At 40.9% G+C, this 133567-nt stretch overlaps 8 protein-coding genes and 1 long non-coding RNA gene across 28 annotated transcripts in view; 6 read left to right on the top strand and 3 right to left on the bottom strand.

Annotated features, from left to right (window-relative positions):
• Positions 1 to 2799: 2799 nt before the first annotated feature.
• Positions 2800 to 11094, top strand: LOC126998542 (amyloid protein-binding protein 2-like). Its single transcript, XM_050860318.1, has 12 exons — positions 2800 to 3154; positions 5261 to 5374; positions 5630 to 5734; positions 6484 to 6641; positions 7077 to 7245; positions 7713 to 7853; positions 8411 to 8533; positions 8811 to 8935; positions 9319 to 9452; positions 9586 to 9728; positions 10003 to 10168; positions 10511 to 11094. The coding sequence occupies exons 1-12, from the start codon at positions 3014 to 3016 to the stop codon at positions 10741 to 10743; spliced, it is 1752 nt and encodes a 583-aa protein (XP_050716275.1). The 5' UTR covers positions 2800 to 3013; the 3' UTR covers positions 10744 to 11094.
• A 10814-nt stretch (positions 11095 to 21908) lies between these two features.
• LOC126998541 (uncharacterized) lies at positions 21909 to 40303 on the top strand. Of its 5 annotated transcripts, XM_050860312.1 has the most exons (5): positions 26956 to 27179; positions 29267 to 29411; positions 37808 to 37885; positions 38285 to 38368; positions 40026 to 40303. In XM_050860312.1, the coding sequence occupies exons 2-5, from the start codon at positions 29277 to 29279 to the stop codon at positions 40137 to 40139; spliced, it is 411 nt and encodes a 136-aa protein (XP_050716269.1). In that variant the 5' UTR covers positions 26956 to 27179; positions 29267 to 29276; the 3' UTR covers positions 40140 to 40303. The 5 variants fall into 5 exon arrangements, with proteins under 5 accessions (XP_050716274.1, XP_050716269.1, XP_050716270.1 ...); XM_050860317.1 differs by lacking the exons at positions 26956 to 27179; positions 29267 to 29411 and adding an exon at positions 21909 to 22220; XM_050860313.1 differs by lacking the exon at positions 29267 to 29411 and having other exon boundaries at positions 26964 to 27179.
• A 27-nt stretch (positions 40304 to 40330) lies between these two features.
• On the top strand, positions 40331 to 43340 carry LOC126998540 (uncharacterized). The gene is made up of 3 exons (XM_050860311.1): positions 40331 to 40775; positions 41474 to 41619; positions 42089 to 43340. Exons 1-3 carry the CDS (start codon positions 40524 to 40526, stop codon positions 42288 to 42290), a joined length of 600 nt encoding a protein of 199 aa, XP_050716268.1. The 5' UTR covers positions 40331 to 40523; the 3' UTR covers positions 42291 to 43340.
• A 1772-nt stretch (positions 43341 to 45112) lies between these two features.
• LOC126998539 (vacuolar protein sorting-associated protein 33B-like) lies at positions 45113 to 54962 on the bottom strand. Of its 3 annotated transcripts, none has more exons than XM_050860308.1 (5): positions 54014 to 54962; positions 49175 to 49369; positions 48661 to 48816; positions 47602 to 47779; positions 45113 to 46754 (listed from the first exon to the last, which is right to left on the bottom strand). In XM_050860308.1, exons 1-5 carry the CDS (start codon positions 54175 to 54177, stop codon positions 45582 to 45584), a joined length of 1866 nt encoding a protein of 621 aa, XP_050716265.1. In that variant the 5' UTR covers positions 54178 to 54962; the 3' UTR covers positions 45113 to 45581. The 3 variants fall into 3 exon arrangements, with proteins under 3 accessions (XP_050716265.1, XP_050716266.1, XP_050716267.1); XM_050860309.1 differs by having other exon boundaries at positions 49175 to 49327; positions 54014 to 54944; XM_050860310.1 differs by lacking the exon at positions 54014 to 54962 and adding an exon at positions 49467 to 49538 and having other exon boundaries at positions 49175 to 49327.
• Positions 54963 to 57725: 2763 nt separating this feature from the next.
• Positions 57726 to 77664, top strand: LOC126998533 (ATP-dependent Clp protease ATP-binding subunit clpX-like, mitochondrial). Of its 3 annotated transcripts, none has more exons than XM_050860300.1 (13): positions 57726 to 57806; positions 61023 to 61151; positions 61350 to 61586; positions 61924 to 62069; positions 62304 to 62478; positions 63860 to 64084; positions 64313 to 64477; positions 65333 to 65433; positions 66367 to 66522; positions 73283 to 73450; positions 74127 to 74255; positions 74480 to 74572; positions 75587 to 77664. In XM_050860300.1, the coding sequence occupies exons 2-13, from the start codon at positions 61073 to 61075 to the stop codon at positions 75755 to 75757; spliced, it is 1845 nt and encodes a 614-aa protein (XP_050716257.1). In that variant the 5' UTR covers positions 57726 to 57806; positions 61023 to 61072; the 3' UTR covers positions 75758 to 77664. The 3 variants fall into 3 exon arrangements, with proteins under 3 accessions (XP_050716257.1, XP_050716259.1, XP_050716258.1); XM_050860302.1 differs by having other exon boundaries at positions 57727 to 57806; positions 62304 to 62472; XM_050860301.1 differs by lacking the exon at positions 57726 to 57806 and adding an exon at positions 57903 to 58029.
• Positions 77665 to 79313: 1649 nt separating this feature from the next.
• Positions 79314 to 84967, bottom strand: LOC126998535 (putative ATP synthase subunit f, mitochondrial). Its single transcript, XM_050860305.1, has 4 exons — positions 84801 to 84967; positions 81825 to 81940; positions 79829 to 79922; positions 79314 to 79529 (listed from the first exon to the last, which is right to left on the bottom strand). The coding sequence occupies exons 1-4, from the start codon at positions 84877 to 84879 to the stop codon at positions 79498 to 79500; spliced, it is 321 nt and encodes a 106-aa protein (XP_050716262.1). The 5' UTR covers positions 84880 to 84967; the 3' UTR covers positions 79314 to 79497.
• Positions 84968 to 85655: 688 nt separating this feature from the next.
• LOC126998531 (zinc finger protein 316-like) lies at positions 85656 to 101526 on the top strand. 11 transcript variants are annotated; one of them, XM_050860293.1, is made up of 4 exons: positions 85656 to 85888; positions 93707 to 94071; positions 94267 to 95163; positions 97269 to 101526. In XM_050860293.1, exons 2-4 carry the CDS (start codon positions 93732 to 93734, stop codon positions 97937 to 97939), a joined length of 1908 nt encoding a protein of 635 aa, XP_050716250.1. In that variant the 5' UTR covers positions 85656 to 85888; positions 93707 to 93731; the 3' UTR covers positions 97940 to 101526. The 11 variants fall into 11 exon arrangements, with proteins under 11 accessions (XP_050716250.1, XP_050716247.1, XP_050716245.1 ...); XM_050860290.1 differs by adding an exon at positions 89064 to 89153 and having other exon boundaries at positions 93707 to 95163; XM_050860297.1 differs by lacking the exon at positions 93707 to 94071 and adding an exon at positions 89064 to 89153 and having other exon boundaries at positions 85666 to 85888.
• Positions 101527 to 121482: 19956 nt separating this feature from the next.
• LOC126998537 (uncharacterized) lies at positions 121483 to 125504 on the top strand. The gene is made up of 2 exons (XR_007752917.1): positions 121483 to 125291; positions 125390 to 125504. It is a non-coding gene; the product is annotated as an uncharacterized LOC126998537 (long non-coding RNA).
• Positions 124280 to 133567, bottom strand: part of LOC126998534 (cytochrome c oxidase subunit 7A1, mitochondrial-like) — a 21613-nt gene continuing 12325 nt past the window's right edge. For both annotated transcript variants that reach the window (XM_050860303.1, XM_050860304.1), the window contains exon 3: positions 124280 to 125814. In XM_050860303.1, coding sequence (XP_050716260.1) covers positions 125665 to 125814 — 150 coding nt within the window. In that variant the 3' untranslated portion in view covers positions 124280 to 125664. The remainder of the gene's footprint in view (positions 125815 to 133567) is intronic.

Genomic DNA, 133567 nt, shown 5'->3' with positions numbered 1-133567 from the left:
TTCAATTGCTCATAATGCATCCAATCCTTAACTGAATTAATAACACTGTTGATCTTAGCAATAGTGTATTTTTAATATCAGTGATGGAAAAGTAGAACTGGGCGTCGTCAGCGAATAACTTGAATCCTACACGATATTGTTGTAGTATCCTGGATAAACTAATCGTGCATATACAGAATAAAATAGGCCCCAGCACACTTCCTTGTGGAACTCCTCTTGTCAGAGCTTCATATGAAGAAAAACAATTTCCAATTTGCACACAATAACTTCTGTTTTGTAAATAACTCTTGAGATACTTTAATGCATTGTCTACCACTCCATTGTTCCTTAAATCTTTTACAAGCAATTCATGGACAACCGTATCAAATGCTGCACTAAGATCAAGAAGGATTAATATAGCACATTTACCCCCATCCATCATTTCTAGTAAATCATTAACAACAGAACAGATAGTAGTTTCAGTAGAAAATATTGACCTATATGCAGACTGACTATCAGGAAAGACATGGACCTTCTCCAAGTGTTCCATCAACTGCTCAATAATTGCATACTTTAATAACTTAGACAAAAAAAGCAAATTAGATACAGGTCTATAAGAGCTTACGTTTTGATAAACAAGTTTTCTTAAGACTGGTTTTATAACAGCTCGCTTTTCAGAATCCGGAAATTTACATGAAGAAATACAAGTATTGACAATTCTTAGCACCATATCCATGAACCTAGGAAAATTATCTGCATCCATGATATCTAATACAGGCAATGGGTCACTGGCACAATATGTTTTCTTAGCTTTCTTAAAAAATCAAACAAGATCATCCTTCCTAATGATCTTAAAACACTGCAATCTACAATCCACATCAACATCGACAACAGGCATAAAAGGTGTATGCACAAATCCCGATACAATATTCATAATCTTACTCTTGAAAAAATTACAAAAGTTATCCGCTAAATCTTTATCACAAACCATCGGGAAGCTTTCTTCTCAAAGTCGTACCCGTGAAACTACTGATAAGTTGAAAAAATTTGTTCATATCTGATCCTGCCTCAAGAGTTTTTGTACGATAATAGTTTCTTTTACTCCTACTTATCAAGTCATTGTGTGTGTGTGTGTGGGAGAGAGAGAGAGAGAGAGAGAGAGAGAGAGAGAGAGAGAGAGAGAGAGAGAGAGAGAGAGAGAGAGAGAGAGAGACGCCAGTCCTCGTCGACAGACCGACTTGGTCGGCTAGATTTCGATCGCCGATAGAGTCGGTCTGTCGGCACTTTGGCAAAGGCCAGCACGAGCCTTTGGCAAAGGCCCGTGCTCCCTCGTGCAGGGAGGGAGCATTAGCGGGCCGTCTTCGGACAAGGGCCCGTTTCCCCTAGTGATACTAGGAGATAAATCTTAAAAAAACATATATATATATATATATATATTTATATATATATATATATATATAGATATATATATATATATATATATATATATATATTACACAGTATCTTCTCACGAGAGCAGGCACACTTTAGGTTTAGCTTTCTTGAAAAATATGTTAGCGTTTCTGTGTTGTGCGTGAGCAGTCTTGGCATGAGAGATACCGATAAAGGTGTCAATGATAAGAATATATCTTGCCCTTCTCTGTGTAGACCAGGCATGGCCACAGCTTTATGATAGTGATATAAGCGCATTTCTTTTCAATTATATATATATATATATATATATATATATATATATATATATATATATATATATATATATATATATATATATATATATATATATATATATATATATATATATATATATATCTTGTTTGAAGGTAAGAAAATCACTAGCATATATGAATAGGAAATATTATTTTGCAAAAATTAATGTTAGTGAAAATAATAATAAAAATTATGATGGCAATAAAAACAAGACATACCTACAGCGGCTTATCATTATTATTATTATTATTATTATTATTATTATAATAATAATGATAATAATAATAATAATAATAATAATAATAATAATAATAATAATAATAATAATAATAATAATAATAATAATAATAATAATAATAATAATAATAATAATAATAATAATAATAATAATAATAATAATAATAATAATAATAATAATAATAATAATAATAATAATAATAATAATAATAATAATAATAATAATAATAATAATAATAATAATAATAATAATAATAATAATAATAATAATAATAATAATAATAATAATAATAATAATAATAATAATAATAATAATAATAATAATAATAATAATAATAATAATAATAATAATAATAATAATAATAATAATAATAATAATAATAATAATAATAATAATAATAATAATAATAATAATAATAATAATAATAATAATAATAATAATAATAATAATAATAATAATAATAATAATAATAATAATAATAATAATAATAATAATAATAATAATAATAATAATAATAATAATAATAATAATAATAACAATAATAATACCTAATAGGCCTTTACAAGTGTCCTGCGTGAATCAGTGTGCCTATACCTTTGTTAGACAAGCACATGGGAAATGCTACCACTATGCTGCCTGTGCCATGCCTCCGTGCTGCACACCTCTGCTAATAAGGCACTGTTAGCGATGAGGAATATTACACCGATCACGATGAAAGCTAAATCGAAACAGACGTCCGATCTACGTATGGTCTGGTTAATAATTTGCGTATCAACACAATAGTATGCATCAGTTCGCCACGGTAAAGGAGATGTGGCTGTTAAATATATCCTTGTTGACATTGATCAGCTGTGAGCACCCTCGGGGAGCGGCTGGCCAGTGTCTGCCCGGGGACGGTCCTCGTTACCACCACTGCTCTTCCCTCCTTCCTTCACTCAGCTTCTTTCTTTAACCCTGAATTGCGTTATTCGGCTATTTTGTTCCAGTGAGTGTTAATGATAGGAAAAGAAACAGGAATAGGGACAAAGAGGCAGCCGTGAGAGCCGTCCCGCCGCTGAGAGCAGCACTGCGACACAGAGAAACTCAACAATGGCCTCAGCCTCTGTGCTAAAATGGTTCCCCGAGGCTCTTTACTACTCAGCCCTCAACGTGGTGGTGCATCACTACGAGAACGTGAGACACGAGCTGCGGATATTCCCTCCCTCGGTGCAGTTCGACGTGTTGTTCAAGGTAAGTGGCCGGGCCTCCTTCGTCCGCTGCCCGCAGCTCCTTCGCCACCATCGCCGCCCTCAACCCATAGTTCTTGCTGCGCATAGGAAGCATTTGTCGTAGCTTCCCCATTCGTATACATGATGGCCGTGTGCAGATTGTTTAGTGGATCCATAAACTCGCCGCCATGCAGATAGTGATGCCATGGTGCCTTCACATTGCTCTCTGGACTCGGGTGTCTTGTGTGGTTATGGCTGACTTGCTTCCTTTTCATCCTGGTCTGCCAATATATCCAGTAGCAGCAGGTTCACCTGAACCCTTTTCCAGCAGCTGTGCCAATAGGGATTTCCAGAAATGCTCATCTCACAAACAACTTACTTGTATATTGATTTAGGGCTCACAAGAATGTTATTTATGCACCCCATCTGTGTTTTATACCACTAGCTTGGTCAAATTTCATTAAAGTGCCAACTGCAATTTTGCAATATATATATATATATATATATATATATATATATATATATATATATATATATATATATATATATATATATATATATATATATATATATATATATATATCAGGGCCATGCACTTTCGACAAGGCAATCCCAATGGTACTGGGCTATAGTTGCTGGAGATAGCAAGATTTTTTTTACCTTGCTCTTTAGAAAAGTTAATATTTGCACTGCAAGGGTATGTACTGATGGCAGATGCAGGTACTGATAAAAAGGCAGAGCCAAGAGACCAGGTTGGAAGGTGCATTCTTGAAAATGCCAGAGGAGGGCCCATCCACCCCCAGCACCTCACCGGTAGAGAGCCCGTGCAGTACCTCTCTTAGCTCACTGAGATCCACACTGCGGATGCCCTCCTATATCACTTCCCACATCTCACTCACCTCATCTGGCACACGATTCAGGATGGCCTTGAAGTGGTCACACCACATGATGGCAGTGTCCTCCCCAGCTTGATATACCTACGTATAGGGGAAGGGTGTGAGAGTCAGGGAGCATGGCTCGCAGACTGCATCAGGAGCCAGGAAGGTTCCCACAAGCCAGCTGAGCCCCAGTGTCTGTATTCATAGCTTCTCTTCATGAACCCTGCACCACCGGAGACAGAGCTTGAATCTGATTTGGATGGTCCTTATCCCTTTCATCAGAGGATCCCAGCATGGACTACTGCTGGCTCTCCACTCCAGGAAGGACTCCCTTGCATCACTTTGTGTCTCCCACACTATCTCTTTCCAGTCCAGAATCTGCCTCCACCTCCTTGTACCAAATGCAGCCTGACTAGCACACATCATGTACTCATCCAACGCCCAGTGTACTTCATTGATCACATCATGATGTCCATTGATCTGAGATGCATTGTGATAGCAACATAACCAGACAGGATCTATGGTAATGCCTCTCTGCAACTTCTTCACCACGTTATCAAACTCCTTTCTTTTCCCTGTATCCTTTCTTTCTCTTCTGGAATATTACCAACATCCTCCCCCTGTAGCCCAACAAGCTTGGGAACCTAAGGAATGTAGAGTTGATAGGTGGAAAGATAAAAAACAGCCATTTTTAGTAAGAAAAAAAATCACATATAATCTATAAGAATTCTTTGTATATGTTCCATAACATTTGATAGCATTTTCAAGTGTGGTTTGAGACACTAGGGACTAATAAAGATTATACCAGATACAAAGAAACCTTACCTCACAACCTCCTGAGTCCTCCCACCCAAAAATTATTATTGATATTTAAGAAAAAATGTTAGTATAAAAATTTTGGCTCAATAGCTAGAAAAGATGTCCCAGTACATAGATACCACACCAGGCATTTGCTTAACCAGTTGTTACTGACTCATTGTGCACCAGCGAGTAGAAAGCACAGGTATATCATTCTACTTCTTACTCGTGTGAGTGGTAAGGCTAAATTATTGAAGGTATTGATTGACTTGCATTACATTAGACATATAGGAATGAGTAAGTATTTTGATAAGAAGGAACTGCAGCAGGCATTGGGTTCACACTTAAAGAATATTCAGTAAAGCAGTTGCCATATAGCTTCACAGCAATACAAGATGGCATAAGAAATTAGTTATCTTAACGGTAAAATTTGATGAGTCTCCCTCCTACAGCTGTTCAGGAATGGGTGTCTGGCAGAGGTGAGGGCTGAGCTGAGTGACCTGGATGTGATAACGCGCATGCTGAAAGTTGGAGACAAGAGACATCTGCTTCATCACTGTTTCCAGGTAAGTTCCTTTAGCAGAAAAGAAATGCTATCCATTATAAGCTGTGCATTGTTAAGACCTAATTGTGTATGTACTTAATTTCTAGTTATGACTATACTGTGACAGTGCATGGGTGGCACACTTCAGCAAGAGGTACATAATTAGGTTTCTGCAGGCCTTTGAAAATTCCATTCTCAAAGACTGGAAGAAATTCAGGATACTTCGTGCCAAACCCAATATGTTTTCAGATGTTTTTAGTTTGTATTGTTCTTTCAGGCCTTAATGGACCAAGCACTTGGGGACCACAGCACCAAAATTTCTTCAGTCATATCACAAGCCTATGTGGACCGGTGTAATCAGGAGGCACTCAGTGATAAGCAGGTGTGATACATAAGAATGTTCATGTGCATTTTCCCTCATATGTTAGACTTTTCCCCCAGATGAATGTTTGTGTTTCCTTTTCCTTTGGATCAAAATTTTCCCTGTCTTGTTTGCTCTAGATTTTGTTTATCAAACTGTATAAGCTTTTTTTTTATCATATTGGGCATGTTGTGGAAATGACAACTGTGATGTAGGGTTGCATTATTTTACTGCTTTTGAGGTTGTTTTTAAGAAATTTTTACCATCTGTTCCATTATTTTTCTAGATGTAAAATATGAATATCCTTGACCCAAATATTCTTCTTGATTTCTGTTTAGTAGTTGTGCTATAAGATTTTTTTTTCATTAAGGCAAAGGTATCAAGGATACATGCCACCTTATGGAGGCACTGAACTGGAAACGGCTCCTACATTACAAAACATGAAGTCGTCACATTTGATGCCTTTTTAACACCACTTTGCTTCTATGGGCAATTTAGTTTGTGACAATGTTGCCATCACCCAGGCCTTATTGGCCATTGAATTTTGTGTTGTGATGTGAATCTGTAATGTTTCAAGGTACAAAATAAGAAGATGAAGCCACTCAGACTAATGCCTTCTATGACTATGGTAGAATTCCAAGGCCTGGTGGAGTGGAAGTTTGTTATCTTTATTAACTCACTCAGTCAGATATAGATTTTATGTATTCATTGCCTGTGTTTGTGTAGAAACCTTTAATTAACAGTTAAGGGTCTTTCCTTTCATGAATCAGCGGGACAGCTTGGTGCTGCACGGGCTGGCTGTATCAGCATTCCTGGCAGAGGCAGGGTGGCTTCCAGATGCCGAGATCATCTTAACCTCCTGCCAGGGCCTCCTTGCAGACTCAACAGACCCTGTGCAGAGGACCCGTGCCTTGGAGTGCTGCCACAGGTGGGGCCCAGGGATGGGGACACCCAAGGGGCACCACAGAGAGGGTTTTCATGTATTTTCTTCACACTAAACATTATTGGCATTAGAATGGATGTGTTAAGACCATCAGTGAGGTAAAGATAGTTTGATAAATTAAAAGCATTATATCCTTAGTCATGAAGTAAAGTGGATGCAACATTAGCATAGTGATAGTTGTACATATTTTCCTCCTGAAAACTTTATAGACAGATTTTTCTTTCTGATATTGACTTACTCAAATAAGTAAATTTTTATTATTTCCCATCGTTCTTTGTATTCATATCCCTCCCAGCTCTGGAATGTGGAGAATTGCCTTATCTCTGATGTTTATGGAGTTTTGTAGAATTTTGTATTTGTTACATTCACCTAGGACACAGAAAACTAGTACCTCAAGCAAACACCTTATGTACCTTTCAGACTGCTGCATGTCCAGAATGGTTACTGTCGGTTTGAGGAGGCAGAACGCACCTACAACCAGGCGATGGTGTTGGTGAAGCAGCTGCAGGGAATGGGTGCCTCCCCCAACTTGGCCTCCCTCTACTCCGAGTTCTCAACACTCTACATGCTACGTTCCAACTATGCAGAGGTGGGACAGAACCTTAATCATAACATACTACCTTCAGAATCAATAATACTCAGTTCATTTAACTATCAAAATCTTACTCTAAGTATTGCTTTTACAAAAGAATAAAGCATTTAGCATGATTTAATTTTACTTATGTAACACTTGATCTGATTCTTTATCTCTCCTTTGATGTTTGAGGTTCATCATTTAAATTGTTCTTCATCAGCTATTGGTTTCGAATATGTTCTGTATTTTGAATTGTATCATAATTTTATGAATGCTTATAAAATGCTTCACTGACACTGCTTCTTGTCTTGAATTCCTCTCTTTTTATGGGGTTCTTAGTCATTTATTTTCCTCAAGTTTTCATTCAGTACATCTTTTTTCATCATCCATCCATGTATAAAGTAAATTAGTAAGATAACATTGTGCTCTCCTTCTATATATTACAAATTTTGATCCTTACTGGATATTTCTCTGCATTACAGGCTTATAGCTGGAGTGTGAAGGCATTACAGTCACTTGTAGCCAACTTCCCCAAACCTCCCCTCATTGATGTACTGAGGCAGTCAGCCAAGGCTTGTGTGCTTAAACGAGAGTTCAAGAAGGCCAGGCTACTCATCAAGCAGGTTTGTCATAACTTGGCATCTAACTTGTGGTTAAGGATATGCACTGGACTGCTAACTGTTGGCTTTGTGTGATGACAGTGTTGTTATTATTATTATTATTATTATTATTATTATTATTATTATTATTATTATTATTATTATTATTATTATTATTGATATTAGCAATATTATCTGATGTACTGAGGATGGGAAAGGGCCTGCATAAAGGGTATAGGGTGGGCGAGGCAATGCTCCCCCAGCAAGTGCCCTAATTGGTTGATTGAATTTCATCCTATGTATATTGTGCTATGTATTTCTAGCTAATTTTGCTCTTAATGTCATGTTTTATGTCTTTTGATCTAAATTGGTCAGTGAAAAATGTGGTAGATTGAATTGATAAGTATGTGCTAAGAAGAAGAGGGATTTCAAAAATTATCCCTTTTTTTAAAATTTTGTTTATGTACTTATTCATTTTTGTGAAGTAGGGAAAAATTCTTTGTAGTATGGTACTGCTTTTTATGCTGTAAGCAATTTCTTTTTTTTTTAACAAGGTGTAGTTAATGCATTACCTTTTGCAGGCCGTGGTAATAGCCAGCGAAGTGTTTGGGGATCAGCATCCCAAGTATGCTGACACCCTCATCGACTATGGTTTCTACCTTCTTAGTGTTGATGCCATCAGTCAAGGTGTCCAGGTGTATCAGGTAACTATCTTTGACTTTGGGGAAAGAGCAACAATCCCTAGTGATTAATGCTATCAACCCTCACCCGACACAACAGTTAGGTTCCTGAGTCCATCGTGCACCATATATTAAAAAAAATTAGGCCCATTTTCTTAGGTATAATTTGAATTAATAAAAAAGGAATTATAAATTCATATTAGAATTCTATTTTTTCTGTGGTTTTTTCAAAGGTCACTAATGCTTTATTAGGTTGGTGTCAGTACAGTGACACAGAAGCTTAGAACTCTTGGTGTTTCAGACTGCCCTGGATGTACGTCAAAGTGTGTTTGGCGGCATCAACCTCCATGTAGCTGTTGCCCACGAGGACCTCGCATATGCCTCCTATGTTCACAACTATGCCCTTGGGAAATTCATCCATGCCAGGTTAGTGAACTCTTAGCTTCTCATTCCATGAATATTTTCTTGTACTGTTAAGTTGCATTGCCACAAAATGCCAGCAAAGTCACTGAGTTCTTAGAACCTGGAAAAATGACACCATTATATTAGTTAAAAAAAAAAGGTGACATAAAAGATTTATTAACATCTCTTTGTGGAAGGAAATCATAACATAAACTAACAGCTTTGCTTGATAACAAAGGGGACATGTTGGTTATCAGTGTAATTTATAAGTGCTTGCAGGTGTGTGAGTGTTCACGTATGTGTTCAATCTTAAAGTTTTTCTTATATCAGCATGTGCATACATGTTTCTATGCATATGTGTATGTATGGAAGTGGGTAGCATTCATGAATGCATATTCCTTCACCAGAACTCATGCAGAGAGAGCCATTGACTTGATGCTACGGCTGCTTCCTGAGGACCACCTCCTCCTTTCCTCCAGCAAAAGAGTCAAGGCTCTCATCCTGGAGGAGATGGCCATCGACAACCCCAACAAAGATGTCGGTGGGTACCAATATTGACCACTTGCATCCATAAGAATATTTCCAGCCATCTTTTATAGCTTTTATTATTGACTGCTTTAGTTGTTTCTCATTTCTTGGTGCCTTTATATAAGCAATGATATATTTATCCACAGAGAAGCAGTATTTGGAAGAGGCTCATTCATTGCACAAGGAAGCACTCGCCATGGCCATGCGAGCATTTGGAGAGATGAATGTGCAAACAGCCAAACATTATGGCAACCTGGGCCGCCTCTACCAGTCAATGAGGCTGTTCGAGGTATGATAATTCCTCAAAAAACTAAAGACATACTCTTATTGATTCGACTGTACTGAAAAAAAAAGGGGAAAGATCAAGAATGGTTCAAAGAATGTGTGTGAGTAAAGTTGATGGGAAAAGTAGACAGGGAGACCATTAATTAAGATGGCAGGCTGTAGTGGTTTGTGAGAATAGAGATTGAAGATATGGAGGCAAGTGTGAAGTGAAGGAAAGTGTGTGTGTGTGATTTCTTGTTCATGTTTTTGTTGTGCAAATACAGAATTCTTCCTTTCAGTTGGCTGAAGAAATGCATTTGAAAGCCATCACTATCAAGGAGCAGCTGCTGGGCCCTGAAGACTATGAAGTGGCCCTCTCAGTGGGCCATCTGGCATCCCTCTACAACTATGACATGATGAAGTTTGACAACGCTGAGCAACTTTACCTGCGCTCTATTTCCATTGGTACGTCAAACACACTACCTATCATTGTTTTTCATTTTCAGAGGTTGTTCAGTGTTGGGGCTTTTTTTTTTTTTTTTTTTTTTTTTTTATGCACAAATTTTCCACAATGAAATATCTCTTACCTCCAGATACATGCCTGTTTTATTCATTCCACGCACACCCCACTCTCCAGTCACAGTTTCATTTTCTCATTTCATACTCTTCTATTCATATCCTACTCTCTTCACCCTGCTTATTTGGTAAATGTGGAGTTAAGGATAGTGGTGTGTATGATGACAAAGCATTCAATGATATATTTCATAGTCATTGCTTTGATGGACTGATGGGCTTGATCTTTCACAGGCAAGAAACTGTTTGGCGATGGCTATTCTGGGTTGGAGTATGACTATCGAGGTTTGCTGCGTGTGTACACCATCCAAGCCAATATGGAGAAGTGTTTCAAGTACCAGAACGTCCTGGCATATTGGAAGCTGCTCCGAGATGAAGCACAAGAAATGCAGACGTCACCCTTCACAGAGTTGACAGAGCCTCTACGAGTCACTGACACTCTACATCAGTTCATGTCGATGTCATGAAGTTGTCACAGTTTTCATTCTTCGTGCCCTTTCCTAATACTCTCTTAAGTGGGGCTCAGAGTGCTCCTACCACTCAGGGGGAGGTGAGTCTAGATCTTACTTTGACTATAGGCTGTATTGCTTCATGTTATTCTTACGTTTGTGAACTGAGAAACAGACCATTCATTGGTGTGCATGAGTCAGCAGTGTGGCAATGAAGCAGCACCATTAGGGTGAAGGATGGCTGGTCAGCAACAGTTGCAGACCACTTTTAAATGAACTGATTACTTCATGCACTATAGAAGGATTGCTGCCTGGAAGTGTTTCAATTATCAAAAGTTGCCAGAAAAAGGCATATATATATATATATATATATATATATATATATATATATATATATATATATATATATATATATATATATATATATATATATATATATATATATATATATATATATATATATATATATATATATATATATATATAATATATATATATATATATATATATATATATATATATATATATATATATATATATATATATATATATATATATATATATATATATATATATATTATATATATATATATAAATATATATATATATATATATATATATATATATATATACATATATATATTAACTATATATATTTACACACACACACACACACACACACACACACACACACACACACACACAGGAACCCCTCATTTCTTTATTTTTTTTATTTCTTGACATTTCATGGTTTTAACATTTGTAAACATTAACCCTTTCTTGTTGTTTTCATGTAACCCCTCAATTTTTACACTCAAACCACACACCAGCCTGCCACCCGACCTCCAGCTGGTGGTATGATCTGACTGGCTGTGTATATTAGAATACAATTTCTTACAAATGTACATGTTACACTATATTCACATTTTGTGAACAAGTGTGGCAGCTCATGGTCGTGTAGCAATATGTATATGGTGGCATTTACATGTATTATCAGGTGAGCTGCATCCTCTTTTCCTCCACTTAAAGCTCCTTATCATTTAAAGTACGGTGCTGCCTACACTGCCACTATCTTTGTCCACTTGTTCAGGCCCCCAGTCACCATTTCCAGTAAAAATCTTACTCTGGTGGTGTGGTAGCTGTGATGATGTGTCAGATGTGATGTGGCAGATCACAGAGGCAGTGTGTGGGTCTCACATACTGAGGCTTCCCAAACTGCAAGAAGCCTCACCCTCTTGCTCCTTCCTCCTGTCATATGACTGCCTTCTCTCTATGTGTACCTTTTTCCACTATCAACTAACAGTTCTGTTCTAACAAATGTCGACTCGGAGTCAGTTTGGGTGGACGTACTCAAAGGGAAAGACAAACTAACTCTAGGGGTTCTGTATAGGCCACCCAATCTTGGCAGGGTGAGCGGGAGCAAAAATGTCTGCTTCATGGGGGATTTTAACTATAGGAATATAGATTGGGAAGGGATGGTGGGAGATCTAGAGTCTGAGGATTTTCTGAAAGTAATACAAGATAATTTTCTCAAGCATACAGTAACTGAGCCCACCAGAGGTAACAACATTTTGGACTTAGTCTTAACTAACAACGAGAATATGGTCAGTGAGCTAGACGTTGGGGGAGAGCTAGGTGGTAGTGATCACAAGGAGATTAGGTTTAACTTAGACTGGGCAGTGATCCATAAACTCAACATTGTGTTGGTGCCAGACTTTAGAAGAGCCAATTACGAGGGGCTTAGAAGACACCTTGAGGAGGTAAATTGGAGAACCTTAGGGCTAGATGAGGGCCGGATCTCAGAGCAGGAACCTGAAGGGCAGGGGAGCCATGTAGAGCTGACCTACAATAGTCTAGTTTGAGTAATAGCAGAGGCTCAGAGACAGCATATCCCTTACCAAGCACATAGAAAGGAAGATAACGACCCTAAATGGATGACCCGTAGACTCAAGCATGAGATTGGCTTAAAAAGAGGAATTTATAGGAAAATAAAAAATGGAGAAACCCACCTCAGGGGTAGGTATGTTGAACTAGCCAGATCAGCAAAGAAAAACACCCACTTACCAAAAAGGAATTACGAGATTAGGGTAGCCAACGAGGCCAAAAGTGATCCCAAGGGTCTTTAAATTGTACAGAATGAGAACAAGGGAGAGAATTGGACCATTGAAAACAAACACAGGTGAGCTTGTTGAGAATGGAGATGATATGAGTCAAATGTTGAATGACTATTTCCTCTCAGTTTTCACACAGGAAAATCTAACAACCATCCCAGAGAGAGTTTAGGTATATGAGGGCGAAGATAATGACAAGTTGAGGGATGTGATCATCACTAGGCAGGTTGTCCGGATGAGATGAGTAGGTTAAAGAAAAACAAATCGCCGGGCCCAGACGAAATATTCCCACATGTCCTGAAAGAATGCAAGGAGGTCCTCAGTGGCCCACTTACCGATATCTTTAAGATGTCGGTATATTCTGGGTACGTGCCCAGCCAATGGAAAGTTGCTAATGTGATGCCCATTTTCAAAAAGGGAGACAAGTCAGCCACCTCAAATTATTGTCCAATTAGCTTAACATCAGTTATAGGCAAGATGATGGAGTCAATAATAGCCAGGATCTTCGGGACCATCTAGAGAAGCATAGTTTAATTCATGATTTGCAGCATGGGTTCACGAAGGGTAGGTCTTGCCTTACTAACCTGTTGTCCTTCTACACTAAAGTAATTGAGGTGGTTGACAGAGATGAAAGCTATGACATACTGTATCTCGATTTCAGTAAAGCGTTCAACACAGTCCCTCATCACCAGCCATTACTAAAAAAAATTATAGGCTCACAGCGTAGATGGGAAAGTCTTGAACTGGATCAGGGCGTGGTTTAGTAGCAGAAGGCAGCGTGCAATCAGTGGTGAAAAATCTGAATGGGGCAGTGTTGCAAGTGGAGTCCCACAGGGGTTGGTGCTGGGTCCACTGTTTTTTATCATTTACATCAATGATTTGGACACAGGAATTTGTAGTGATGTCAGTAAGTTCGCAGATGATACCAAGATCGGTAGAGTAATCCAGTCAGACCAGGACGCTAGAGTTCTCCAGGATGAGTTTGACGGACTATATGATTGGGCGGGGAAGTGGCAGATGGAATTCAGTTCCGGGAAGTGTAGTATTCTGAGTGTAGGTAGGAATAACCCCTCACACAATTACTCCTTAAATGACACTCTGCTGAGCAGGTCTGGGTGTGAGAGGGACTTAAGAGTCTTAGTGAGCACTGACCTCCATCCGAGAGCTCAATGCATCCAGGCTAAAAATCGTGCAAACAGGGTACTGGGTTTCATCTTGAGGAGCGTAAGCAATAGGAGCGCTGAGGTCATCCTCAAACTTTACTTAGCACTAGTTAGACCTCATCTTGATTACACGGTTCAGTTTTGGTCACCCTGCTATAGAATGGATATCAAGATGTTAGAATCTGTACAGAGAAGGATGACAAAAATTATTCAAGGGGTGAGAAACTTGCTGTATGTGGATAGACTGAAGCATTTATATCTGCACTCTCTAGAAAGCCAAAGGTTGCGAGGAGAGCTAATTGAAGTCCATAAATGGATGAAGGGCTTTAATAAAGGGAATGTCAATAGGGTTTTGGTTGTAAAAGAGCCAGGTAGGACACGTAGCAACAGTTTTAAGTTAGACAAAATCAGATTCAATAAAGACATAGGCAAGAATTGGTTCACCAATAGAGTGGTGGAGAAGTGGAACAGGCTTGGCAGTCATGTTGTGTGTGCCAATACCATAGATACATTAAAAAAGGTTGGATAAATTCATGGATAGTGAGGTGAGGCATTGCCGTCTCGATATTGAGACGGCAATGGGTAAGGTGGGGTTAGACTTACAGGAGCTGCCTTGTATAGGCCAACCAGACTCTTGCAGACTCCTTATGTTCTTATGTTTTTATCATTTTCTACACTGAATGAGGTAACATTTTACTGACATTTTCCTCAATAATGACTTTTATGCTTAGCCATGCCATGACTGGAGTGGAATAGGAAATGATTTGTCAGATGATTCACTTTTTGACCATACTACTTGAATCTTACTGAAGTTTTGGGGGCATAGTGCAATTAGATGAAGATATGTTCCCCTACACGCAGAAAAGGTTAGTTTATGCCTACTGTGGCATTAACTTTTGTGAGACATGTCTGAAGTTTGCACAGCCTGATTGAGATGTTGCACACAGACTGATGCTCAACACAGTCAGCAGTCTGAGCTGCATTGCAGTCCACAGGTTAATTATGGTCTGCATCCCATAGAAGGCAACATCATTTAGGGAATCAGGCACAAAACTCACCTTGATAGCAACACAGGAAACATTCACAGGAGCTGCCTTGCATAGGCCTACTGTCCTCTTGCAAACTCCTTATATTCTTATGTTGTTATGATTAAAGGCTAGCATGACCCTCAAAAGGCTGGGCCAGCTGCACGCTTGTTTACAAGGTGAAGCAACCAACCATGCCAGGAGTTTCACAGCAGCATTCAAGAAAATTATTATTTTTTTTTTTGTTGAATTTTTCTTGGGTCAAGGTGGTGATTAGAAACCTAACCCTCTCCCCTTTTTCCTATGGAAAAAATGGGTGTTTTCAAAAATTTTGTTATTGAACCATTTTCTTTGGAATGCAGCTGTTTTCATGTGTGTGTGTGTATGTGTGTGTGTGTGTGTGTGTGTGTGTGTATATGTATATATATATATATATATATATATATATATATATATATATATATATATATATATATATATATATATATATATGTATATATATATATATATATATATATATATATGCTACATGAAAGAAAGATACATCTATGTCATTTAATTAAAAACTAAAACTACTAGTTACACTTGTGATTTGTTTTTGGAGTATGATTACTAAAAAAATCAAGTGATGGCAAGCCAATTCTGTGAATGAATTTAGTCATTTAAGAAAAATTCTTTAAGCAATACCTTTTATGCTGGGCATGTTGTATGCTCAAGTTTTCCATGCTTTTGGAGTCCACTGGGACAAGGCATTTGAATTTTGAAATAAGGTCATCCTAACATGGATCTTCCCTTGACAAGTCAATCATTTAGGTCTCTTGTAGTTACTGTTATGCACCCCAGCTGCCAGTGTGGCTAAGGAGATTCTTATGGTGACGATAGGTAGTATTTATGTGTGGATTAGTGCCCAGTTTTTACACAGGTTTGGGAAGGGTCTGGCTGACTTGGGTATATGAGGAGTTGGAAGTAAGCCTGCTGTCACAGCCTGAACTGAGTGCGTTCTCTGTTGAAGTCAAGTTTTGCTGCATACTTTGGCTCATTGTTGTTAACACTACAATAAGATGTGATTATGCAAATCTGTTTATTGTATTTTCACCAGAGCTGAATATATATTAATCAATTTTAGCTGTAAGCTTGGTAACTGCAATAATGTGGAAGTTTTATAACTTTTTTTCCCTTTTCGGCATCTGATTTATATCATCCAAAGTGTTATGCTTTTCTCTCCTTGACTTGGCTTTTGAGTCAACTAATGTTTTTTAAGAAATCTTATTTTGTATATTTATATTTTATTTCTGACCAATGGAGTGTTAACTAATGTCATTTGAACTCAAGCATTGCAGTACTAATGATTAAAGAGATTTGCAGCATTGAATTGGCGACTGCAGCATTGTTTGGGGATGGCCATCTTGCACTAATCCGGTTTCATTGTTTGAAGTCAGCTACACTGACTTCCTCTCAGTTTGGTCAAGTTATAGCCACAGCTTAGGAGTGACTACCTCTGAAGATGCCAATTGAAAAGGTATCTGTGAATCACCTGTGTCATGTCATCAAAAGAAAAGGAAATAAAGTTGTAATTTTTAATAGACTATAATGTCACAATGGTTTTGAATAGATATGAAAAATATTATTGTTTGCTGTCAACTTCCACACCGATCATATTTCCTGAGTAGAAAACATATGTAGCAAGAACAATTATCACTTAATGTTTTGTTTACAACTAAAGTATTGTGGACAGTAAAACCATTCTGCAGCCATCTGTGATCTTGACATAATGGAGGAGAACTATTTAGAGTATCAGAGCTTCCTACTTTCCCCCATACTGTAAACACCCACCCACACACACACACACACACACACACACACTCTCTCTCTCTCTCTCTCTCTCTCTCTCTCTCTCTCTCTCTCTCTCTCTCTCTCTCTCTCTCTCTCTCTCTCTCTCTCTCTCTCTCTCTCTCTCTCTCTCTCTCTCTCTCTCTCTCTCTCTCTCTCTCTCTCTCTCTCTCTCGTACACTCAAACTGGATATTCTAGATCTTGTCATTAATGTAAGAAAAAATGGCCCTTGATAGACTAAACTGAGAATCTGTGGACTTTGGAAATCAATCAATTTGTATGTGGTTCATGGAGCTGAAGTCCATGCTATTTAAAATGGGATATTACAGACAAAGTGATATATGTACTTCTCATATGTCTTCAGTTACAACCCCATGCAGTGGCTGCCTCAGACACTGCCCGTACTATATGTTCTGGGCGTTTCAATGATTTTTTGGGGGGGAAATGAGAACCGCACACGATGATAAAGGAGAAAAAACTCTGGATATCTTGAAAATCCCGTCGCTCAAGGACACGGTTTGAGGACTGTCGCCCCCCTCCCCCCCTTCCGTCCCCCCCACCCCCGGTCACTCCCTCTTTCAGCTTCCCGTGTGTAGCAAACGAATAATTGTCATACATTTTCTGGCTTCAGTAATTAAGAGATCTTACATTGGTGTTTTATTTGCTTTAAAAGGATACGTACGTGTGTTGCTAGCATGCGACAAGACGAATAAGTAACACAAGTAATGCAATATAGGTTAGTGAAGGAAAGGTTATTGTGTGGACCAAGAAGCTATTTCGCTCCTTGAGAGGGCCGACAACTTTAACAAAGAAGCATGAGAAGCCAATAAGTTAATATTTTTTCGTTAGTTACCCTTGATTCATTAGATTTCATTACTGTGTCCGTGTGCAATGTGGCGTGCCGTGTGCAGTACGAGAACCCGCCGAACAAGTGCTGGGTCGGGCACTACAGATAATGCTGGCGTGCTATCAAGATTACATGTACGACAGGGATAAGGGAGCGTCCCTCTATCAGCCACATGCCCGGCCTATGTTGTGTGCGTTATGGAAGAAATTACTACAGTGGTTGTGGATAAACTCCAAAAGTTTGTCTCGATTTCGCTAATGCTGAGAACAAAGGGGATGGAGATATAGTGAAGTATTTCGCAGAGCTAAAGTAACTCAGGAGACGAAGACTTATTATTTATTTTTAATCATGATTTCCTCTAACGAAGTAAACGCCAAGAGCTAACCAGTGATAACACTTCTTTCCACTGCTGCATTCATTATGCACAGTACATTAGAATTCTAGCAACTCTGCAGCGTTATTAATAGAATTGTGCGCTTTTTTCATCTAAAGTGATAAAGAACCTGACGTAATGGATGCCCTTCAGCCCCGTGAGGTCTGAGGCAGTGGTCACGCAGACACCCATTGACTTCTTCAGGGCCGTATCCAGGGAGGCGACTTGAGTTTCGCCCTCGGCAACTCTCGTCCCTATGATCGTTACTTACCAGTACCACCGTCACCATATTCGATGTCATTTTGAGTCACCCGTCACAAGCGAGGTAATTGCGCCCCCCCACCTCCCCATGATAAGTTAATCTGTTTTCCCACGCTCTGTCGTCCTACATTTTAATTCCGAAAGTCTATCGACACGTTGGCGAAAGAGATATCGAGACTGAAACAAAGTGATTATCCTTGACGATAATGAAGCACGCCTCCCCTCCCTTCCCGCACCCCTGTCCCTGCCCCTTCTAGTAGTGCCTCACCCCTATCCCGCTCCTACCATGGCTCCTACCCACGCACTCACAGCCTGATAATGGAAGACACGAGCTTATTATCACGTACACATTCAGAAAAGATATCTACACCGAAAATAAAAGATTAGGATGCCGGGGCAGTCTTTTATTATAAGAACAGAATCGATTGAGGAAGTATATGTACCGGTATGCTGCAAACCTGAAAATACTGTTAAAATGACCTCCCGTGCTACATCAAATAGAGTATTTTATCCGTAAATAGTAGTTTAATAGTGAACTACTCTGCTTTCTCCTCACAGGTGTCCTCACTCGACGTTGACATGGAGATATGTGTGTGTGTGTGTGTGTGTGTGTGATACCGGAACTTGATCCACTTTATGCTACAGACCATGAAAAAGGACACCATAAAATGTTATAAGAAAATAGTTTACAAAAGACCAGTCGGCCTACACAAAGCAGCTCTTGTAAACCTAACACCACCTGTCCTTAACAGGAATTTATTTAACTTTTTCTTGGGTGTATCCATCGTGCTGGCAGTGACCACGTGACTGCCAAGCCAGTTCCACGCATCCCTTACTATGTACACCATTACTTTCCTTCCTGTCTTTCTTTTAATTTTTTTATAACTTAAAGCCAGTACTCCTCTTTCTATCCTGTTCTTTTCACCAGAGCCTTAATAACACACCTTGTTAAAATATTTCATCCGTTTTTAATCTCTTAAGTCTCCATGCATTCCTCGCTCTTCAAGAGAATGCAAGTGGAAACATTTAAATCTGTCCTTGAATGGCAAATTTTCAACCCATAAAGCATTATTTTTTTAGTCTCCCAGACCTCTACATATTCCTGTATCAGAGTTTGATGTAAATGATAAACAACAATGCAGCCACTGCGGAACCCTGCGGAACGCTTCTTGTCAGGCCCGTACTCTCAAACATTTCGGGGCTCAGATGCTCAGACACCCACACTGATAAGGCTTTCGTATAGATTGTGGGCATTTCCACGGGTAGTTTTATGAGCCTGGTGATAGTCTGGCAAGCCTTCTGCACCATGCATGTGGCAAAAACTCATGAGAACCCGAGACTAATCTCCATTGTGGCCTTTGGAAATATTTGTTGAGTTCCATCGGCAGTTTTATGGCCCCGGTGGTACTTTAGACCATTCTTCTGGACCATGAACCTAAAATAACACTCAATAGAGCCCAGTTGATCTCCTGTCTTTGGAAATAGATGATGTAAGAGTTTGAGGCGTCTGAGAATGCAAACCACAGTTCCGTGAGTATAAAAAAAAAAAATAGGTACCGAGTGTCATGACAACGCCTTAACCATGACAGTATATCTTCGTTCTTCAAAATATAGAAAAAAAAATCCGCCATATAATATACCATAGCCCTCCGTATTGGCACACCAGAAGGCAGCTGCTGAAGGAGGGTCATTGTCATGGCGGGGGAAGGACGAAGATAGACCTTGAAGCTCATCGTCACCAGCCAAAGACGTTCTCAATCACTATAAAAAATAAAAATAAAAGTTTACTCCGTGCGACTCATCTTGTCCGGGGGGGGCTAGATAGCTCTCTCTCTCTCTCTCTCTCTCTCTCTCTCTCTCTCTCTCTCTCTCTCTCTCTCTCTCTCTCTCTCTCTCTCTCTCTCTCTCTCTCTCTCTCTCTCTCCACTATGGGCATTTTAGCACTTCGAATGTTTTAAGGTTGACGCTACAGCCGTGACCTATATCATTCTTGTTTGTCTTTAACTAGATGGTTTTACCTGCGATAGAACGGCATAGATATTATAGCGTACAGGTAAAGCTGGGGGCGATTGACTTAAATGCTGTGTATCCTACTTGAAAAGGATGTGATGAGTAGTAACGGTCAGAATACACCTTGAACTTGGCTACCAGACAAACCAAGGTGTTCTGAGCCTCGTGTTGGTCTGGCTAGTAGTAGTTGCCTTGCGTGGGAACCTTGATCTTGTGTTCCTCCCTTACTAGTGTGATGAACTCCATTTCTTGATTTACTACCCAAACAATTTTTCTCTGTACACGTCACACACACTTAACAAGACTGCTTTGAGTGCTTTCCTTATTTATTCATATATAGTTCCGTTCAGCAAAGACAGACCACAGATTCGCCACGCAGATCTACAGTCAAGGTTGCCATTTTTGGTTACCTATACTAATAAAGGCTATCAGAAAAATATATGGAGAGAGGTAATATTAAGACATTCGACAATATGCATATAAGAGGAAACGTGTTGAAATTAACCTGAAAAATATAATTTGCTAAAAAAAAATAGGAATATTCTCACTCTGGTAGTTTGGTTTCATATGGTACGTTTTCAGGCTACGTTTTTGTACTACTATGAAAAATCAGTGTGGCAACCCTGGATCAAGTCTATATGCTTCCCTTCCTGACGTATCAGCCGAGCATATCTGTCCCCTGGTGTGGGTAATGGCGGTGACAGTCGTTGGCTCTAAGGCTAATCATGCTGGATTATTAAGCTGTCTGCTCACTCATTCGTACTGTCGAAAATCTCTGCTATCTGATAAACGTGAAGGGGAAATCACGGAACCCTCTAACTTCTTTTTCTCATTGTTGACGACTGGTTCCTTCCTGTTATCTCGTAAGGTCAATGTCGGGGAGCCAAGTTGTTGTTGCTGCTGTTTTAAAGGTTGATATTTTCTTCGGAACTTATATGAACACACTTTTCGCTTTATTTATCTTGTCCAGTCAATACGAGTTCACCGACTGGGAATGTAGCAGCCTACTTTCACACGTCAACAATGTTTTCTTTCTTTTACATTCGGCCTATAGCCCCGGTAGGCTTTCATTATGGGGTCTGCTGGTTGACCCGAGCCCGTTAGTGGCGCAGGCAAGTGTTGGCTCATGCTATTCCCCACGTGATCCTCCAGGGTTTCGCTAGAGTCCGGGTTGATATGTGATCATCAGGACAACATGTGGGTAGTCTTAGGCCACACCCGGGTCACACAGCTCCGGTCAAAGATTTTACCAGTGTAACTTCCATTCTTCTTTACCCCTCTTTTTGTTATTTGAGAGAGAGAGAGAGAGAGAGAGAGAGCGATTAGGGCGATTGAAAGCGTCAGAATCGGTGTGGCTCGAATTTGTCAGGAAAACGAAAGCTATGACGACAACGGCGACAGACAGACAGACAGACAGACAAACAAAGATAGTAGCCAAGTGATAGCGTTCAGTGGGGGTGGCGGATAGGTGGCAAAAAAGGAAGCACAGAAAAGTTGATAAAGTGGAAGTGAAAGACGGCAAATATAATTACTGCTAAACAAGGCGCCGGATCAGTCGTATCAGGCGACAATACTGATAATGATGCTAATGACGGTGACGAACGATGATAATAAACAGCAAACACTCGTACCCTATAATAAGAACGACTGTCAGGGGTGATAACTGACAGTGGTGTGGACGAAGAGGAGGGGAAGGACCAGTGTAAATGCTGAGTCCCAAAATACGACTAGAAATTATCCGCTATAAATGAAGAGGCACATAGCGTGGCTCCACAGGATTATAACATTAGGTGGGTCCATCGCCGTGTAACTGGCGCGAGGGGGAGATCGAGTAGTGAGCACACCTGTGAATCAGTCAGTCCCCAGCCAGTGAGGTGAGTGCATGTGTGTGTCTTTCTAGGCGTGAGAGGGCAATACACTTTACGTCTCCTGTTACATCTGCATTATATTTTCCACTCTCTCCTTCCGTCTTGCCCCCGCGGATGCATGCCCGTTTGTTTTGTTTGTTTGATCGTTTTTGATAAAGTCTTACCTGAAGTCATCGCTCTGAATCGTGTGTAGGGACATAGCAACAAGTGTACTGTACTGCACGTGTGTGTGTGTGTGTGTGTGTGTGTGTGTGTGTGTGTGTGTGTGTAAGTGAAAACTGTCACTGGTGTAAAATTTGTTATCTCCATATCGCTGAAACTTCCCTCCTCAAGAATTTACACATATGTTTTAATTTGAGGTTAGAAACACCTGTGGTTGTGCATAGTTGGCATGAAGGGAGGGAGCGACGTGTTGCTGGCATGCCTGCGTTCAATTCCGAAACATCCGAAGACCAATCCGTTCCTCTTCAAAACATTTTCGTTGCGTCACAGTGTGCAGTGTGTGTGTGTGTGTGTGTGTGTGGCATCCGGGAGGGAGGAGGGGGGGACTGTGGGGGCGCCGGAAAGAGGAAAATCTGCGAGAGAGGAAAGGAAACAATAGTCTTGCAGGGAGGAGGGATCGGAGCGGAGTGAGGGTGAGGGAAGGATGATATATGAAGGACTCGGAAGGACTCTCAAGGACACACACACACACACACACACACACACACACACAGTAGTAGTAGTAGTAGTAGTAGTAGTAGTAGTAACAGTAATAGTAGTTGTTTGTTGCTGTTGAGGATAAAAAATAATAAACAGGAATAATGGTGGTAAAGGAGAAAAAGACAGCGAAAAGAAGGGGTAGTTGAAGAGAATGGACATTAGTAAGTTGTCAAGGAAGGAGATCAAGGAAGGAGATAAGGAAGTACAAGGAGTGATGAGAGAAAGGGGTGACATAACGAGGAGAAAAAAACAAACAAACAGCAGGAAGAAAGAAACTAGGAAAAGAAAGGGTAGTAGTAGTAGTAGTAGTAGTAGTAGAAGTAGTAGTAGTAAAAGACTGATAGAAATAGTAGAATCAATGTAACTAATAATAAAAGATACACGAAAAAAACAGCGTTGCCAAACCATGACACGACATTTATTTAACACAAGCAAAAACGTGATCACGCGCGGCCAGACCAGTGAAAGGCAAGGCGGAGACAAAAAGAACTAAGCGAGTGAGCAGGTGTTCCTTGATGCTCAGTCGTGTTCATAACGTTGGCACCACAAACCTTAACAGCCACCTTTCCAAACATGCCTTCCTTTCCGGCCTTGTGCCCGGCTACGCCATGGCACTGTATACCTCCGTGTTCAACCCCGCCTTGTCACCTTACACCTCTCTGCTTATCCATGTTTTGACAGCTAATGTGTCTGTTCAACGATGCCCTGATACTTACCTCTGTGTTCAACCACGCCTTGAGACTCGTATATCTCAATTCAACTACACCTGAAACTGTGTTGTAGGAGAGCATCAGGACACCCAAAACTGACCTCTCTTTTGACCTCTCTTTCTGTATCCTTTTGTTGGAGCAGCGTCTAGCGGGCCTTCTTGTTCCTGTTATTGTTTTTCCCTTGAGCTGCCCCCCTTGCTGTAAAAAAAAGAATAAAAAAAATGTGTTCAGCCATGCCTTGCCACCGTGTATCTCTGTTCCACTCCGCCTTGAGACCTGTTCATCACTCCTCGATACCATATTGCTCAAAGTCAGCCGCGCCTTAAACCTCGTCACACATTAATTCGCGCCGGACAATCTCATGTAGTTTAAACCAATCCTTCGTTTTCCTTAAAGCTTTATATAAGAGCGATTGAGGTTCGTTGAATAGCATGGGATTCGCTCCGCTTTTTTTTCTTATTTTTTTTCTTTTTACAATCTCACGCGGGTAGAGACACGTAGTTACTCTGATAAAGACTCACTCCTATTACTAAGCGGCGCTGGATAAAAAAAAAAAAAATAATGTAGGTTGCATAAGCGTTATCAGAACACGTTGATTCGATCTTTGAAGTGATATATTTCAGTAGCCATGAAAAAATAACAAAGGCTTTTTCCTTGTGGCCATGTCTACCTCAAATAGATAATATAACATAAATAGATATAAATAGAATAGATGTTACTGGTAAAGTGAGGATGTTACTCTCTTTTTTTTTTTTTTTTTTTAGATATTTGGAAGTTCGTCACTGCTAGGCGAACAGCTATATAGGGCGACCATCTCTTGAGCTTCACTAGCGTTCATAATATGTCACCCAAGAAAACTTATAAAGTTTCCCTGCGTCCATGTGCTGTTCTCCCTTAAAACAAGAAAATCGAAACCGTTGTCATGGTTGTCACGTATAACATTAATTAACACCACACACATTTAACATTCAATTCCTTGCAGTATTTTTTTTTTTTTTTCATCAGAGAAATGACAGGCACGATTCTCTTGGCAGACGTGTTTAGGATCACAAGACACGTTCAACATTCTTTCCTTCCAGTCTCTGTGCTTCGCTTGTTCATTGTCACACTCCTTTTGCGCGGTACACACTAGCAACAGGAGGAGTCGCGGCCACCTGTGTACCGAGCGCTGTCATCTACGTACGTACAGTGCCCGCGTCTGTTTCAGCCTCCCGGACACCCGCCTGCTCGCGAGTCGAAGGTCACAGCACTTAATAATATGCTTAGTGCAGGAAGCCAATCACTGAGGAATGTGCACTGCTGCTGTTGCTGTTATTGGCGGTAGTAGTAGTAGTAGTAGTAGTAGTAGTAGTAATATTATCATTTATGTAATAGTAGTAGTAGTAGTAGTAGTAGTAGTAGTAGTAGATGTAGTAGTAGTATTTTCATTATCATCCTTAGCGCTATTAATATCTATTTATCGTATTTATTTCTTTATTCGTGACTTTATTAGCTGTTTTCTCCGCTGGGTCAGGTTAAAATAAATCATTCTTCGTTTTACTTCGTACTATTTCACAGTCGTCAGCCTCTCACCGTTGAAAGCGCTGCGATTTGTTTATATTCATCACCCAACGCACGATGTCGCCTTATAAATGAGAAACTTGGGTCGGTATTCTTAAACGCTTCCGCCTCTCGCATCAACTATTTCCAAAGACCGTAAAGGAGATCAAATGCGTTCTAATTAGTCTTTTTTAGGTTCATGGTATAAAAGAATGATGAAACTACCAGACACCGATGCCAGATTATCGTACTCGGAGAATCATATTTACCGGTTTCTGGCCCGTAACTGTTGCCAAGAAGCACATATAATTAACCATTCTAACGATAACTATGTATGAAGGCAGTTATTGGGGTCGAGGAGGCAGTTTTGGGGTCGGAAATCGGCAAACATAAGAGGCAAAGTACGAGAATATGGTAACGTTGCTACCAGAAGGGTCATAAAACTACCTCTGCAAATGCCCCAAACTCCTACGAAAGCCTTGTCAAATGTGTGCTTGGGAAATGTTGAATAGTATGGCCCTTACGCGTCCCCCGATGCCAGGTGTTCGTGAGAGTGCTACAGGGATCGAGTGCGGGAGAAAGAAAACATGTAGTGGTGCTCAGTGATCCGGGGAGGTAGAGAGGGAGTTAATATATTCTGAGCGTCGTTGTTGTTGTCTTTGGTGGTGGTGGTGGTGGTGTTAGCGGTACTGGTGTTGTTACTAGTTGTGATAGTGGTGGCGGGACAATGTTTTTTTTTTTTTTTTTTACAGCAAAGGAGACAGCACAAGGGCACAAAAAATAGGAAATAATAATAACAAAGCCCGCTACTTGAAAAAAAAAGCCCTTTACTTGGTTGGTTGATTGGTTGTGTTATATATTCCGAGAACTTTAAGATTTTCATGTATTTATATGTTTTTACACCGGCTGAGGGGCTGGACACGTCTCCCTGAACGTTGCTGTTATTACGAAAGAGAAAACAGTCTCTCTCTCTCTCTCTCTCTCTCTCTCTCTCTCTCTCTCTCTCTCTCTCTCTCTCTCTCTCTCTCTCTCTCTCTCTCTCTCTCTCTCTTTTTCTTTCCGTGAATGTTTCCTTGAATGTCGATGACGTAGTCGTTCACAGAATTAGACTTTGAGTGCTTACCAAATGTTTAGCTTTGGGAAACAAACCGAAACTATTGGAGACTTTAAAAAGGGGAATACAGAAGGAATTTGTCACACAGCCACGACAAGATACACTGAATAGATGAATAATGTGTATGCGTATATCAGGATGTCGACGGGCCGTTGGTGTAAATTATGAGCGACTGCACACAAAAAGGACTGCGCCACGGTCCGCCGCCCCACGAAAAAGAGCAAAAAAACGCCCTCGCTGTGATGTATGAAGCTGTAGGCACGGAGGTTAAAAGCACGGAATATTACCATCACTCTGGTTGAGATGCGAATGAATGCACACACAAATGGACACGTTACACTCTCCGTGGTTACACTTCTGAGTCGCCAAAAGACTCGTTGTGAGGAATGGATAGGTGATAAGTTACGTTAAATGAGGCTTCAAGCACAGAGTGGAGCAGCCCTTTCCTGTTAAGCAAAAAAAATAAAAAATCGTGTGGCATATGCGTCCTCATGGATACAAATAAAAATAAACAAATGACCTTGGACGCCTATCAGCTGCACTGCGTCATTTCAAGGAGGGTCATGTTGCCATTCCATGACTGGGGGCAAGCACAAGCAGACAGGCCGCCGTTACTTTTCCCATCATGCACCGTATTCCCTAATCGGCACCTGGGTAATCTCGGCGATTGTAGAGGCCTTGGGTCCGCGAAGGTTGGCCGACCACGACCGGTGTGGCTGTGGCGTGCGTGGGACAGTCGCACATGTGTCCTGGCGAGGGTAAGGACACCTGCCCACCTCCCTGCCTACCTGAGGAATCCACAAGCCTTCGCTACTCGGCTACCGACACAGAAGCAAGAACCTATTGTTTTTTCTTTCGCCGGCACGACGCTCCACCGCAACCATGATCGGCCTGAAGGAGGTGGGTGGCTTTCATGCACTGGCTTGGCAGATGAGCTTTTAGAATAGATGCGCCGCCACGTATTGGATCGACGGACATTATTATAGCGTTTCCAGCAGGCAGAGGGGGTGAGATTGCTGAGATCCGATTTTTATATAATTTGCTTAGTTTATTTTACCATTCATTATTTTGTCTCACTACATAGGGGGTGAAAAGACATGAATCTCGTGCCCAGCAGGAAGGGTGTGTGGGAATGCTGAAGTTAAAAATACGAACGTTCTTTTCCATCTCCCACATTAGCATTGCATCATCAACACAGCATCTCAGAGTATACAGTCAAACCCAAAACTTCCTTCATCAAGTCTTTTTTCATTCACTAAACAAAAAATTTCCATTCATCAAACACAGCCTGCCTCGTGACCTATAGTGTTCTCTGACTGACTTGACCACACCTTTCTCCTCAGTCTCCGCCCATACCTGACCTCTCCCACGGGTCATATTCTTAAACCCTTTGGCGCCCAAGTCCACACATTTAACAAGGCTTTCGTGGGGTTTATGGGCATTTTCATGGGTAGTTTTATGGCCCTGGTGGTAGTCTGACAAAGTATCTGTACCATGGATTTAAAGAAACACTCATGGGGTCGCGTTGAACCTCTTTCTTGGCCTTTGAAAAATATTAATGTACGAGAAGGAAGCGTCCAACTTAAATCTCTATCTGTTTGTCTATTTATCTATCCATCCACATTATTACACTCCATACTCCACTCTCACCCTCCCACACACATTAACTTACCACAAACCAAAAAAAATCCCCAATCCTCCACCACCACCACCGCCATCATCACTTCCACCATACTCATCACTGCTCCCTCCACCTTATACAACAACCACCACCACCACACACAACAGGACTCCTAACAGCCCATACTCAGGGGTCATATTCTTAAACATTTCGGCACAAGGCTTTCGTAGGAGGTGCGGGCATATCCATGGGTAGTTTTATAATCCTGGTGGTAGTTTGGCCATCCCACTGTACCATGAACCTAAAAAACACTCATTAGAACCCGACGTATCTCCTTTTCGGCCTATGGAAATGCTGATGTGAAAGGCGGAAGGGTCTGAGAATACCGACTCAGTTCTGTCACAAGGAGCCCCACGCCTTCTCACGTATACCGACCAAAACACCAACACTCCCAAAATCATCACCACCATCACCATTACCAATCGATAACGCCACACTACCGCCGCCACAACAATAACCCGAACCCACGATATAACGTACAATAAGGACACCATATCGCCGTGCGCCACCTATAAAATAACTGCTTCACCCGGTTGACGCTCTTTGTTTATGTATATGTCCCGGACCTAACCTAACCTTAACAGGGAGGATTGCTTGGCTCCTCCTCCCTTGCTGCTCCTCCTGACTGAATTCCTTTAAGTCGCAGTCAAAATTTGGATTGATGAAGTAGATTGATGCTTCGGTGATCATTCCATTACTCGGGGACGAATCGAAAATCGTATATTGGGTGACACTTCCGCCTTGGGATGTGAAAGAGAACCCGCTTGACTGCGCCTATATCAGTTTTGTTTACTTGTTAATAATGAACTCAAACGGTGCACGTAATCCTAAGTTGTAAGGGGAGTATAAGGCACTATGTTAATTTCGTGGCTCAGACTAGTTTTCATGGCCAATTAAGAAAGGTCCCAACAACATTCTGAAGTGAAAAGGAGGACGCGGTGTGTAGTCATTGGACATAATCAAGCATCACTAATGAGAGGCGTCGGGGAGGCTTGTATCGACCTTTCCACCAATTATATAAGAGCACAGAAGCCGGGAAGGACACGAAGTACAGGGAAACTATGAAGAAACTGAACGAGGGCGTATAATGAAACAGTTCAAAAACAGAGATGATAGCAAAATGAGAGCGGCGTGGAAGGAGAGCAGATGGCGAGAAGAAAGCAGAGTAAATGAAACAGCAGAAGAGAGAAAGACAGAGGTTAAGACAGGGCACACAGAATGCTCCAACACCCACGACGACATGTTTCCGTGCGTGCGTCGCGGCATAGGCACAGCGGGAGTAAAAGTGTTTCCCTTTGTGTTGCAGCTGTTCTTTAATGGAAGGTGTCGGGGTGTCGGCCGTGGGCAGAATCCTCAGGCGGTCAGCCATGAGTAGCGGGGAGCGGGGCCGGTTCGCGGGTGTGGCGTACAGCATGATAGGGGCGGAGGAGGGGCCCGCCGTTGAGCTGCAGGTTGGTGGGCTGGGGCGTCCGTGTGGAGTGAGCTTGTGGCTGGGCGTGGCGTGGTAGAGGGACTTCTGTGTTCACGTAGACAGTAGGGACACCTGTACACACACACACACACACACACACATGTGCACACATACAATCATCAAACTTACGTATACTGTCTTACCTAATTTTTTTCGATAGGTGATTGTATATGTGAAAAAAGTCTCAAAGTAAGTTAAATAGTACCTTTCCCCATAATCACGAGTGTGAGAGAGAGAGAGAGAGAGAGAGAGAGAGAGAGAGAGAGAGAGAGAGAGAGAGAGAGAGAGAGAGAGAGAGAGAGAGAGAGAGAGAGAGAGAGATTTTATTAATAAATTCATAAACACACTTATAAAACGATGTTGGAGAATTCACTTTTATAGCATCTCGGTTTTCTGGTAAAAGGCAAGTGTATGTGTTCCAGCTTTAAGTCCTGAATCTTTTGTTTTACTGTGGTAGTCCTATTTTGATATGTATGCAAAATGTGGGAAATCAATAACTTTTACTATTAAGTGATTACACAACCCTACCTCTTCAGTCTGGTTTTGAAGCTTATGAAGTATATTTCAGTATCGTCGTTGCCAAGGGTTATTTAGAAGTGACTCACCACCCTTAGTGTTTAATCCTTTCGTCAAACAAGACCTGGATCTCGGCCTAGAAATCACAATCATCTATACTAACAGTGAATGCCACAGGAAGGACCGAACCTTGCTAACAGTCAATCATCTATCAATAGACACCGAACCTTGCTAACAGCCAATCATCTATCAATAGACACCGAACCTTGCTAACAGTCAATCATCTATCAATAGACACCGAACCTTGCTAACAGCCAATCATCTATCAATAGACACCGAACCTTGCTAACAGCCAATCATCTAACAATAGTCAATCATCTATCAATAGACACCGAACCTTGCTAACAGTCAATCATCTATCAATAGACACCGAACCTTGCTAACAGTCAATCATCTATCAATAGACACCGAACCTTGCTAACAGCCAATCATCTATCAATAGACACCGAACCTTGCTAACAGTCAATCATCTATCAATAGACACCATCGTTCCCTGTATTTTTGGCATAGTTCGTGCACGTGTCATTCTTGATCACACTCGCAATCCTTACCTTTTCATGATGTCATCCCTATCTAGCAGCAACAGCGAGAAGGACTCGGGAAGCGGTGTCCGGAAGTGTTGGGAAGGTTTAAAAATCTAGGAAAGTACCGTCAAGGAGAGACCAGTACGTGGCTAAGATACTAACACGGAGTCTCGGGACAAAGATACACAAAGAACGCAGCTTCCTAATGACCCAAATGTCCGATTCATCTTAACCTGAGTCTTTCACGTTCATCAGTATACAATATTCTTTTGCGACCTCTCCGCTCGACACTTGTCCAGTTATATGATTATTCCGGTTGCTTGCCGTATGTGCCACCTTATGTACGTGTAAACGAACCAATCTTATTTTTCACTAGACATATTTACACCTCGTTTGTGGTTTAGTATTATGCGGCACACCTGGACGACTGAATTATTTAACCAGGTGCGTTGAAATACTTGCCATACTTTTTGTTTAAACGAAACCTCATTATTATGTTATGCATGTCGGACACGGTCTACGGCAGAAATATTGAAAAAGTTTTATCATACAGTGCAGTCAGGTGCCAATATACGCTTTTAATTTGTAGGCTTCACCCTTTTCAAGTTACCTTTTTATTATTCGCAATGCAATCAAGTGCTTACATGGGCACGCACTATTGCGGGCCAGAATAGTAATAAAATATTTATTAAAAAAGGGGATCATTTAAATGCAGTAATTTATTGTCTAGACACTTAGTTTGCAGTCATTATGATATTTTTCATATTATTTATGTGATTTTTTTTCATTATATATATATATATATATATATATATATATATATATATATATATATATATATATATATATATATATATATATATATATATATATATATATATATATATATATAGATATATAATCCTGCCATGTAACTTCGTTAATGGTTTATAAACTACTGATGATACAGATATAGATAGATAGATAGATAGATAGGTCTAGATATAGATATTGCATTACGGAGTCAAGTACCCGTGTATATACTGCACATACTGTACTTACGGGACATGATCCCCGCTGTACGGGACTGTACCCCGCGCCATTGCACCTTCTAGTGACCCCTATAGGTTGGCGCCGGGGTCAAAAGTTGTCGTAGGTGTCAAAAGTTAAGGCAGGAGTCAAAAATTGACACTGAGATCAAAAGTTAAGGTAAGGGTCAAAAGTTGGCGCCGGGGTCAAACACTGACGCAGTGGTCAAAAGTTGGCACGAGTCAAAACTACCTTCTTCATACAACTGAGTGGCAACACATAACTGTTAGTGTTGCCGCTGCTGGGAGGAGGGTGAAGGAAGGACCGTCCCCAGTTGTTGGTGCTGGTGCTGGTGGTGTAGGAGTGTCTGCCGCCGCAGCCCCGCATCCACTGCTCTCATGTCGGACTTTCACTTACGCAGCCTCGATTATGGTGCGTCACTGTCTCTTTTGTGTGTCCTAGAGAGAGAAAGAGAGGGGGGGGGGGGCTACACACACACACACACACACACACACACACACACACACACACACACATAAAATAATAAACAAAATACCAAAAAACTAACCAAGAACATTAAAAACAACACCAACTCCTACTACAAAAACAACAAAAAGACGATCCAGAAGAAGAAAACTTTGATAGACGGGAATCCACGTGGAGGAGGGCGGAAATCAGCTGACGTAATGTAAACAGTCACTTTCCCTCCCTCCGCCGCCTTCGCCACTCGCCCGCTACTCCTTCTGACACAGTTCGTCGCTCGTCCTCTCGTTCTCAGTTGCCTAGGAAGTTCACAGTGGGAGGAGGTGCGTGTGCTCTGTGCGTGACTTTTTTGAGTGTGTGCGTGTTTGGCTTCGTGGCTGATGGTGAAAACAGAAGCTGAAGGATGAGAGTAAGTAATGGAGTATATCGAGACACCTGTCCACCTGAAACTGACCTCTCTTTTGGCCACTCTTCACTACTCTTTTTTTATATAGGAGCAGTGCTTGGCGGTTTTTCTTTTCATATGTATTTGCCCTTGAGCTGCTTCCTTCATTGTAACATAAAAGTTGTGGTCTGAATCTCTGTGTGTGTGTGTGTGTGTGTGTGTGTGTAGGAAGACAGCGGGTGAAGGATAAATTAATGTCAGTTGTTATTGTATTAGTTTCGTGTGTGTGTGTGTGTGTGTGTGTGTGTGTGCTGTTGACTTCCCTATTTTTTATTGGTTTACGTATTTGAATTCCACTTATATAATAATTTGTTCGTGTGTTGATTTCTTTAGTTTTTAACGCTTTTATTATTATTATTATCATTACTATTTAATTACTTTCTTGTCAGCGTGTGCTTTCATCATAGTTAAGAGCAGATAATTATAATAAGTAATGATTGTTTTTATCGTTAATGTTGCTGTTATCACTTGTTGGCACAGATTTTCATTTGTCGATGTCCGTGAGAGACGAGGGACCATTATGCGAGTCTTCGTGATGTGCGCGTCGTTGTGTGGTGTGAAGGTGGCGCGGGTGAAGGTCTCGGAATAAGAAACAAGAAGAAACGCATTTTATTTATTTTCCTTGCGTCGTATTTCGTCTCCCTTTCTTTTACTTTTGTCCTGGATAATCCGGTCTGCATATGTTTAAAATGATACATGTATTATGATGATTTTTTTTCCACTTTCTCCTCCTCCTTAACGTCTTTTTTTGCTTCTTGTCTTTTCTATTTTTGCTTCTTCATCTTCTTCTTTCTCTTTCTTCTTCTTCCTATTATTATTATTATTATTATTATTATCGTCATCATCATCGTCATCGCCATTTCTATCCACTAGTCGCATCGTGTATAATGAGGTTGATACGTTAATCCAGTAACGAGGTCTTTGTTGTCCCCATTAGAGGTGACAGGCATAAAAATACTGCTTCCCGTCCCTCTAGTGTTACAAGAGAGAGAGAGAGAGAGAGAGAGAGAGAGAGAGAGACCTTCGACCTTCACACTTTTAAGTATGTAGCCTACTATAACCATTTTTTCGATGCGTCAAGATACTATACTTGTAACTAATCACGTTTGAACCAAATTAAAATCGAACATCCTAAATCACTACACTAACATGCTATTCCTGGCTGATCATCGTGACTTTAGGACTTCCTCTACAGTGTCGCAGCTTTGAATACTCGATAACATGTTGATTTGTTTTCTATACGTGACCGCATGCACGTGGCCATGGTAGAAGGCATTTCACACACACACACACACACACACACACACACACCTTATTGACTTGGAGTGAGTTAGTTCCTTTCCTTGCTCGTGCGGTTTGCCTTGTTCGTCAGTCGTTAAATGTATGCACACTTTTTGTTCCTCCTCACTGGGAAGGATGCATTCAAGGCGACTATTAAGTGGTCTCCTTTAATGCAGCCGTCCATGCAGCTTGCTCGTCTTCTACTTCTTCTCCTTCTTCCTCTTCTTCTTCTTTTTTTCATATTTTTCCTCTTCTCTTTTTTATCTTCTTCCACTGATAATTGTTTATGATGCTATTTTACAATTTAACCTCCCCATCCTCCTCCTCCCCCTCTTCCTCCTTCCTCCTCCTCCTTTACCATCACATAACCAGTTCTCGCTTGAGCCTGATCATGTTACAGCTGGCATAACAAATTTAAGCTACACTGTCCCTCCGCCAGTAAAAATATTCAGGACAGCCTTGGCATTGGCGGTGGAAATCCCTAAATGCTCCTTCAAGGCTCGCCACGCCACCTTAAAGTTGGGTTTAAACTGGGACACGTGCTGCTCATGAGAATTCACATCAGTGCGCGGGGAGGGAGAAAGCGTGGACGTTAAGGAGGAAATATCGGCCACAGTATTTCAGAGGATACTCGCCATGTCTCTCAAGTGTCTCTTTGTGGCTGTTTATAAAGTTTCTGAACATGACACGAATTAACGTAGTGCGATTTATAAAATGACCTAAACTCTTTAAATTAAGTGGGAGAATCTAGACACTTACGGAACTAAATTGCTAAGCACTTTTAAAATTTGGCTTTTATTATATTTGCAGAAGTAGCATTTTTATATATTTTCTGCTTTTGGTTTGTCTCTTTTACCTGAAAATAAAAATCTGCCTTTTGGTGTAGTAGGTCCACTCAGGTCACCCAACTCCGGCCAGTCTGTTTGGCGTGATAGATGAGGAAGAGTGATGCTCAACTCTCGACTCCTCATCTCAATAACTAGTGGACTGTGGTCGCTACCTCTAAACATACAGGAACGCTCTTAGGACTCACGAAGCCTCCGGATCTCTCTACCACTTCTTTTCATCTTCCTACTTTTTTTTTCATTTTACGTCTATCATCATTTCACGTTCTTACAGTTTCATTCTGCTTCTCTCTCTCTGCATGTTTGTCTGGAGGCTGAACATGAAGGGAGGCCAGTCAAGGCAGCTCCCCAGAACATTGCGTTAGCCACACAGTCTTCCAGCGCTGGAATGTGTGGCCTCCCACTTACGTGTCTTTATCTGATGTTAGGCGGAGAGATCAGAAGATTCCTTGAAACTCTCTGGTGAAAGCTATTCCTGTCTACTTTTTTCGTATGTAGGTACACGTGACGCGCTGTCTGTTCATGTGTGTGTGTGTGTGTGAGAGAGAGAGAGAGAGAGAGAGAGAGAGAGAGAGACGCTTTGAAACATCATACACTTCTCTCTCTCTCTCTCTCTCTCTCTCTCTCTCTCTCTCTCATCCAAAAAAGTATTCATTGTTATGTTCTGGCTGTTCTGCTTGGAGATGTTGCAGTAGTCAGCCAGGCAGCCAGCCAGCTAGAGAGGTAGAACTGAAACCTGTTCCGTGATGAGGGAAGGCGAGGAAGGGTGGGAGAAGGTCGTGGAGGAGAGCTGGCTTGTGCGTGGTGCGGGGTTGGGGTAGAGGAGGGGAACACATTTCCATTCTCACCAGTCACCTTCCGAGTTGTGTATGCTTGAAACACAACACCTGGAAACCCTCACGTTGTTCATGCACCATAGTTCACGGCGATGTAACATGCAGTAGAAGTTATCCTCCCTATGGTATTGTTTCCGTATCAAGGAGCGGCACGCGAATAGGAGCCAGCTGGAAGTGTGAAACGCATCTCCGCTGAACAGCAAAACCCCTACAGCACAGTTTTTAGTCCTTTCCTTAGTGTGATTTCGTCTGCAAAGGTAACGCGCACCTCCATTGAATGTGTCGGTGCAGTAGAATACTCCACGACATCGGTTACCCTTGTTCTTTCTCCCCTCGAGCTTTTTTTTTTTTTTTTTTTCCTCCAATTACAAGCAAAAAATTATCAAGCTCATGGATATCTAAGTGTGATATGCTCCTTCGCTGTACTTTGGATTTGTGTCTGTAAAAAACAAGCAAGGGACAGTGAGCGGGAAAGGGAACGGTAATCTTTAAAATGGGAAGCTCGTCTTCGATAAATATTCAAGAGAGCCAAACAGTCTACGGTACCGCTTTTCGTTTTCTCCTTACCTGGTTTCTTAACACAGTAACCTTGATAGATGTTTATATAAGGGGGTACAGGTAAACAATGAGAAGAGATGTACATGATTTATTTGATAGTTCAGTGCAACCAAAATAACCCACGACAGCAGCAAGTCAGATAAGCATACTCCACGACGACAATAGTGGTGGGCGATACTGCTAGTTTTTTTTAACCGCGATTACTGATTACAGTGGCGAAAAATAATAGATTAGTAGTCGATTGCCTTTACGATTACTGGTTTGTTTTACACTGTCCCTCCTTACTGTCCCCACCCAGCACCCAGCCACTGCCATCACTGCAGTGCTTGTACAGCCTCGCGCCGCCCCGGGTGCCCCTTTGTTGTTTCTGTTTCTTAATTTTTCAAGTCAGTTCTTTTTTTCCATTAGCTACTTCTTTCTCTGATTAAGAATTCTAATTAAGAAACCTGTTCATTGTTCAGAAGCTTCCTTATATGAACATGCATGTGATGGATACGCCACATTATGCACGCTACTTCTATATTGAACCGTAATCGTTTCAAGGGTTCGATTACTGAAAAAAATCGACTACAATATTTTTTCAGATAGTAATTAAGGTAATCAATTACATATAATCGATTGCGCCCACCACTAGACCACAGCCTCATGACAGACCAGAATACACCCCGACATCCACAAGTCAGACGAATATTAGCACAGGAAGAGCACCTTTATCATGACCAACAAGGGTGTGTGTGAGTCACGGTGGCCAAGGGGTCGGGAGGGTCACGTATGGGGAGGGTGCGGGAAAGTTTGTGTGGGAGACTGTACCAGAGGCTTATCGTAGTTACTCATCGTCCGTATACGAGATACATATTATTAACTTTTGATCTCTTCTCCTTAGCCCATAGTAACGCGTCGCCTACTATAATCCAACCAAATTGTCGAGTCCGTTTGGGCGTTGGCTCCCGCGGGTCCATTTCTCCCCTCTGCTCTGCCACACAGTCCCAACACCTATTTTTTCCTATCATATGTTACCTATACCTTACATATGAGAGGAAGAGATAGGTGTTGGGACTGTGTGGAAGAGCAGAGGGGAGAAATGGACCCGTGGGAGCCTACGCCCAAACGGACTCGATAATTTGGTTTCACTAGTTTTATATAAAGACTTAACGTATGTTGTTTAAATGACATCCTTTGTGTTTTTTATTTTTATTTTCCTTTCCTTCTCCCAGTGTTCGTGAGACAAAAAAATAGTGAACTTCAACAAAAACAATGACGAGAGAGAGAGAGAGAGAGAGAGAGAGAGAGAGAGAGAATTATTAGCCGCTTCCTCGTTGATTCGTTTAATGAGGATGCCGGATATGCCTCCCTACTGGGCTACTCCCTACACCTGATACCCTATGCCCTGCCCTCCCTCCTGATGCCCTGTCCCTCCCTCATGCCCTATGCCCTGCCACTCCCTCATGCCCTATGCCCTGCCCTCCCTCCTGATGCCCTATGCCCCGTCCCTCCCTCATGTCCTATGCCCTGCCCCTCCCTCATGCCCTATGCCCTGCCCTTCCGTCATGATGTCTTGCCTACACCCTCCCCTTCTCTCCACCCCCCTTATGCCTCCCTCTGCCCCGCCATCACCTGACCCAAGGGAGGAAAGGTTCAATCAGGTTCAAGGTTCCGAGAGTCACGATTCGAGAGGTAACTCCTTTACTAACTTCCATTCTCTATGCAGGAACTTTTTTCTTCGATTATTATTATTGTTATATGGTTATGCAGCTCTTGATCTGTCTTCCGTACCATAGAAACATATTCCTTATAGCGTTCCTTTCTTTCCTTCCCGACAGATGGACAACCGAGGCTTTGAGAAGGAGGACCGAAGGGGAAGTGACGGGGAGATCCATCCTGCGGCGCCCGCGGTTGAGGTGGGTGCGTCACGTAGTGGATCACGCGGGGAAGGGTGCAGTTAGGTTCGTCATGTCCATGGAATGACTTAACTTTAGACTATCAGCCATAGCAATTAAGAGAAAAAAATAGCGGTGTTATGTAGCTGTTTTTTTGTTGTCGTTGTTATTCGTAATAGCAGTAGTAGTAGTAGTAATATTATTATTATCATTAGTAGTAGTAGTAGTAGTAATAGTAGTAGTAATATTGGAATTAGTAGTAGTAGTAATAGTAGTTGGAGGAGGAGCAGCAAGAGGAGTAGTAGTTTTATTTTGTTGTGATAGAATTCGTAGTAGTAGTAGTAGGAGGAGGAGGAGGAGTAGCAGTACTAACACCAATAATAATAATAATAATAATGATAATAATAATTCCACCTTCAGAACCAGAATTTGGCCGCTGACTGCCCCTGCGTGGAGAGCCAGACGGACTGTTCCTGCGACAAGACCAAGCACCAGGGCCCCAAGGTGAGCACACACACACACACACACACACACACACACACACACACACACACACACACACATTGAATGGAGTTAGATGGAAGGAAAAGGACGAACGGTGTAGACAGACAGACGAGGGAGGAGGATCTCTATGAATTGCCAGATAGTAAAAGTCAAAGGTAAAGAGTTCAGGTAAATAGTTCAGGTGTGCATGGAGTTCAGTGGGTCACCTGTTCACCTGCTGCCACCTAGAGAGTGCTCCAATCAGTCAGCGGCAGACCTTGCTTTTTTTTTTTTTACTTTATATTTAGAATAAGAGGTAGGCCAAGGACAAGACTAAATAATAATGAATATGTTCGAAAAAAAATAAAAGAAAAAAGTTATAGCTGTAAAAGTAAAGTGACTAAAAAGTTGTGTTTGTGTGTGTTTGGGGGAGGAGATAATTAGCTAGGCTGGTGTGCGTGAAGTCTTGTAATCACTTCTGTAATTAACTGTCTAATGAGTAGAATGCGATAGTTGTTTGGTAATGATAGAAATAAACCATCATCATAATCATCATCATAACGAGTAAGTTTTTAGCATCTGTTGTGAGTCAAGCTAAGGAGAAGGAGGAGTAGGCGCAGGAAGGCGGAAGAGGTGTTCACAGTCTGGGAGCAGAGGCGAGGGCGGAGTGGAGGTGTGGCATCGCTATGTATTGTTGATATACCCGCGGCGTAGCGGTGCACACGTAGTTCGATAACATTTGTGGGAGTGGAAGAGTTGCTGGTCCGCGGGGGCTCCGATTACTGTTTTATAAGTGGTGTTGGTGGCGGCGGTTAAGCAGTAGCATTCAGTTATTTGCTTCCTTGCGGTGTTGACGGAGGTGGTAGAGCAGCAATTACTCTCTACTTGCTGCGGCGTTGATGGCAGTGGTGGCGGTGGCAGGAAATACTAACAGAACTGAGTGTAATGTGATAGAAAGTTTCTCTTGGCACCCATAATGGACACGAAGAGTTAACACCACGCAAACATTCATTTACATGGGCGGAGAAAACATCGATCACGCTGTCAGCAAGCCTCGTTCTCAACATCACGCAATCGAAACCTCGAGTCTGTAATATGGAAACAGTTCATATCACCGTGTAAAGCTGATAAACCTGAGTGACTGTCGCCGTGTATTTCAGGTCCACCAGCACGAGTGAAATAATAAGTCAGATAGTTCTTGATGAGGCAGAGAATTATTATTTTCGTAGGCAATAGCCGTGAGTCGCAGTGAGAGAGAGTAACGAATGGCTTTGATGTGTTAATCCTTATCAGTGAATATTTTATCTTATTTTGGAAGGCTTTATCATCCATACAAGGCGTGTGATGATAGGTGAAGGTGTATTAGTTGCAGTGGGTCGGTGAACCTTTAGGCACCAAACGGGTTCAGGTGGCCGGTCATGCGGGCGAGGGAGGGAGAGGGGGATGGGGGGGGTGAGTCGTTAACGAACCGGAGGTGATCAATCCGGTCTCAGGTGTTTAACGATAAAGACGCACGAACATCTGTAGGTTTATATATACTGTACTGATTTCCATCGGTCTGAACTACACCATAATATCACGCAGACATCTGTTGGTTTACATGACCACATTTCCACTAGACTGAGTTTCATGGCATCACCCAAACATCCGTTGGTTTACATGTACTTATCTCCACCAGACTGAGGTGAAGACGTGGGTCAAGCCGAAGGGCCTGCTGCTGGTGGGGGTGAGTGTGGCGCTCATCGCCTGGTGCACCATCTACTTCACCCTCAACGCCCTGGACCTGCTGTAACGCCTTCACGCAAGAAAGCTTTCCACCGCGGCCTCTGAAGAAGCTCCATGTACTTCTGAATGGAAAAAACAATGAAAAAAATTTCTTCGGATAAAGCTGGAATGCTTGTGCGTGAAACTTAAGACAAGTGGGGAGTCTCTCGTGGTGAATTTTTATATATATATATATATATATATATATATATATATATATATATATATATATATAAATATCTCCCCCTGTGGGTTTGTGATGCATGACAAATAATGACATGCAGTCAGATATGTAAGGGCTGCCTTGGCAGTGCGAAGTGACTGTGCCGTGGTGCAAGCTTGGGAAAAAGTGATATATTGGCATACTTTTTTTTTCGTGTGTGTGTGTTGTTTTCGTCTGCGTATAAAACAAATGGCGGACATGTCACGCCCGGGAGAAAACACTCCACTTTCACTTGACAAAGGAGAGGCACGAGCAGAGGAGAAAGAAAGAGAAACAAACAGTAAACAACCTGGCGGAGATGGAGACCAGCTAACAGGGACGCGCTGCGACGCCCAGATAGCAGCGGCGGCGAGGACACCCGGCGCGCAGGATGAAGAGTGCTGCAGAGCCAGACTGAGTGAAGCGCCCGTCACGAGGAGCAACTACGGCTCAGTTGATGTGGTGAGTAGCCTGCAGCCTGTCTTTGGCGAGCAGCTTATCGTGGATACTCCTCCCCCATGCAATTCTACCTATTTAGTCATTTCTGTAAAGATTTATCATAACTGCATTACTCATCGTGTTTACTTGTTACTAATCTCAGCCCGAACGCGAACATTACATCTATCCATCCATTTAGCTATTTACGTACATGCCTATCAACATATATACACTTATGACCATATTAGTTAATGAATTGATTAATCTACGGATTACCGTTAACTTTAGATATCGTCAGTATATTTCTTGTGAAAGGATAATTAGAGTTTAAGTTCGTGTTCCATCATCTATAATTATGTATGCAAATATCGAAGAGACCCACCACGTTTTATTCCCAGTCAGCATGTGCGGAGAAATACTTTGTAGCAAATACACGAGCCAGTCAGTCAATATGCTTTTCGGGAAACTATAAGGAACTCTTTACACTTTCATCCCTCTCACTTTCACTTCCATATACTAATTTTCCTTCTTCTTACAACTTACACTTCTCAGGAGGAGACTATCAGCACAACTGTGGAACTACATTTGAACATTTGAAGTAGCACCTTTTCTCGGGCATTCTTTTGTTCTCACTGTAGGAACAAAGTGTGACATTTTTTTGTGTTCTTTACAAAAAAAATATATCAATGCTAATGAATACTAATACTCAACACGTGACCAAGGTGAAGGTGTGCCAGTCCTGCCAACACCTGTACGATGGGGCCAGTGAAGTGGTGCTCTCCCCATCCCGCCTGGAGACAGACCCGCCCCTGCACAGCCCGGCCAGCCACAAGACCGTCTCCATGCACAGGCCCTGGACAGCACGCAGGTCAGTGGAGGGCAAGGAGTCTGGAATCCTTGGTGAAGGGAGGGATGTGGAGTGCCGGAGAGGTGGAAGAAGGGAGTAGGAGAGATGCAGGATCCTTATTATTTCCATTGTTTTACTAGAATGCGTATGATGTAAATACAGTAATACTCTTAGAATGGTCACGCTGTTACATTCCGGAGCAAAGTCTAGTAATTCTAAAAATATTATTGTAAATACTATACACACGTTATACCAATTATAATGGAAGTGATATTAAGCACCGCATTCGAAAATCATATAAAAAGCTGCTCGTTTCTCAACATTAACTTTCTAATTTCCTCATAAGCCTCAGTCCTCAGGGCCGAGGAACTCCCACAGCATCTCTTTTGCTCTAGATGAGAGAGAGAGAGAGAGAGAGAGAGAGAGAGAGAGAGAGAGAGAGAGAGAGAGAGAGAGAGAATGGTAATCCTTATCTACAATGTTTTCCAAGGTACGAGAATTTGTGTGACTGCGGGGCCTCTGTTAGCGGCGGCGTGTGCGTGTGTCCGGAGAGGGCCACCGGCGGAAGGTTGCAAGGCCTCCTATCCAGTGGCAACCCATGCCTGAAGAAGGTGAAGATAGCGGCGCTGGTTGTGGCAGCTCTCTTGCCCTGGGTGTTCCTGGTGTCCTACATCGTCCTCACCAACATATAAGCCCCGTCATAGGTCTGGTGTTCGCATCTGGACTCGTGCTATAGCGTGTAGCCTACTTCAGTTTTTTTTCTGTTTCTGACGGATGTCATGTGACGGCTCCTGTATGCATGATTGCCTGACAGTTGCATTATTGTAGCCTCTTGCCTGTGTTATGAAGGATATTAGGTACAGCCATCAACAAAGCGCTGGCGCCTCACGGTCACCAGCTAATTGATGAACATCAAGGTTCATTGACGCACAAACCGAAGCACATGCACGAGAGGAATTATGGGGTCACGAGGTAGCATGAGTTACCTGCTTGAGAGGTGGTCATAACCGTAGTCAGTGTGATGAATGTGTGTTCGGTGATTATATTTTTATAGTGGTAACTAGGATTTTGATTTAATGAGAGAGAGAGAGAGAGAGAGAGAGAGAGAGAGAGTGTTGATGTACATAGTACTGTACAGCACGTGCTGCTACTGTTATGGAAACCCACAGCCCTTAACCCCCGTTGACCCCGGGCCAAGCAACCCCTCCAACTTCCCCATACTAAATGCCCGATATCAGCTGGGATCTGTGGCACTTCGGTTCACGAGTGTGAATCGCTCGGTCCGTGTCTCGGTGGGGGAGGCGCATCGCTCTAGTTGGTGGCCGTACATGAAGAAGTGCTAATTACCAGTTGCAATCTATAAAAAGAGGAAATGCTATCAGAACACTTACCTCGTGAAATTAGTTTACTATTGCATAGTTTATACTATTAAATGTTTTATTAAAAGTCAGTTTCGCTTGTCGAAACAAACCCGAAAATGTCAAGTTTTCTGTAAAGGCTGTGATGTCGGCAGTGTGGGATCCTTCCAGTCAACTGTTGTCGCTTTATATGTAATTACATTCCTTGACTGTAAGGTGTAAAAGCCATTATTGTCATCTATTTCTTGATCCGGAGATTCGTCCGAACCAAGATGAAACATCGTGTGAACCCTCGAGCTAGCTCATTCAGTGCACTATTTTCCATATCATGAATTATTTTATATTGAATAGCGCATCATCAAATAAAATTGACATTTTATCAAGCACGATCCTCTTTCACAATACACCTAAGCTTGTTAATTTTCAGTGTTATAAACTGAAGCTGATGCCAAGGCAGAGTTGGTAACAATGTAGCCATACTCTTCCACACATCACAACAGCCACACTGGTAACTTGTGGTCATTTGTGCTGGCTAGGAAATACAACTCGGGCACAACGCGACTGATTCTACAAGACAAGGTGGTGAGTAAAAGGTAGCATGATAGTGTACCCTTATTGGCTGTTACATCTTGGAGGAATTCATTTAACTGACCGGGTAGTTCGGAGATACGAAGGTTTGGGATCATCGGTGTGCATACGGAGTTAACGCCTCAGATATGTGAGAAAGCTTAAAATTTAGACATCCTTTATATTAATCCTAACCGAACGCTTGTAACGAGTGTTTGTGTGTGGGGGGGGAGGCAGTCTTGAAGTTTGATAGTCACGAATTCCACCTCGTGGTTTCATTTGCTTCTGCTAGTATAGGGAAAGAGATCACGAAGGCCTGCAACTCTTAGGACTCGGGCCGTAATTTCTGAGGGGGCTAGGGGAGCTATAACCCTCTCATTGTTTTCTATATCGGCCTCAAAATGCCAATAAAAGTGCTTTTCAAAAAAATTTCCTCTGCCTGCACAACCTATGATGCCCTCTAGGCCCCCACAAAAATCTGGCTAGGATTATATCATTGTGTGATGCTTCACATTTTTAACAAGAGAGAGATGTCGAAGATCGTATTCCAGACCCTATTAACTTTCTTGCTTTCATGCTTGATGAGTTAGAGCCCTGCTCTTGAATAACTTTGATGTTTCCATCTTACTTTGTGGAAATGTTTATAGCGTGGCGCTTCAACAGGTTTTATTTTTTCTGGCAGATGAATTTTAACTTTCCCTTCCCATCGCCATTCTGAATAATATTACATGGCTGATTACCTTTTCTTTTGGACATGTATTGCTACTGTTATAAAGTGTTGCGGGTGTTGTTTGTTTCATGATATGCCCCAAAAGTTGTTTCCCTGGGAAGCCCAACTCAGCAACGAGACATCTTGCTAAGCTCTATAGGTCTGTGATATCCATTACAAATTAATGCTATAAGTTTATTGATAAATACACACACACACACACACACACACACTGCTATGGTTACCCCTGCTTGTGCTAACTCCACTAGTCGAGCACTTCAGTGAGTCTAGAACCAACACATTCAATCAAATGCAATACACACAGAGTTCAGTAACCTCCAAGCTGCTATAGTGTTTAGAACAAGCTATATCTGTACTTCAATTATTGTATTTTTACAGCTTATCGAGCCGTTTTCATAATTGTGTGCTACTTTGTTTTACTTTACGATGCATAAAAATTAATCTTTTGGAGTGCTGTATTGCAATTTTATTATACAATCTGAGGTATATAATCTTACATTACACAAAAGCAGAATGTGCATAAAAATAATGACAGCAGTGACTGTATTGTATAATTGCCTTCACGAAAAAGGAGACATGTAATTGATTTTGCATTGCCAATTATGGAGTAACTAATAATGAGGTGTGGTGTGGATGTTACAGCAAATGGTGTTATGGAATGAGTGAAGCATAATACTGACAAGCAAGACTTTAGACTCACAGAGATAGATGCAGCTGATAGCCCACCACCAAAATGAACTGATAGTTAAGGAAAAAAGAGATAGGGGTTTCAATTTAAAAAAAAACTTTGAGACAGAAAACTCAAGATCTTTCTTAAGAGCAGTTCCTCAAAGAATATGATGGTATTTTTTGATAGATAATTTGTTTTTCTTTTATTATAACTGTAACACAATAACAAATGTATATATATGATATAAAGATCAAGGGGGCATATACTATAGCTGGGCATGGGCTTGATGCTCATCTCCATCATGCTGGTCCTTGAGCCTATGTTGGGTAAAAATCCATTACCCTAAGGCACAGGAAAGGTGTGACATCCGGGTTACCCCAGTTTACCTTCCCAAGGTTTTCCCAGGTACCCATTTATTGACCAGCCCAAAGGGGAGGATGAACATCTGAGTGAGCTTGCACACTCACCCAGCTTTGTTTTGTTGCGCAAGAATTGTACTTAACAAAAGCACAAATGATAAATGTATTAACAAGTATATCAATCAATTACATTCAAATAGTTTTCTCAATTATGCTGATGAATATTGAGAAATTATTCTTTTGTAATGTGCAGACTTCAAACACTTTCCCTACTCACTTTACAGCCTTCATTATTGGATTCATTTGTGCACCACTGATGAAATTAGTTGGTCCCCATTTGTGGTTGAGGTGGAGGCCAAGATGATGCGCATCCCACTGGTTGTTGCCAGGAGCCTGAGTGCAGCCACCTCAGTGTAAGTCAAACCACCCATCACTACCACTAGAGCTACACGAGGCCCTACAGGGGAGCCTGGTGCTGGAGCTCGGCTGATAGTGGTACCAGGCAGTACTTTAAGGCTGTCCAGAAGGGTCTGAGGGATGGCTCCCTTCACACTTAGTGCCTCACCAACCACCTTGGCCAGAACAGGAGTGTATGCTCCATTGAAAACATAGCTGGGCTCTGTGGGGTTATGCAGGTCCACAGTCTTGTCTGGGTCTGGAATGAGCTTCAACCGTTTGGCTGCTGCATGCCACCCCTGGCCTCTCCTCGGTAAGAGAGAGGTCACCTGAGCCAGTCGACCTTGAATGTTGGAGCTAGAATTTTCTCGTGTGGCCCCAGCACCAGAACCTGGAGACTCACTGGCACAGAGGAGACTAAGTTGCCGCAAATTGTTGAGAGTAATAAGGTGCTTGTGCCCATGAGCAGCAAGAACCTGAGATGCTAGCTTCTTATATTCATTGTGGGACAAACCATCTTGGGTAAGGCTGCACAAACATAGCAATCGTAAATTAGCAGTGATAGGAAGCATACGAGCAAGACAGTCTTTCAGAAAATTCTTGGCCTGTCCAGAATTGCCTGCACCTGTAATCAGTCCATGTTCAGTGGTTAGCTGTGTTTCAAAGTCTTGCCTCATAGACTTAGTGATGGACTCGCATGCTCTCAGGTGAAGGGCAAGTGTGGCATGGAGAGCCTGCAAAGTGCGAAGCTCATTGACCACAAAATCCTTCATCTGGCTGGCAGTCATTGTTTGTGCCTGCTCCTTCTTGGCATTGACCTCTTTTGCCTTGGTGATGAGGTAACTTGACACAGAGGCAAAGTGTTTATTACGGATATTGTCATAAATTGTGTCTTTGCTGTTCAGGGCAACCTTGCGTGGTGCATCCTGCCCCACCACCTCCCCAGGGAACTCCACCACTCCTGCTTGAATGCCAAAGTGGTCATCTAGGGCACCCTCATAGGTCAGCTGGGTCAGGAGAGGCGTTACATAATCAGCATCTCGGTCAAATATGAAGAGATGGCTGATTTCAGGAGTCTGAAAAAAAATAGGAAGCTAGTATCTTATGTTTCAACTAAAGCCAATTATGTAGAATCTGCAATATGTTTGGCTGAAATGATTCTTTTTTACAAGGAATTATAGCTAATTAAGAAATACATATAATGTTTTTAATGATAATAATGATAGATTACTCTCATGTGATGTCTCACTGCCCTCAATGAGAGATAAATTAGTAAAGGTTAATAAAATTACTAAACTTACCCTACTGGTAAAATAGAATCTAACAATATGCTGTCATTTTAAAAAGTTATTGGTTGTAGAAACAAGCAAAGGAAGTTCCCAGAAAAGTGTTACTGCAGACTGCCACCAATGAAAAGAAATATGAAGAAAAAAAGACAGAAAATAGCACTGAAATACTGACACATGTGGCTGACAACCTGCCAAAGACAGACCTATCAGAAACTGGGAACCGCATATCCTTGTGTGCAATGGTTATGCCATAATTGGTAAGTGCAGTTATATTTGCTATTTATGTCATAACATTATAAGACAGTTAATAATTAAGTGAGAAACTTAATGATTTAAACCCTTCCAAGTTTTTGTATGTCAATACTTGCATATTTAGTACTTCTTTCTCTCTGGTACAAAAAAAAAAAAAAAAAAAAAAAAAAAAAGTCACTTCCACCTCTGACTAAGCTAAGGGACCCTTTAAACAAATGTAAACTGCAGCAGCTGCATTTTGAGACATCGGTGATGTATGTGCAAGGCACCTACAAAGAGGTCAATGAATCAAATCTCAAATAATTATATCATATTTCAATTGAGTTTTATGGATGCCAACCTGCCCCATCACCAAGGAAAAAAATATGCAAGTTTAGTCTACCTGGTGTGTCTTCTTGGGTGAGTTTTGGTTGTTGAGGAGGTCAAGAGTATTGACTACTGCCTTGGCTGCCCTCCCGTGAGCCAAAACTTGAGGTATTTGCCCAAAGAGTCCCTGCAGTGTGTTGACTGCACGGGCCACATCAACACACCCACTGAAGTCCCCCTCAAGAAAAGCATCTCTGAAATTAAATGATTCACTCAAGCAAAAAAATAATTCCCTTGGAGATAATTATCTTTTCCTAGATGTAGTATACTAAAAATATGTAACTGGCAGGAAATCTTCATTCCAAGATTCAATACAGTACCTTTGCTAAAACAATGTGTTGAGTAGAGCAGAGTTCTATTCCAAACTAATCAATTTACAAGCAGTCAACTTGATAAAGACTTCAACAAATGAATGTTTGAGAGGCTGACTCGATGCTTTAGATATTACATAAAAAAATGGTGAACAGCCTTATGTAGCAAGGTACTGCATTAAAGAATTTTTAATCTTTCTGATGCTGGTGCTGCATTCTAAAGTTTTCCTTTATTACTGAGTGACATTTTGACAACCTGTCTGATAAAAAATGAAAAACACTTATGAGTGGCTGGTTAGTGGTGTGAATATCCATCAATGTTACCAGATGAGCAGAACACTCTGTCAAAGTTATGATGATGGATGGAGTAGAGAAAGTAATGGTATCTGGTGTGGCTCCTGCCATTAAAGGCTGATGCAAGAATCCCCCCTTAGCATGGCCTCCATGGTTTACAGAAGGCCCAGAAATGTCCTATTTTATGCACATATGAGGAAATGTTGCCCTAAGAAATGAGTGTACAGATTATTTTGTCTGAACAGTGAGGAATGTTCCTAATTATTATTGCACCTTCAAGGTGGTAACCACAAGAGTTTACCTAATGTTCTTTTCTCTTTGCTTCTTTCTTGTATACTGCATTGCTCTTACTCACATGATATCCATTTTACTAATATATTCTGACAATGTCTTCATCACTAGTTTGATGCCATATATATTCAATATACGAGACGAATAAAGAGACATCCAAGTCCCTCTATAGAATATACCTGAAGAAGGAAGTCATTTCCAGTGACAGCAAATCATCATCAAGAGGTATAAAGTCAGGACAGAACTCGTGAAGGGTGAGGGCACCGTACAGTCCCTCCTCCTCCAATAAGCCTGTAACCCAGGACACCAGACGTGGTACCACCACCACATGGACCCTGTCAGAAGAATAGGCATATTTCACTCTTCATTTTCATTAATTCTAATAACTTGTTGATGAAGCATGAGATCAAACTAGGGCAATAATTCATTGTTAAAATATATTACTTGGTAATTACAGAAAATGCCTTAAACAATTAATTGAAGAACACATTAGGGGTGACTGTATACCACTTTAACTGTACATAAACTGCTTATGGCATGAAAGCACAAGGAGGCACACATCGAAGGATGGTAAATGTAATTTAAATGTATGTTATATTTTTGGTACATATTTACCTGACACAAACACATTAGTATAAAGTAAAAAATATTGTGAAACTGCTGAACTATTCCAATTAGAGTAAAGCCACTCACTGCAGGTCAGGGTGTGCAGCACGGTCAGCATGCACATGGTCGGCTAGCATCTTGAGCAGCAGCAGGGAGGGTCGCACCAAGTACACTCGCTGATTACTCTGCACCGGAGGTGGAACCCTCTCCAGCCTGTACATCTTGTCCACCCCATGACTCCTGTAACACAAACTAGTGGTGTTACTGGCCCACCAAGGGTTACTGTAACAAAGGAGGCAACAAGAGAACACACTGAAGTAGTTTACATATGAGGTTAAGTGACGGCGACAAAAATCGCATCAAGTGCCTAATATCTTACATTTATTTATCTCCAATGGCAACAATATAGCGAGCTTATGTAAGAGTCTGCAGGGTGCCCTCCGTAGCTATACTAAGGATTTCAGAGGCTGTGCGGCCTCGTTTTTTGGGAATAATATCGTAACGAACAATCGTATCGGTACGAGATTTTGCGACAGTGTATTTCACACACTGCCTTAATTTTGAAGGGTATCGCCAACCGCCACAAGTAGAGAATAAAGGCACTTGTCCCTATACCAAGAGGGTAAAGTCATCAGTGTCAGGCAAAGATACGAACACAACTACCAGAGGCTCCGCCCACCTTGTTCCTCTTCCCTCTCTCGCCCCCCTCCTCCCTTCTCACTCAATCTCTCTCTCTCTCTCTCTCTCTCTCTCTCTCTCTCTCTCTCTCTCTGGAAGATACATACATACTCGAGAATGATTTTTTTTTTTTCAATAATATTATTAAGGCATGCTTGATGTGATACTGGGACTTTAATTTTGAGCATAGTGATACACATCTGGGCCGTGGACGTAATGACATGTGAGAGTAGGGTGAGGTGGTAAATGATGACTACCATGATTGATGGTAGAACGATTGCTCGCTTGTATTTGTTTCTCTCTCGTTTGTTTTTTGTTGTTTCGCAATTCTTCCCGTTACCATACTTTCAGCTCTTCCCTGACAATAAAATTAATAGCACCACTATAATTTGGCGATAAGAGCACCATTACTTTTATCAGTAGGTACATGCTATACAATAGCCCTACGAAAACGTACACCATAAACCACCAAACCACTACGCTACCAATAGTTACGGAGGTAATTAGGCTATGTAAGTAACACGTTACCCTACTCTCAACTTTATTTAAAGGATGCCTATCAGTATTAGAAAGAGTATATAACGCCACTACAATTAATGCATGCCTTTCATTCATTATAGTTACGAAGCTACATGAGAGAGAGAGAGAGAGAGAGAGAGAGAGAGAGAGAGAGAGAGAGAGATTGAGGGAGGAGGGGAGGGAGATGGAGGAAGAGGAACAAGGTGGGCGGAGCCTGGTAGTTGTGTTCGTATCTTTGCCTGACACTGATGATGACTACCTCTTGGTATAGGGACAAGTGCCTTTATTCTTCTACTTGGTTGGCGCGATACCTCAAAAATAAGGGCAGTGTGGTGTAATATCGAAATAAAATCTCGTACCGATACGATTGTTCGTTACGATGACCAAAGCGACCAAAATACGATAACGGGTTATTTCCATGACGGGAGCAAATCTTCCTTAAACGGGAGTCACGGCTGATAACCCACACACATCGGTGCTGAAGGTGATGCAGCTGCGGCAAATTTAAAAGCTATCGTGCCAGGGTTCAGGGAAAATGAACCCTGCGCTACGTCAGACCGAATCGAGTAGGAGTTTATCGCACCCTCCCAGGCTCCCACGTGTCAGCCTGCCCCTCCTCCTTCACTCTGATAAAGGACGAAAGTGCACTTTCATCACATTCTTTTGTAACTATTGTCAGTGTTTCAATAGACTTTGCTCCCTCACATGAATTTTGTTTGTAGTAAGCATATGTATTTGAATCATGACGAGTCGGTAATAATTTTGAAGCTACTGACCGTCCGCTAAGCTTGGAAGGATGGAGGATAAGGTAACGAAGGCCCGAGAGCTTTGACAGGAAGCATATGCAGTCGTAGCTGAGATAGGGAATCTTGTTGCTTATCAATGAGGCTGATTACCCCTCAATCTGTTTGTGTACCTCAACTTTTTTTTTCCTTAGATGCAAAACAATCGATGCAATTCTCTCTCTCTCTCTCTCTCTCTCTCTCTCTCTCTCTCTCTCTCTCTCTCTCTCTCTCTCTCTCTCTCTCTCTCACACACACACACACACACACACACACACACACACACACACACACACACACACATTCATACACAAAGGAAAACATGTTGGAACATGTGGAGTAAAGGCACTGCAAGAAAAAAGGTGAAGATGAACTTAATTTGAATTAAATGTAATTTTGAATTTAATGCCAAGAAATGGCATGTTACTGTATAGAGATGGGGGAGAGCAGGAGAGACAAATGAAAATATAAGATGGGTTATGAAAAAATCAACAAAACTGAAGAAAAAAAGACTTGCAGGTGATGATACAAGACAAATTATCATTTAAAGGCAAATAAATATGATTACTAATGTACCAAACAGATTGATCATAAACATGAGTGTCATTCTGCTATATGGATGAGAAAACGTTATTTCACGGGAACGATTTTGCTCAGGACCCAGACCTTCGGGCGGTGACTTTCGCGCAGCTGCTGTGCGAACATGACATGCACTAATCACACGAGGATGCTACATTTGATGGGCATTGGGCAATCTTGGTCTTGACCTTGACTTTCAGGGACCGTATACCTACTTTCAAGTAGAAATAAATGTTGATTAATTTCTGTCAGTCATATTATGTTTTAGTATAGTAATTCTTACACCGAAAACAAAAAATGCATTTACATTAAATTCACACCTCACCCTTCCTCCCTCCCTCCCTCACCTCACCTAGATGAATGAGATGAATTTGAGAGTTGCTCAGTTGATACCAATACGGCTGGAGATTTAAATGTAATAGTTAACAGTTTTAAAGACAGAGAAAGCAGAAGGTGAATGAATCACAAGTGCTCACGAGTAGTATTGTGGAGCGACAACATTGGATTGCAAAAGACTTAATCAGAACCTAACTAGGAATAAATACGATATATGCAAGGTCCTTCCCTACCTATAACTACTCGAAGTAGTATAAGGAGAGAGAGAGAGAGAGAGAGAGAGAGAGAGAGGGGATCAGAGGAGAGGAGAGACGAAAGGCGAGGCGAGAGCGATGTCATTGAGGTGGTAGGAGCAGTTGAACCAGCCGGCCAATCAGGGTAGAGTGAGACGCGCGGCGGGCTACCTGTGCAGCAGAGAATAGCTCCAGCCTACCCGTTCTAGTACCCCCCCTGGTTCATGAGCATGAGTCCACTCCGTAAACTTTTGTTCACGGAGTGGGCATGCTGCACCAAAAGCATCCCCGTGAAATACCGGCTTAAGGGATTAACAATGCCTATGAGACAAATTTGAATGTAGCAGTGAGTGATCATCACCTTACTAGACAAAACATATAAGAAAACTACGGCACACACACGGCGTGTCCGATTTCGTGGATACGCATAGTAAATAGTCGTCAGTGTCCATAAAATGCAAGCAGCAATAACAAATACCGTCAATTATGATCGATTATGAGTGAAAAAATATTAGTAATGTTGTAAATAGCTGTTTTGTTAACTTACAAGATCGCTGATTATAATACTTAAACAGCCTTGAAGCTGTCCACCACCGACAAAATTTGCAGGCTTTATATTAATAAGACAGCCATTTGCGACATTACTATAAATTTTTGTCTCAAAGTCAACTATAATTGATGGTATTTGTTATTGCTGCCTGCATATTATTGACACTGACAACTGATACAATAATGTAAAAAAAAAAATTGCTTCCAAAATAAGTCTTGATGCTTGGGATGAACTGAAGGTGGAAGTGGTGTGCGTAAGAAACATCCGTAGATAGAAGTAGATAATTATGGAGACACAAGGTTAGTGAGTGTTCTCCGAAACTAACAGAACTTCACCACACTAACAAAATTTCACCTTAGCCTAACAGATAAGAACCTATTGTTGCTGAAATAGTAACCTATTGCCATTAAGAATGTCAACCTCTTGGAGATAAAATAGTATTCTATTACTGTTAAAACAATAACATCACTGCCTAATTAAGTATTTGTTGGAATTTCAGAAGCAAGTAGTTTCCAATGTAAATGGTTATCAGTGATGAATAGCACATTAAAATCTGTCAGAAAAAAGGCCAACACTGGACTGGATTGGTGGTGGCCCTACCAGGTACGAGAACAGGTAAGAGAGAACTTAAACGTGTGTAATTCTGGAATGGAAACATGGATTTTAACCTTAAATGACAAACACAATACTAACCAAATTTTGACCTAAACAATGTTATCCCAGTAATCCAATCAAGGAGCTTCATGAGGTAACAGCGATGGTACTGTTAGCCTAGTTATTATCATGCTTCAATTCAACAGCTGACATGGCCCCATGTTGTAATTTAGCTCTGCTACTAATATTACCCCGAAATTGATAACCTAACACTGCTTGATCAGTCAAGAACAATCTATAAACTATCAACGCCCCCCCCAATCAGAGCATGTGGTGATCTATTGCCGCTAAAATAGTAACCTATCGCTGTAACACTGTGAGACAAGAGAGATAATAGTGGAGCTGCTTAATTAGTCAAGAATTATTTATAAGCTAACAAATGACACCCCCATTCCCCAAACTGCTGCTAATCTATCGCCACTAAAATGGTAACTTATTGCAATAACACTGAGACAAATGGGACAATAGAGGAGCTAGACTTCACTATAACCCAGATTTTTATATTTGAAGTCACAGACTGACATAAACACAATTTCTGTATTTCTACACTTGAATTCGCTGACTAACATAACCTCAACATCTGTCAAATCCTCACCTTAGTAATGTCGCCCCAGCAATGCGATCAAGGAGCTTCATAAGGTCCCCATCGAGGATTAGGTCCTTGGCTCCTGGAGCATCCTCCAACACCCGCACCAAACGGTCACTGCTCAGGCGGCGCAGGATTTCCACGTCCAGCCCTAGCCCCTGGGGAGGAGACATCTCTACAAGCCTCCTCCTCCTCGTCAGCTGGTGTTTATATTAAGTTTACCAACCCCCTGGACTTGTAGCAGGGAGGGACATCTGCCTGAGTTTATTATCTTGCCTGTCTTTATCAGTGATGGGCGTGATCGGCAGGATAAACTCAAGGACTCTAGCGTATCCTTCGGTCTTTGGGTCCTTTAGTTTATCCTTTAGTCCAGTGATAGGTGTGGCAGGTAGGATAAACTCAAGGACTCTAGCATATCCTTTAGTCTTTGGGTCCTTTAGATTATCCTTTAGTCTAGTGGCAGGTGTGGCCGGTAGGATAAACTCAAGGACTCTGGGGTATCCTTTAGACTCCTTAAGTACGTCCTTTGGTGTCCAGCTGTACTTCACGGCCCAAAAATTAGCCACATTGCAATTTTTTTTACGCCATATTTTTTCTGTTTTCAGTTATCGAATTCCAATATATCTTGCTGTTGAAGGGCTGTAATCAAGGAGACTATGGACAGTTTCCTTGGCTGTGACAGTCTAGTAAAACCAAGAAAAATAATATTAATTGTCTACTTTCCTCTGCTGTCACGTTATCTCTTGTTGTTGTAGGAGTCAGCTCGCAGCCGCAAAATAACTCGCAGAGAGGTTCAACTTCCTTACTTTTTACACATTTCACTCGCCGCTATCTTTTACTTGTTCTATTTCGGCTCCAATACACGGTACAAGCATCAGAGCAACACTTTTATAAATCAAGAGATGGCTTTATAACAAACGAATAGGGGAGATTGTAGAAAGAATTACCCCACGTTAATGTTCACTCCGTTCCTCCGTGTTTGGTTTGTTGTTCTGGTGTGTTGTTGTCTTGTCTGCAATATCAACCATCATAAAGATTATAAATGGACAAACTAAAACGAAACCAGGCAAATTAATGAGTTTTCCTGCTGTGTATTCCCAGTGCGCATGCGTGGTGGACAGCAGAGCGACCTATTTCTGTGAGGAGGTATTTCTCGCAAATCCGTGTTTACATTCTTTCCTCGGTGTTACTATATAAAGATTTGATTGATTGATTGTTTATTATATGCTATATAATAGTCACAATAATAGAGTTTCTGAGTGACATTTCTAATGAGTTTGTTGGGCATAGTGTTGACAGTACATAGTTTACTGTAAGATGTTACAATATTTAATTAACCGTAAAACGAATTTTAAGCCAATTAGCCAATTACTAAAACAGAACATTATAAATTGTTACTGTGTTATATGGAGGCAATCTTTGACACACACACACACACACACACACACACACACACACACACACAGTTATATATACAGGCATAGGAGGGAGGGGGGGGAGGATGTCTGCTGGGCATTACGTGAACGTCAAACTTCCTCATCATATTAATTCCTCATCTAATTTATCCTTTTCTCTATTCCCCATTCAAACTATCTTTCCCCAAGGCTCATTATATATATACGACTCCTGCCAATCAGCCATATATATATATATATATATATATATATATATATATATATATATATATATATATATATATATATATATATATATATATATATATATATATATATATATATATATATATATATATATATATATATATATATATATATATATATATATATATATATATATATATATATATATAAATACCATTACATTGAATGTAGTACATTTCGGGCCATTACTATATACAAGTGTTAATAGCACGAAAACTGTGCTAGATCGGCGTCGCATGACCCTCCAACACACTCCAAACAATTTATATTATGCAACTAGGGGTCCAAAATGAAAAATACTGAAATGTAAAGATGGCGCCACTATAAACACTTGCCTGCGCCACAACGAGCTGCCATCAGACCCTACTATGAAGGCTTACCGGCGCCACAGGCCAAGACGTAAAAAAAATAAATAAATAAATAAATAAATAAAAGCTGACTTCGTTTATAATGCCATGTTGTAGGGTTCATCAGGGCTAACAAATGTTATTATACAAATGTCATGTCTACAATACATGGGTAAGCCAGGAAAACAACTTGAAGAGAACAACAAGCTGGACAATCTGTTGATCGGTGTCTACGACGTCGATAATAACAGAAATTAAGCATCTCTTGATAATGAAGGAAATCTTAACACGAGTCATGATCGAAGAGCTCAAGGTCAAAGTGATGTAATGATATGTGATAAATAATTGATATGATGTCACATTTATGTGCTTTAACATACTTGAGACTCATATATTATCCCCTCACTCAGTGGCTGGACCTTCTGCTGGCAATATCTTTAGATGTCTTATATATGTGAAAAGTTCAGTATATGAATGACCACCATATGCAACAATTATTATATTTATACTCTAGCTGATGTAAAAAGGAATATCGTGCAAGAACTTTTTTTTTCTGTACGTATTTCTTTCGATTTTTCCTGTACGTATGTGCCCAGAGCGACATATGTGACAGTGATAGGCTGCTATTATATCTTTCTCATATCATTCTATTATCATTATTATAAGCTGAAGAAGAGGAATTGTTATCGCGTAAGAACCATTTTTCCTGCATTCCTTTCGATCTTTCGTCTTTATATGTGCCTCAGAGCGACATCTCGTAGCCTGCTATTAGCCCTATATATCTTTATCATCATTCTGTTATCATCATTAAGCTGTTGTTGGTTATTAATAGACAGCAAACTTCAATCAATCAATCATTAGACAACGTTGTTAGGCAAGATATCGGTGTCCTCAGTCATGTAACACCTATTTCATTCACACTGAAAAAGCGGAATATCCAGACAAAGCTGTTTTCCCGTTTTCCTTTCGATCTTTCCTGTTCGCATATGTGCATCAGATCAATTAACATGTGACCACTGTTCATATATGCATCAGAGCGACAGGTGCCGACTATCATATCTTATCTTTATTACACTTTCATTGTCAAGACTGCTGCTGGTTATTAGGCACCGTTGACAGGCATTAATATCGTGGAAGATCTATTTTTCCTATATTCCTTTCGATCTTCCCTGTTCCTATTAATTAAGCATCAGAGCGACAGGGGACGACTAATTATATCTTCGTCTTTATTATACTATCATTGTCAAGGCTGCTGCTGGTAATTAGGCACCGTTGACAGGCATTAATATCGTGGAAGATCTATTTTTCCTATATTCCTTTCGATCTTCCCTGTTCCTATATGCATCAGACAACAGGTGCCGACTATTATATCTTCGTCTTTATTATACTATCATTGTCAAGGCTGCTGCTGGTTATTAGGCACCGTTGACAGGCATTAATATCGTGGAAGATCTATTTTTCCTATATTCCTTTCGATCTTCCCTGTTCCTATATGCATCAGACGACAGGTGCCGACTATTATATCTTCGTCTTTATTATACTATCATTATCAAGGCTGCTGCTGGTAATTAGGCACCGTTGTCAGGCATTATCATTAAAGAACTATTTTTTCCTATATTCCTTTCGATCTTCCCTGTTCCTATATGCATCAGAGCGACAGGTGACGACTATTATATCTTCGTCGTTATTCTATTATCATTATTAGGCAACGTTGTCTGGCAAGAGCAAGGCAAGAAGAGCTCCCCCCCTGTGGCCTCAAGGCTCAGTCAGTTGTTGTGAGGCCACGGATTGGGAGTAAGTGATTGGGATACGCCGTGGCCTAAAAACGGGTTATATTTCTCTTAAAATCTAACATTCCCTCATTTCTCAGGGCGGCACAGCGGATTAGACGACCAGCTTGTGTCTTTGGCGTCGTGGAATAGTTATTAGTGGCGTTACTGTCTGTTATGTAGCCGCTGAAGACGTGATCAGCTGACTGCGGCCTGATGTGTTTTGGGGCACTCGATCCAAACTTAAGGTTCTCCACCTGTTCAGCCTTATGTAGTCACTTCCCAGGTTGTATCCGCCGCGTACAGTGACTTGGAATATTTGTGTGTGTGCGTGAGAAGGAGAAATAGCATTATAGGTTACGTAACGGGGTGGTAGCGGCGGCGGCGGCGGGACTGGGAACTGGGAAGGCAAGTGGGAAGTGGGGCGAGGGGAGGATGAGGGTGTCCTGTTTAGCACGTCCCTGTCTGTGTGTCTATGTGTGTGTGTGTGTGTGTGTTGGGGTGATGCTTGTGTTGTCAGGGTGCTCTTACCTAATGGGGTGGTTCAGGGTGTCGATGGGGGAGGGAGAGGGTGTCCTTTTCAGCCTGTCCCTGTGTGTGTGTGTGTGTGTGTGTGTGTGTGTGTGTGTGTGTGTTTATATACTTCACCCACGGTCGGATCACGAGCTGGGCCCTCAATCATTAGCAAGTACCCTCCTGACCCGAGCAAGCTCCTTTTAGTTGATCTCTGGGTACTGCCGGGACCTCCACACACCACACACCCCATCCCCCTTGCTCAAGGGGGGACAGTAACCGCCCCTCTGTCAGTGGAAAAATCTTCCTGAGCACTCTTACCTAATAACATAAGAACATAGGGAAACTGCAAGAGGCCGAGTGGCCTACACAGGGCAGCTCCAGAATCCCCCCCACTACTCACGAGGGGTGAGGTGTAGTTTGAGGGGTTACAAGTGGAGGCTTGATCCTCGTTTACCTTCGGTACGGGCGTACGCTCCAGTACCCTGAAACATGGAGTGTTTAAGGGAGTCGAGGGGGGATTTACCGTTTCACCGTTTCACCGTTGATAAGGTTTCAGGCCCCGCTCCACTGCAGTTTACTGCTGGATTCACGAATATTCACCTGTCATTTATTGCCCCTCCATAAGTATGCTTTTGCCTGATATCCCTTCAGATCACTTAAGGACAGGTGAATACATAGTATTTGTAACCTTCCTACAGGTCTGCTCATGTTCATAATAATTTAACTGTAATGGTTCTTCCCTAAAGGTATTTTTACAAAAAATGGTCATGCTGGTAACGTCCTGCCTCTTAAATTTATATTGTTATAAATAATACTGACCTGGCTCTAAATTTTAATAATTATCAAGAATTATACCCATTTCACTCCACTGGGTGACAATTATTTTTTCTCATTGATTTTAAGAATTATCCTAATCCTTACTGATAACTGTTTCCACTTCCAATTACTTGTATCTGAGATATGAACAATAATTAAGCAATAATAGGTTACTATTCCAGCAGTGATAAATAATACTGATTTTGCACTCGTTTTGATATTCAAGAATTACACGAAAGTCACCAGTGGTTGACAGTATTTTTTTTGTGTGTGATAGATTTTAATAATTTATCATCACTGATAATAGTTTCCATTGCAAAATACCAGTTTCTATGATATGAGCAACTAATTAGGCAGCAATACATTACAATTTGTTGTGCTATGGTAGGGTTTGGTTATTTTAAGAGAACGTGCTATGGCAGGGTGTTAGTTCAGTGGGCTGCTGGAGAGAGTTATGAAAAGAAGTGGGAACACAAGGGTAAGGAAGAGTGCAAGAAATAGCATTATCCTTCCAACTCTTTGTCATATGCATCAGGGACATGGACGTGGAATGTAGCACAGCAATCATGCATACATGCGATGGAAATTAGATATACATGTATTGTGTCAAGATGAAATGGAGAAAGTAATGAGGATGTGTATGAGAATTTTGCTATGGGTATAACAGTAGAGTTATTATGGAGTGGTGGAATGAGTGAAGCATGATACTTTGATAAGGTTTGAAAATCATGAACGAATGAGGATGACTTTGTAAAGAGAGTGAAGAAAGGATGAGGTCAAATTTGAGAAAAATGGCATCAGAGGGAGACCACCAGTTAAATGGATGAAGAGAGTGAATGAGTATTGAAGAAAGAGTCATCAGTTGAGTGACTGAATGCATGGAGGGGTAGTGCCGGTACAGGGAAAACTGAAATCTACTGTCGTGGCCATCTCTTGTGGGAAGTTCCTGAGAGCAGAAAGGGTTTTGGAGATATAGATAGCTAGATAGAATTAATCCCTACTGTGTTTAATTTAATAGAGCTCTTTCAAATGTCTGGATCCATTCCGTTCAGCCAATCAGGTGGAAGAGAGTGTAGTCTTAAAAAACAATGTTACACACAAATTCAGTGGCCCAAACAAATAGAATATATACTTTAGTTTTTATTGAGCAAAAGATCATCTGAATGTGACCAAATGAAAACCAGACGCCGTCTAGTGATTACAACAATCATAAGGGTGACAGATAAGATGAGTTGATTTATATGTCAGGGTGCCAGGATGATGATATCCTGGTTCTGTATTTTTGTTGATAATATCTCAACAGTTTGCTAAGTAATTGTGTATTGCAATTATTGTTTAGAACATATTAGTTTTGAACACTTTTTTTTTTTTTTTTGTGTGTGTGTGTGTGTGTTGTAAAGCAAATAATAAATAATATTAATTCCTGTAGTAGACTAGGCCTAAAATGCATCTTATTCTGAAAATTGAAAGGACTGAATTGAAAATATAGAAAAGATAAATATTGAATAATTGTCATGTCACTGACATATAGTATGAAAATTATCAAAATGAAAGGGAACAATTAATCACAAGTAATATGGCAAATTTTATGATGTCTAGTGGTAACTTGACTTGAGTTCTAAATAGTTATTTTATAGTAGTCCAGCTCAGTGAGTCTCAAAAATGATTATCATATTCCAACAGCTTCATTCCTTTTTCTCTAAACTGCTTGTCATCACAGCACAGAATGGGCAGGTATAATGTGTTAGTGATAAACATCATACATTATATTTCTTTCCATTGTAGGTGAAAACATAACAGGAGCATGTCATAACAGTCTAAAGGTAATTGATGCTGTGTTAGGAAGATTTTGTCAGTCACTGAAAGACATCACAGTATTACTTTTTCATGGAGTAATTTGTGTTTACAGGTCAGATCCACTGAAGACCCTCTGAAGCCAAGCCATCAGTACCCAGAGACATGTCTAGTGTGAGGTGGGGAGCAAGATCCCTTCGACGGCTTCTGACCATCCAAAACTCTCAGACCATAAGCAAAAATGGTAAGGAAAATTAATATGTTCTCCAGCTTGCATGGGTTATATAATTCTTTGTCAAAACATATATATTCATTCCCATTCACAGCTGTCCTGTTGCCACTATAATGTTGATTCTAAAGGCAGGGATTCTGTAGCACATTATGTATATTTGGTACAATTGCTTTGTAGTTTCTAGTTTTGAGAGATAACCTCAACTTTCAGGTATTTTGTGCTCACGTGTGTGGCAACATGGAGTGAAGGCCCACACCCTGCTGGTTGTGCGTCCACTAAGTACCACCACCAACTGGCTGCAGTCATCCTCCACGGGGCCTCCATCAGATGGCTCAGGTGGAGACAATGGCAATGGGGACAAAGATGCTCAGAAGAACAAGAATGATAAGAACCAGTTGTGCTGCCCCAAGTGTGGTGATCCCTGCATCCATGTGGAAACATTTGTGTGTAAGTACTACCTCCAGTAGTCTTGGCAGTCATGCTTGTCATGTTTTTGTCATCAGGGGAACCATAAGTGAAAGCAGCAATATTTTCTTCTAGTTAAGAGTGATTATTTGTAAGTTAGTTCACAGATGTGTTTCAATTAACTTATTGATGAAAATAACTGATTCTTATGTTGATTGAGGAACATTCAGTTGTCTAGATTTTTAGAATGATTTATACAAAGGTAAAAAAGTTGGTCCTTTGAATTTTTTTTTTTTTTTCAATATATTTTTAACTATACAAGGAATATAAATTTGTTTCTAGCCTGTGCTGTTAAGTAAATATCCTCTATCTTATTCAGCTTCAACCAGGTTTGTAAAGTGTGAAAAGTGCCACCACTTTTTTGTTGTGCTGTCAGAAGTTGATTCAAAGAGAAAGAAAAAAGAGAAAAGAGAGGATGCAAAGACCTCATTCAGCCGCAGAGCTCCTCCTCCACCCCCTAAGAAGGTTTGTTGATTCAAATATCCATTCAACTGTGACTCAAAATTACTCTTCACTTACTTGCCAAACTGATTTTATTATACCTACCTACTGAAATACTGACCAGTGTGTGCTTGTTGATTCTAACATTTTCAACACTAATGATTTTGTCACAAAAGTTATTTAACCAAATTGGACCCTCATCAAGTGTAGTGATGACACTACTCAGAAAAGACACTAAATCTTACATTTCTTTAACAGATTTACGAGTTCCTAGACAAGCACGTGGTGGGTCAGGAGCGTGCTAAAAAGGTCTTGAGTGTAGCAGTGTACAACCATTACAAGCGAATCTACCACAACATCCCTCAATCTAAGACAGACTCCCTTCATCTGGATGCAGCTTCCATATCTCAGGGACTCACCAACAGGGGTAGGGGTCAGTAAATCCATTTCATAGGTTTGTTTCAGTGCCAGCATAGTTTGTCCTGGTGTAGAGTGCTTATTGCATTAACATCCTCCTAATTGATTCTGCAAAGGAGATCTTTAAATTTGTGGTGCCACATGAGTAACATGACAACTATTAAGGTCTGGAGAAAGGTGGGTGCACTTCCTAAGATTTATGTAACCTTTGAATCATCAGGTGAGATAATTATCTTACTCTGTGCCTGGAAAGGTGTATGAAAGAGTTTAGGTGAGATTACACAATAGTAGTTAGTAAAGTATGGAGGTTGTAAAGAGTACAAAGAGCAGAGGAAAGACTTTAACCAAAAGATTTCAGGTTCTTGTCATTAGTGATTGTAATTTAGAATATGGATTAATATATTAAGACTATAAGACAGAAAAGAAATGGGCCTACAGAGATAACAAGAGTGGAATAACCTGTAGATTGGTAATCTAGTTGACAGAAAAGAAACCAAGAAGTTATTTATCTAATGCTGTGGTATGATACTAATTACTAACTGAATTGTCTTTTGCCTCTTGCTGCTAGAAATTGGAACTTTAGGTAGGTGAACTTTGCTAGATGTGAGATTTTGCATAAAACCCTTCTTTTCACAAGGGTGACAGCAGAATCACCTTTATAATGAATTTAAATGAAACAGTTAATGACACGGACACCAAAGATTACCTAATTTCCAAGTATTCATTACCTACTATGGAAGGAAAGGTCTTATAAATGTATGGTGCATTGTTTTTAGAAGACAGACTGTTGTTAGCTGAAGGATGAGTCTGAAATGATTTGGAGAGATCATAATCTGGCTAGTCTGCTAGAATCTCAACTTCATCCTTCAGCCTTTGTGCAGTGTTGGCATGTAGATGTTATTTTAGGGTGTCGTGTATTGCTCTATCTTATACTCTAAAGTAGTATGTGTGTGTGTTTATTGAGGCTATTTGCTTTCACTCATTAGTCTATAGATATAGTGTTAGTGTCTTGTAATCCTAGGTTTTGTATGTCAGGTTGCTGTGTTTAAGTTAAGTCTTCATCAGCAGCAACAACAGCATAACATCCCATTGCTTGTGTAGGAAATGTAAGGCATCTTTGTTGTCATAAACAAAATGTTCAAGTAACTTTTAGTAATTTACATTGGTGACGAGTTGAAGAGGTATCTAGGCAGGTATGACTCATTTCTTTCATATTATTGTTACTGAAGTTTAAAAGTCAAAACTTAATCTTATGGAAGAAAGAAGCTTTTTCTCAATGCAAATGGAGAGAACAGTTTTATTTTATTGGTATTAATATCATTGCCAGGAGAATTACAGTAATCTCAAGAACAAATCTTTCTGTATCAGTCACTTTGCTTTTTCCTTGTCTTCTTTAGACTTGCTCCACATTGCTGGTATTAGTCAGAGTCATGCACTGGGAGTCAACACCAGTGACCAGCAGCAGCAGCAAGACTCGCACCAACAAATGGATGATCAGCAGCAGGGACACGGGAAGCAGGGGCTCGCCGGCAACTCACATGGATCAGACATACTTGATGCCACCACCCATCTCCTAAGGTTGGAGAAGAGCAATATTCTCCTCCTTGGTCCCACTGGTTCAGGTAAATTTATTCAGAGAAATTTCTTGATTTTTTTGGAGCCCACCAGAAGGTCTTTCATATGTGTTAAGAAAATAGGAACAATAGAAATGGCTGCTTGATTTTTTTTCTGACCAAATAAATTTAAGATAATGTGCCATCATATAAGACATCCTTTAGAAAAAATACTCTGCAACCTACTCTTGTCAGCCATGTTGTTTGAAGTGGCTTTTTTTTACTTACCTTTTGCAGGAAAAACTCTGTTGGCTCAGACAATAGCACAGTGTTTGGATGTTCCCTTTGCTATCTGTGACTGCACTACCCTCACCCAGGCAGGCTATGTGGGTGAGGATATTGAATCAGTCATTGCCAAGCTATTACAAGATGCCAACTACAAAGTGGAGAAGGCACAGTGTGGTAAGACTTTGCAACCATTGTCATATGTTGCTTTGAACTGAATACATACTCAAAAATATTTTAAACTAGACTATTTTCTCATCAAAAGTAGTTAAATTAAATAGCTGGACACAATTCATTTAAAAATATAAATAATCAACTTTCAGCTCTGGTAGCTATGTAACCAGCACTTTGGGAATGTCTCTTAAGTAGTACTATAGATGAGCTGCTGCTACATCCCTCTCGTTTCCTTTATTACACTCATTGTACTTGAATACTGTGTTGATCCTAGAGTATATGTTTCTAAAGAACTGCCAGTGCGTTGAAGTCAGCAAATGAATCTTCATAGTCATATATTTTCCTCTATTCTCCCGATGCGATACTTTTGACTTTTGCTTCCTTGGTAGCTAGGTGATATAGTATACATGAGCGGTATGTGTCTATGTAATTGTTCCTCACAATTATTCCATTTGCTAAAAAAATGAGACTTTACTTGCTACAAGTGTATTTTTATAACAAGAGAATGAGATCTTAATTTTCAAAACAATGATGCTGTTGGAAAGATATTAAGTTGAGATAAATAATTTGTATGCCACCATGCACTTGAGCTGCTTCCATTACTGAGAAAAAAAATTATGGTAACTGCACCACCTCCAATAGAGTAAGCACCAGTTTTTTTTTTTATAAAACTAAATTATTTGATAATTCATTACACTTTTAAGTGAATGATTGTCCTGTATGCAATATTAAAAAAATTATATATTAATGTAAGTGCTCAGTACAAATTTTTAGTTTGCCTCACCATCTTATTTTTCAGTAATGTGGATGACACTAAGGACCAACCTGAATTAGTTGATCAAACTTTTATCTTTGCAGGCATTGTCTTCTTGGATGAGGTTGACAAAATTGGGGCAGTGCCAGGAATCCATCAGCTTCGAGATGTTGGGGGAGAAGGAGTGCAGCAGGGCATGCTGAAGGTAGGTCTCCTTTATGTGGAGTATTGATTTTATAGTTCAGTGTATGGTTACTTGTTACAGGAATAGATTATTACTATATTCATGTTGAGCAAATGATGGATAGGATAATCTGTCCCTGTTCCTCTGCCAATTTAAATGTCATCAAGATGACATCATCTTCAATTGACATCTCAGCTAATGCAGTCAGTCATTTTCAAGCCATTGTTGAGTGGAGTTAGTTTTTGATCAAACACTGTTTGGAAAATGAATGTTCACCTTCATAGATTGACTGGCAATGTGAAGAATAGTTGCAGAGCAGTTGAACTATTGGCAAATATCGACTCTACGACTGGATTTTTCCTCAAGTATTTCAGCAGCCACCAATTCTGGGAACGTTACAACTTCATTTTTGCAGTCTGGCTCCAAGTCATTGATGTATTTTCTCAGCAAGTTGGACACATCAACTGTCAGCTGTGAAGCATCATTTGCCTGAAATGACTTGATTAGTTCAATGTCTTTAGATATCTGGTGATAAGCATGCTGATGTTAAGTTGACTGGCACATAAATTGTCAGTAATGAAAAAAGCTGCATGGAAATGTTGTGCACTTTGTAGATCTGCATCTGGTTCAGCAAAAGCATCATCTTGATGTCTTCTATTTTGCACCTTTTTTGATGGATATTTCTGTTGAACATCTTCCATGAAATTCTTTGCTTCATTCCTCTGTTCATCAAATTGATCCCAGAGCCTAGCAATATAACTTTCAAGTGATAAAAACAGTAATAGGGAACATACTAGGTTTCACCTTAATTCATGGTGAAAATGGTATTGCTTATGATACCACATTTTTCTTGTGTTGCTGATGGCAAGAATTGAGATTTCAGAGTAATAAACATGCCTGTGAATATTTACTTTACAGTTATTTGAAACTTATTTATTCTTCCTTTCTTCTTAGATGTTGGAAGGAACTGTGGTTAATGTACCAGAACGCAACTCTCCGCGGAAACTTCGTGGTGAGACTGTACAGGTGGACACCACTAATATCCTCTTTGTGGGTTCCGGTGCTTTCAATGGACTTGACCGAATAATCTCCAGAAGAAACAATGAGAAGGTTGGTGTGTGCTGTAGCTCAGTGAGAGGAAAGGGTTAAGTCTGGTACCCTTTAAATGTGACTTCTTGTCTTGATGAAATTATTACTGCTGTTGGTATTTGTTGATGAAAAAACTGAATGTTTGAGGGACTTGTGACTCAGGCATCCTATTAACCACAATGCACACATGCTTCATTGCAAGGCAGAGTTGATATTGGTATGGTACAATCTATTTTGGCATTTTGCTTAATTTTTTCCAATTATAAAAATGTAAGTCTTGCCTAAAACCATAGCATCAGTGATGATAAAAGACTTTTATTATGAACTATGAGTTGGCCGCTCATTCAAATCACATCTTAAAGTGTGATTTGGAACGCTTTCTGTTTTATTATCATGTGTGATGAGCTACATTAACTTCTTACAGCAGACAAATGAGTATTTTTCCTAATGAAGATCCTCCCCCCCTTTCCCATAAGCATTTCTATTGTAATCATTGGAGGCTTCAGGACTGGGGACGGCTCCAGTGTTTCATTCCTTCAGGATGTCTTTCTTGACCTCTCACCACTGTCAGCCCTGCCATTGTGTGTGGTCTTTTCTTTTTCTATTCCTCTTTTGTCTCCTTTTGTATTCCTAAGATATGTGAATGTCTGTATTAAGTGCAATTTAATCATGCAATTACTATTACTTGGTGTTATGTAGCTAATTATTGGCTTATTGCTGTTTCCAAATTATTCCATTTCATAGTGAAGATTTATTAGATTTTTTTTTTCTCATTGAGAATTTTTAACATATCACATGTAAAGTAGTCCCCCAGTGTATCCCTCCATGGGTGAGGACTCTCAGCCTGAAGGTGAAGTTGCCCTTGACTTGTCTAAAGTACACAACTAAAGTGTTTGTGGATGTACCAAAAAGAGTAGAGAATTTATGTTATTTAATTTGATTTCCATGTTTAATTAATTTGTTTTTTCTTTGCAGTTTTTGTTTGGTTTACAGAGTTATAGCATAGATGTATTACTGATTTATTATGTTTTATTATTGACAATGCTGTTATGTAATTACTGGCCCTTGTGCTTTTATTTTCATGCTGCAGTATCAAGTAAGTAGTTTTATTGTATTACTTTCATGGGTAATGAGCATGTTCTGCTACTTTAGTATTTACATAGGATGCAATGCTGCATACAGTCCATGTGATGGCCATTTCTATATTTGTATGATAAAGTTTGGGCATATGCAAAACTGCACTGTGGCCTCAAAGCCTACTTCCGTCTCATTGGCCCTCAAGATTGTGGTGGATAAGAACCCACTACCCTGGGACAGAGGGCAAGTGTGACATCTGGGTTACTACAGTTTACCTTCACTGGGTTTCCCCAAGTACCCATTTATTGGATTAGCTGAGTGCTGACTGCCCCTGGCTGGGATTGATCCCAGGCTTGTGGATTCACAGTTTGGTATGTTAAAAACTACACTGAGCAGGTACCATATTTTGAATAAAAATTGCAATTTTGAACTTAGAATGGGCTGGTTAACAAAAGATTTTATTTTGGTGCTCAAAAAGGCAGAATACCAAGCACAGGCATAATATTAATAATTAAAAAGCCTAAACAAGATAAAAAGATATATGAGAAGAATAGTAAGGGTGGAAGACCCTCTCCTGTTAACCAGCATACCAGAATTTCTATTGCAATCAGGTATGCTATAGTGAAAAAATACTACCATGAGTTATGCTATTATGAACATTTTTTTTATAGATAATATGAAGATGCTAAACATATAGAGGTGATACAACTTGCATGGAGGAATCCAGCAACAGGACACCTTGAGCCCTTGGCTCATTGATGTCGTGTCCAAAACTTTGAGGTTCAGAAGTGCAGTTATTTGCATATTTTCACTTCTATTAGGTGTTTTTTTTTTCTCTTTTTGAAAATGTGCAATATAGCTAGCAAGGAGCCAGAAAAATAGCGAGAAAGTTATTTTTCTTAGAAATCAATAATAAATAATTTCAAAGCTAGAAAGTGGAAAAATGAAGATCTAATTTTTTAGTATGGTGTGGCTTAATCAACAAACTGTATGGTATTTAAAAACTGGATTTTTTTTCTTCTTTTTTTTGAAGCAGTGATGGGGATCTATTGGTTTAAAAGCTCAACCTACTCCCTCCTTATTTGCTCCACTCCAGGTCCCTCAGATGCCCCTTGTAGGCCTTCAAGCCCTCCTCACCCTAAATGGGTTCCAACTAACCTCTCCCTGCACCCTATAGTGGTTTTATATCTTTTTCATGCTTAAATGGCTACTTTGGCAGTTGAGATTGTTTTAACTTGTCAATATCTCAGTTCCTACCTTACAAAATCATCTCCTGTTGTTATGTGTCTTTGTTGTGTTTTACTGGTGACTTTGGGGCTGAATGATAATTGTGTATGGTTCATTCCACTTTGGTATAGCCTACTGACGTCTGTATATACTTTCTTGTTGCATTGGTTGGACATCTTGGTGAGGTTACTGCATGGGTTATCTTGCTTTTTCGTCACTTTGTGCCCTTATTCTCGTAGTTATTGTCCCAGAGTCATCATCTAATTTACTGTGGGGTCTAAGCTTTGTCTTGCTCATAATGTGTTATTTTTTATGCCCTAGAGCAGTAATTCTGTTATATGGGATGTTCTGGGCATAAAATACCATTGTGAGAGTGGGTTTAGTACCTGTTCAGGTACTCAATTTGAAGGATTTATAGAAATATGCATCTTTGTTGTTATTAGGAGGGCCATAAAGCAATTGTTGTGTACATAGCAACTTGTGCCTTGTTGAGAAAACAGCTAAAGAGGGTAGCAATGCACTAGCAGCAGCCCAGTCTGCTGTCAGCACTCGGGGTGGAAGGAAACCATCATCACAGGGATACTATAGACAGTCTAGATATTAACAGTACCTGACCTAAACTACCAAACAATAGTGACAATTCTGGTGTCATGGTGCCCCATGGGTCCTACCCTCTGTGCCTGGTTACTCTGCCCTGCTGTGCCCTGCTGCAGCCTGGATTAACCTCTAGTGGTTGAGGCGGGAGGGAGACAAGAGACAAAAGGACAGGAGACAGAAAACCACACACATAATTGTGTAAAAAATATACATGTGTCCTGGGAGTGTAGCAGGATTGCTATTGTGCTCTGCCTTTGTCGGTGCCGGCCCTCTGGACCCCCATCCCACAGCTAGGTGCCTTCCAGTCAGTGGTGTAACGGTGTGTCAGTGTCTGGATTGAGGCCCAGGGCCCCTGCCGTGGGCTAGCGGTTATGTCTGTGATTTAGTCTTTGTGAGCTAATATGCAGGTTTTTTCATTTTTTATAAATTTGGGTCCTGGCCTACTTGAATTGTATCATTCGTCCTACCTTTTGCGAGCTGATTGAAGGTATGCCGTATGCTGGGTTCCTAACAGTGAGTTAGGTGGACCACGGATCCACTACATCTTCTAACATCCAAAGACCTTGGAAAACCATAGCAAACAGCTTAGGGGTCAAAACATGGATGAAAATAGCATAGCTGGGCATGATAACAGAAAGCCTTATTCCCGATAACCGATAACTGATAATGAAAACCTTATCGGTGATAACCGATATTCGTTAACTGGAGACACAAATATAGGCGATAACCGATACCTGATGTAAATCCACAATTCCGATACTAGCTAGCGATAAGTCCGATAGGCGAAAATGATACTATATTGATATTTCAAATAAAAAAACAGATGAATTCAAATTTTCATTATCTGTATTTTAGAAAACTTACAAAACTTGAAAACCACACGTTGACATGTACCTATGGACGGTAATACTAGAAACGCCTGAACCGGTGTTGTGTTATTTGGCATCCCCACCATCAAAACCTGGCGCTTTTGTTTACAAACACACTCGACCAGCAAGCGTTGACCTGTACAGTCTCACAAAGCTTTTTAACTGTATTTAAGAGTTGCTGGAAGGCTGAATCAAACATACAGTACCACTACCACAATCCCCGCTGTTTCTAGAACGACACTCTGTACGAGTTGTATTTATATGTACAGAGTGTCGTTCTAGAAACAGCGAGGATGGTGGTAGTGTATGTCTGATTCAGCCTTCCAGCAACTCTTAATGTGTTAAAAAGCTTTGTGAGACTGTACAGGGCTACGCTTACTGGTCTGAACATGCGCAGTTCACAAGAGACCAGTGTTTGTAAACAAAAGCAGCAGCTTTTGACGATGGGACACCAAATAACACAACACCGGGTGCCTTCAATACCACGGCATGCTCACAAACGAATATGGAATATCAAATTTGAGGCAGTGAATAATCATTTATGGGGCAAAGTTAAATGATTTTTCTCTTTGATATATTGATTTTTGAGTAACAAAAAATAACCTAGTATTTTAATGTTGATGATCTAAGTATGAAATCTCTTCACCGAAGATATTTCATACCCCGAAGTTTTTTCATACAACACCGGGCGCCTGGGCCACGCATGCGCAGTAGGGAGGAGACAACGTTTTTTTTTTCAGAGGCGGAAAAAAGTAGCGATTATCGCTAGTTTGGTTACAAAAGTAACGAAGATACCGATATATATTTAAATACATAGCGGATGGCTGATAACCCGATTTTCTTATCAGCGATAAAGTATTGCGATAACGCCCAGCTATGGAAAATAATGATGAAATATATGTGCCAATCCATGTAGCTGTTGGTGGCAGAGTAGCCCAAAGCAATGAAATGTGCAAATGCAAGGGGGTTGTAGAGGGCACTGACTCCCCATAGGAGGTTAGTTATATACTCATATGTCTTTTAGTGCCTCTAATGGAGATTGAGGGAATTATAACCCCATATGAAAGATTGCTGAACAATGAACACTCCTTTTGGATATTAACTTAGGTGAGCCATGGGACAATGTGGGCTGTAGTGGGACTGGGCTATTCCATGGTCTGCAGCCATGCGGGTCTCATTTCACTGCTATCTTCACATGCGTTTCAACCTCAATGCTATTTCATGAGGTCTTCCAAGAGATTCAAAGGTTAGAAGACAAGAGAAAATAGAAAAAGAGATATTGGCATGTTAATAAAAAAACAATCTTTACCATATTGGGTGGCAACTTTGGTCCTGGCTATGGGCCAGAAATTGATTACCCATAGCATCATGTATTTCAGTATGTGCTTAAATGAATGAATGCTATTACGAATTACATTGTAGACCCATTTATGTATGTTCATTCTAGCACGCTCCACTGTACTTAATTATTTACAATTCCCATGGTGTATTTTATAGGGAAAACAGAACACTTCCTAATTACCACCTTTTAGTTCTCTTCAGTGCTGTTTTTTATGTGGGAGTGAATTGTTGCTTATCTCATTGGAATAAATAATTTTGGTTTTAAGTAGGATATTTATGGAGGAAGTAATTGAGGTTGAGTACTTATGAAAATTTCTATGGAAGCATGGAGGGAGAGGTGAGCTGTCACTACAGCTCACCTCTCCCCATCTGAAATGGAAAGTTCCCCAAAAATCAATTTAGCTGTGGGGTACCTCTTTAGCCAACTGGGTAGAGAGCTGGCCTCCCATCTAGCTGGTAGCAAACCTAATCCCCAACACTGGAAAGTTTTTTTTACCTTTCTGGGCTAGGTCAATTCCTCATGTATTTTGAGACACCGAGATAATGTTTAATTGAATAGATTTGATTTTCCCCATTACAGAGGAAGAAAGGATTGAAGGGGAGATTGGTAATAGGTGCTTTGGAGGGTTATGAGAGGAAGAAGTGTGAGCATGGGGGTAAAGAAGATTTAAGATTGTATTATCCTCCCAACTCTGTCTCATGCATTAGGGACGTGGACGTAAAATGTAGCACAACAATTACAAAAACGTGCAGTAAAAATGAGCTATACTAAAGGTGCATGTAGTGTGTCAGGATAGGATGCTAGAAATGAATGAAAGCATGTATGAGACATTTTGATATGATTGTAAGAGCAAGAGGCATGGGTGATAGTTGTTGAATAATGGAAGCATAGTGCTCTGAGAGGGTTTAGACGTGCGATGACAATGAATGAGAATGACTTTGTGAAAAAACTTTGTGAGAGCAGGATTGAGAGAGGTGGTGTTTAGGGGAGGCCACCTTTAAAATAGATCACTAGAGTGGACAAGTATTGGAAAGAGAGCTGGTAGCCAGGGGATTGAATGTGTTTAGAGGGAGTGCCAGAACAGGGAAAAGTGGAGAATCTAACTCTGCAAAATCTTGGTAGGAACAGTATATATGATCATTAATACCATTATGCTGTAGCTGATACTAAGCAGCTAACAATGCATTGAAGAATGATTACATTCATTCATGAGTATACATCAGGCTGTCAATTAGCATTTGGTAGTTGGTGTTCAAAACAACCAACATGAAGGAAATGAGGCTGAGAGCATCCCCCTGTGAAGTTTTGATTCCCCACAAAAGAAAGAAAAAATAAGCTCATCTAATTTCTCTCTTTTTTTTTTCAATTATATTTAATTAATATATCCAGAAGAAAAGGTAACCTATATGAGAGTACTATTAGTTGTTGTGTGTGTTTGCATTTGTGTAAGTATGCATGCATGAACCTTATAATAATTATGCATGTCTTCCCACTGTCTAGTATTTATTGGCTATTGCTGTCACCCATGGAGGGCCACCCTGAAAGAAGTTGAATGTACCACCAGCTACAAGTTATGTAGCTTGATATGCTCTTTTCAGCATTGATTACTTGATATTTCATATTTTTGTATGTGTACTTGGTAGCCACTGATTTTATCAACACCCTTCAGTACCTGGGCTTCGGCATTGGAGGCCAGTCAGCTGGGCGGCGAGCAGCATCACAAGCAGATGTAGCCCACCAGACAGCAAGCACAGATGCAGAGGAAGACAACCAGGAGAAGGATGCACTGTTGGCCAAAGTAGAAGCCCGGGACCTGATAGAATTTGGCATGATTCCAGTAGGTTTTTTGTGATGGCATAAATGCCTTGTCAGGGGATGAAGTCAGGTAGGTAGGCAGTATATAAGTATATTCATATGATAATATGGCTATATTCATAATATATACAAATTTATCTTTTTTTTTTTAATATTCGCTACTTACAAAAACAGTATTCAATGAAATTAATTAAGATTTCCCTCAAACTTGAGTGAAGGCACAATCAGCATCACAAAGTTTCAAATACAAATATACAAATGTATGCTGAGTTGACAATACCAGTTGTACAGGAGTCATTGAAACTGTCACCAAACTTCACATGTTTTTCTTTGGAAGTTTTCTTCTAGCTGTTTGCTTGTAGCTTGCTGAAGATAAATGTGATGATTGCCTTCTAAGAAACTATGGTTTTATACATATATATATATATATATATATATATATATCTCTATATATATCTATATATATATATATATATATATATATATATATATATATTATATATTATATATATCCAAGAGATTTACTCAGGTGATACGAAGGTAAATTTAGTTATCACATAAATGCTGCTTTTTTTATTTACTGTTGATATTTTGGAGTTGGCAGTTGTTAAATATTAGTTTGTGATCAGTAGTCTGGGGAATATTTCCAAACTTAAGTAGGGAACCATTTTTTGTTTGCCAAGAAAATTTGTTTTCAGGAATTTGTTGGTCGATTTCCTGTGCTGGTGCCTTTCCACTCCCTGACTGGAGCCATGCTGGTGAGAATTCTCACAGAACCCAAGAATGCCCTCATCCCACAGTTCCAGATGCTTTTTGGTATGGACAAAGTAAGTAGAAAGCAAAACCATTCGGGAGCAAGCAAGGCTACTAATTAGTTGGCTGTTTCACACACTTGTTCAATGCTATACTTTTAGCACTTCCAGCTTCTGTGTTTCTGATCTTCTGAATTTAAAATAATGCTAAATATGAAAGTTATATTTATTATATGGTGTAGATGTTAGTTAGTTCAGTGTTAGTGCTGTTTTCTTTACGTAATGATTACTGTCTCCAGGTGGAGTTATCCTTCACTCCTGAGGCAATGGATGCCATCTCCCACCACGCTATGGAGAGGAAGACCGGAGCAAGAGGTTTACGCTCCATCATGGTGAGTTCCACAGTATGAATTAATAATGTATCCAAATTTGGATCCATTTGGTAATACAGAGGAAAGGAAATTTGTCATCAGGAGATTGAGAAAAGATGAGACAACAAAGAGGGTGTACAAGGGAAAGGTGTCTGGCCAGTGAGATAGTTGTAGAATAATATAGAAGGTTAAGTAAGAAAGGGAGAGGAATGGAATATGCAAGAAGTAAAATAAATGGTCTTACATTATTGATTACTCCGTGAAGGAGAAATTAGGATGAACAGATAGGAAGTTAATGAATGTATATCACTATTAAAATGAATGAAATGAAGGATGGATGTAGATAAAGAGATAACAAACATAACACAGTGCCAGTTTGTTTTGTAGAATATATTGTATAAGGTAGACATACATTTAGCACATCATTCAATATCACAGATATTTGAAATATCTTCCATAAAAAAAGGATGGCTTACATTTACCATACCTGTCATTTTGGAAGAATATGTAATTATGTAGTCAGCTGCAGAAGAATGTGGCGACATAAATGACTGCATGATAAGAAAGGTGGATAGAGCATCCCTTGCTGTGTGACTGGGTCATGTTCCTCATAATTCATTCACATAATGATGGCATTATAACATGGGTTTAAGGAGCTTGCCCGATGTACTTTAAATATTAAGGAGATTTTCATGATCTTGAGATATGGTATGTACACTTGATCCCTGCTATTTACAGCTATGCCATTCACTAGTTCACTGATTTTTGGTGGAAATTCATTTTAAAAATCAGCATAGGATATCTCTCGCATTTATTGCAGCAAAGGCCATTCTTAGTGGTTCATAGTGCTTCTATTGGATGTTTCTATTGAAAACAGTTCTAAATGATTATGATGTGCAGTTACCAGAGGTATAGACTGTGCTAAAATGGGTACTTACCACCACTAAGAATAGTAACCTATCTTTAAAAAAAGTCTGCCTAAAAATGAATATTTGTTTTGCTTATTTTTATTTCCTTTTTGTTCTTTTCTAACAGGAGAATTTGCTCTTGGATGCAATGTTTGAGATCCCTGGCTCAGACATTGTCAGTGTTCACATCACAGCCGAGGCGGTGAGAGGAGAGGCTCCCCCTATTTTCGTCCATGGCCAGCCAGTTCCACCCGAGGAGGATCAGGAGGAGGAGCAAGTTCTGGCACAGGCTAAATGAATCTAGCTTGACATAGGTCTTTAATGGTAGGTGCTGGTTATAAGGTTATTCCTTAGTGACTTGGTGTGTCTGAGACTATAGTGTGGTGGTCTGACTGGGTTGATAGTGGTCTTGGAGATAAGAGGCAAAGCTAGTCAATTGATCAAGACTACTTTCTTTTATATGCTTGAGTTAATTCAGGTGGGTCTGGTGCAATATTTTTATTTTCCCCTAAATATAATCTTTTGACTGCTATAAAGTGAAATTAGTCACAAAAGAAAACATTAAAAACATTTTCTTAGTTGTTTGTAACTTTCTTGAACAATCAAGAAATTAAGTAGAGGGGTCAATTTTTTGTGCTGTTCCTTCGTGCCTGCCTGTGTAACGATTTCCACGAGGGTGTTGCTCTATGTGCCCGTAATTTTTACTTTGTTTCTGAATTTTAAAGTGGCTAAAAACAATTGGTATTCAGGTCAGTGCTCAGAATTTGCATATTGCCATGCATGTTACATTTTTTTTTGTACCTGTTGTAATTCATCTCTGACATAGTACAAACTTTTCCGTGCACATTGCACACTCAGTTACCCCTTACAAAGGTGATTAAAATAATATCACCTCTTTAGTAAGTAGGCAGTGTCAGAGGTGTCAGGGATATATTTTACTTGTCTTGGGATATCACAATACTCTCCTGGTCACCAGTAATATTCAGTTTTGCTCTGAATCTTCTCATGCTTCATTCACTTCTAATATCCATTTGCCTTTATTATCATACTTATCCTCCAATTCTCTATCTTCCACAAAATATTACTCTGCCCCTTCTGAGTTGTATTGTCCTCATCCAGTGGAGTATTTTTGATTGCCAGTACAGGTCAGTTTGGATTAGGTTAGGAAACCAGATAACTGCAAACATGTGGGTATTACACCACACAAGGGAATGGCTCTATTTGAGCATAATTACTCATTATAGTAGTGTAGGGATGCACATTAGCACCTGCATTTTTCAGCCTAATCTCTTACAAGTCTTGGCTGGCACAGAGAATATGATAGGCAATACTGAGAGTACTCCATTGTCTTTCAAAACTGGGTAGCTTGTGTGCACAGATGAGCAAAGGTCTTGATGCAGACCATGTAGTAAGTTTACAAAGTGATGTCATGAAAACATCACAAGGTCATGTAAGCAGAAATACTCTTTGTCTCTTGCTCATCATCATTCCTAACTATCGCCAGCCTTCTCTACCCACTTTTTTCTTGCTTATTTTCATATTATTTTCAGAAGTGATTGCCAACAGTTTTTTCTGCAATTTTTAACCCCTCAGTCTGCAAACAAAAACCTGGCAAGTCTGCCGCAAAACAACCATTTTAACTTATTAATCAATAGGAACATATTTGTTGACATTTAGCTCCTTGCATGGCATTGAAAGCAGTTTTTTTTTCTTCTCTTTACAAAGAAAAATTCCATATATATTTTTTAAGGTTAATGGTATGTTTGCTTTTCTCCACATCAGACCATAGAGACAGTGTTGTGAACAGACCACCCTACAAGTTTGATACAGGCACAAAAAAGTTTGTAACCAGTTATGTATAGAAGGCTGAACCTCATCTTATTACTAGACCTTTGAAAATAACTACCACTTAAGATGTACATGGTGAGAGGCACATTATATTTGTTGCTTCAACACTTCTAGAAATGTATTTCATTAAATGGAGTACTCATGTTTCTGGTCTATTTTAAATGGCTGTTCTAGAGCCAAGGATGTTACATGTACATAGACTGCACATACTCCAAATCATGAACACTCCTTTTAGCTGGTGTCATTTTGGACTTAAAACATAAAGAAAACTGAGTATGGTGCCATTTTTATTATAGGTCTTGAAAAAAAGAATCATTGTTAATTTGAATTTTGTATTCAATAAAGTTGCTTAATTTCTTATATAATTTCATGTAAATCCCTGTTTTGAATCAGTTGCAAAGATACAGAATCTTAATGGACAGCTCTACAAATCATGTGCACCATATAGCATGTACCTGGATACACAAGCCAAATTTATGGACAAAAGGAATTAGAATAAAAGTGTTTTATTACTGATTTTAATAGTGATTTTCTATTTAACATCGGAGCCAGCTCAAGGGTGAAATAGATGAAAATACCTCCTATTGTGCTGGAAATACAGACGAAAGAAGGCTGTTCTAGCATTTAACAGCAGAAGGAATGAAAAACTATGCTGGTTGACTCGCCAACAAGGATTTGGACAGCATAGGGGTGAGCAACAGCACACCAATTTTTTTGTAGACATCCTTTGTTTACCTCTGACCTTGATGGCTTGGGAAATCCCATTTGGTGTTAGTGACCTTTGTAATTAGTCACGTGTTAATGCCTGAAGAATTGGAAATCTCCTTTTTTGACTTTGCATTTTCCATATTTCTGCTTTGTGGTGCAAAATATTTCTCATTCACTTTTCAAAGGACAAACCTTTGTTAGATACTGTGTAGTCGTACCTCATTATACGATTAGGTTACGCACTAGTAGACTTTTTTAGGTGGGGATTGATTGTCTAACCCAGCCTGTAATGGTGCAAGCAACTGTTCATAGTGGCACCATCTTGCTTGGCTCATGCTGCCCCCCAGAGCTCATCTTTGATCTTCTCTAGAAAGAATCTAGAGTCCGGTAGTCTTAAGCCGCTTGGCAATGACTGAGAAATCCCAGCATGTTGCGATGGGCAGGACGCAAACCCATGTCCTCTTGTATGTGGCGCCAGCACGCTAACCATTCTGCCACCGTTTTCTCATCATAGTATGAATTTAATGGATATGTTTCCATCATCATCATCGTTTAACGTCCATTTATTCCCTATGGTGGGGTTGGACGGGATATGAGCCTTCTCCCCTGTTGTCGGTCCATAGCCATTTCTTCTGTGATGTTCAGCATCCTCATATCTTCCTTGGCCTTCCTGGTGGTCTTCTGGCCTCTACCTCAAAGTTTAGTGCTCGTCTCAGGATGTGTTCTTCTCTTCTCCTCACATGTCCATATGTTTCCAATCAATAATAAATAATGACAAATTGATTAAGAATGCTCCCAATGAACCACAGAGCATTTCTTTGCAATAGTTTTGCCTTGTTGCTCACTCCTTGTCTTTCACAATGACACTTTAGATTTAGAATGTCAAACTTCACTTCCAACATAAGGCTTTTCTTTTGCCTTCTGCCTTCGGCAACTCACTTCCACTATGCTTAGATGCCATTATTACTGTACAATAATAACAAGACACAAAACACAAATGCCTTGCAGCTAGCAAAGGCGTTTGGCAGCAGACAAGAGACTGAGCATGGGTAGGGAAATGATCACATGATTACATCATTTATCACAGATGGATCAATAACCGATCATAGTATAGAGATTGGAAGGGAATGTTCAAGATTATATAGCAATGGCTAGATGCACTGAGTGAAAACAAAAACAAAGTGTTTGACACTGGTGTGGTATATCACACTTGTTAGGAGACAGTTTAGATAAGTCAAATTTAATGTCAATCAGTTTAAATAAACATGAAATTTTTTGAAGGTAAAGAAAAATATATCCTTTTGAATATATTTTATTTAAAGTTACCATAACTTCATATACAATTTTATACAGACATGCCAAAACTTCCTCTGCATCACTCCCTTAATTCCCATTATCTTGATCTACACTTTAAACATCAAGTCAGCTCTTGCAAGTCTCTGCTGTTCTCAATGCTTCCAGTCTCAGAGGTAGTTTCAGTCTTTACCAGTGGTACTTGTGATTCCTGTGATGAACTGTCAAAGAAGAGAAAGACATGCAGTACTCAAGAAAGAAAGAGCCGAGTTTACATAAACTTAATGAATAAAAAATGTTTAAAATAACTAACCATCCCAAACCTGACTTCTTTGCTAGAGCAAGTAGCATATATCAGATAAAAACATTATCAAATCCATGAAGCAGCAGTGTTTTTCTTTCACTTGCAGAAGACCGTAAAAAAAAAAAAAAAAAAAAAAACAAAAATCTAACTGAAGACAAATTAAAGGTAATAAAATGTATTCAGTCACTATCTGATCAAAACTAGAAAACTTCTTACCCATCTTGCCGTAGTTTATAGCATAGAAGAAGACCATGGAGCCCACACAAAGCTGTGCAAATGGTGCAAAACCAGTCTTCTTGGGCAGCATGTACTGCAATTAGAATACAAATCCAAATTACTAATAAATTCCCTAAAATGCTGTCACATACAGAATTTACCTATATGAAATGAATGTATCATGGTGCATCTATACCAATTAATTTTACTACTCATATTCATCATGTTTTGAACTTTTGTAAACCCAATAAAGTACTAGCGAAAAGTTCAGGAGCTGATCATCTCATCGTTGTCCAGTTTTATGGGCATTCTCTTGACCAACATCTTTCACCAATAGGCCCTCATTCTAATGATATTCACTTCCATCTTTACTTCAGATACAATGACCTACTCAATCTATACTTTACCAGAAAAAGGAGGTTAGGTTTGAAAACACTTTATTGAAGCAAATTTGCACAGAAAATTCTTGGTGAAAATACTTCTCATGCTATTATTGCTCTGTGCAGTAAAGTTTTTTTCTTTTTATTATATATATATATATATATATATATATATATATATATATATATATATATATATATATATATATATATATATATATATATATATATTTATATATTCGTACCTCAAATAGTACGGGGGGTTAGGGACCCAGGACCCCCGTACTATTCAAAAATCCGTATGAAATTAGTGCTCCCCATAAAAAACACTCACTGGGCTGCGTTTGAGAGAGGGAATCGGGAATCTCGGAACGTCCCGAGTGCTATCAAACGCGTGATGCAGCAGCACGAGTTGCCAACTCAGCATGTCCACTAGCTCCCAGCTTTGAGAGGTGATGCGCCTTCGTGCTGTGATGACGTCATCAGCAAACATGGTGGTCCAGATAAACACATATAAGTGTTTCTATTGCATTTCACCTCTCTGTACCACCATAACCGCTGGAGCTTCCTTTTTATCTTCTGTTGTAAGGAGTTCGATCATCAGCCAGGACAGCTAGTAATGCACGTTAACCATCGCCAGGGGTGGTCTGGGTGCCCGAGACGTCCCGACTCGCTCTCTCAAATGCACTGGCAGGAAGATCAGCGTACCCCATTTTGCTGTGAGTGAGACGCCATTACCATAGCAATGATGAGGCTTAGTAAAAGGACAGCCTTTATCTCCACTCTTGCAGCACTGGCAGTTACTGCGGCAAGAATTTCTTTTACACTATGATAGATACAGCGAACACTGGTCTCATTCACGTGGTATGCTCTCCCTACCGCAACATAACTCATCCCACAGCGTAACTTCTCCCAAATCTGAATTCTTCTGCAACATGAACACCTTTCTCAAACTCTTTGGGGTGGTTTCAGCAGGTGTTTTGGTAGAACAGTGTTCCACTCATGCCATGGCTACTTGGTGCAACGAGCGGGAAATTTAAAAATCCTAAAAAAAATTCTTCCATGACAATCCGTATAAATCCGAAACCGTACTATTTTGAAGACAGTACCGGTAAGAAGCTAATCTTACTTTCACCCCTGGTTATACATCATTAGAATAAGGAATGAAAATGCGATTTTTTCAACCAAGATAAAATTGAAGGATATTTTTTTCATATATCAAAATTATTTTCTAGACAGGGCAAAATAAAATAAAAATTCTCCCACCAAAGTTAAAAAGAAACTTCAAATTCTGTCTTGGCCATTTTTTGAACTATAACAGGGCTCAGCCTTCCTGTGAGTTAAGGGTTTGGAGTCACTGGCCGTGGAATCAGACGAGGCCTGCCATTGTTACAGTCACAGGAGTACTGAACGTGGCATGTTTATGAGTTGTGTGGCAGCCGAGGAGTCATGCTGATCCAAAAATCCCCGTGCAAACTTCAAAATTACAGTAGAAAAAGGCAGACCAGGAAATCCCATCACCCGCCTTCTACATGGCAACCAGTAATACCTGTCACCCGGCCTATAGGGGTTAAGACCTATGACCACAAAAACCAGAGCACTCATGATGAGCCTACCTTGTGTTGCCACCTCCAAAAGGCTCGAGAGATAGCCCCTGGGATGCCTGTCACGCTGCGACGGCCCATCCAGGCACCAAGTTCTCCAAGCTTCACCTCTCCCAATGGAATATCGGCTGTAATCAGAGAGATCAGTGAGCACAATGATTATAAAGTTTGGTGCTTTGAGGAGATTGTTCAGGGAGTCATTTTTATGAATATATATCTGGGAAAAAAAACAGAAGAGAATCCTTAAGTTTATACACCACCCACCAGTTAATGCCTCTATTTAATAGCAATATTTGCTAAAATAACAACCTCTGACTTCATTTTTTCCCCCACAGTCCCCCAGGATAAGAATTGCTTTGTGCATACATGCAGTACAGACAAAGTTTATATGGTGGGAGCATTCTGAGATTCAATCTAATGGTATTCCCTTGTATCTAGAAGGTCACTGGCAACTACATACAGTATTTGAGTCTAGAAAAGATAAGCACACATCATCATTGGGAATATGATTTGTTACTGATTAATTTTTCTAAAGGAAAATTAATCAAATATTTAAAATATAATCCAGACTAAAAATAAATACCCACCACACACTCTTAACCCTTTCATTGCTAAGCGCTCGCAACGAGACTATCCCTCAGGCGCGCTCGGGCACCCCAGCAGGGGAAGGGGATCTCTTAACCGTTATATCTCAAAAACTATTCATCACAGTTACAAAACAAAAACACCATTGGAAAGAGGAGGCCAAGATCTACAAGATTCGGTTATGTAAGCCTCTCCTGCAAATGTACAGGCACGTTCAGGGGGTGTTTTTTGCTGTGAGTGCGACTGGCGCTTGCAGCGAGCTTTTAGCACCACCAGCAAGTGACGCTAGTGCTCGCTCTTTTAACCGCTGTATCTCAAAAACTATTCATCACAGCTAAAAACAAAAACACCATTGGAAAGAGGAGGCCAAGATCTATATGATTCAGTAATGTAAGCCTCTCCTGCAAAAGTACAGGCACGTTCAGGGGGTTTGCCTGTGAAGACGTGTATTTAAAAAGTGTAAGCCGTAAGGCAACTACTGTAGATCTCTTGATGATGGGGTGCTGGCAGGGCAGTATTGCCAACTGCAAAATTTACAACTATTTGGTCAAAATATCAGTCATGTGATAGGTGAAGCTATGCAAAAATGTCGCTATATTGGTCAACGATTAACATCCACCAGTTGCTCGTCCGTAGATTTTCCGCGCTGGGCTGACATGATTTTCCACTAAATTTAGTGAAGAACCCACTCAACTGGCAATCCTGTGTTGAGATAATTAGTGTTGGAACACTCTCATACGCGGGAGATTTGAGTGTGGCTGGAGGTCGCAGCAAGCGTTTAGCGCCACCAGCAAATATGCCTAACGCCCGCTGCAAGCGTTTAGCAATGAAAGGGTTAAGACACCAAATAATGATGAATTTCTTAATAGGATCAGCAATGGTCATTGGATGCGTCCAGAGTATTTTTTCCCCCCCGAAAGTTGGTACCTTTATATGTTTTGGGGTTGAAATTATCTGAGACTTGGTGGTAAACATATTAGTGCAGACATACATACATTATAAAACCATGATGATATATAATGTACTACAGACAATCTTATGATGTGTTCTACCAGTTATTGCTCTAAAATTTAACCTGTTCTTTCTCAATTTATGCAGTTAGGCCATTGTAATCAAACTGCAATATAATGCAACTTGATATGGTAATTTTTCAAACAAAATTCTCCCATTCCTATGAAATCATACTCTCATTATGAATGGTTAATTAACATCTAAATAATTTAATTTACATAAAATATTTATATACTGGGTGCATGTAGACACATATCCTATTTTACTTTACAAAACAGTTGTCTGTTAACTATGCCTTCTGACTATTACATTTAATTGTTTTAAAACTAATATATTATAATAGACATGAGTATATGTAGAGTTCAACTTCTCTTGGCTGTATACCAATTAGGGGGAATATTCACGAAAGTGCAGCCTACTAATTTTGAGATGCTGACTGCTTATTTCTGGACAAAATATGTTTATTATGGAGATAGTATTTTTCTCTGGAAGTCACTAAATGCTTGACTTTTCAATGCCTTGTGTAGACCCGCCGCCATAGGCGCAAAATAGCTTGCAAAGAGGTTCAACTTGGACACCCTTGGGAAATCGAATGTTTTGGGTGGGGGAGCATATTTAAACTACTCCAACCGAACTTTACATAACCTCCTAACCAGGGGGAGGGGGTGCAGCATCCCCCTGGAAACCCCCCCCTTGTATATGAAACATATTTTTGAGAGGAAGTATTTCTCGCAACACTGGCTGGACCGCTGCCTCGGCCTTCGCAAGAGGATGCTACACTTTCATGAATATTACCCCCAATTAGTATAGTGCATGAAGTGGGGAGTGCCCTACATTATTATATGAAACCTAATGTAATACTGAACAGGATGAAAAAGTTCCTAGTAGGTAGAAAACTCACAACCCTAATGAACATCAAAATTTGCAATTTTCTTAAAATTTCTCATTCTGTGAGGGAAGGAAAAGATAAACAATTAGGATGTAAAGAAGTGCCACAGAACTTAACACATGAAACAAATTCATTGTTAACAAGTTAAATAAATTCTTCAGGGTGAAAATTTACTTAAGATTTAGTAATTCCCGTGCATTACAGTATCAACTCTGCAATAATAACCTGGGTGGAAAGAAGATATAATTATTCAAATAAAAATGTCTTTACCTATATCCTAAACAACAAGATAATTCGTGACAAACGTGATACCTCCAACGGAGTCATTCTCGGTGAGTTAACGCAAACTCAAGGCGTATTCATTCAATAAAAAATAACTTAGTTTCTGCCGGGATCGCATCAGCTGATCGGGGCAGCAGACGAAACCTATCTCAATACACGTTAGTTTCCGTTCATCCTTAACACGCGTCCCTGCAACACCTCTGCCAGCCCCCCGTGCTTACCCTTGCCATAGTATCTGGCGGGATCGTAGGGGCCGTGCACCTTGGGGTTGTAAGCAGCAGGATATTCACCGTAACCCATCTCGCCGGCGGCTCCTCAGGCTGTACGCGGGGACAGGAACGGACCGCCAGCCCTCCGCGGCCGCCCAACACCTTGCGCCGACCTCCACTCATTATTTTTTTAATCTCACTGTAATGAGACTGTTGTGTGAATGAGGTATCCGAATATTGATTTAAACGCGTGACATGCAGATTTAAGAGTGTGGTTCGGCATTGGCAGCCTACATTATTAGGAACTACTTTGCACCTTCGAGCCGTAAGTATGAAAGTGATGAGCAGCAAAATATTTGTTTATATCTTTGTCTGCGGGGTTTAGTACATCATTATGTATAGTATTATCTTAATATTTAATCATTACTTCAAGTTTTGGTCACAAAATATAGAAAAAATGTACAAAACAGAAATAAAACTTAGAAATTGCAAAAAACAGGGGTGTGAAAAAATACATATAGGTCCAGGTTGAGTGGGACTTCGCTATATGTCCTTGTAAATGTGGCAGGATATAACGTTTTTTTAATCTTATAATTGATTATAACTTTTCTGCCTTCCAAATTAGAGTAAATACTAATCAGAAGCAAGTTTCATTGCAAAGATGTTTAATCAGGGATCACAATCTTATTAATCTACCAAGTTTTACGATATTAAAATATTGTTTTAAATTAAATACATAATATATGAATAACGTTGTACTCAAATGGGTGTAATTATTCAAATTATGTCACTATGCATTTAAAATTTCTGATGGGTTACTATAACAAGACAGTGCCCATGTTTTACTATGACCTATTGGTATCATTCTAGTGTAATATTGGAGCACATTATCTGCCGTGAATAAGGCCGTAATGCAGCCTGGACCAAGACGATGTAAAAAGTTCAAAGGCGGCGCCTGGTCCATTCCACGTTCCGCGCGGACAAAATCGCATCAGGGGGAGCGCTGGTGGCCGCTTTGTTTTTCGCGGAATATCCTAAAATGAGCAAAATTGCCCTTGATTCGTGCCAGATTTGCTGAGAGAGGTGACGCCGTTGTTGAGGTAAGTCACTGGGCCACGCTGGCAGCTCGGTGCATGCTTAGAAGTGCAATAATGAGAGAAATATGAAGTTGTAGTGAGGGGCTGGGGGTTGCGGGGTCCTGGGCGCCCATTTGGGAGGGTCGAGGTGGGGGTTTTTGTTTTGCCGCGGGAGAACCCGAGGCCCCGTGGCTCCAGTCCGGCCCTCACGCCCCTGCCCCGGCCCCTCGCCATGCCTGCGCCCCCACACCCTGCCGCGGCGGACAAATAGAGCCGGCCCGGAAGGAGAAAGAGGCGGGTGCGCGGATGATAGTCGTAGTTACGCAGCAACTAGAGGGGGACATGGCGACCCGGGCCCCCGCTGTAGTCACTTCCCGTTGAACCCCCCCCACATGTTACCTCCGTCGCGCTCCCGCCGCTCAGTTTGACCCACACAAGACACCCTGCCTCCCCCGGACGCACACACACACTCCCTCACCACCGGGACTGGGGCTCAGTGCACGCCGCTGGGACTCCCTCGCCACCTTTCTCTGTCATTTGTTTGAACTCGGCCCATGCAACGTGGAAGTTAATCGTTCGCTGGCGTGGTTTTCCGCCAACTTTTCCACGTGAATAACCGCGATATGCAAGCCTCTTAAGATTTTTCTCAACCGCAATAATTTGTTCCTAGTACATTATTACAGTACAAATTGTGTAAAAATTTTTTTTCCTCATCATTTGCCCAGTGGAACCCAAACCGAACCTTCTCACAGTAGAAGAAAACTTGCTTGAGGCAACAGAGGCAAGCGACTTTGGCATTTTTAAACCCTGAACAGTTAACTTAGACTGTGGACCGGTGTAGGAGTGAGTGTGAGTTGTGATATTCCCAAGTGCAGTGCGAGGAGGGTGAGCAGTGCCTCTTACCCTTGTGTTCATCGAAAGGCCAGCGGGGCAGATGGTAGAGGATCAGAGTGACGGCAGGCGAACCCCAGGCAAAGGTAGATCATGGTTAACATTCCTCCCTCAGGTGCCGCCGTGACCCGTTTTCTGACTGGAGCAGAACTTGGAATTTATCGTAGAGTGTGAGGTCAAGAAGCTTTAGGGTGTGTGCGTGTGTGTGTTTGTGACTAGTCAGGGCTCTTATTTGTCATAAAATATTCTAGGAAGAGTTCTTTCTCATACTCAATGAGGAGACCACTATCGCAAGACTTCGTTTTGTGCAGATGTAGCTCAACCCGTTATGTGGTTCAGTATTTCTTTAGTATGAATATATTAGTTTATTTTAGGATATTCATTTACTATTTTATTAGCTTTAGTTTTCTCTATGATCACATGTGGAGTCTCTGTGAGTTTTAAGTTTTTAATCCCTATTATTCCTTGACTTTTAATTTATTTTTTTATGTGCTGGGGCATTGCTGTTCTTACTGCAGCTACCCATTCCTCCTTCCCTCTGGTTCCTGCTTCGACCCTTCCCCACTCAAGTACTTCAGAATTTCGTTGTTGATACCTAAACAGAATGAACACGGTTCTGACCTGTAATACTGTTAGCTCAATCTTGTTTTTATACATTTCTTAGTATTTACAAAACAAATTTTAATATTACTAGCATCGTTATTTAGTGGTTGAGTAAAGTGATTTTAATGAACGGCCTAATAGCCATTATTGCACCAAGAATGCAGCTGATGATACTGATCATGTAAAATGCAAGGTTCAGTCAGTGTTACTGAGACTTGAGGACCAACCTTTTTTTTAATTGATGGCTGTGGTCTCATAATTCAGTCTGAGTGAAAAATAAAGATCAGAATCATCTAAAAGCTTTAAGATATTGAAATGTGAAAATGGTTACTTTTTATCATCATATCAAGAGAGGGTTGACAATATCTAGGCTGACTGAATATTTTTAACTTAGTTTTCTTAATATGAATTTGTATTCTATTATGAAAACTTGTGTTTTTTCCCCACACAGCTGTGTTGAATATAGTAGGATGTTAATTATGAAATTATTTCAAAGAAAGCATTTATCATAGCAGACTAACTAACCTAAAGCCTGCTAATCATAGTTAGTATCTTGCTGTGCAGGCAGCACATAGGGGCGCCAGTTAATAAATTGAGCAGTTGTAATACCTAAGATGTGCTGATAGAGCTGAGTGGCCTAGAATGCCTTCCTAGGGGCTATATATTATAATCTCTTGCTGATCAATTTGCAGTGGGTAAACTTACCTCTCTGTTCCGAACTGTTATCTATTAAGACCAGCCATCATTTATCAGACTTGTGGGAAATAGGTAATTCATACCAGATTAGGAAAATTATTGTTTAGGATGAAACTACACATATTCAAGTGCCCTCACTCCAGCCAAAGCAATTTTGCAAGTAGATAATGGTCTTTGCTTCCACCATGCACCTCTCAAGCTGTGCTATTAAGACATGGCATAATGCTCTGAAAACCCTTCACGCGCCTTAGCTGCCACCAAATGAAAGTTATTCATGTTCAGTAGTCATCCCACTGTTTCCCATCCCTGTTAGGTGTGATTTATTATTTTATTTTTATTAAGCTTTTGGTGTGGCTACTTGTGATACCTTGGAGTGTTCACTTTGTGTTTTCACACACACACAACCCTGCTGGATCCCGCCTTGGTGATGGTGGTGGCCTGTATTTCTTTCTGCTGGGTCCATGCACACCCATTCCCCCAACCCCATGTGGCCCCCATCACTGGGAGGTGGCATCCATGCCCTTTCATTGTGCTGGTGTCGATCCTGCCAGGCTCTGTCAGTGTTCTCCCAAGTCCCTGCCCTTTTAAACTTCCTTTTTATTTTTTATTTTGTGCTTGTATGTCTGCCTTAAAAAGTTCCTGTAATTTTCTGTGTATTCCTTTATTTTTAATGTGTTATTTTTTTCTTTTCAAACTCTTCAAAGTACAGATGTTATAGTTTAGAAGAAATACTGCAGGAGGACCAGCTAAACCTGTGCTAGAAAGATAAATCCCCATTGTGACCCTTGTGAGCGGAGTTTCTCAGTGGCTGGAAGTTCCCTCTTGTGTGAGGACAAAGTGTAGGACTCAATCATGATAAAATTAACACCATGTCCAGACCCCCTAAAAGCTGAGGTTGGATATGGTGAGAAATTTTGAATTTTATTCAAACTGTACTCCTTTTGATTTTCACTAAAGAAATAAAACTTGAGAAAACCAAAATTGCAACATTACCTTTTTACTTCAACAGAACTACCAGCCACCAATTGGCCTATAGCAAACCCCTTTATGGATTCGTCGGTGAAACATTCCCTCGACCACTATCAAAAGTCGTTCCAAGGTGTGTGTCCCGAGAGCGATTTGTTCTCCTGCTGTAGCTAGTGGAAGGGTGGGCGCTGGCTCCTCTCCCAGGCCTCTGAGCATAACACACACGTAGATGCTCTCTCTTATCTAACGATCATAGCTGGATGATTACACATTAACCACCTCGATTAACTCACCACCATGTCTGTTCAAGCCTGTCAGTTTCCCAGCCTTGGAGAATGACGATGCCTGATAATCTAGAAGTGTGTGCAAAGTGATGATGAAATGATCCATCATCACCCACCCCCTCTTTCCATGAAGTAATAATACTGACACTACTACTGCCACCACTGTCATTACACAGACATGATTGAATAGCTAAACACTTCTGTTTATTTATATTTTTTATTGTTATTTTGCTCTCCATTTCCCCCATCACCACATCCTCATGATTGTCAGCATCTTGAAAATAACCCCACCCACCCCTCCCTCCCTCCCTCCTGAGCAAGCAAGCTCCTGTTGTTAGTTGACCTAAAACTTAACATCTTCATTTTTATGTTGCATGGGACCACTCCTTGGCTTTGGCTTTTATACCCCACTTTCTTCCTCCAGCCCCTGTCTTTGGATTTTACCTGTGATGTTTCTTCCCAAATCCTTATTTTGCCCAGTCACCTTCATTCTTATAATATTTTGCTGTCTACCCCTTTTTTGTGCCAAATAAAGTTTCATTGTGTTGTTTTAATCCCCTTGTGTTTGTGTGTGTGTGTGTGGGTGTATGTGTGTGGGTGTGCAGTCTCCAGCTCAGCAAGTCATAGGTAGTAATGATGCACATTTCCTGCACTGAACAAGTCTGGCGAAGTGAGGGAAGGAACAAGTTTCACGTGGCTTGGCTCAGTCGTTCGTCAGACACTTTTTGTCACCTCTTTGTGCCCCTGCAAAGTGAGGCAAAGTCCCAATTTAGACCAGATAAAGTTCTTAAATTTAAGTATTGATGGAAAAGTAGGTGGAATAAGGTGATTATTGGTGTGGTGACTCAGAGTGACAGCCTGGCCAGTATTGATTGTCTCCACCCTCTGGCAGGCTACACTCACTACACCTTCATGTAGAAATAATCTGCACTTTACCTGGGAGTGTGAGGTGGCTCTGAAACGGACTGCTTAAGTCATTTGTACCGTGGAAACTGTTGACAAAAGGATACTTGTTTTTTCCTAAATTTGTGCAACTGGGTGACCAGGGGTAATTATTCACTTTCCCTCCCCCTTCCCTTTCTCTCTTTCTATCTCACCTTTTATCTCTTCCCCTATCCTTCCTTCCTGCCTCCCTCTCACCCCCCCCCCCTTTTTGAGCATTCCCCCATCTCATTTCTCCTCACTCCCCCTTGTCATCATTCACCCTCTCCCCTGCCAACCTTGCATTTCTGGCCCCACCTCTCTGTGCATCTCCCTCCCTTCTTCCCTTCTTTCACAACCCTCCTTCCCTTCCTCTCTTTTCTTATAATTGTTTCCAGGCTTTCCTCCAGCCCCTTGCTATTTTTCACTCCTGGCAGAGCACCCCTCCAAATCCTTCTCTCTCACTCAGGTATCCTCCTCCTCCTGTGTTTCTCTCTCTCTCTCTCTCTCTCTCTCTCTCTCTCTCTCTCTCTCTCTCTCTCTCTCTCTCTCTCTCTCTCTCTCTCTGTCTCTCTCTCTCTCTCTCTCTCTCTCTCTCTCTCTCTCTCTCTCTCTCTCTCTCTCTCTCTCTCTCTCTCTCTCTCTCTCTCTCTCGCTCTCTCTCTCTCTCTCTCTCTCTCTCTCTCTCTCTCTCTCTCTCTCTCTCTCTCTCTCTCTCTCTCTCTCTCTCTCTCTCTCTCTCTCTCTCTCTCTCTCTCTCTCTCTCTCTCTCTCTCTCTCATGTCATCATTTCTCCCCCACACTGCCTAGAACAGAACACATGCACTCACTCAGTATCTTGACTTCAATTCTTGGTTGGATTCATCTCTCTCTCTCTCTCTCTCTCTCTCTCTCTCTCTCTCTCTCTCTCTCTCTCTCTCTCTCTCTCTCTCTCTCTCTCTCTCTCTCACACACACACTGTATTTTGCCCTAGACTTCCTTCCATTGGCTGGTCTGGCATCTAATCTCTCCCTCATTTTTCCTAGGTCACTCTCTCTCCCTCTTAGCTTCTCCCTTGCTTCTCTCCCCCCTTGATTACTCTCACCCCAGTCATCCCTCTCCCTCCTTTGTCACCCCAGCTCTCCCCTTCCCCTCCCAGATTAATTTATCCCTCTTCCCCTCCTAGTTCACCCCCTCTCTCTCCCCCCCCCTTCCTCTCTCTCTCCTCCAGCACTCCTTCTTTGCCACTCCTTTCCTCCCTGAACCCTCTCCCCCCCCCCCCTCCAATTATAACTTAACCCTTCTCTACTCTCAGCTATTCAGCCCCTTTTCCCTCCCTAACCCTCCCTGCCTCCCCCCTTCCTCATCATCCTTGTTGCCCTTCTCTTTCACCCTCTTTCCTTGCCTCCCTCCCCTCCCATGGACATACAAACCCTCCCTTCTTATCCCCTTGTCCCTCTCTCCCCCCCCCCCCTCCCTCTGTCCTTCCTTACATCTTTCCCTTGCTCTTCTTCTCCCTCCTACTCTCTCCCTGTCCGACCATCATTCCCCTTCTGTACCCAAAATCTTGTCTGTCCCTCTATCATTCCCACATTCCCATCTCACTTCCATCCTTTTTACTTTAGCGTTGTATCCTCGGTTCTTCCCCCTTTGTATCGCTCCCTTCGCCTTCCCTCCTCTGTCCGTCAATGCCGTTCTTCATCTGACCTTATTTCTGTCTCTTTTTGCTCTTCTTTTTTCCTCATCTCATTTTGCTCTTCTTTTTTCCTCATCTCATTTTGCTCTTGGAGTTTCTTCCTTTTGTGTTCTTCCTTTTAAAGTTTCCTGTTCATTATTTGCTTGCTTCCCCCTTCTCCGTCTCTTTTTCTTCTATTTTTTCTTTTCTTCCTCTCCTCCCTCACCACCCTTCTTACACACACACTAACCCCATCCTCGTTTTCTTAAATCTCTTCCCCCTCTGTTGCTACTATTTTCTTTCCATTATCCATTTATTCCTGCTCCCTTGCCATGCAGTGCTCCTCTCCTTGCCCTTCTTCCTCTCCCTCGCTCTCCCTTAATGCGACTCCAGCCCTCTCCCTTCTTACCGTCCCCTTACCCTATCTCCCTAATGATCTCTTCCTTCCTTGCCTCTCCCTGTGTCTCTCCCCTTTCCTCAATATTCTTCCCCTCTCCCTCCTCAAGCTTCCTTCCCCTATCCTCCCCAACTTTTGCCTTCACTCCCCTCTTGCGTCCCCCTCCTACTCAACCTTCCCCTTCACCTCCCCAACTTTTCTCTTCACTCCCCTCTTTCCTCTCTCTGTCTCTTCTCCCTCCTTCCCCTCACCCTCACCCTCTGCTTTGCTTTTATATTTCAAGTCTGGATGTGAGAGATTATGAAGGTGTCCAGGAACCACCAAGTGCTGCAGGGCTGGCAACACTGCTGGCTGGCTGCTTCACTTCTTGGTCTGGTCATGGTTATGTTCGCTTTGAGACTCAGGTATACATGCTACTCCACTTTCAAACCAACAGTTTCCTTACACACACACACACACACACACACACACACACACAGAGTTAGGAGATGAGAAGAGTTGCAGCATTGGACACCATAAGGAGGTGTCTTTTTTTCCCCTCATCTGACTTTTCTCAGCTGAGACTTCCTAAAAGCTGAATTTAAGGAAGAATCAAAGCCTCCAGGAAGTTTCTGTCCCGGTGGGTGGGTGGGTGAGTGTGGAGAGCAGAGCACCAGCAGCCTGGACCCTTCACATTTACATGAGTGCCCCACCCTCTCCCATCCCACCCCAGAACAGGTGCTGCCCAAGACTTGTTCAAGTGCTCTTAATGTGTGTTGTTAATACCTTTTTGGGCCACCTTACTCTGAATCATACTATATTATTAGAGTAAGTTAATGTTTAGTCTTTAATAAAGTAAGATGAAAAATTCAATCTTGATTAAATTTTAATCTAAATAAGTTTGTTGGCCCTTGTGTGTTCTCACTTCTGTAAGATTCCTTTGGCATGTAGTACATATAAGTGAAGGAGGACATTGCATGGACTTGTATTTAGTAATCTGCATGTTTGAGATTTTTAGACCATTTGTATGTGCATGGCTGCTTTTTTTTTCTTTGCTTACATACAATTTGCATAAATCTTTTGTTTTTTATTCCAGAAAAGAAGGAAAGAAATATTGTTTCTTCAGTATTATGCTATGCTACTAGCATGGCTTCCACTTTGCTGTGACACTGACCGCTGGGAAAGGCAATGTGATATCGCGTCGATGCTGTTGAAGCTAACGAGGATGGGAGGGAAACAGAAAGGGTGGGCGCTAGATATGAACTAGGGAGAGGAGGAGGAAAGAACGAGGGGAAGGGAGCATCAAACAGAGGGGCAGCTACCTCAGTGCTACACTAACCTAGAGAGACGGCTAGGGATCAGTGGTGGAGGTGAGGTGTTGGTGCAAGCGCTGGCCCCCAGTGCTCTCCTAGCATTCTCTGGGTGGGCCTGACACCCTCCCTCTATTGCAGGTGTGTAGGCATAAAGGTGCCAGCCATGGACTTCACAATGAACATGATCGACAATGGTCGGGGCATACCTGCGACCCAGGCAGCTGCGGTGGCTGCCATGGGTGGTCAGGTGACCTACCAGGCTCATGCTGTGAATGTCACCCCCACAGTGAGCCAACAGCAACCACAACAACAACAGCAGCCACCGCCCCCACCACAACAGCAGCAGCCACAACCTCGGGGCGGCATGCATGAGGGTGATGGTGGGGCGGGGCTGCCGGGGGAGGGCAAGGTGCAGGAGCTGACCAAGGATGACTCCCAGGGAGCCTTCACGCCCCCGCCCAGGGTGTCGTCCGTGGCGTCGCATGAGAGTCGCGTCGAGAAGGGTACTGATACCACAGACTTTGAACCACTCATTAAGGTTGAGATTAGGGGGGGGATACCAGGGATCAACACTGGCGACAAGGACAAGAACAGTATCGTTCAGTTACACTTCAACAGTGTCAACGAGGTGTTGCATTATTTTTCCCAGCGGTCAGTACCACAGCACATTGATGCCTTCAATCTTCTCACCAACCCAGACCTGGTGCGCAATATCAACCCCGACCTGGTGCGCAACCACTTCCTGTACGTGCCCAACCCTCAGGAGGGGGTACGGGTGGCATCCAACGGTTACAGTTCGGGCGGATCCAACTCTGCCCAAACCCCTCCTACCCAAGGAGGGCCGACCACGTCACCGGTGGTGGTGAAGCAGGACACCAGCAGCGGCGGTGGCGGCGGCTACAGTAAGCAGGGAGAGCGACGGCGCGACTCCGGGCATAGTAACCTGCCACCAGGCACCATCATACCCAGGCCAGGAGTTGACACTTCTGGGGCATCCTTTGTTTGTTGGATTTGTGGCCTAGACATGCAGAAGTCATTACAGTTTGAGGAACACATGGTGGACCAGCACAGTGTGGATAAGCCATACAGATGCGACGACTGTGGGGTCACCTTCAAGCGGAAGGCACACCTGGACCGTCACCGCAGGATTCACTTGCCCACGCGGCCTTATCAATGTGCCGTGTGTGGCAAGGGATTCACTCGCAATGAACATGTGCGTCGCCACTCCTTCACCCACTCTGGGGAGAAGCCTTACCACTGCCCCACCTGCAACAAGACATTTTCTCGGCGGGAGCATCTGACCAAACATCTTCTGAGCCACACCAAGCCTCCGGGCCCTCACAGCCCCCCACCCGGCGGCCACCCGCACACACCAGGTGAGTATGAGTACATGACATCACCTGCGGACTCACCCAACCCCCCGCAGCCACAGCTGGGGTCAGCCTCTGCCGCTGCAGCCATCTCTCTTAGCGGAGCTGCCCAGATACCATCCAGCTTGCTGCATGCAGCTGTGCCACAGCTGCTGCCGCCTTCCACCAACACTATTATCAAGCACTCGCAGCCGCACCACCACTTGGCTGCCCACCACTCCCCAGGTACCACTCCCTGCACCACGACTCACCACGACCCTCACCGGCCATTATTGTCACCATCACCCCCTCATCTCTCCCACACCCATCACTCATCAGCCTAGCCTTGAGAGTCTTATGTCATAGCTCAAATAAAATTGTAGTGGTAAAATGTAAGGCATTCATGAGGGAGTAGTGTAGATGGCAGCTTCTGTAGCTCTGTAACATCATCTTCCACTCAAGTAATTCTCATGTGTTTTAGTCCTTCAGCTAACTACTTCCAGTAATTTTCATGCATTGTAGCCCTTCAACTAACCCAACTAACACACCGAAATGTCACGGCCCTTAAGTGTGTGGAGCGCACCTGACCAGGAGAGTGCAGGTATGTCCCCTAGAGACTCTTAGTCACACTCAGCCTCGAGAACACAAGTATGGAGAGGCAGTAATGACACTGAAAACTTTGCACCACCTATGACTAAGAGTCTTCAAGATGTTTGTTGTTTAGACCAGCAATGTTAAAGGGTTGTGTCCCCTCTTCTCCAGATTTTCAAACTTCTAAAATTGAGAAGAATGTCTTTAAAGCACCTTATATATATATATATATATATATATATATATATATATATATATATATATATATATATATATATATATATATATATATATATATATATATATATATATATATATATATATTACACATTTAAATTATCTGAATATTATGAATGTTGAACAAGTTCCCTTTATCATTGCAAAAATGTTAAGATCTGTTGTCATAGAAGTGAGACATGTAGTGTAGAAGGTAAGGAAGATGTACTTTTTATCTCTTGATTCTTGTTATTATTTGAGCCCCTGTCTGGTGTCACTGTTATGGTGGACAGGGAACCATACTCTTGAGTGTCCTGGATTGATCTTTTGACAGTACTGATTGTGTACCTTAGGAATACCCCCTCCCCACTCCCACCTGACCCCTCCCCATCCCTAACCACAACTTCTGATGACATGTTTTGACTTAAGCATTTATGAATAACCTGATGGTATTATTTTGTTTAAATATCATAATATAAAAGATTGTTATGGACAGGAAAAGGAATCTATCAATCCAAAATTAATGAAAAATATTTGCTTCTATTTAGGAGGATGTTGCTAGGTAAATGCTTTGCCTTCTGACTAGTGTTTCACATGGCTCTGGGTTTATTGATTGTCTTGGGGCCTAGTTCAGCCTAGACCACAGCCAAGATTGTGTGTATACAGTCTATATGAAGTAACTCCCTTCCTCATTCTCACTGGCCTGACCACTAAAGACCCCAATATCAGATAAATAATATTTTCATTTTGATCATAGAAAACTTTATGTTGTGTCAAATCAACAACAAAAAAATCCTCAACAAAGAAGCTCCAGTGGTCCTCTGAAGTATAGAGCCGTTGTTTAAGTGTTTTAATTGAATCTGGGGAAAAATGGCCATTAAATGTGATACTTAGTTAATTTGATATTGAAGACTTGAGACCCTTTTCATCTATGGTGAGGATGATTTGCATGGTTAATAGTGATACTGTTCAATGTCAAGATTATTGATTGACTGGCTAACATTTAAGGTTTTTATTATTACCTTTATTGGACTCATGCATGACTAAATTTCACAATGTAGTCTTCATAGATGACAGTAGCCAGTAAGATGTTGTGTGATGGCATGACAAGTAGCTAACTGATGTTGTAGATCACAAATTTCATTCAAATGATGATGTTGCATATATTAAACAAAGTGATATACAGTGTTATGATTGTGAAAATATTGAGTACCACAGCTGTGAGATATTGTTCTAAATGTTAATAATCTTGGAATTATTGTGAAATTCATATTTATTGTGACATGCTAAATATTTTTTGGGGCTGGGCTGTTTTAATAACTTAGAATACTTTAGTTAGTTATAGAATGTTGCTGATATTATTATGTTAATGACTGATTATTATCTCTTCATTAAGCAACTTTAAACCAAGGAAGTACGTATTAAATATGCCAGTGATGTATAAATAATAAATTACTTGTCACCAAACTTACCATTATTTGGTTACCTCCTGTGAACCTCACCTGCTGACTACACTAAGACCGTAACCTTTATGACGTTGACAGGCCTGGCAACGACCCTGCTGCTGCAGACCACCGACCAGAGCGGGAGGATTGTGACCATCAACCCACCAGGGGGTAGTGGTATTGCCACCCCTGTGGTTACCACCTCCTCCACCAGTCACCACTCGGGACAGGGCAGCGGAGGTCATGGTGGAGGTAGCAGCTCTGGGGGTTCTACAAGGGGCCTCAACCACAATGGTGAGCCTGTGCCACGACCCTACCAGTGTGGGGTGTGTGGCAAGTCCTTCATCCGCAACGAGCACCTGCGGCGCCATGTTTTGACTCACTCGGGGGAGAAGCCCCATGCCTGTGTCACATGTGGGAAGGCCTTCTCCCGCCGTGAGCACCTGACCAAGCACATGCGCTCTCACATCAAAGTTAATGCTGCTTCAGGATCTGGCCAGTCCAGCTCCCAGCCAAGCCACTCCATTCAAGTAGCTGGAGTTTCAAGTGTAGCTACACCCCAGCCTGCTCCAGCTGTGGTCCAAACTGCCACAGTCTCTCTGCCAACACCCACTGTGGTGGCAAGCAGCAATGCCCATCAGCAGCCTCCACCCCATGGCGTAACGCATACGGTGGCTGGCTCCCACGGAACACCTGTGGCCCATGCAGCCCACTTGCCACCGGGGACCCATTATCTCCCCATGTTTGGACTTCTGGCTGAAGTGGTGTGAGCCCCAACCCCACTCGATCCCCTGTAGCACACTGATGCCGGCAGCACGGGCACCTCCCTGTGTTCTGACCCCTCACCACCACACAACTCATACTTACACAGAGATGGTGCTTGGCCCAGTGACACATGGCTCATCAGGCCAATGCTGCCTGGCTGGGCCATGTGTGGTGCTGAATGATGCAAGCTGTAGATAATGTTGTGCCATGATCTCCCTGTAGCTGTGACCACTAGAGTTTCTCTCTTTGTTGTTGCTACTAGCCAGGTGGCGGGCCCAGCACTAGGTACGTGTCATCGTCCACTGTCTGACCCTAATCACATTCCAAGCCATATATAGGTGTCTCTTTGGCTACATTAAATAGGGGAAATTTCCTTGGCTATATATGAGGTGTTAGTTAAACACCCATGATATGTAAATTTTTAAAAGAAATTTATGCACTCCTATGTACTTAGAATAATTGTAAACTGATTAGGAGTTATTATACTAGAATTTATTTGGGAATTTGTTTATGCACCTGCCAAAGCATGGAAGTTGGATCCCAAGGGACAGCAGTCAAGTTATCCCTTAAGTGACGAGGCAGCTCTCAATGTGGCAGCCACACCCAATCCCCCCATACCCCCACTTTTAGTTTTGTTTTTTCCTTATACTTTGTATGAGGACTTTATATTTAGAACCAGACTTTTTTGCGCATTAGACCATGTTGATGTGTTTATTGTTTTCTCTTTCTTTATAGTATAAAATGTAAAGAAGTACCTTTTAATTGTATTTAAAGTGAAAGAACTAATTATTTTAAGAGCTTTCTTCACTTGCTTATGGTAGATATTCAGAAGGTAGCATTTCCTACCAGATACGAAGCTTTGTGTTAGTTCCCTCTGCAATGAAGAGGAAAACATAAGAGATTATTTCACTGTCCAAAGTTATCAGTCCTGATCATAGTGTGGAGACTCTTGATGTCAGTTCCATGGCATCACTTGGGAATCTGCTTTTATACATTATATCTTTTTTTTGTTTGTATGATTATTTATATTAAAACAGGCAACAATTTTTTTTCCCTCCTACCAAGATAATTGAAATGTTTCCTGTATCTAAAGGTGCTCAAATATATGATAACTTTGGATCTGATAAGTTATGGTTAAGATTAAAAGGAGATCTGAACTTTTATCTCTTAAATTAAAGTCAAGTTTATGGCAATCATGGTTGTTTTTAGTAATCAGACTCTAGGGGATTCATTTGTTATTCACGTGGTGTTTGATATTATTTTGGGTATAATATTTATTCAAGCAACAGTTTTTACTTGTCACTTAATAATTATGGTTTTGATTGTGCTCTTCTTTGGATTTGATCTTGCCAGCAGTAGGCCAAGATTTTTGCCCTGCCTGTACAGACTTTTCATTGCTATTGCCAACATTCTTGGATTAATTTTAAAATAAGTTGCATTATGGATGTATTTGGTGGAAGCGGCATTGTTTTTGTATCATCAGAGGACTCTTTTGTAGTCACTCGACTGTCTCATATTCCTTCGACTTTTTATTCTTTGCTCATTTCAAATTATCAGAACTGGTAAACTTAAATTGACCTCCTTCAGTATGAAGTAAATAAATCAATCATTCACATTAACAAGGCACTATACTGACTGCACAACACAGGCAGGTCACCTGACAGCTAAAGGATGAGAGAATAATACTTTACGTTTTCTTACTGAAGGCAAGGAACACTTGCAAGAAATGTTCCTACTGCTATGCCTGTGAAATATTAAGCACAGTGCTAGTGAGCTTCTAAAGACATTATTGTTATGCCTGTGAAGTTTTCTTTCAGCACAGGGCTAGGGAGCTTCATCTGTAAGACATTTTATTGTAATTTAATATTTTAATTGATTTGCGGTACACATGCACACATCTCCCTTTGTCTAGTACATATAACTTAAAATGGTAGAGGTTGAAGACTTAAGTTTGTAACCCTTGACATGTGTAAGCCTTTGTTTTTATTCTTTTTACTTCTCTACCACTGTGTATAGACCTGAGCCTTCCCTCAGATGCTTTAAGAAATACCCTTCTATGCTAAATATTGTAACTTACCCCATGACAAAGTGAATACCCATCATAAGGTCCACTTCCAAGATCCATATTGTACAGTCTAAAGTGAAAAATATTTTTTCATTCTTGGTAAATTGACCTTGGGAAATTCTATGAAAAATCTTATGTACAGTGTAGGTGCTGTGGTGGCTGTGTGCTGCCGGTCATTACTGATGTCCACAGTATTTAATGTAGTTGGTGTGTTTGGCATCTGTTACCTTTACATTGATCTAAATAATCAATAGAGAGCTGTGTGTTAGTAGTTGTTCAGGAAACTTGTGAGGGGAGGCTACAGCTTATATCTGTTGTTCTATTTAAAGGAAGCTTCATTAAGTTCCTAACTAGTCCTTAGTGAACATTTCAGAAGTAAAACTGCCAACACTTCATGTATAAGTATAAAATAGGTTGTGACAATGTGAACACTTCTGCAGAGGGATTAATATTATGATCTGGGGCAGAAGTTACCTAGGCCTGAGGAGCTTATTGGAGTTTCCTAATCTTTCAATTCACAGCCTGTTGTTGGATCTGGCACATCTCCACTGCCAGAAATGCATGCCAGTTGCCAGATGACAGAGTTTAGTTTTTAGTTTGCTAGCCGTTGTCATGTACTCCTCTCATGAGGCTTCTTGAATGCATAATTTTTACTTGGAATTTGTGTGAAAGAGTACAAATTTTTGACCAAGTTGTTCGGTGTCATTTGCCTGGTTTGGACTGTTTTATGTAGACACACACACATATATATACATATATATATATTTAATATATATATTTTTCTTTTAATTATTATTAAAGTGTTCTGGAAATACCTGTCCCTTAGAGGGATGCAATGAACATAATTATTTAACATTTAATTTTCCCCGAGTTTCTTTACTTTTTTTTTTCTCTCCAACAACCATATACATGTATGATGTCAAAAGCAAGGAATCACATGTCTTGCATCTTGGTTACAGACAAAACCTTATTCTCACTATTAATCTTACGATGGGGTAATTGGAAATTCTGGGATGCAATCAGAAATCAAAATTCATCACCGTACATTCATAGGAGCTTATAGCAGAGTAAAGTTGTGCTGAGATCATGCAGATGTTAACAGTCCATAAGCCAATCCCTCCAGAGGTGTGATACAGTCAGAGATTTAGGGTCCCCAGGCAACTTGATTTGTTCTTCACTTCTTGAATTTCACCATTGTAAAAATGTTGTTTTCAAAATATGCACTGACTGCATCTAAAGTTTTAAATAAATTTAAGTACAGTTTGTCTTTAGCTTGGAAATGGAAGTGTGTAATCAGAGTATGTTTTTAATGATGTACATATAGACAGTAGTCACGAGTACACTAGATGTTCTTGTCGTCATGGATGTTTGTTTGAGGCTCCTGATCCCTGATTATATCACATTGACTTAGGCCTTGAGGTATTGAGTCACCACCAGTGTGAAGTTTTGCATATGAAATAATAAAAGACTAAAAGTAAACAAATTTTATTGTATTACTTTAAAAATTCAAATAAACTGAAAATAAAATACTTTTGTATCTCTTCTCCATATTGATCTGTGCTAGTGTTGTTTTAAAGTAAAAAAATTGAAGAAATTGTAATTGTATAATTCAGTGTAATGATTTATTTTTTAACAAATGTAGATGTCCTGTGTTCAGAATGTCTGACAAATGGTGGTATTTTTTATTTATATATATTTTACACTCATCTCCAGCATGTGTTGTTCCCCTCTATATGAAAAAAAAAGCAGCTTTTCCTATCAAGATACATGTGTAGATAAATAGACGTGCATACAAACACTAAGAAAGGTGGTGGAAGAGGGGAACTGAAAGAGGGATGGAGGAAGAGGGAAAGACAGAGGGTTGGGAGAGGGGAGAGAGATAAGTTTGTGAGGAGGAAGGGGAGGGGATGTAAAGAAGAGAGGGTTGGGCGAGGGTAGGCAGCAGCAAAGGGGTATTAGAGTGAAGGAAGAGAACCTGCAAGGCCGAGGGGAAGGGTGAGGGCTGCTCATAAGGGGACACGGATAGGGGACAGCAAGGTGGGATGGATGGTTGATGGATGGCAGCGCTGGGGGACAGACACACACACATACACACATTTCCTCTCTCACTCTCTCTTTCCCTCTCTCTTACAGTGGAAGTAAGGGAAGATTTTGTGTGTGTGTGTACATTTGATGTTTTATGTACAAATGTATATAGATATATGTATGTATGTATGTATGTACTACATATGTATGTATGTCCATATATATATATATATATATATATATATATATATATATATATATATATATATATATATATATATATATATGGATGCATGTATGAGTGACAAAAAAATGTCTGACTGACAGGAGAGAGAGAGAGAGAGAGAGAGAGAGAGAGAGAGAGAGAGAGAGAGAGAATATGACATGAATGTTGAAGGCTACAGTTTTATAAGAATGCAATAAATTATGTAAAAAATTCAACTGTGCATTATACTACTATAAAACCTACCTTTACCTGGAACTCATTATGAATACTGTAATTTTTGGTGTTTCAGCCAAATACTTTTCAGACTTTTTTTCATTTATTTTCTTTTATCTACAAAGTATTACAGACTCAGCATGAATCTGAAGAATTTTAAGATGTGGTTCATCTACTCTTTAAATAAAGATGATTCAACCACAAATAAGAAAATATATACAGCAATTTTCACCAACCTTAAAGTTCTATAAAATAACTTAGTCTGCTTTCTTAGGAGGGAAAGCCATCCCAAAGAAAAACTCGAAGCAGCCCGCAAGACCCACAGCACACAGCACCACAGTTGTCCCAAACAGCACCTTGTCAACTGGACCCCCCTTGAGGTGGATGGGTAGGGTGCTTGGAGCCTGGAAACACAAAATAAGCCATATTCATATAAAAAGGGAAATAACACTCAAGAACACATTAAAATAAATATTTAAACTGGAAATAACTGAAAACTATTTGGACACGCAAGATGGAAATTTCTGCAACAAAATATTATCGTGCATGAAAAAAAAAAAAAAAAAAAAAAAAAAAAATATGCAAACCCTAGAAATGCAAGGAATTAGAAACTACTAAAATAATGACACTTTATAGAAAGGAAACTGCTTTCAAGAACTGAAGAAAATTTTTATGCAACATACCATAAAAAAAAGCTCAGTCAAACTGAGTCAATTTCTATAATACATAGCTGGATATGTATTAATGAAAACATCAACTAGAAATGTGGAGTGCAAAGACAATGAAAAATCACAATCACTGGAAAAAAAGTAAGGGAAATCCAAGGAGTGATGAAAAAAAAAAGAATGATGCAAAATATTAGAGTATAACATGACTTTTCCTATATAGTCATTAGCTTTAAAAAATGTTCCACTGCCTAATTTATCCTCATTGCCCTGTTAATTGGAATTATGTCTAGGCCCCCTCAATCTACCCTGCTATTGTGGATGAGCTTATGGAGAGTCTCCCTTGCATTTATCACCTTTCTGTCCCCACACATCCATTAATACCATCACTTGCAGTCATTGCTCACCTAATCCACACTCTTCCACTCCCCACATATTAATCTTCATCCCCTCTCTACCATCCAATAATCATCCCCTTCCAACTACAGTGTACAAAAAAAAGTGCAGCACTTTTTCAATCTGTCAAAACCTTCCCCTCCCTAATCATTCACCTCCACCAATACCTGAGCACCTCCAAACCACACACTGTATGCACCCCCCCCCCTCCCCTCCCCAACAAGCCTCCACCTTCTTCTCACTTCCACAGCTGAAGCACACTCAATCAAGGCTCATTTCTCTGGCCTTTTAAAAGCCTCTTATATATTAGTCATACAAGCACTCCCTCCTTAGGAACTATATCAACTGATTACCATGTAAGCAATTACAAAGTAATAGTAAAAGTAATAAAACTTATACTAATAATAGTGACATGTAATATTAATAATAATAATAATAATAATAAACCAATAAATGATAACAATGGTAGGTAACTTTCAAATAATAATAATAATAATAATAATAATAATAATAATATATATATATATATATATATATATATATATATATATATATATATATATATATATATATATATATATATATATATATATATATATATATATATATATATATATATATATATTTAAGTAAAAGTATTTAGTAGTTACATATACACTTTAGAATACTTGTGATATCTAAGTCACTATGAAACCAAAACATAAATTACTATATTATCTTGTTCTCCAAGCTGTTCAATTCCTCTCACAGGCACCCAAGTTTGTATCCACCATTCCAGTCAGCATTCACCAGGGAAAAATAATACCCTAAAAAATCATGATGTATGAAAAATAAACTAAAGTTAAACTCAAAACCATTTATCAATTTGTATATTTTCTTTTGCTTTTATTTATTTATTATTATTATTATTATTATTATTATTATTATTTTTTTTTGTTAATATGAATACCTAACCCCAGTCTTTCACAGTGCTTTTTTCTCCCGATATAAGACCCAACTTGAATGGTAGTTGGTACATGCAACCTGGCAAACACACCTAACTCAAGCAGACACCCCTCATCACCCTCTCTCTCTCTTCCCATACACTCACCTGGAAATGCTTCATCTTCTGCAGCAGGAAACTGGGCACAGGGGAGCTTGGGCCCACCTGTGACTTGGGGAACACAGTACCTGAAGTGTAGGTGACAGGAGTCTCTACTACTGGTGCAGCCACTTTCTGGGGAAGAAGAAACACTGGCATGGAGTATTGAAGGAGAGATGTATGTTATTTGGGTGCCAGTAGTAGTAGTAGTAGTAGCAGTATGGTGGTAGTAGTAGTAGTAGTAGTAGCAGTAGTGTTAGTAGTAGTAGTAGTAGCAGTAGTGTTAGTAGTAGTAGTAGTAGTAGTAGTAGCAGTAGTGTTAGTAGTAGTAGTAGTAGCAGTAGTAGTAATAATGGTAAAAAAATAAGGTAATAAAAAAAAAATAAAGTAAAATAAAATGTGAGGTTACTAACATCATATTCATCCATCAACCCCACTTTTTTTTATTTGTCAGTAGTAGTGGTAATGATGGCAGAAGTAGTAGCTAGATGTGTTGATAGTAGGAATAGTAATAAAAAAATATTAAATAGCAAAAGAGTAAAGCAAAATAAAGTGTGAGTGGTGCACCCAATATAAATAGCTATTCTCACACCTGACATTAATCACACACTAAAATTCTTGACCTTTTATCACATCAAGTAAATTAAGCTTGCAAATATTCCAACTTACTATTTGGTTCTTTTTTTTTTACAATCTACAAATATTTCATCTTACTCTTTGGCTCCTTTTTGCCCTCTGTGACCATGGGATAAGCATTATAAATTTTGTATTTATTGAACAGAATCTCCCTTACTTTTTATTTTGAGATCTTGGTAACTATAGACAATAATGATTCCTTCTAAGTTATTAAAAGGAGTTATGAATAGTTGTCAATAGTAGTGTTTATTACAGAGTACCTTTACATCAGCTAAAGCTTTTATCACAACTGCTTTGTTCTGCCTCACTCCTTAAGGTCACTCCACTTTTGTCTGGCCAGGATCAATAACTCTGAGGGAGCAAGACTCAGGGGCACTGATCTGCTTTCTGTTTTGTTGGTCTGCCTCAGTGCATCTGAATTTTAGTGATTCATATACTACTGTAACAGTGGTTGAGGTAATGGTTGTGGTGGTAGCAAAATTATTATTATTATTATTGATATTATATTTATTATTATTATTATTATTGATATTATATTTATTACTATTATTATTATTATTGTTATCATTATCATCATCATAAATAGTAGTATTATAATTAATAGGAGTATGCACTTATGTTACTAGTAATTGTATGACTAGTAATTATGTTCCACACCATATTAGGACTGAATTTTTAGTAGTCATTATTCCACATTTCCTGTTTTCATTAGTGATTATAAATTTCTTATTATATATAATAATTTCTTCATTTAAATTATGCACCATAAGTAGTTTTTTCTTTTAAATATTCCATATTATAACTTCTTAATCCATTTATGAGTTAAAGATTAAAGAAAATTCAGCTTCTTCAATGCCATCCACTGGTAAGTTTTAGTTTGGCATAAAATGTTAAAACTTTTAATATGATCTTTTCTCTGTTCAGGAAACAATAACATAACGCGTATTAGATTTCCATAAATCAATGGGAAAAGACTCATTTTAAAACATATTGGTTAGCTAACAAAATCAAATATCCTTCGCATTGTACAAATTCAAAGAGCAATAGAATGCCATGAAGTGGAAGGGAGGTGTAGTGTCTCTGCAAGGTGCCACTCTTGGACTAACATTATTTAAAATCTTATTAATGTTACAACCACTGATCTGCCAGGGATAGGTATGTTCTTGAATGCTTAAAATATGAAATTTTGACAAGAGTTCATGAGGTGTTATATAGTATGTTATGGTTGTATTTTTAAACAAGAGACAGTAATCCAGAAATAAACTCTAGCCCTACCCCCCCCCAAAAAAAAAAAAAAAAAACTTACCCACTGAAAATCTATTGATCTTTTGACTTTGAATATGAACTCCAATATCAAGAAACTTAAAAGTGATCTAAGTTTAACAGAGCAAGTACTGTTAAGCAAATTATCTCCCAGTCATAAGAATAAGCAAACTTTTATCTCTAAAAATATTCATGTAATACAACTGAAAATACTTACATTAGGTCAGTTATCAAATCATAACATAAAAAGACAACAAGCCCTTTTTAGTTATTTGCTGATAAGGTACAAGGTGGGGTTTTAGGCAAGCACATGGTGCGGTTCACTTACTTTATTAAATGGGACCAAGTTATTCTTTTGGTGGGGTTAGTCCAGGTCATAGAGTAGATTAGGGTAGGTCATAGGGGTAAGTTATTTATTTAGTAGGGTTATGAAAGTAAAAACTTTAGAAATTGGTAGGCATAAAACACCAGAGACAAGGAGAGAGTATGTATGTGGTGAGAAATAATGCAAATATGGTGAAGAGAAAAGCACTGAGAAGTGTTTGAAGGGAGTTTGCAGAGACTATGGAACCAGATCTGAGGTAGGTTAATAAGAATTTTTTGTATTGGCAAAAGCATATAGCTATACTGGAAAAACAAGAGTATGGTGTCCTATACATACTAAGGATGAAAAGTGACACTATTGTTGAGGCATAGGAGATTAATGAAAAATGGCAAAATTACTTCAAATCCTATTGAATTGTGAAGGGAAAGACACTGATGCAAATACTGAAGTTGGCAAGGCAGTTGGACAAGGAAAAGTACAGCAGGATGGCCATATAACAAGGTAAGAAATGGAAGAAGCCCCGAAAAAGATGAAGAACAGTAAATATTAAGATTATAAAGATGATTAAAGAGGGAAGCAAAATCTTGGGGAAAATTACCATAATGCTTGGAATGGAAGTACTGTACCGGAGGGATGGGAAAGATAAAGGTTAAGTTGGGGGAATATGCCATAGTTGCATGTGGCCTTGATGCTCATCTCAGACTCATTGGCCCTTGAGCCTGTGGTGAGAAGAACCCATTACCCTGGGATACTGGGAAAATGCAACATCTAGGTTATCATGTTAAGTTAAATAAACCTGGGAATGGAGGTACTGTGCCACAGGGTTGGGGAAAGATAAAAGTAAAGTTGGCGGCATATGCTAAAGCTGTGCACGGCCTCGGTGCTTAACTCTCTCATTGGCCCTTGAGCCTGTGGTGGGAGAGAACCCATTACCCCGAGATACAAGACAAGTGAATAACATGCGCGTTGCCACAGTTACCTTCCCCAGGTCTTCCCAGATAACCCATGTATTGAAAATGCCGAAAGGGAGGATGGGTAAGCTGTGCGCCACTGTCTATTAGGTTAGGGTGAGGTTGTTAGTTTATTAGTAATTCTTAGCTATTTAAGTGACAACTGGTTACTATATTAATGGTGATAGGTTGCTATGCGCTAGTTTACATTGATTTATTTAACATGAACACTAGTTTCTAACCATTTCCAATTTCATTCTATAGATAAGGGGCTTGTATTTTCGTCCTTTACAAAATGTAGTCGGAAATAATAAGCTGAGGTAGCAGAGGAGAACTACACCTCTAAAATCCCCCGTCTACATAGGCCTGGGACATGACAGGGTCCGGTGGAAACCAGGAAATGGGCCGGGACTTACGCCTGTCTCCTCCTCTTAATATCGAGCCAAAGGTAAGGATATTGCAAGTACAAGATTCACACAAGTCTAATAGTACTTACCGTGGGGACGTGGAAGGTGGTGGGGGAGAGGCGGCCGGTGAAGGGGCTCTTGTAGTACATCTTGGCAGGCGGCGAGAGGGCGAGGCGCGGAGACAGCGGCCGGGGCAGGAACAGCTGATGGAGCCGATGATGACGATGGTGGCAGTGATGCAATAAGTGTTTGCCTCTTCAACGGCCTCCCGTCTTTATCTGCAAAGGAAATAATACAGCTATGAGGAAGGTTGTATGGCCCTGATCAGCCTCTTCCCCAACACAGTGTAGATATATAAATACATACACAGTAAATAAAATATCATTAAATACGACAATCTTATTTTAACCAGATAGATACAGATAGATAGATAAACAGATACAAATAGATATAGATAGACAGACAAAGATAGGTTTCGTTCTTTACCATCGATCTGTTATTTCCTTATTTTCATGTGAATTAGTTAACTTTTTTTATGTCTATATATATATAATATATCGTCTTCAGCATCATGGTTGGGAATTATTATCATATTCTTTCTTCCCGATGATGCCGCTGCTGTTGATGCTTATACCTCTTCTGCTACTGATGATGATGACAACAATTAGCAGGAAAAAAAATCCAATCGTTCACTCAGTGCGGTAGGATTCCTTTTCTCTCTATTCCACCTTGTTCTTCATTCACAGTTTCATTATTATGTGAGTACTGCTATGGTGTCCACCGATTGCATGGTTCATTTCGTTTTCTTTACAGCATTTTCTAAAGAACAAGTGAATAACGATACTTGGAAATGTGACTCGGAGATTAATGGTAATTGTCTATGGTAGTAAGTAAGTAAAGTTGCTCCTGAGGGCTTGTTACCTTCACGATTCCTCAGTTTGCGACTTCTTAAGAAATGCTCTGCAGCTCCCGTTATTGGTCAATCATCTGCCAGGTGCTTAAAGGTTAACTGATTGCTCCCATGGCATGGTCAATAGGCACTCCTCGGAGGTCAATTTCCTCGCCCCGCCAGGCACAGCTTTGCGTTGGTTCTCCCTCGAAAACCAAAATCCAGCGTGAGTGGGGCACTTCGCAGGATTTCTGTTTCAGCGACGAAATTTGGGCTGTCGAGGTGAGAGCGACTGTCTTTTTCGTTTCTAGTGTGAAATATAAGACGTCATTCAGGCTGTTGTTGAAAATCGGTTCCGAGAAAAAGGGATTGGTTCACATTTAGCCAAATAAGGTGGAATGAGAACCCTTTATAGGCCCATCATAGTACTGGCCAACTCTGAAAAAAATGTCACTTATAAGCTGCTACAGGAGAATACACAAAGATTAATGATCCAAATTTCCTTCAGTGGGTACTAAAAGCGTCATTAGGAATATATTAACTCCATATAGGAAACGTCCTGCGGAAAAAAAATAATGTTCTTGAAAATTAATAGGACTAGTGAGAATAAGGGCTGCCGAAGGAGTCAAATACGATGGTTTTAGAATTAGGGAAATAGGGGATGCTCTTGACTACTGACTTCAGGAATTGGTAGTCCACGTGATAGAATAATAAATGGGTCGTATCTTGAATGGTCTCGAGAAGGAGTGGTTATCTTGAGAACTGGTGATATCGTTGGAAATGAATGTTCTTCGTGAGTGAGTAGTGTTCTCCTAAACTAGATAGTGAGGTACTTGTTAATCAGCAGTGCCGTCACTGACTTTAACTTGGCTATTTTTTTTTATTGATACGAGGAAGGGTTCTAATATCTACGACCCCATTACAGGGATTAATGGCACATGCATGACATAACGTGCAAAAGTCCATTTATCATAATCATATAAATAAATGAGTAAATAAAAGAAGCATAAAGTAAATGGATGAAATAACGTATATACATAGGCTATACTGAAACGAGGAAAATAAATAGTACCCCCGTTGGCACCTCTCATCCCCTTCGCGCCATCAGTTTCTGTTATGAACCGTCGAAGTGTGTTAATACCTTACACAAAAATTATCTTGGCGTGTTGGAAAAAAAAAAGAACTGTTGCCTACAATGAAAGTGGAGTGAAAAGTGTAATAGTGGAAACTAACAAAAGGGCATAGAAAAGCAGTCAGGGGAAGAAAAGAGCAGAAAAAACACATCAGTTCAGGGTGAAGTATATAAGTGTGCACTGTGAAGTAACTAAGTCCATGGCGTGAAGTATAGAAGTGTTGAGAAGGAGGACCTAAGAAGCGATAAAAAGCGGAACAGCTCAAAAGAAGTAGTGCAGCAGCCAGCAGGAGGAAGATGCCGCGCCGAGAAGTGCCGCCACGATGTGTGAACGGTAAGTGTCTGATTACACCACTACATTGACGCACTACACATATCACTTGGTCATACATGTGGTAGGGAATCGGTACTATATATTGTAGCTTCAGCGTGTTGTAGAAGGCTAACAGGCGCCGATTGCTGACTTGGGGTGGTCTGCTGTCTGTGTAAACAATGCATAATGGTTCGCCTGTGTGGTTGTCCGGTGATATTTTGTTGGATTTAAACGTTTATGCATTGTGCAAGGCGGGAAAGTAGGGGCATTTGTATATTAAGACCGCTTAATCGAGTTGTATTTTATTTAGGTTTGGTTAGGTTGTGTGGGTTGGGTAGGGTATAGTTAAGATAGGATGGGTTGGGGGCATTGCTTTGACGTCACTAACAAGTTTCGAATATTCTTGCCTTCACTACGTTAAGTTATCAGTACCATGTGACGTTTGATGTGTGATTTATCCGTTGCAAACTCAAAGAAAAGGCATTCACAATTGTATAATCATAGCGTCGTATACGTGGTAGTGTTTACTCTCGAGCCGCCATGGTGGTCTTTGGGCTAGGCTATTATTGGCAAAGACTTCGTCTATTTACGATGATCCCTTTTAGATCACTGATCTTGTCGCAAAGCCTGTGTCTTATTTACCATTCAGATTTTGAATCTGGCGATCTGATCTGATCATAATCTGCGTGATATGAAACCGGAGGCGGTTTGTAGCAGACGACAGTTCTCAGCTGCATTGCGGGTTTTGCGGCTGACTCGTGGCTATTTTTGCGTTGGTGCTATAGGAACCATGCTTTAGTCCTGACTATGCGGTAAAGACGGTTGCCTGCGTCTTTAAATGCAATTGTAAGTGTAAACAACCACTGTGTGATCTACACGAAGGACTGCATATTGCACCGGCGTGTTCGAAATTCCTCTTCCACCTAATAAAGCACTACCTTCTAACCTAATGTTCGCGGTTTTCAGCGCGTCTGTGTTTCAGAATTAACCAACCACCAGTACCTACCGTTTGGGGCCATCTGACACCAGTAGAGGACCTTAAGTTTAAGTGAAATACGATAAATAGCAAAAATAAGTATAAAAATGACTGCCGACAAGGGGAGAGGATCTGCCGATCTGCCTTAAAGCGTTCTGTTTTCGCAGAGCGAATCCAGATCAGATTGAGATCTCCGATAATGTCTATCGGTTACCTATTATCCAGGTTAGCCTCGTTTGGATTATGTCAGGTTAGGTTAGTTTATTTGATTTTCTGAGATGCTGCTGCCCTGCGCTGCTTGTCTGGAAGCTTGGAAGACACAAAGAAGGGCGCTCCGGTAACCTGGATCTTTTAATTTAGTAGATTATAAGTTGAAGCACTTTGCTCTGAAATGTATTATAAAAAAAAAAAAAACTTTTGGGAAAATATTCCTATGTGGCGCGATACCAGTACTTCATATCGAAGCGATCCAAACCAGGTTTCAGTTCATTACCGGTTGTATCGGATACCGATATTGAGTGTTTTCAGAATCGGTTATTATGAGATTTATTATTAAGCTGACGCAAGAGGTCATATTGGCCATTATAGTAATATAATCATGGTGGCAGAAAAGGTGACAGCTGTTTTAAGCGTCTTCAAAATGTTGAGTAAAGAAGCATTATAGTGGCTTCAGTTGTGAACTCACCGGGATTGGAAAATACTAATGTTTAATTATTTTTTAAAGCAATTCGGTACGTAGCAAAATCTTGGTGACTGAAAAGAAGACTGCTGCATATATAATGTTCTAAAGCGAACTTAAGGTGTATTAATGATCTCTGTAGCAGTCACGGAGGTGGAAAAGAAGACTATTGCTTTAATAATGTCTTAAAGCAAACTAATGGGAGCTTTGAAGGAGAGTTACAGTGCATTGCGTAGGTAGTACATAATTATTGTTAACGTTACTAGAAATAAATCAGAACAGTTTGCGTTCATTTATACTGCTAATTGTTTCCCTTTAAACGAATGAGCACTGTATGTTTTTAACGAATGCAAGTTATCTTAGTAGGATCATATATAGTGGTGTTTATATTGATATTAATAGCAAGAATATGAGATCACATTATAGCACCTTCCTATACCACTCTTGGGTTGATGCTTCGGAAATGAGCACCGAGGCCACGCGCAGCTATAGCGTATGCCCCCAACTTTATTTTACCTTTACTATACCACCCATGTTGCCTTTAGGACATTACGTGTACGGGTGGTGTAGAAAATAATGACAAGAAGATCAGATCATAGCGTTTTCCTGTACCACTTTGGCGTTTTACTGACATTGCGGGGTTTTGATTGATATTGGTGGTCTTATTAACAGTCGAGGTATAAGTGGTGTTGGTAGCGAGAACAAGAAGATTAGATCCCATAATAGCGTCCTTCTGCAACTCCACTTTGCTGTTGCCTCAAAAGAACAACGCATCGATTCATTCCATTCTTTTATTATATTCTCGGGGAAGTCTTTATCACGACTCTGGATTTTCTTTCTTTTCAACCAATAAAGAATCATTATGACACCCACACTTCATCTCCTCCTGCTCCTCCTCCTCTTTCTCCTCCTCCTCCGCTTTTTTTTCTTATTCATCCTCCCCTTCCCCCTTCTCGTTTTATTCTTCTTTCTCTTCCTCGTTCTCCTCTCTCATAGCTGAATATTCAAACGATGATGATGAGGGGAAGGGAGGAGGAAGAAGAGAAGGAGGAAGTGCAGATAGAGCAGCAGCAGCAGGAGGAGGAACAGGAGGAGGAGGAGGAGGAGATGAGTTGTGGAAGTGACGGTCGTGAGATGTTCTGGGTTATGACGAGGGGGATTCTGCATCACCACCACCACCTTCACCACCACCACCACCACCACTACTACCACTACTACTACCACTACTACTACTGCTACTGCTACTATTACTTCTACTGCCACTTTCAATCCTAGTACTTTTATCATCACTTTTTTTTTATGTGGATGAGGTACACATATTCAAGTCTTCCACAGCGTGTCGTAAGAGGCATCTAAAAGGGCCGTGGGTTTTATAACACAGGTGGTCGAGGTTAGGGAGTGGGTCCCCTCAGCTACGTATTTTTCCCTATAACACTCCTCAGAATGGTCACATGGATTTCTTTTACTCCCTTCCCTGTCACAGTGGGCTACAGGGACACAGATGACTACTACTACTACTACTACTTCTACTTCTCCTACTACTATTACTATTGTTACTACTACTACTACTACTATTACTACTACTACTTCTACTAATTGTACTTCTACTACTACTATTACTATTGGTACTGCCGCTACTACTACTACTACTACTACTACTACTACTACTACTACTACTACTACTATTTGCCCAAGGAACACATTATCGTAGCAATGATATGTATATTTTTTTTAATTTTAGTGAAAGTAACTCAAGGTAGTAGTAGTAGTAGTAGTAGTAGTAGTAGTAGAAGTGGTAACCCCAACCAGCTTAACTACCATGCTTCACCTCCATGCTTCTAATTATTACCGTCACGCGTAACTTATCACCACCACCACCACCACTACCATCACCACCACCACCACCAGCACCACTTCCTCGACTCTTCTCAAACCGTGACCTAAAGATAGTAACCCGGCAACTTAATGTCTAGTACCTTTTAATTCCAACATTTCATGACGTATATTATTTATTCTGCATTATTTAGTTTGTGGTGTTGAAATCTGCCATATGAGACGATATCTCCTTCAAGGCGAGGTTAGAGAGATTCATGGATGAGGAGGATATAATTATGATGATAGGTTTAGTAAGGGTAAGAGTAAAGTTGGGAGCACACGCTATAGCTGCGCGTGGCGGCGGCGCTCATCTCCGTCCCGTTGGCCCTTTGAGTCTCTGGTGGGAGAGAACCCATTAAGCTGACACAAGGCCAGTGTAACGTCCGGGATACCAAGGTTTGCCTTCCTCAAGTTCCCCCAGGTATGCATTTATCGACCATCCTGAAAGGAAGGATGAACACCTAGGTGAGCTGCACGCCGACTGCCCAGGCCGGGATTCGAACCCAGGCTGCATATTCGTAGTTTGGGACTAAGCACTGCATCGCGGAGACTGACTCCTCATTCGTATGTTCTGGGATCGTATTCTCGGATGCTTTCGCTAATATGTCCCGAGGCCACAAAGGAGATTAGTCGGGAGTTCTCATGATTTTTTTTTTGACGTTCAGCCTTGTCAGACCATCACTAAGCTCATAAAACTACCCATGGAAATGCTCACAGCCTCTACGAAAGCCTTACCAAATCTATGTGTATAAGCCTGATATGTTTGGGAGTACGGGCGCTGATGTAGGTGCTTACTGAAGACACATGAAGAGGTTACCATTCATAACTGTGGTAATTATGTCATCATTTTAGTCAGCGTATATATTTGAAAACTGTGATGAAACTAAAATAACTTGTAATACTCGAATTCTTTTTACCTTAACGCAAATTACTTTAGATAACTGCTGAGTGTAGCCATCTTGAACGGAGCTATTAAAAAACACTGATAACTACCACTACCACAACCACCTCTACCACCACCACCACTACCACCACCACCGTCAGTATCCACCACAACCTTTCTGCTTCTCCTCACCCTTCCTTCGTCCATATTTTTATTCTCTTCTTTCTCCTTCTCCTCCTCTTTCTTCTTCTTCTTCTTTCTCCTCCTCCTGCTCCTCCTCCTCCTCCTCGTCCTTCTCTTTCTTCTCTTTCCCTTCTTCCACTTTCTTTTCTCCTTCCCTTCCTTCCCTCTTCTTCTCTTCCTCCGCTTTCTTCTTCTTTATCTGCTTCTTTATCTTCTTCTTCTTCTTCTTCTCTTCTTCTTCTTCTTCTTCTTCTTCTTCTTCTTCTTCTTTTTGTTCTTCTTTTTGTTTTTCTTCATTTCTATTTTTTCTCCTCCACTATCATCATCATCATCATCATCATTTATCAATCACTACCATCGTTATTGACTAAAAATCATTATCATTATCAACAGAAGTAGCATATCTTTTCCCTTATAAGTCATCATAATCAATAATATTCACCACCACCACCATCATCATCATCATCATCATCATCATCATCATCATCATCATCATCATCATCATTATCATCATCATCACGTACCATCCTTTTTATCTGCAACAGAATCATCATTACCAACACCACCGAAGACTTCATTCACCACCACCTCCACAAACTCACAAAATCATCACCACATTCATACACCACATCCACCACCACCACCACCACAATCATCACCCTCGCCATCATAACCACCACCCTTCTACTCCTCCTTTGAGCCGTCCCTTCTCATCTCATCACCACCACCACCCTCATCATCATCCTAATCATCACCATCATCATCACAGTCATCACCACACTACATAAACGTACATACATACACACACACACGCACACACACACGCCCCACATCACGTCACAATATATTTATACACCTGGACAAAGTGGCACCGGGTTTTACCTCTGACATTCATCGCTCTATTCCATCACAAGAGAGAAAAAGGGGAATATGGGAGGAGGGGAGGCAAAAAAGGGGAGAGGGAGAGGGTCGGCGAAGAAGGGGCGAGGGTGAGGGAAGAGGAAAGTGAATTGGGGAAGAGGGGAAATGCAGAATGCCACGGTCACCTTGAGTCGCTCGCCTGGATGCTGGCGTCCAAGCGAAAATCCAACCCATGTTTTTAAGAAGCGACGCGTTCTATTTCCTTGAGTCTAACCGTTACGCTCGGCCGTCACAGAAAATGGTCACATCAGGCGAAAAAAAACATGCCATACTGAGATGGACAGGGATAATGGAGGACTCGTCAGAAGAAAGCGAGAGAGAAAGAAAGACAGACACTGAGAGAGAGAGAGAGAGAGAGAGAGAGAGAGAGAGAGAGAGAGAGAGAGAGAGAGAGAGAGAGAGAGAGAGAGAGAGAGAGAGAGAGAGAGAAAGGAAACGACGAAATAGAAAGGGAAATAAGGAGAGAGAGAGGGAGAGGGAGGTGAGAAAATAGAGGGCGGACATTATATGAACAATAAAGATGCAGAGGGAAGGGGAAAGGGGACGAGAAAGCAGCGATTACTCTCCCCTCCCCAGCCAGGAGAGGGGAGTTAAGGGATGGCCTCAAGGGGGTGAGAGAGGGGAGGCAGAGACAAAGACGGGAAGTAGGAGGGGAGTGAGAGAGGGGAGACAGAGACAAAGAAGGGGAGGAAGAGGGGAGAAGGAAGGGTAGAGAGAAGTAAATAATACGAGGGTAAGGGGAGACTTGGAGAGGGAAAAGGAGGGCTTGCAAGGCAGGGGCGGAGACGGGACCTCTACACCCGAGCCACCCACCCACCCACCCGCCCGCCCGCCCTACCTCCTGCACCGCCCTCGCCCGTCCTGCCCTCACCCGACCCAGGGAAGGATTCAAGACGTAGGGCGCGCTTCTGAAGCTCTCTGAAAGTCCTTGATTGTGTTGCGTCTTGGTGTGTTGCTGCTGCTGTGTGTTGATTGTGTTGTGTTGTTTGTGTTGAGTGTGTGTGTGTGTGTGTGTGTGTGTGTGTGTGTGTGTGTGTGTGTGTTGAGTGACGATTAGCAGTGTTTTTTTGTGTTGTGTGATGTCTTGATGTGTTGTGTGTGAGGTCTGTTTCATGTCTTTTGTGTGTGTGGGACGTCCATAGGAGATAATATTATTTTTTAAATTTTTATTATTCTTATACGTCACGTCTTTGTTTGCTTTGTGTGGCTCATCTTTACTTCACCAGATCGACCTTATCCCCCTTATAAATCATCATCATCATCATCATCATAACAGTATTCACAAACATCACAGATTATTATATTCTTACACTCAAACTACCTCCACTACCACTTCCACCTGCTCCTCCTCACACGCCTCTCAGCCTCATCCATGCCTCATTGTTCTCGTCTTCAAATATTCTACCAATTTCTCATATCCTTTATAGCTACTTCGTCTCTGAATGCTGATGTAGCGTCTTGCAACATCAGCGCATCAATCGCATTTCGCATCATCCCATTCGTCAGCTTCCTCGTAACTCGCTAAAATCGTCGCAAACACGCATTCTTCCCCGTAATCCTCCGGCAACAGCGTCCGCGTTCACCCACATCCCCCAAGACACCCACACACGCTGACCCAACCGCCCCCAAATACGCCCACACCTTCTCAAACCCATAGAAACGTATCCCCGAGAAATAGAACCCCCAGTAACACACCCACCCACAACCAGCCCTCAACCACGGCCACACAACCACCCCAAAGCGCACCCAGGATACCAGAAGAGCCCCGAAACCCCTAGGAAGAACCCCGCGCTCACGCAACCCCTCCCGAAACCTCACTCTTGATCCTGGAGCACACTCACGCCCACTCAACTCCTCAAGAAAGCACCGACAGCGAATCAGTCCCCCAGAAACTCACCCAAATTTGACCCATGAACCCCGAAATGCACTCGAACCCTCTTAAAACCCCTTCTAAGCGCACCCAGGCACCCAAACCCCCATTGACCCCCACCCAGACCCCCACCCACGCCCACCCAAAAGCCCCCGGGAGCAGCACCTCGCCCAGACGTCACCCACACCCACCCCGCCGCCCCGTACCGGATGTAGCACTCGGCCGCAAGTCACACGTTTCGCACATTATCAAAGTCGAGCCACGCAGGTGCTCCGGTATACTTGTGCGTGTCCGTCGGTCGGCCCCTCCTCGGACGCCGCGTGATTAACTCCAAATTTAATTACTAGGCAAACACCGGAGTCTGTCGGTTCTTAAGTCGTAAAGAATACATCCCTGCCTGTGCCTGTCTGTCTGTCGCCTACTACCCGAGCGATTATGCTTTCCTGAATACCCGGTTATTTTCGTTGATGTTAGGTCAAGATCGCCGCTTATGGTGAAGGTGTGAAGACGTCGTCGTTGTGTATTGTGTGGTGATCTCTGTGGCGTGTATGTGTATAGTGTATGTGGTGTGTGGCGTGGCCTGGCGTGGTGTTTGGGGTAACGCGGGTCATACTTTATTATCATCGCGTCATGTGGTATGGGTAATTTGACGGCTCATTCGCCGCTACATAGGCGCCATCACCAGAGCCAATCACTCCTATCATTAAGTCTAAGGGGGGTGATTGGGAGGCAAAATTAAGGTGTATTCTGGTGAGCCGCAAGACAAGTTAAACAGTTGCCACCTTACCTTTCGTGGGCAGTATTGATCATGACATGCAGGGGCAGGGAAACCTGACATGTGACGTCACACCACTCTCTTCTTCCCATTGGTTGGATTCAATTACGTGCTCTCCTCGCAGGTCCCTCATTGGCCGCAGGATCCTACTTCTACTGACATCGGGACCCGTTGTATGGATGGCGGCGGCCCTGCATCCCCCGCGTCATCCTTATGCACTCTGCTCATTGGCTGGTAAGTACTCACAGATGTCACGTGCATGCTTGCCCCCCCTCGAGGACTTGTCCGCGTTCACACCTGATAAGAAAGAGCGTTTTGAGGGCCTTGAAGAGGAGGTTTGCGTAAAATAGTATTATATGAAGGCCGTAAAGAGGCCGGCGTAAAATATGCAAATACGCCCGGCGGCTCATTGACTGACTGCTGGGTGTTCCAGTCTAAACTCATTTTTACGCCAATTTGGATGTTTACGCTATAATGAAATATATGTTTGAGCGCCATTAGAGGGAGCCTTGCGGAAAGTAGTATTTAAAGACCCCCAATAGGCTGAATGAATGGCGGAAGATTCATTACAAATACACTCATTTTGACGCGAACTCGGCTGTTTACGCAAATGAAATAAATGTTTGCGGGCCGTCAGAAGGGGCCTCGCGTAAAGTAGTATTTAAAGACCCCCAATAGGCTGAATGAATGGCGGAAGATTCTTTACAAATACACTCATTTTGACGCGAACTCGGCTGTTTACGCAAATGAAATAAATGTTTGCGGGCCGTCAGAAGGGGCCTGGTGTAAAGTAGTATTTAAAGACCCCCAGTAAGCTGAATGAACGGAGGAAGATTCTTTACAAATATACTCATTCTGGCGCGATCCCGGATGTTTACGCAAATGAAATAAATGTTTGCGGGCCGTCAGAAGGGAACTTGGCGTAAAACAGATAGTATTTAGAGACCCTCAGCAGGCTGAATGAACGGAGGAAGATTCTTTACAAATATACTCATTTTGACGCGAACTCGGCTATTTACGCTTATGAAATAAATGTTTGCTGGCCGACAGATTGTGCCTGGCGTAAAGCAGCAATTAAAGACCCCCAGTAGGCTGAATGAACGGCGGAAGATTCTTTACAAATATACTCATTTTGACGCGATTCCGAATGTTTACTAAAATGAAATATAACTCAGGAGGATGATTTCTGTGTAGTTGTTTTTACAGACGCCGATACGCGGACTAACTGACTGACGGAGGTTTTTTCTTTATTCATATTTAGGCTCATTTTAAGACCAACCTGCATAGAGTTGGTACAGATGAGATAAATTTGGCAGATGTAGTTGCAATTATTTTTTTCGGCACGTCGGATGGCTGGCGTAGGGGAATTTTTAAGGACCCCAGATTGTACGGAGTGACGGGTGTTCGCATAGGACCATTCTGACGCGAATTATTACCTTTTACTATGATTCTGTCTAGTCCTGCCATAATTATACATATATCTTTTAAATAGGGGGGAGGGGAGGAAGGGATGACGCCTGACCTCTTTATTCCTGGGTTATTGCAATGTATCGTATAGGAGTTAATATTTAGCAGCGCGATCACTATTGTTATTATTGTTAAGACTGTAAAAGAATATTGCAGTTTAAAATGCTGGCCGCTAAATATTTCCTTCTTTCCATCTCTTACTAAAAGCCGCGATTTTACATTTTAGATGAACCACATTGATATTACGCCATTGTTATTATCATCATCATCATCATCATCATCATCATTATTTGCGTGCCTCCTCTCTCGTGGCCCTCGATGCGGCACTGATTGGCACTGACCTCGGGGTGGCTGGCTGGTCGGCTCTGGCGCGAGGTGCAGGAGCGGAGAACTGTCGGAAGAATTCAGAACTTGCCTCTTCACATACAACAAAGATCGGGTATTCTTAGCGGTCGCAACATCTCCTATTTCGAGCCTCTCATACAACCTGGAAAATTAACAAAACGGGATGAATTATTACCAATGCCGCTAACTAGATTCTTGCAATACAAATATGAAGTTATTAATATAGGTACAAAGTTTTCTCATTAAGTTTATACTCATCACAGGCTCAAGGGATAATGCTACAGAGATGAGCACTGAGGGCATGCACGCGTAGCTCCCCTAATAATAAAATAAATCACGCAGTTGAGCTCAGAAATAAAACTCATAACGGCGGCCTGATTATAACACTGGAAAGTAAAATAGTAAAGTTAAGCATGCAATATAAACATGACCTACACCTTGACTTGTATGTTATCGGCACTACTCGACCTTAACCTGAGAGGACATTCAGGTAGGCGTACACAGCGGGCTTTGTCATACCTGGCGTGGCGTTGTTTTCTTGGTTTGTTTTGGCTTGGCGGGCGGCGGCGGGCAGGGCGGACGGGCGGCGCGACGGGGAGGTAGGTGTCAGTGAAGTAGCGACCATCAGCGCTGACTTGGACGTATTGTAGATTGTATCGTCAGTAGTTATTGCACATACACATTCATATTTTTTTTTTACCATGAGTTATTTTTTTTCTTAGTCGTTCTTCATCGATGCAATGCGATAAATTGAAAAATCACGCACGCACGCACGCACGCACGCACTCAAACAATAACACACACACACACACACACACACACACACACACACACACACACACACACACACACACACACACGAAAGGAAAGAGAGAGAGAGAGAGAGAGAGAGAGAGAGAGAGAGAGAGAGAGAGAGAGAGAGAGAGAGAGAGAGAGAGAGAGAGAGAGAGAGAGAGAGAGAGAGAGAGAGAGAGAGAGAGAGAGAGAGAGAGAGAGAGAGAGAGAGATCGGCGGTAAAGAACATACAAAACAAAACAAAAAAACAACAACAAAACGGAGTAAAAATAAAAAACAACAACACTCGCATCCATTCAACCTGTGCAACACGCTGACCTCCTCCCTCCGGTCCTACATTTTTCCATTGACCGCCGCGCGTGGTGGGGGGGACCAAAAAAGAGAGAGAGAGAGGAAAAAAAATTGCTTCAAGGCCATGCAAAAACGTTCCCGGAAGTGAGTGTCCCAGCGGCCCGTCCCATCCCATCTCTCTCTCTCTCTCTCTCGTCCACGTGGCAGCCCCCCAAAACAAACAAACAAGGCAGGCAGGCAGGATAGGGCAAGGACGGACAGGAGGAGGAAGTGGAGGAGGAGGAGGAGGAGGACTACTACTACTACACCACCACTACCACCATCACCACCACTACCACCACCACCTCCACCACCACCACCACCACTCATTGACTCGCCTGCCTGCTGCCTCCCTGGATGCTGACTCACCCCACTCTCACCCCCCTCTCACTCTCACTCTTTCCCCCTCCCTAAAAAAAAAAAAAGTGAAAAAAAGAAAACCAGAAAAAGGCCAAGGCAAAAATAGTTGAAGGTCGTTTTTTTGTTTGTTTTTTCTTTTCTCGTGTGATCGATGTTGTTATTGTTATTGCTGTAAAGGATTTCTGTATTTTGATTTGATGAATGTGTTTGTTGTTGCTATGCGCTGAATAAAAAAAAAAAGGGCAAGAGTTTAAAGGGAAAAAATAGTTGGAGTGAAAATAGCGCTTCCTCTTTCCCACGTGACTGATGTGGTAACAGCGACGCGTGTAGCAAACTGTGGCTGGGTTTTGAATAGTGTGAAGATGGTCCTCCACTCGTGCGAAAGAAAAGGAAAGGAAAAATAGAACTTCGACTCTCCCACGTGGCTGCTGTGGTAACGCATATGATGGTCTGACTCGCATGAAAAAAAAAAGAAGAAACAAAAAATGAAATCTGGACTGGAATGTTGTGTGGAAAACTATCTGCGAAAATGGTTCTCTGCTCGTACGAAAGAAGAGGAAAGGCAAAAATGGAACTCTCCCACGTGGCTGCTGTAGTAACGCATATGATGGTTTGACTCGCATGAAAAAAGAAGAAATAAAATATAAAATCTGGACTGGAATGTTGTGTGGAAAACTATCTGCGAAAATGGTTCTCTGCTCGTACGAAAGAAGAGGAAAGGCAAAAACAGAACTCTTCCACGTGGCTGCTGTGGTAACGCATATGATGGTTTGACGCATGAAAAAAAAAGAAGAAACAAAAAATGAAATCTGGACTGGAAAGTTATGTGGAAAACTGTCTGCGAAAATGATTCTCTACTCACGAAAGAAAAGGAAAGGCGAAAATGCAACTTACTCTCTCTTTCCCACGTGGCTACTGTAGTAACACAAGTAGTAATAGGTTTAGACGCATGAAAAAAAAAAAAAAATTTACCCGGTAGCTGCGGTGATCATGTTTCTTAAAGGCCTCTCTAAGCGAACTTATGGAAAAAAATCATCACTCCTGCAAACCATTTCATAATATATACCTATCAACGCATTTGTGATCAGTTTATGCATCATCTATTTTGGGGGGTTTATATCATGGCAAAAATTTGGGCCGTCGCTGCTACACGGTAAAGCCACAAATTTGGTCCGTCGCTGCTACCGGGTTGAAATCGCTCTTTTCCACGTGGCTGCTGTGGTAACGCGTATAGTATAATAGTTTTACTCTCACGAAAAAAGAAGAAAGAAATAAAATCGCTCTTTCCCACGTGGCTGTTGTGTAACGCGTGTAGTATAACAGTTTTACTCTCACGAAAAAAGAAGAAAGAAATAAAATCGCACTTTCCCACGTGGCTGTTGTGTAACGCGTGTAGTATAACAGTTTTACTCTCATGAATAAAAGAAACGAAACAGAAAATAAACTTGATACATCCCAAGCGACTGCAATGTTGAGTGGTAATCTGTCTGCGAAAATGGTTCTATTCGCGCGAGAGAAAAAGAAAAGGTAACGCATGTAGTATTATAATTTTACTGGCATGACAAAAAGAAGAAATGAAAAATAAAATCGCCCTTTCCCATGTATACCAGCAATGTTGTGTGGTACCGGAAGCTGCCTGCACATATTGAGTGTCACATAAAAGTATTCTATCGCAAGGAAAAAAATAAGAATATACACACTTCCTCTTTCCCGTGTAACTGGCGCAGGGAAACTGTTTTCATTTTGATTGCAACAAGAACGACTCCGATGAAGATGAAAAAAAATCTCCGGCGCGGTTGATTAATTAATACTGTTGCGCCTCTTCCTCTTCCTCCACGGATCAAATATGTTCATGCGTTTATATTATTACTATTCTGATTTTAACCCAATGCAAACAAACACAGTAATTAAGGAGGAAAGATATTTATAAAGTACATTCTACCTACCCCTAGTTTACTACTCACGTGTCTAACATTTCTTTTTTTATTATTTTCCATATAGATTTTTATATTATTCTCATACTTATAAATGCAATGCAAACAAAGGCAAGAATGAGGAAGATATATTTATAAAGTACATTCTACCCTTAGTTTACTACGCACGAGTATAACATCTCTTTCTATATTATTTTCTATATTATTTTCATACCTTTAAACGAAGAGCTAACAAACGCAGTAATGAGGAAAGAGATATTTATAAAGTACACTCGTATACCTACCCCTTCACTACTCACGAGTCTAACATTTCTTTCGTTTTAAAATGCAAAAATCTTCGGTAAAGTAAAATCGGCGAGGCCAATCTGCTGTTTTCAAGTTTTATTCATTATTTTCTTTTTACAACCAACAAGATAAATTAATATAGTCTACCATAATCCATAACAGTACTTTTTACATCGTTATTGTCTGTAGTGCAGCGTGTGGGAAGCCTTTCGGTCACCAGCTGTTGCTACAATTAACCTCCTTCTACAGGACAGCGATCGATTTTTATGTACACACCACCACCGCCACCACCACCACCACTACCCTCACTACCACCACCACCACCACACGGAGCAGCCACAGATAGACAGGCCAGTGGGGCGTCCATGACATCGACAGTAAACAATCCTTCCTTTTTTTTCCTTTTTTTTTGCATCGTCCTCTCTGCCGGTCACTCTTCCATCCAAAACTCTCCCCCCCTCACACACGTGCACGTACGCACACACACTTGCATAGTACTCCTAGATCCCTACTTTCTCTGTCTTTCCTCGAGGTCTTGCGTGGCTTAGGACATGGTGGGTGTAACTACTATTTGATCATGTGTACGTGCTTTTCTGACTAACACGCTGATTCGCACGCACTTTACTAAACAGAGTATGCTTGCCAGTTTGCACACACCTTGCCATAACTACTAAAACTGATATCAGATATAGAAAAAAAACCTAACGAGGGTTGAAAATGAACTGTCCTCAAAATATAGACGGAAAAATCGTGTGGTTCAATTTCTTATACCCGAGATCAGTTTTCAATCTATTATTTTCTTGATATGAATACTAATTGAAATTGGCCACACAGACTAGCTAACTGTGGTGGAAAGTGACCGATTGTGTACCAGAGACGCTGAAGTACTTAACATAGCCTTTAGAAATACTCGACGAAGCCTCTCTTGACGAAGCCTATAATAAGTGTATACATTGATGCGCTTACTCGTGACTTGGGTGGCTGAGGGTAGGCAAGTGTGTACGGTACTCGACTAAGCCCCTATACTTGACGAAACCCTTAAACTCGATCCTTCTACTGACTGGGGTGGGAAGGGTAGGAGAGTGTGTACAAGGTGTGGCGGTACTCGACCAAGCCCCTATACTTAACGAAACCCTTAAACTCGATCCTTCTACTGACTGGGGTGGCTGAGGGTACGAGAGTGTGTACAAGGTGTGGCGGTACTCGACCAAGCCCCTATACTTAACGAAACCCTTAAACTCGATCCTTCTACTGACTGGGGTGGCTGAGGGTAGGAGTGTTTGTATTAGATGTGGCGGTACTTGAACCCCTTATGCCTGACGAAACCCTTATACTCAACGTCTATAGAAGCGTAAACATCGATGCGTCCTCTGACTTTGATGACGGAGACTTTGGAGAGTGTGTACTAAACGTCATCGAAGCCCCTTTACTCCACGAAGCCTATGGGAGTGTGTACATATGTGCGTCTAGTCTGACTTGGGCGCCGGAGGGTAGGAGAGCGTGTACCAGACGTGGAAGCACTCGACGAAGCCCACGAGACACACGGCGGAGGTGATGGCGAACATGATCTTGTCCATCGGCCCGCCCTTGATGTGCACTGGCAGGCCGTTGGGCACCTGGAAAGAGAGATGAGCCTGTTTGTGTGTAGGGGATGGTGATGGGTGTGCAAGGTGGGATGTGTCACACATCCCACCTTGCACACCCATCCCCTCCCACACACACATCATGTGTGTGTGGGAGGGGAATGATTGTGAGAGTTAGCGTTAGGGGGGGTGTGGGAGGCAGGGGTTGTCTTTGAAATGCTCAGACAAATTAAGGCTATTTTGATCTTTGAGCGGTAATTTTTTAAGATGCAAACTATAAAAAATAAAAAAAAATGTGTGTGTGTGTGTGTGTGTGTGTGTGTGTGTGTGTGTGTGTGTGTGTGTGTGTGTGTGTGTGTGTGTGTGTGTGTGTGTGTGTGTGTGTGTGTGTTTAAGAGCATGATATTAAGCACCAGTAATGTATTTTTAAACAAGTTCACGAATATCATAAAAAAAAGACATTTTATAATATATAAATTAGACAAACTCATTTACACACAAAAAAATTAGTTTCTTGTATTATTTGAAAGCCATATTCTGTGACAAATATTCTTATATGTAATACAACGGGAAAACTGAATTGGTTTGTTTTCTAGGTGAAATATAGTTTTTCTATAATGTTTTCTTCGAGTGCCGACGCAGTGCCTTCGATTCAAGCCCAGTTCTCTGATGCAATAATAAATGCTATGTCTTAATATAGTTTTAATCAATATATGGATTATATAATTAGTGTTACTTAACTCTTGCAAACATGACTATGTATCTATCGATCTATCCATCCTTCTACCTATCTATCTATCTATCTATATCTATCTATCAAATTTTATGCATCTATTTTTTTGTATCAATTGACCCACATCTATCTATCCATCAATCTTTCTATTTTCTACCTATCTATTAATCTACATATTTCTCCGTCCATTGATCGATCTATCCGTCTACCTCCCTATCCGTCTACCTGTCTATCATTTTCATCAACATTTATCCACCTGTGTGTGTGTGTGTGTGTGTGTGTGTGTGTGTGTGTGTGTGTGTGTGTGTGTGTGTGTGTGTGTGTGTGTGTGTGTGTGTGTGTGTGTGTGTGTGTGTGTGTGTGTGTGTGTGTGTACGTTTCCGCTTTTCACCCCACACGTTAACCCTTGCGTGCACCCTTTTTGTACTGTCGCGTGATGGTCGGTCGGTCGGTCGGTATGTGGCCCACGTGTTATTGCGTTCGTGTGTGTGTGTGTGTGTGTGTGTGTGTGTGTGTGTGTGTGTTATAACGTAATCTTCGCACGTTCTAATCAAGGGATAATTATGCAAGGTTCAATACTCACACACACACACACACACACACACACACACACACACACACCGCAGGCTACCGAGGTGGCTTCGGGGCACACGTCAGGAAAACAAATCAGTGTAACATAACAGAGAGAGAGAGAGAGAGAGAGAGAGAGTTATGTTGAGGGTAGTACGGTATAGATAACGGACACGGAAGAGCTGTTATAATATGGCAGACCTGGTAACACTCTTCGGGCGTAACACTTCTGCATTGACGTTACTCTGCGCTCCCTACACCATAACATTATAAATAGGTAAAAGTTTAGGGGATAATGAAGCAAAATGAATAACTAACTAACTAGACAAAGATGAAAAAAAAATAGATTGAGAGAATTTAGCTTTGTGTTAGTCTACGTTTTTCACGCTATTGAGTTAGTGAAGGAAAATCAATAGGAATAAATAGGCTGATAAGATTCTAAACACTACCTTTATGTTGTTTTGCGCTTCCTATACTAAGCGAATACATAACTGGATAAGTATATATAAATTCTTCCCTTTTGTTGGTTTGCGCTTCCCATAATATGAACCCGCGCAAAGTAATATTCTGAGATTGATAAAGCAAACTGAATAGAAACAAAAGTAAATCTAAATAGGCAAATAGAAATAATTACACAAACTCCTTCAAAATCCGATAAATAAACATCACCTCAACTACGAATTCGGCCATGTGATCCATCGTTACCTAATCAGCGCCGCCGGGGAAACGGAATGGCTTTGTTTTCCACCCAAGATGTAGCTTTTCAATAGCCCAATATTTTCTTTAAGTGTCTACGTGGTGCCTTCGATTCAAATCTACTTCTCCTATGCAACAGTAAACGCTATGTCTCAATAATTAGCGTTACTTCAGCCTTGCAAACATATCTGTCTATTTATCACGGTCTTCGAGGGCGTGCGTGCGGGGCTGCGGTGAGCGGGGCGGGGCGGGGCGGCGTTGTGTGGCGTGGCGTGGCGTGGCGTGCACCGGCGGCTCCGCGTTGAGGGGGCGGCCTGGGGTCATCAACTCTCGCTCGCACACAACATGCATAGTTCTTACCTCCCCGCGTTCGTAAGTGTCCAGGCCAATAGTTCGTACCGTGCGTTGGTTTACTCGATTATTTATTTATTATCGCCCGTCTCATGTGCGTAGTGTGGAAGATCATGTTTTCGTCGTTGACCGTCTGTTTGTCTGTCTGTTTGTCTTTACGTTACCAAAATGTCAAAAAAAACGGAGTATCATATGGTAATTGAATACACACGAGCACGTCCTTAAGTTACTAATACCCCAAATTGGTAAACTTTTCCGAATACTTTGATGTAAATATATATGTTTTTATATTTATCAACTGGTCGGCGGTTTAATTAAGCCAGTTGTTTTTACGGATATCACGCACGTAACTGACCATGTTATGTAATGTGCTCGTATAACCATATTTAGATGCAGGTACCTGGCGTTTGTGAATTATTGTACGCGTAGATTTTTTCCCGTGAACTTTGAATGTTATTTAGTATTTAGTATTTAGTATTCGGCAAATTCGTCTACATACCGGCAGCATTTGTCTAGCGTGTGGTCAGATGTCTTTCACAGCTCGCCTACTCGAGTCATAAATCTTTCGTGTCAGGGCAGCGTTGGGTTATTTTTGCCATACTACAAGGTAGTTATCGACGCTCTAAAAAAAGTTCTTGTGCATTCAGAGTTCTTGACCGTGATTACAGAACTTGAGCAGCAATTTCAAAAGCCAGAATAATCACTCATGCTCAATTTTTATCGGTTAAATAAAATCAAAATGAGGAATTATACGAACGCAGAAAGGATACTAGAACGGTTTAATGCAGTGCCCCTCCACGTACTCAAACTTATTAGGTTGTCTCATGATCAGTTTATAATTTTTCTTTTCTTTACAAAATTTCTCAGTGGTGTTCTACATACAATAATACTGTATCTTGCTTCGTGCGAGGCCATTGTTTATTTATTTATTTTTACTTAATCGGAACTTCTATATATATATATATATATATATATATATATATATATATATATATATATATATATATATATATATATATATATATATATTAAATCAAGTCCCTCATAACATTCGAGCCATCCCTCGGGAGGCTTCACCTTGATGTTCGGAATCAGCGCATCATGTCTTTAATCTCGGCCAAAGTGTTAAACATGTGATACGGCTTTAAGGTGACCATGAATTTAGGTTCGGCAAGGCATCAAAATGCGACCCTACCACAGCGCACAAACTTGCACAAACGTTTCCCTGCTATCTGCATAATAAAGCTGGAGGAATCGTTTTAAGCACCCTCCACTACCGGGACCATATCTTCTAAAAAAAATGTATATTTGCGAACGGTGATGCGACATTTGTAACTGAAAGCAAAACTAGTGATGAAGAGAGTTAGAGGAGGACGAATGAGATGGTGGCCTCTGACTGTGTCTCTTGCAATATTACTGTGCGGGAGTCGACCACCTCACACACAAGAATTAGACGCTGCGCTAATTAAAGACAGCAATATATACGACTGTTTCCTCGTGTATACATGAACAGTGGCTCAGGAAATATATATGAATATCGAAAATCGCAATATTTGTGCGGAAACAATTTTTATTTATATGAATTTAAAAAGACTGCTTAACAATCTTATTTTGCTAAGACGGAAACGTACCACCCCCACATTACCTTCACTCTACAACCACGAACCTGTAATATACCCAAAGACACACACACACATGACCGAAAACACTTAGTAGCCTCGCCGCACTATACTACTGATCCCCTCAAGCTCAGCACCGGGTAATTCGGGAACAAACGGAGGCCAATAACACAGACCCGCGGGATTAGTGGCGGCAAGACCAGACCGCCTCACGTTACTTGCATACCGATTAGACCCGACCTGCTCAGTGCCTGCCGCGGGCCTGCCATGCACACCCCGCCATCCGGACACAGACAGACAGAAACAGGGCGAGGCAGACGGCAGGGGGAGAGTCGCATTACGAGCACGTGTTGTGGATTTGGATCTATTAACATGTCGCCCGATATAGAAGCAGATTATACGGTGTTGTGTTGCGTATTGGTGTAGTGGGAGAGTTTAGGGATGGAAGGGAATGTTCAGTTTTGGAGTTTATGCGCGCGGCACTCCATTGGGTCTTGTTTTTTAAAGCGTGTGAATTCGTTTTATGTATTATTTTGATTTTTTTTAGAGAGAGAGAGAGAGAGAGAGAGAGAGAGAGAGAGAGAATGAATGGAATGAATGAATGAAAGCGAAAGATACATAGATTCTAGTTTGTAATATTCTGCGGAACTTTCTCCCACCTTTCTATATGTCCCATAGTGTGTCTCCTTTTCCTACCGAACATAAAGCAACAACAAATGACAGGAAAATTAAAGAAGCGAGGAATACTAAGGCTACAAACAACAGGCTAATCCCCCCTCACCCCTGCGACGGAGATGAGCACTAAGGCCACGCGTAGTCATCTTCCTCTGTATCGTCTTGGTCATCTTCATCTGTTTCGTCTTGGTCATCTTCATCTGTTTCGTCTTGTCATCTTCATCTGTTTCGTCTTGGTCATCTTCATCTGTTTCGTCTTGGTCATCTTCATCTGTTTCCTCTTCGTCATCTTTATCTGTTTCGTCTTGGTCATCTTCATCTGTTTCGTCTTCGTCATCTTCCTCTGTTTCGTCTTGGTCATCTTCATCTGTTTCGTCTTCGTCATCTTTATCTGTTTCGTCTTGGTCATCTTCATCTGTTTCCTCTTCGTCATCTTTATCTGTTTCGTCTTGGTCATCTTCATCTGTTTCGTCTTCGTCATCTTCCTCTGTTTCGTCTTGGTCATCTTCATCTGTTTCGTCTTGGTCATCTTCATCTGTTTCATCTTGGTCATCTTCATCTGTTTCGTCTTCGTCATCTTCCTCTGTTTCATCTTCGTTATTATCTTTGTCTTCGCCTTCTCATCTTTATCTTCATCCTCCTCACCTTCTTCATCTTCATCTTCGTCTTCGCATTTTTTATCATCATCATCTTCCTCCTCTTCATCTTCGTCATATCATCATCATCCTCGTCATCATCAAAGTCACGGGTTTTAGATATACGCGGCTTGAGTGTGGTTTAAGGTTAATTACTTCGGTTAATTAATACCATAGCCTCCAAAAAAAAAAAGTCATTTAAAGGACACCACCTGGTCTTATCTTCAGTTATTATAATTTACTCACCACCGCGCTGTTGGTTTGCATTGCTGCCCCGCCCTCCTCAGCCGTGCCATTTTGTCTGGACTCGAGTGCCACAGACAAGCAGAGTCAATATTCAGCTCATAATTCAATCACTCGCGCTCTCAAATGACTGGATATATAATTTTTTTCTAGTCGTTGCATGAGTAGCGATTAAGAACGAAATATTTTAAGCTATGTTTTTTTGGGGGAGCGTAATTTTTTTTAGGGGGTGAGGGGTGAGGAGTGAATAGCGACATTAATGGAGGCAATAATTATCCCCCCCCCAAAAAAAAAGTGAAGAAAGCGCAAAACGATAAAAAAATAAAACTATCCCGCTGGACATTAAATCATTCATTCCCGTGCGAGTAAATAGATCACTCTCAGCGTCCGCCCATATATAGGCCATGCATTGGTAGTAAAGTAAAATAAATGAATAAATAGATGAATAAGTAAAAGATAAAGGGAAAATGAAAATTAAAGAAGAAAGAAGAAATGTAAAAATGAAAAATGAAGAAATAACATAAAAAAAGAAAGAAATTAATATATATGAAGAAATGACACACGTTAGAATTCATTGATCGGCATTCACTAGTGGTAAGGCAAAGTAGAAAGAAATAAAGAAATGAAAGAAAAGAAAAAATGAAAGAAATGAATATGAAACAAATAAAAATATGAAAAATGAAAAAAACGAAACTATATGAAGAAATGAAAGGAATGAAGGTATATGAAGAAATGACAGAAGAAGTAAACATTCATTGATCGGGAGCCACTAATGGTCAGCCTTCAGCGCCGCTCCGCCGAGACGCCTCACTTCTTTATTAAAAACCGCGCCGCTAGACACCTCTTAGGCCGCGCTGGTGAGTCTCTCAGCTTTATGCCTGCACGAATATTTCAGTGATTAGGGAACACAAACTCGTAGCGCACCAAATGAAAGAAAGCATGTATGTTCAAGCGTGCGTACGTTATCACTATCGGAGCTACAAGCGTTTCTTCCAGCGTGCTTACCTTGCAACATTTAATTAAGGGTGGATACTTTATAAATATCAGAGGTACAAGAGTGTTTAGACGTGCATACATTTTAGATTACAGAGGTACAAGAGTGTTTAGGCGTGCATACATTTTAGATTACAGAGGTACAAGAGTGTTTAGGCGTGCATACATTTTAGATTACAGAGGTACAAGAGTGTTTAGGCGTGCATACATTTTAGATTACAGAGGTACAAGAGTGTTTAGGCGTGCATACATTTTAGATTACAGAGGTACAAGAGTGTTTAGGCGTGCATACATTTTAGATTACAGAGGTGCAAGCGAATGATTCAACATGCTTACTTTGAAGAAATGAGGCGTGCACGTATTTAAATATCAGAGTAGTGGAAGGGAGTGTTCCAGCGTGGTTGGCTAGAAACGTTTAGGCGTGCATACTAAACGTTACACAAATAAAGACACTGGAGGATACAAGCAAAGGTTATATTCCAGAAGTTAATCTACACAGTGATATTTTACCCCCATTCGTCAAACTGTTTATTTTTTGCTCACCGCTAGCTAAGTATATGGAAACTTAGGGAAAGCAAGAAACAGACAGAAGAACAAGCAGAAGTTACTGTCATGATATAATTGCACTTAGAAGCATTATTTCCCTTAAGTTTCATGTAATTAAGGCGTATCTTTGGGTTTTCACTTCTAGTAAACATACACACCGAGATATAAACAAAGAAACAATGAGAGAGTACTTTCATGAGGTTGTTATACATATTATCGAATCATCTCCCTGTCGTCAAGTAAAGCCTTTGTTTATAGCCTTCTCATCGCTGGTAAAACACAAACTTACGCAAACTAAAGGTATAAAGGAACAAGCCTAGGTTACTTTCATGACGTTGCTGCACTTGGAATCCTCATCTCCCTGCCGTCAAGTAAGGCCTTTGTTTAGCTTTCTCACACTGGTTAAACACAAACTTACGCAAACTAAAGGTATAAAGGAACAAGCATAGGATACTTTCATGACGTTGCTGCACTTGGAATCCTCATCTCCCTGTCGTCAAGTAATGCGTTTGTTTGGCCTGCCCGCCGCCAGACAAGTATTGATTGGCGGAGGGGTGATGCGACGGCCCGGGTTAAGCACGCCGAGACGCCCGTTTGTACGCGTGTCATTTGTACTGCATGCACGCCGAGGCTGTTCAGGTTAAGCACGACCAGGCACATGTTGGGACCTCTATCATTTGTACAGTTTGCATTTCTGAACGTTCAAAGTTGACCACACTGAGATC

The sequence above is a fragment of the Eriocheir sinensis genome, chromosome 14 (assembly GCF_024679095.1).
Source record: "Eriocheir sinensis breed Jianghai 21 chromosome 14, ASM2467909v1, whole genome shotgun sequence".
NCBI lineage: Eukaryota > Metazoa > Arthropoda > Malacostraca > Decapoda > Varunidae > Eriocheir > Eriocheir sinensis.
This window is presented reverse-complemented; position numbering and strand designations above follow the sequence as displayed.

Excerpts from the sequence above, each read along its gene's own strand:
- LOC126998535 (XM_050860305.1), bottom strand. The coding sequence starts at position 84,879 with ATGGGTTACGGTGAATATCCTGCTGCTTACAACCCCAAGGTGCACGGC. Across the intron at positions 79,923-81,824 it reads TTTGGAGGTGGCAACACAAG|TACATGCTGCCCAAGAAGAC; the intron begins GTAGGCTCATCA and ends TTCTAATTGCAG. Across the intron at positions 79,530-79,828 it reads TATAAACTACGGCAAGATGG|TTCATCACAGGAATCACAAG; the intron begins GTAAGAAGTTTT and ends CTTCTTTGACAG.
- LOC126998539 (XM_050860308.1), bottom strand. The coding sequence starts at position 54,177 with ATGTCTCCTCCCCAGGGGCTAGGGCTGGACGTGGAAATCCTGCGCCGC. Across the intron at positions 48,817-49,174 it reads GCTGCACACCCTGACCTGCA|GGTCCATGTGGTGGTGGTAC; the intron begins GTGAGTGGCTTT and ends TTCTTCTGACAG. Across the intron at positions 46,755-47,601 it reads CACCCAAGAAGACACACCAG|ACTCCTGAAATCAGCCATCT; the intron begins GTAGACTAAACT and ends ATTTTTTTTCAG.
- LOC126998531 (XM_050860290.1), top strand. The coding sequence starts at position 93,732 with ATGGACTTCACAATGAACATGATCGACAATGGTCGGGGCATACCTGCG. Across the intron at positions 95,164-97,268 it reads GGCTGCCCACCACTCCCCAG|GCCTGGCAACGACCCTGCTG; the intron begins GTACCACTCCCT and ends TGACGTTGACAG.
- LOC126998540 (XM_050860311.1), top strand. The coding sequence starts at position 40,524 with ATGGCGGACATGTCACGCCCGGGAGAAAACACTCCACTTTCACTTGAC. Across the intron at positions 40,776-41,473 it reads ACTACGGCTCAGTTGATGTG|GTGAAGGTGTGCCAGTCCTG; the intron begins GTGAGTAGCCTG and ends CACGTGACCAAG. Across the intron at positions 41,620-42,088 it reads AGGCCCTGGACAGCACGCAG|GTACGAGAATTTGTGTGACT; the intron begins GTCAGTGGAGGG and ends ATGTTTTCCAAG.
- LOC126998533 (XM_050860300.1), top strand. The coding sequence starts at position 61,073 with ATGTCTAGTGTGAGGTGGGGAGCAAGATCCCTTCGACGGCTTCTGACC. Across the intron at positions 65,434-66,366 it reads TGCAGCAGGGCATGCTGAAG|ATGTTGGAAGGAACTGTGGT; the intron begins GTAGGTCTCCTT and ends CTTTCTTCTTAG. Across the intron at positions 66,523-73,282 it reads CCAGAAGAAACAATGAGAAG|TACCTGGGCTTCGGCATTGG; the intron begins GTTGGTGTGTGC and ends AACACCCTTCAG.
- LOC126998541 (XM_050860312.1), top strand. The coding sequence starts at position 29,277 with ATGGAAGGTGTCGGGGTGTCGGCCGTGGGCAGAATCCTCAGGCGGTCA. Across the intron at positions 37,886-38,284 it reads CTGCGGCGCCCGCGGTTGAG|AACCAGAATTTGGCCGCTGA; the intron begins GTGGGTGCGTCA and ends TTCCACCTTCAG. Across the intron at positions 38,369-40,025 it reads CCAAGCACCAGGGCCCCAAG|ACTGAGGTGAAGACGTGGGT; the intron begins GTGAGCACACAC and ends TATCTCCACCAG.
- LOC126998542 (XM_050860318.1), top strand. The coding sequence starts at position 3,014 with ATGGCCTCAGCCTCTGTGCTAAAATGGTTCCCCGAGGCTCTTTACTAC. Across the intron at positions 5,735-6,483 it reads AGGCACTCAGTGATAAGCAG|CGGGACAGCTTGGTGCTGCA; the intron begins GTGTGATACATA and ends TTCATGAATCAG. Across the intron at positions 10,169-10,510 it reads CCTGCGCTCTATTTCCATTG|GCAAGAAACTGTTTGGCGAT; the intron begins GTACGTCAAACA and ends GATCTTTCACAG.